The sequence below is a fragment of the Equus caballus genome, chromosome 3, assembly GCF_041296265.1.
Source record: "Equus caballus isolate H_3958 breed thoroughbred chromosome 3, TB-T2T, whole genome shotgun sequence".
Lineage (NCBI taxonomy): Eukaryota > Metazoa > Chordata > Mammalia > Perissodactyla > Equidae > Equus > Equus caballus.
The window spans coordinates 89,405,883-89,516,576 of record NC_091686.1 but is presented as its reverse complement, the minus strand read 5'-3'; the positions used below and the strand labels follow the sequence as shown (position 1 = coordinate 89,516,576).

Here is a 110,694-nt window from a genome sequence, read left to right as displayed (position 1 = left end):
ACAGTTATGGTTCTGAATGGAATTTAGAGAAAAATTTAAAAAGCGAAGATTTTTTTTTTATTGAGTTATTGATAGGTTACAATCTTGTGAAATTTCAATTGTACATTAATGTTTGTCAGTCATGTTGTAGGTGCACCACTTCACCCTTTGTGCCCACCCTCCACCCCACCTTTCCCCTGGTATCCACTAAACTGTTCTTGGTCCATAGTTTTAAATTCCTCATATGAGTGGAGTCATACACAGATTATCTTTCTCTCGCTAAAAAGCCAAGATTTTCTTGATTTGAAAATAAAACTGTTTGCCAACCCCATTCTCTCTGAGCAAAAGTTTCTTAAAGTGAGAAATGGCATCAGAACAAAGATAAAACCCTGAATGCCACCATTAAAATATGGAATCAGGTGATTAAACTCGAGGATGTGACTGTGAAACCATTGGAGACCTCAAATAGATTAAAGGGTATACTTAGTAGGCCTTCTAAGTATCTTAAAAGCATACATTATTGTGTGCCAGTCTCAGCCTATCGATAACCAATGTTGTGGCTGGACCAGCCATTGCAGTTCTTATCATGACTAAAAGACACCCTCAGCAATAGCCATCAGGAAACTTTGAAAGAGACAAGGTTTATTACTTAAAACCTGGCCACACAGGGAGGTCATGGGGTGAGATGAGGGGGCGGAGGGAGGGAGAGAGAGAGAGAAAGAGAGAGAGGGCACAAGCCTTGGGTTCTGCTTTCATTGGGGCTGAGGGTGGGGGATTAGGGTTTCCTGGGTCACTCTTTATTAGTGAATTTAAAACATACGAGCAGGATTTTAAAGCATGGGAAGAGAAAAAACTAGCAGCGTAAATGGTCACTTATCAAAAACAGCTAAGATCTCTAAAACAAAGTGGGGATGAGGGGCACATGTGGCCTGGTTTTTTACCTAGTCGTGTAACTGGCAATGTGTTTATTTGGGCTAGCCATCTTTGCAGTGGATGTCTCTTTGAAATGGACGCCTTGGCAACCAAAGCTTAAGCTTGTATTAAAGCTTGTATTACAAAAAGAAAAGCCAACTATCAGGACTTAGGCTACAATTAAAGACTCTCTCAATTAAATGATAAGAGTTTTAGCATATTAATGCTCCACAACAGTGGCATGAGTGGCCCAAGATAGAAAAGGGACAGTCTTGGAAGGAAATACTGGCTGTGAAGTTGATTGTGACTTGATCCAAAAGAAACTCAAAAAGGGAGGCAGCAGATTCACTGAGCAGATACATCTCTGTTCTTTCAATGGACGCTGGTACAACTTTTGGTTAGTAAGAATTCTTACACAAACTTTGTATAGGGGAGCAGAATTTGCTACCCCGAAATGTGTCTCTTTGGCTTGATTATTTTTAAGAACAAAAGACTCAGGAAGAAACTTTGACCTTCCCCCTAACTGCCTAAAAGAATTTAAGATAGAAGGCTTGTTTCAGAAAGGAGCTATCACGATAAGTAATTATAGTATAATATAAACTAGATGTGGTAGACCCAGAGGAACCTAGCAAGGCCACTTTGATCAAAGTCCTCTCCATGTCTCATTGTCTTTGCAAGGCATGACAAATAGTTGTTTACTAAACATTTGCTTTCCCATCTCCATGTGAATTGCCTTCCTCCTCTTTGAAATCCCAAGCCACTATCCCCAACATCCTTCTTTATCTTTAGCTGAAAATGATATTTAAGGTGGTGCCTTCAGCCATTTTGATGAGTTACTCAGTTTTCCTGGGCTTCTTCCATGTAAATATGTTATTAAATTTGTTTAATTTTCTCCTGTTATTCTGTCTCATGTCAGTTTAATTCTTAGACCAACCAAAAGAACCTAGAATGGTAGAGCAATATTTCTTCTTCCTCTACATTTGCAAATATTACACATTCCATTTGTTGCAATATATATATATTTGTAATCGTTTGTAAAACATGGCTATGTGTCTTGATGGCTCCTTCTGAAAAACAATATGAATCAGTATAATATGTAAACCCTATATCTTTCCCACCAGGGAGGAGACATTATTCTTTGAGAAGTGAGAATTATTGGGCTTCAAACCTTCAAGCTTCAAACCTGAAAAGAATGTTGCAAAGAAATCTGTATGGAAGACGGAAGATAATTGGAAAATTACCTCATGAGGTTGAATCAGAGCATGGGAACTTGGTTTGCAATTCCCGTGCCTCCATCTCTAGCCAGTAGATAAAGTTCTTGGCTCAAGGAACTCCCAGCTCTAAACCCTGTAAGGGCACGATCAACCTTTGCCTTCTCAAACTCTCTTTCTTCTTTGTTTCTACTTTATCTTCTTTCTGAGGGACACATCAACCTACAAAAACAGAAACTAGTTTAAAGGGCAAAGCGTTTATTTGGGATCAAAGAATTGTTATTTAGGGAGCACAGATTCCGGTAGAAATCCAAATAGTGTCCCAATTACAGAGTGAAAGAGGATAGATTTTGTTTTTTTGTTTTTGGGGTTTTTTTTGAGGAAGATTACCCCTGAGCTAACTGCTGTCAATCCTCCTCTTTTTGCTGAGGAAGACTGGCCCTGAGCTAACATTCGTGCCCATCTTCTCTACTTTATATGTGGGATGCCTACCACAGCACGGCTTGCCAAGCGGTGCCATGTCTGCACCCGGGATCCGAACCCATGAACCCCAGGCCGCCGAAGCAGAACGTGCGAACTTAACTGCTGTGCTACCGGCCCAGCCCTGAGGATAGCTTTTTATGGGGAAAGGAAAAGAGTAATTATACGAAAAGAAGAGAAAGAGAAAAAGAAGAGAAAGAAAAAAATTATAAGTGCTAATAAGCTAGGTTATTCTTTAGCTAAACATGAATGGTTACCAGTTGTATCTTCAGAAAGAGTCCATAATCATTAGTCTTTGCAGTCAGGATGCCTGCTTTCCTCTTACCTGTATAAACAGTTTGAAAGACAATGTTGGTTTGGCCCAGCCCAAAGGTCTGGCCCAGTTCAAACAGTCCAAAACATCTAGGAGTAAGACATGCAGGCTATTTCTCTGAAATGTCTGCTCCAGCTCTCTTTTAAAATGGCTCCACTTATGTCAACTTTTCAGAGACATGCATTTTTCTTCAGGTTTACTGGAACCATTTATTAAGTTATACCAACTGTTATTCTGGTCTGTACACCATTCTTTCTCCTTGAAGTGGTTTTGGATATTCTTGATCTCATTTCTGACAGAAGGATTTTTAGGCTTGAAGAGATGAATGTTTTGGTTCTGATTTCCAAAACTTGGAGGATGACTAATAAAGGAAAGAGCAGGACCACTATTGTGATCATCAAAGTGAGCACAGAGTTTATTGACTGGCCAGGCAAGAGAACATACACCAGTGAAAAAATTCAAAGAGTAGTTTTCTAAAGGGAATACTTTAGGGAATATGATGAGCTAGGAAAGTGGTGGGAGTTCATGGTGGTTATGTTAATTAAGGTGTCGACGAAAATAATCCATAACCAATCTATAAATGAAAATTTGGGTGAGTTTATTCTAAGCCAAAATGCGAGGAACATGGCCTGGGGCCTTCCCTCCCAAAGGAAGGAAGGGCACCAAAGAAGTGGGGTGTACAGAGTGGTTATATACCCTCAAAGAGGATGTTTCACATATGATTGAAATATCCCTTTTACAATAGTCATGAGACTGCTCTGTTGGCACAGTGATTTATGGACACAGCATGTAGTAGGTCTGCTGTCTCGGTGGACACAGCAGAGTGGCAGTTGTGTTATCTCGAGTTGGGTGGTCACAGGTAAGCACAGCAATCAGTTCCCTGTCTAAGGGAAGATGCTTATCCTTAAGGAAATGTCAATGTGGGGGGAAGTTGCACCTTTATCTTAAGGCCATTTGTTCTTGTCTTTGGGAAATAGCAAATGCTTAAGCAGATATACAATGCATGCTCAGTGGCCATGTCAGGCCCTTTTGGAAAAACAAAGTCAGGCAGAATTAGGTTTATACCAAATGGCTTTCTCATATGCTTCAATATATCCTATTGCTTGTCATTTCTACTTGTCAAAGGATAGATTTTTACTGTCTGGATAGGCCACAAAGGTATATAAGTCTCTACAAGATGAGTTAAAACAAGCCCCATTGTCCATTGGTCAGCAGAGTCTTTCTATTTTGTCTAGTGATGGTTACTCAAAGTTCCCATTCATTTATCAGCTAAGGCTGGTGAACACTCAGTGTTCATGATGGCTTAATAGCTTCAGTTGTTTAGAACCATTTGTGGAGAAACAGCATTTAGTCTAAATATATCATAGGCAATTACTGCTGTAAGTTGAAAAATTTTTCTTTTAAGTACCTCATTGTGGCCATAATTTACCAATTACTATAATTATGTCTAATATGTCTTATATTCTGTCCTGGTAAGACACTTGAGAGCTCATTTGCATTTGTATTTCATTCACAGCATATAGCACAGTGCCTGGATGTAGCAGATGCTCAATGAAAGTTTACTGGATTACTGAATACTCAAATGAGGCAACTAAATGTTTCTACCACATATTTTTTATTTTATCAAGATTAATGGATATGTATCATGACTAAAAACTCTGTGTAATAGGCTTTCTTAACATTTTATTAGAGTAAGATACCCTAAAGTATCACATAACACAGTAAAATCTCCATCAATAATAACTTTTCTCTGAAAAGGAGTCATTTCCAATTAGAAGTTTGTTAAAAATAAGATCCACTTATACTTTCATTTCTCTGTGCTTTCAATTAACTGGTAAATTAAATAAATGATAAATGGAATATCCACTATTCTGTTCACAGCATTTAATAAATAAGACTAATAAGAAATACACTCCCAAATTCATTTGGCAGAATTGTTTTTCAGGACTGACTGTTTTAAATACATTTCTCAAATCATATAATGGTCTTTATAACTTACATGACTTGTTTTAGTTAAATGCATATATATATATACACACACACACATATACATATATAGCACCGAGTTAAAAACAGTAACAATTCATAGTAATTAGCAAAACTGATAAATTAATTGCTTAGCAAATATTAAAGACAAACATTTCTACTAAAAAATAGATATATCACACTCCTTTGTATTTAACCAAAGGAGCTGAAACCTTATGTCTACACAAAACCCTGCACATGGATGTTCATAGCAGCTTTATTCATCATTGCCAAAACGTGGAAGTACCCAAGATGGCCTTCAGTAAGAGAATGGGTAAATAAACTGTGATACCTGCAGACAATGAAATACTATCCAGTGCTAAAAAGAAATGAGTTATCAAGCCATGAAAAGACATGGAGGAAATTTAAATGCATATTACTAAGTGAAAGAAGCCAGTCTGAAAAGGCTACATACTGTGTGATCCCAACTATATGACACTTTGGAAAATACAAATTTATGGAGACAATAAAAAGATCAGGGTTGGGGAGAAGAGGGATGAATATGCGAAACACAGAAGATACGGGAAATTTCTGAATCTTCCTCTCAATTTTGCCATGACCTTAAAACCACTCTTAAAAAATAAAGTCTTAAAAAACAGATGCAATTCAAATCTCATTAATAAATATGTTTGGCTACCCTTTTGGTTGGAGAAATAAGAAATTACATGTTATAAACAATTTCTGGCTTTTTTTTTTTTGCCAAAATAAGTATATTATGTACTTTAAATACAATAAAATTATCTCCAAAATCTTCCTTTTAGTTTTTATTGCATCAGCGTTTCTATATGGAAATCTCCTGCTAAGCAGGTTTTTAGGCTGTGGATATCATACTATGGTTCTCATAGAATAATTGTTATACTGACAGGCCTTACAGGAAAGGTTGCTTTCTGATTGTTATAGGCAGCATCTTACATGGTTCCCGTTGATCCAGGCATCGTGGTATTCCTGCAATGTACAATACCTTCTCCTGAGTGTAGCTTGGACAAGTAACTTGGTTCTAAACAGTGAAATATGTTAAATGTGATGGTGTATTAAGGCCGTGATTAAGTTATAAACGATTGTGCCTTCTATCTTGCTAGGACGCTCTATCTATTCCTTCATGGCTTGCACATTTTGGGAGAGGGCCAGGCGGAGTGGAACTGGGGGGTCTCCAGTAAACATACAGGTAGGAAATGAGGTCCTCAGTCCAAGAGACAGGATCTGAATGCTGCCAGCAATCACTGAGTGAGTGTGGTAAAGGATCCTTCCCAGCTGGGCCTTCAGATGAGACTCTAGTCCAGATGAGATCCTAGCTCAACACCTCAACCACAGCCTTCAGGGAGGCTGCGAAGCAGAGGACCCAGGTCAGCCATGCCAGGTTTCTGACCCACAGAAACTATGAGATAAGGGATGTGTGTTGTTCTGTAGCAATAGACAACTAATACATTAACCTTGTCAGTAAAACTGCCTTTACATAAGTTCTGGGGTTTTTTTACTCCTTAAATGAATAAACACTCATCTTCACAAAAATCATGCCAATTTACGCAACTCTCATTTTCTAAGAAAATCAGATAATCCATCTGGCAAGCAAACCAACAGCCATTATAATGTATCCTCTTCTGTCAGATATTCACACTATTTCTTCCTAAATTATTTATCATGACAAAGAATGGAGATGGGAGACATTAGATTCATCCAACAAAACTTACATGATACCAGTGGACCTACAACTCATCTTTTTCTAGAGGGAAGAACAGCATCAAGTTTCTCCACTTAGCCACCGAGCTTTGTCTCAGAGATTTCCCTCGTCCTCATTTCCTGCAAACTTGTAGGCTTACATCCAATAAGCTGACTGCTTCCTCCTGTTTGATCTCAGGCAATTTACTTAGCTTCTCTGCATCTCACTTTTCTCATCAATAAAATGAAGTTTTTGGACTATATCATGTATAAAAACACCTCCTTTAACTACTGAAACATTGCAAGTAAGTGCACCTAAAAAAATGCTACACTCAATGTGGCCACAGCAGTAGCTCTGATGGGACACTATTACCTGGGATGCAAAGCTGCTGATGCACAGCCTGAACGTGCCAACAATTTCTGCTCATGCATTCTATTACAAACTTAACTCTACTGCCATCTGCAGAGTCCTTTTGAGTAGAGCCTCTAGGCCTTTTTTCCCCTCTTTTGACAGTTGTTTCCTTTTTTCACGTTCCTAGTGCAACTTTGAAAGTGTTTATTCCTCATATTCTTTACTCTAGATGTGACACTTTCTTTCCATAGGAATAAGAAAGAAAAAGATAAGTTCACAACTGCCAAAGAGAAATAAGCACAAAAGGAAATGATGATCTCTAAGGTAACTCTCTTTCAAATAAATGAAGACTTATGTGAGGTGTTTAATGAATCTAAAACTAATGATAAAAATCAAAGCAATTAGAATATAACAAATTAAGCAGCACTCTACAAGTAATAGTTCACTTAAAAAGAACAAAAAATGTCAGAGGAGCAAAAAATAAGGCAGGTAAGAAGTGGATGCTAAAGTTATTTTCTAAAAGACAAATGAAGTCACTGAGAAATTAATTCCCTTAGGGAGTAAAAACCTATTTTCCTAGGCATTTGTGCACTTAGAAATGCACGCCTGGATTGTTTGAGTCCTTTAATGCCTGTAATAGACATTTACTGCTCCCCAGTATCCACCTCTCTTTTGGTTTCCTGTCGGCACCTGCCTTTTCCTTTGGAGAACACTCTCCTGATGTGCTGTGAGAGTTACATGGTTCCGATCAGAAGGACAGTACACCTTCTGGTGGACACATTGTAATAACCAAGGTGTCTTTTATTGCTTCCCCTTATTTAGCAACTGCTGTACATGTTGAGTTGGAATACTTTTTCAGCTTAAACACTTCTAATCTTATGCTTCCTCGTATTTTCTGAGGATAAAAATTACACATTAATATCCATATTAAATTATTTATAAGTAATTTAACTTTTTATAGCAAAATCTGTCAAACTCTTAATGAAGTTCTCTTCTTAAATGAAATACAGATGCTGACTGACACAGCATTTGGAAGAAGATAGAGCTTTCACAGTGTTACTAGTGAAGATGTGAGCTCCCAAACATATGACAGTCCAAGGAGCACAGCCATTGTTGGGCATTCCCTTGGGGTACGGAAGCTACTAGACTGATGAACTAAGCAGCCAGGCTGTTGGTGCGTGAGCAGCACATCATCTCAGCAGGTCAATGACTTTAAGCATCAAACAGGTCCTGTAACCCCAAACAGTAAAAATAAGATGCCAAAGACAAGTCATTTCAGTTATTTCTAGATCCCTGAATCAGTAAGTTTCACTGAGGAATCTGTGAACCATAGCTTTACTTTTGAGTTTTTTTTTTTTTTTTTAATCATTAAGACCAATATCCCATGAAGTTAGAAAGTAGTTGAACTGGTCTTCATCTGACAAGACCGCCCCAGGAGTCTCAACAGTGCTAAACAAAACTAAATGTTGCCTCTTACCTTGTCTTCTTACTTTTTTAAACCAATAGACAATATCTGTGATGAATGGAAATCAGAGACGAGTTGATACATTTCAAGTGTGAAATAGGAAAATCTTTTTTTACCTTGGGTTAGTAAGAGGCAATCACCTCTTTCACATTCTATACCCTTTTTGAGGCAGACTAATTTTACTTTCTAGTCAAATTTCTTTCTTCTCCTTCCACATTACCACTACCCTCAAAAGCTGTCATCATTTATCTCTTAAATCTAACTTATTCCCTGCCTTCAAGCTGCTGTCAGAATGACCTACATGAAACACTCAGTTGCCATTTGACTCTCCCTGCCTAAAACCTTTCTAACCTTGCCATGGCTACAATCACCTGAAGCATGAAGTCCATGCTCCTCCTTCTATGGTCTGGCTCCTAATTTCCTTCCCAGTTTCATCTCTTTCTGAACTCTATATTCCCAAAACCTAGAAGTGCTGGAAGTTTCCTGCATGTATCATGACTTTGCTCATGTAGGACCTTCTTTCTGGACCTTCTGCCACCCTCCACTTTCACTTCTCAGCCTATTAAACTTGATTCACCCTTTAACACCCAAGTTAAGGGGCATAACTTTGTGGTCAATGGAATGCCAGTGGTTTTGAAATCTATCAGAGTGGTGTTTGAATGTCCCTTTGCTACATACTATCTGTGTGAATTCAGACAAATTATTTAACCTGCCTAAGCCTCATTTTCTCCATCTGTAAAACAGGAACAACAATACCAATCATAGGATTGTTTGAAGATTAATTGAGGTAATATTTATAAAGTACTTAGAAGAGTATGTGGCACATATTAAGTCCTTCTAAGTGTGTATAAACATTATTGTCACCTGCTTTGTGAACACTTTTCTGATACCTCCAGCCCTGATTGTAGAAGTTGCCTTGACTCTGTTCTCCTATAATAACACATCCATATTTCTATCATAGCAATTACAACATTGTCATACAGTTATCTCTTATATAATGACTTTCTCCTCCTGATGCTGAATCCTTTCAGTACCATAACCATATCTATTTCATTTTTGCATCGCCATGACTTAGTACTGTGCTCTACTTACTACTCTGGGGAATTTCTGAAAAATGTAAACACACACCATACATGCTATTCAGTGACTGTGAGAACTGTTTCTCTCGTTTCACAAAAGGGCACCCCAAAGCATGTCGAATTCTGTCCTCGACTATTTTATTTCCTACTCTCTGACTTCAAAAACTCACCCAATACCACAATTTTTATTATGTTTTTATATATGGTTTCCAAAACGCTAGCCTGAACTTTTTCCCAAGCTCCATTTATAACTACCTGTTAGATATTGAATATCTGAGTTTCACATTCTGGCAAACATCAATTACATTCTCCAGTCTACTAAAGTTGGAAAATTTGGAGTTATCTTGGACCGCTCCTCCTCTCTCTCCATCAAATAAACCCTGTTAATTCTGTCTCCAAAAATCCTACCAATCACTCCCTTATCCTTTTTCTCTGCCAGTGACTCATTCAGGCCCTTACTGTGTCTCACCTAGATTATTAAAATAGGAGACTTTCCTCTCTCTGTCTGTTTCTCCTTCATCCCTTTATTTGCTTTTGCTTTTGTTTTCAATCCTTTTACACACCACTGTCAGAGTAAGCTTCCTAAAGCAAAAACCTGATGTGTTATTTCCTTGCTTACAATGGCTGCTGCACAGGATAATGGTGAAATGCTAACCAGCAAGACTCTATTCAAAGTCTTTCACAAACTTGGCTGAAATTGTTCTTTCCATAGATACCTTCTGCCACTTTTCTCCTCCTTTCCCCAAGCACTTTCGATTTTGTGTTCCAAAAGTATTTATAAAGCCCTAATATATGTCTAAAATTTGAAAATATATGAAATTCTAAAAAAATAAATCACAAAAGACTTAAACTGACTTAAAAAACTAATTCTAAGCTGTATTTTCCACTGTAGACACACGGTGGCACCATTTTATCTGCCTAAAAGCAGTACCGGAGATCCTTTGTCAATATCGCATGGATAAGCCATAAATTTGTGCATGTGCTTGTGATCACTATTGTGAAGTTTGTTAATGGTATGCTACTGTTAAAAATACTCCAAATATCAATAACTTTGAAACATAATTTAGAGGTGATAAAGTTATTATTCATTTTTACATTTTTATTTATTATTTCCTTTGTTATGGGCTGAACTGTGTCTCCCTCCAAATTAATGTTTTGAAATCTTACCCCTGATGCACCTCAGAATGTGACTGTATTTGAAAATAAAGTCTTTAAAGAGGTAATTAAGTTAGAATGATGTCATGAAGGTGGGCCCAAATCCAATATGACTAGTGTCCTTAGAAGAAGAGGAGATTAGAACACCGATTGGTACAGAGGGAAGACCACGTGAAGACACAGTGAGAAGATGGCCATTTACAAGCCAAGGAGAGAGGCCTTAGAAGATACCAACCCTTCCGACACCTTGATCTCAGACTTCTAGGCTCCAGAATTGTGAGAAAAAAAATTTCTGTTGTTTAATTCACCCAGTCTGTGGTACTTCGTTACGGCAGCCCTAGCAAACTAATAAACCCTTCAAATATGTTTAAAAACATAAATTTAACAGTTGTGGATTAATGTGCTATGTAAGAAGGTAATCTATTACACATTTATTCCTAGGGGAAAATGATTCTGACTTATGAGAGTTTTTATTTATGTAAGCTCTTCAGATATCCTTGTCTCAAGTAAAATGCCACTACCCCAAATTATGCCCATTTTCCTCTACTGACCATTAACTCAATGTATCATATGTTTTACTCATTTACTCTTGCTCAGCAGCATATAATGGAATGGTTAAGGATGGACTCTGGAGCCAGACTGCTTGGGCTCACAGCTCACTCCATCACTAACTGTGTGACTCTGAGCAGTTACTTAAAAAACCTGAGCCACATTTTTCTCAGTTATCTGTACCACAGGAACAATCACAAGAATACCTGCCTGAGAGGGCTCCGTAAGGATTAAATTAGTTGATATGTACCAAGTGTGTGTAGACTAGAACTGGGAACACAGTTACAGTAAGTGCGCTTATGCTGGTGATGATCCCTCTACTTCATTAGGCTCCTTGAGAAAGACTTTTGTCCTTCAAGGCTCAGAAGAAAATAGACCTTCACTTTGAAACTTTAGACTCAAACTCCCCTTTCTTCCCAGGTTGAACACTAAATAAAGTCATGCTGTCAAAGATCCTGCAGAGGGATGAGCTTGTTTTCTAGCAACCTGAAGTCAAATACAGATTTTGCCATTTACCTATTATGTGATTTCAGACAATTTGCTTAATTTTTCTGAGTTTCAGCATCTAGTACATTGCCCGACACAGGATGCTTAGTGAGTATTTTTCTAATGAATACATATTTTAACTGTTGGCTTGGGCATATAACATCAACCACATAAGATACTGCAGTATTCTCAAAGTGGGGGACTAATGGAGGTATCAAGATGACTTTAAGTGAGAAATAGACATGGCATTAAGGCTATTGAATCATACAAAGAAAATTCTCCTTTCAATACTGCTGATTAGGTCAAGGAGAAAAGTCTCAGTTTGGGGCTGTTTTTAAATTCTTCTCTAGCTCCTGCTAATCTCCGGGTTTTTTTTTTTTTTTGGGGGGGGGGGGTCAGGATGATTGGCCCTGAGCCAAAATCTGTTGCCAATCTTCCTCTTTTTGCTTGAGGAAGACTGTCCCTGAGCTAACATCTGTGCCAATCTTCCTCTATTTTTTATATGTGGGATACTGCCACAGCATGGCTTGATGAGTGGTGTGTAGGTCCGCACCTGAGATCCAGGCCCAGGAACCCTGGGCCACTGAAGTAGAGTGCATGAACTTAATCACCATGCCAACCTGCAGCCGCTAATCTCCGTTGTTAATCAAGACAGGTTCGGAGCTTTTAACAGGTGACATCTTAGCTAGAACTGAATCACATTTTTCATTCATTAGTTTTTACTTAGGACAGGTCATAGTGCTTTTTCCACTTCTAGTAATGATACAAATTTTTCCTTTAAAAAAGTATAGAAGGGACATTGATTTAAAGAAAAATATTAAATATATAATAGCCGTATGAGGATATGTTGAAAATGCAAATTATTGCAGTTTGGGGCAACACTGATTTATATAAACTATTATGAATTATTGTGTTCATTGCATTTCAAGGTAACTGTCAAGTTTGGTCTCTAACAGTAACAGGAGCAATTAATGGTGTATCAAGTACTGTTTTAATTTATAGCAGTCCCAAGAACAAACTAGAAACAATACAATGGTGAATTCAACACAGCTGCTATATCCTTCCTCTGCACCAAACTCTGGATATTCCAGAAAGACCGAAGGAAGAGTAGGAGACAGATACTGGATACGGTCTCATTCCGTATTTCCCACCTTAGTCAGAGTTCTGCCCTCTGCAAGGTGAACATTTGTTGAAGTCGTAGCTTGAAGATGATGGAGACATTAGGGCGTTCAGTGTGTAAATTTTTTTCACCTTCACTTCTGGCCGAAACTTTCCTAGGATACATTATTACAGTCAAGTTTATGGTCTATTTCCTTTCAGATGCGCTATACACCGACAGCGTAAGGAATACATTTCGACTTCCAGAGTTTTTTTTTTTTCAATTGGCACTTGAGCTAACATCTGTTGCCAATCTTTTTTTCTTCTTTTTCTTTTTCTCCCCAAAGCCCCCCAGTACATAGTTGCATCTTCTAGCTGTGAGTGCTTCTAATTGGCCATGTGGGACACCGCCTCCACATGGCCTGATGCGCGGTGCCATGTCCGCGCCCAGGATCGGAACCAGAAAACCCTGGGCCACCAAAGCAGAGCACCCGACCTTAACCACGTGGCCACGGGACTGGACCCTCAACTTCCAGATCTAACAAGTTGCAACAGTATTTTGCCACTTGCCAGGAGGCTAAACCCCGACGTTATGTTAAAAGCACAGCTAACACGCACGAGAGTGCTTCCCCTCACTTGACTTCCTTACCCCGCACGAGGCGCCATGACGTCACGACATCTGCGACGGGCGGCCGACGAGGCGGGGCGCTGCGTCCCCGGCTTCCCACGGGCGGCGCTAGTTGGGCGGTACTGTGCGCCGCACGATTTTCTCTCTGCTCTTGACAGGCTGGTTGACTCCTGCCCGGTGGCGCCCGTTGGGGCGTTCCTGAGAAAGCCGAGCCGCGGGCATGGCGCCGTTGCGTCCCGGGACCATCGCGTGATGCCTCCGTCGCCCGGGGGGATGTGGACTCTTTCGGGCCGGGGCTGGTGGCGCGGCCGCGCGCTCGCGGCGTGGGCCCCTGGGGCCGCTCATCGGGGCCTTCCTGGGCCTCCCCGACCGACGACCCGCCAGGCTGCACCCGGGTCCAGGGCTCCGAACAGGCTCTCCAGCTCAGCAGCGCGCCAGGTGACCGGCTCTTAGTCTCCGATTAGGCACGTTGTGAAAGGCGGGAGCGACCGCCTTGCGAACTTGGGAACGTGCGGGACTGCGGCGAACGCGGGATGCGGTTCTGTGCAGGGACGGAGCTGAGCGCGGGTTTTGCTCGGGTTTCTGAATCCTTCACCGCTCCCCAGTGTGACCTCCGCAGGTCACTTCCTGGGTTTCCTAATTTGTAATGTCAGTAACTGATCCATTGATTGCTTATGTGAAGCACTGCCCTAAGCACTTTGCATGCATTACGGTAATTCTCCTAGAAGCCTACTAAAGAAGCTGTTAACACTCCATTTTCCTGCGACTTGTTTGTCTTGTGCCCTGGGCTAGTTATTTGACCTTTCTGTAACTATTTCTTCTGGTAAATTGAGATAGCAATAGAACACCGAATGGCTTATTTATGAGGATTGCCCGATGTAGGGCGTGGAACTTTTTAGTCTAGTACCTAGAATATAAGAAGTGTTGACTATGCCTTAGCTTATGTTTGTTTCCTTTTACCTCAACCAAAGCGCACTGGTGTAATTCTGCCTCTAGTAGTTGGGGAAGGTGGGGGTTTCAGCAGCTCTGCAAACGACACTATCTGATAACTATGAGGAGAGAGAGTTTAGGCAGAAAAGTGAAGTGCTTGAATGCAAGTTAGGAGTAACTGGGAAAAAGTAAGACTGTATATTAATCAGTTTTGCCCATTTTTAAAATGCCTGTGGAATTTTAAATGGATTCTGTGGCAATTCAAAGTTGTTAAAAGTGGGGCAGTCCTGTGTATCTTTTGAATTGAATGGCGGAAAAAAATTCTACAGGGCAAACAACTCAGGTTTAGTGTTTTTGCAGAATTTCTTTCAAATATAGTTGCATCCTTATTGTCAGTCTTGTTTTGGAGCACTTATAAAAAGGAAACTTAGGGTCCGGCGCCGTGGCCGAGTGGTTAAGTTTGCCTGCTTGGCTTCGGCGGCCCAGGCCCAGGGTTTTGCTGGTTCCGATCCCCAGCATGGACATGGCACGAGTCGTCAGGCCACGGTGAGGCGCAGTCCCACATGCCACAACTAGTAGGACCCACAACTAAAAAATATACAACTATGTACTGGGGGGGCGGGGGGGGCGGATTTGGGGGAGAAAAAGTAGGAAAAAAAAAAGGATTGGCAACAGTTGTTAGCTCAGGTGCCAAGCTTTAAAAAAATAAATAAATAAAAAGGAAACTTAAAGCTCATGAGAATTTTGTATTTTATTGTAATTTCTTTTCTTTTTTTTTGGTGAGGAAAATTGTCACTGAGCTAATATCTATTGCCCATCTTCCTCTTTTTGCTTGATGAAGATTGTCATTGAGCTAATGTCTATGCCAGTCCTCCTCTATTTATATGTGGGACACTGCCACAGCGTGACTTGAAGAGCAGTGCTAGGTCTACACCTGGGATCTGAAGCTGAACCCCCGGGCTGCCAAAGTGGAGCCCGCAAGCTTAACCACTATGCCACCCACTGGCCCTATCTTTTTTTTTTTTTTGCTGACTATGAAATACAGATTTGATTGGGAAAATAAAATACAAGAAACTGACATATTTTACTTCAAGACCAATTTTTAGCTGTTTGTGATGAGTCTCAGTAAAACATTGAAGAAGTTGTATACAGTAAAAATCAGGAGTTTCGTTTTAAAATATTTTTGAGTTTTAAGTGATAAATAGCCTTTTTCTGGTGATGTGATGTTTTTCTCTCTCTCCAGAGAAGTGCCAAGTAACAAAATTGTATTTAGATTAAATTTGTAGACTCTATTAGGAGCACAGAGTTTTAAATAGATCTGACTCTGGTGATTAAATATATGATAAGGGCAGAGAGTTTCCTTTTTTTCTTTCAGCCTGAAGAGGTTGTGTTAGACCAGCTCCTCTAAGGCTGTTCAGGAATTTTAGGTATCTTGTGTTCTCCGTTCATGAAAATAAACTCAGTTCCACATTGGTCCTCTAAGTGGTGGAAATATTATAAGGAACTTTTACTTAGCTGTATCCTCCCCTTTGACAATGAAACTAATGTATTTGGTGAGTCCTCTTGTAATCCATTGCTTGTAATATGAGATTAGCCATACATCTCTTTATTGTTAGAGGAATAATGGAATAATATAAACAATGTAAATTCTATAAATGAAATTATCTAGAGAAGGCTAAAAGAATATTCTTTGAATTAGTATACTTGTTTCATATTGTACAAAATGTATACTCAAATGTAATATTTCTCCTCCCTTTCTAGGAAAAAATTGACATGTCTAGATTCCCTGTTGAAAATATTAGAAATTTCAGTATCATTGCACATGTGGATCATGGCAAAAGTACTTTAGCTGACAGGCTCCTGGAACTAACAGGTATTTTCGTTTTATATTATATATTTAATGGCAATGAGTAACTGGTAATTACTTTTACCATGCTTGTTAAAATTTTGATTTTAATTTTATGTGCAGTATTGTCTCTTTCTAAAAGCGCATAGAAATATCACGTGTTTCCATTTATAGGGACAATTGATAAAACAAAGAATAATAAGCAAGTTCTTGATAAATTGCAAGTGGAACGAGAAAGAGGAATCACTGTTAAAGCACAGACAGCGTCTCTCTTCTATAATCATGAAGGAAAGCAGTACCTTTTAAATCTCATTGATACACCGGTAAGTTTAATATTAATTTTGTGTCTGTTGTTAAAGTCAGCCTTGTACTAATAGTACAGACAAATTCTTATTTAGTTTTTGAACTGAACATTAAACACTTAACTTTGCTTTTTGTTTTCTCAGTTCCCTTATGTTAGTGTAAGTTGATTCACAAGCGCAGGCTAAAAAAAGAAAGCTACTGATTTTTTATCAGGTGGAATCAGTAGATTTGCCATAATGCCCCTCCCTAGAAAATTTGTTGCTGACATTTAGAGGTATCAATATTTTTTGTTTTTCAGGGCCATGTTGATTTCAGTTATGAAGTATCCAGGTCACTCTCTGCTTGCCAGGGTGTTTTACTTGTGGTTGATGCAAATGAGGTAGGTACTTTTCATTTTATATGATTGACTCTTCTGTTGTTTCAAGATGTTTTCTTTAAAATGTGTTTTAGAAGCAGAATTTTTCTGTTTGGAAAAAATAGGATTTATGTATTACTTAACCAAAATCATATACTTTTCTCAAATAAAATTTGAAGTTTTATTACACTAAAGCATTCTGTGAAATTGACTAGTTCATCTTTTAAAATTTTTAAGCTGATCAGAGGACTTGTTCAAGAGATTGTTGTAGTTTTTACTGAAGTACAATGTCATTCATACATCCTACCAGAAAACTCAATTTTTAGCAGTTCTTAATCAGCAGTTCTCATATCAATTTTCAGCAGAACTTGAAAATAAATCTTTAGTGTGTGTTTTTTTTTAAAAAAGATTTTATTTTTCCTTTTTCTCCCCAAAGCCCCCCGGTACATAGTTGCATATTTTAGTTGTGGGTCCTTCTAGTTGTGGCATGTGGGATGCTGCCTCACCATGGCTTGTTGAGCGGTGCCATGTCCATGCCCAGGTTCTGAACCAGTGAAACCCTGGGCCCCCGAACTGGAGTGCGCGAACTTAACCCACGGGGCCGGCCCCAGATCTTTAGTTTTCAGGTCATTTGGGGTGATTTTAAGGTAATAGTTTGGGAAGTGTTAGGTTTAAAGAACTATGTAGATAATAGTATGAGGTTCTTTTGTGGCATAAACATAATCATAAAAACATATTCAGCAGATGACCATATAAGAGCTATGATACAGTATTTAAAGTAAACTTTTCATTTATTTCAGTTTCTCACAAACTCTTCATTCAAAACCCAAAGGTGTTTTTTTTTATTGTGTTAAACTTTCCCTGATCCTATCAGGGAAGGTCAGTCTCTACCTTATATACATGGTAGTGGGCTTTATAAACTGCATCATGTGACTCTGTCCTCTAGTAGGCTTTGATGATCTTAAGAGTTCATGTTTCACTTTTGTGTCTTCAAAGCCTAACATAGTCCTCTTCAAATTAATGCTTCCTCAACTGAAAGAAATTTTCACAGGAAATGATCCAGATGCATGGAAGTATAGACACCGTAGTTTGCTTTATACCTCTGCTTTTGTTGAAGATGTGTGGAATGTTTTTGAGTTACATTTGGGGTTACGCTTCCAAGAATTCAACCAACCTTGGATTGAAAGGCTTATGATGGTTGTGCATGTACTGAACATCTACAGACTTTCTTTTCTAGTCATTATTCCCTAAACGATACAGTATAACAACTATTTTCATGGTGTTTACATTGTGTTAGGTGTTATAAGTGATTTAGAGATGATTTAAAGCATATGGGAGGATGTGCATAGGTTATATACAAATTCCTTTGGCAGATACCAAAGGACTTGGGCATTCTCAGATTTTAGTATCCCTGGGGGGCAGGTGGGGGGGGGTGGGGGTGGTCCAGGAACCAATCAGCAGATACTGAGGGACGACTGTACAAGTTTTGTGATAGACTGGAATGATTATCTCAGTATCTTGTGTCTTGATATTTCCAGGGTATTCAAGCCCAAACTGTAGCAAACTTCTTTCTTGCCTTTGAAGCACAGCTGTCAGTAATTCCAGTTATAAACAAGGTAATTACAATGAGAAAGCAATGCTGTAATTTTATTTTCTAAAAGTATATTTAGTGTTTGGATATCAAGCGTACTTTTTTCGGGGGCAGGGGGTGAAGAAGATTGGCCCTGAGCTGACGTCTGTGCCAATCTTCCTCTATTTTTGTGTGTGGGCTGCTGCCACAGCACGGCTTGATGAGCTATATGTAGGTCTACACCCAGAATCAGAACTGGTGAACCCCGGGCCGCTGAAGCGGAGCACGTGAATTTAACCACTACGCCGCCAGGCCAGCCCCATCAAGGGTACTATTTTTTATATGAGGGATCTTCAACTATTTATTAAATATATTGGTAGAATTTATTTCTTTGAGTTGCCTGTGATAGAATTGCAACTCAAACTCCTGTTCCCTTTCATGTCGTTGAGAAGATCGTCTCCTTGAATTACATGGAGTGATGGAGGACTCTTTCTCTAGGAAAAGGATGTATGGTGGCCAAAATGTCTGTTATGCTAAACTGTATAACTATGTCTATGAAAAGAAAAGGAGCATATGATCTAAGAGGAAACAATAAAACAACAGTTAAATGCTAAACTGAGCACTGTTTGATAAATTTCAACTTTTATATATTAAAATTAATGAATTAAGAATCTTAATTTAAAAGTCTGTGTTGCATTCAATGATACTTTTGATATTGGAGTTTAAGTTTAAAAGAAGCCAGGTTGCCCTTAGGTAAGTCAGTTTGTTGTTATAAGTTATATCTAATTTATAAAATCAGTTTACTTGGTGTTAATTGATAAACTGTTACTGAGCTCTTCTACTGCGTTGAGTAGCTAACTGTCTAAATTTTTTGCGTGCTCTGCTTTCTACCCTCTATTTTTCAGTGGCCATGCTTACTAAAATTGTATTGCCCATATGCAGATTATTTTAATACTTTGGGAAAAAAATCATAAGGGGTCACGTTAAAAGCTGGTATGCTTTCAACTATCTCTATATACTATTAATACGTACTACAGTCTATATTTTATATTAAGACATAATGAAATTTTTTTTTAAGATAGATCTGAAGAATGCTGATCCTGAAAGGGTTGGAAAACAAATTGAAAAGGTGTTTGATATTCCAAGTGATGAATGTATTAAGGTAAATAACTTTATTTTGAAGACTCAGTTATACTTTTAAAAATCTGTTAGTCTGTCTATTTGCAATTTCATACTATTTGATAGCTTATTATTATATATTATTTTTATAGTTTTAAAAATTCTTTTTACTAGTATTTCATTTGCTCCTCACCAAAAATCCTTTTTATATAGTTAGAACAGATGGAAATTTTTCTTCTGATACAGTTGAGACAAGGAATGCTCAAAGATGTTATCATGTTCTTATGATTACAGATGTAGTTAGCTAATGTGCCAGGACTCAAACATAGGCTTTCTGAAACTAATTGCAGTATTATTTCTTTTATTCTATTTTGCTTCTATGAAAATATTCTTGAAGAGCAGGTTGAAACTGATTTTAAGGCATTTGTATGCATCATTCTTGGAATTGACAAAGAGCTTTTATGTTATGTTTTTTTTTTTTGTTTTTTTCCTGGTGAGGAAGATTCGCCCTGAGGTAACATCCATCGCCAATCTTCCTCTTTTTCTGCTTGAGGACAATTAGCTTTGAGCTAACATCTGGGCCAGTCTTCCTCTACTTTCCGTATTGAGTGGAGTAGGTCCGTGCCTGGGATTGGAACCTGTGAACCCTGGGCTGCCACAGCAGAGGGTGTGGAACTTTAACCACTCAGCCACGGGGCCAGCCCCGACAAAGCTTTTTAATAAAAGAGCCAGCTATAGTAATAATCTTAGAAAACAATAGCTTTCTTTTTTTTAATATCAGAGTCGATTCTATTTTAAATTTGAGTTTTTTATTTACCTTTTAAAGATAGTTTAGGTGTTAAGTAGTCACAGCCAGACTGTGCTGCGTGCTTGTATCGTATGTCACCACAACTATGTAAAGTTTAGTTTCTGCTTTCAATCTCGGTTGATTTTTGAAAAAGCAAGTTTCAGGTGAAGAACTGCTTTTCGTCTGTTTGCCCTCAGCACCGTGGACGATTGCATGCGATTTGGTAATAACTGAAAAAGCGATAGTTTTCTTTCTTGGATATATACATAGAATTTAATGGTTATTATTATGAAGAGGGACATCATTTCATAAGGCATTTCTGAAATTACTGTTTCATAACTTAGATTGTGTTGTGTTGAAGTATAATTATTCTGATTTTAATAAGTCTTTACAAAATTTTTCAGATACTTACGTGATATGTGCCAGCTAGGGGCACAGCAGTGAACAGGACAGGCAAGACCCCTTCTCATTGTGTTTATATTCTACTTGGAGAGGTGGTCATTAAATAAGCAAAGAAAAAAGTCAGCATAGTAATTATTGAATGAGACAGATATTGTCAAGGAAATTCATTCAATAAATTGTATTGTTCTAGGTGGAATACCATACTTAACAAAGAAAAACTCTTTTTTCTCAGAGAGATGCTGTGATGTAGAGTAACTTAGGGAAGTCCTCTTTGATGAACTGAGACCTGAGAGAATGAAGAGTTGGGAGAAACGCATTCCAGGAAGAGGAAAGAGCAAATGTAAAGGCTTGGCATGTTTGGCATGTTCAAGAAACAGAGAGGCAAATTAGATGAGGTGGCTTTGTGGGGTAGGCAGGAATGAAGGCATGCTGGGACTCTTGCTGTGCTAAAGAGTTTGAAAATTATTCTAAAATAACGAAAGAGTTTTAAATGAAGAGAGGAACATAAACTGATCATTCAGGTTCTGTTATAGAGAATGAATTAGAAAAGGATAAGAAGGGATACAGGGAAACCAGCTTGCAGTGATAGCCCAGGTACAAAATGGTGGTGGCCGAGAATGTCATGGTGAGGTTGGAGAAGTGGGCAAATTTGCTGTATATTTTGTAGATAACAATACATTTCCTTGTTGGTTACATGTAAGAAAGTGAAATAAAGGGAAGAATCAAGGAGGCTTTGGGTTTGAGCAACTGGTTGATAATATGGAGAGGACTTGGGGAGCAACAGATATGGGAGGAAAATAAAAAGCTCTGTTTTGGACATAGTGGGTTTGCAGTGTCTATTAGACATCCAAAGTCTGGATATTGGATAAATCTACAATTCAGACATTCATGGAGAGGGCTGAGTCAGAGATAGCTATTTAGGAGTCTCTATATGTGGTATTGAGGCCAGGGAAGTGGAAGGGGTTTCCTAGGGAGAAAGTGTAGGTAAAAAAGAGGTCCTAGAAGTCACACTATATTGTTGTCAGTTTTTTGGATGTTACGAGTAAGAACTTGAGAAGGATTAGAGGGAATACGATTCGGGATAGAAGCATGGAAGGATTGAATTTTCAAAGTGGGAATAATTCTCGGATGGTAACAAGAGAGAAGGCAAAGAGGTTGTGGGTATAAGTGCAGATATATCTGATATTTGGTTAAGGCAGTGGTTGATGTCTTCTGTTTCCTTCAGAGGCAAAGTCATCAACTGAGAGTGAATTGGCCAGAGGGGAAAATGTGGGAATTGAAAAAGAAAGTGATGTGAAATATCTTACCGAGTGGTAATGTGAATTTACTAGGGGATGTGTTCTGGGACTGCCAGGAAGTGTTAATTGTCCATTGAGATCTGTGGTCATGAATTCACAAGAAACTAAGCAGACGAGTAACTTGACTTTTCTCCTGTAATGTTAAGCTGCTCTGATTACAGGCATAGAAAAAGGACATAGTTGGATGCAGTCACACTTGAAGTTGTACCAGTTGCTTATGATAGGGAGAGAACAGAAAGTAATTGAACAGAGGAATGCCGTATAGTGGACCTTGGAGTCTCATCTATGAGAGGATGAAAAGGAGGAGGCAGGAGTCTAATTGATAGTGACAAAAAGTAGTACGTTCAGTGGATTAGAGGTAGTGATCTTAAAGGATTGTTGCAAAGAAGTCTAGAATCTAGAGCATTGGTTCTCATTAGGGGGTAGTTTTGCCTCACAGGAAACATTTGGCAATGTCTGGAGACATTTTTTGTTGTCACAAATTGGGGTTGGGTGCTACTGGCGTCTTGTGGGTAGATGAGATTCCATGGATGCTGTTACACATCCTACAATGCACACAGCAGCCCCTCACACAAAGAATTCTCCAGCCCAAAATGTCATTAGTGCTGAGCTGAGAAACTGATCCAGAAGGAGTTTGAAGGGTAAGAGCCAGTATTCAGGGAATGGGTTTTGAAATCAGGATTTCAGAGACAGTCCGATTATTGGTGATGACAAAGGTCAGTCATGCACATGTGTTTTCAATCCTTTGGCTTGCTTTTTCACTGAGAACAATAGTCATAACATGCCTTATAGTTACCTGTATGCCACCCATTATATTGTTTATTTTCTCCACACAGCAACCTTAAGATTTAGGCACGGTATGAATAATCACTTCATTTATAAGATGAGGAACTTGAAGCTCAAAAAAATATTTATTGGTCAAAGTCATACACTCCATGCAGAGTCACGATTGTTACCCAGATATTTAGAGCTGTGTACTTTCAATACCATAAGCAGAATGCTTTTCCAATTTAATCCAAGAACAATAAAATCACCTAACTGGACATCCATCAGTATACTGTATGCTTTGTGCTTCCCTTTAGTATGTTCTTCAAACAAATTGATAACTGTTAGAATTCTTTCTTTTTTGTGATCATAAAGCTCAGTCACCAGGACAGAAAAGTAGAGTCTTAACTTGAAATGTTTATTTTTTTCACATATATATTTTTAGATTTCTGCTAAACTTGGAACAAATGTTGAAAGTGTTCTTCAGGCGGTCATCGAAAGAATACCCCCGTAAGTATTTTGCTATTTTTATACTATTTGTTTATCTTTAATAGTAGAAAGACCATAAATTTGATTGTTATTTTAGTTCAGTAGCTATGGCAAATATACACTTGTGGTCAGTGAGAATAAATTTTTTATTTATTTTTAGTAATGAAGGTGAATAAAGTAGAGAAAAACAAAAGACAAAGATGGTAGGGGATTTCTTCTTAAAAATCATCGTAAGAAAGAGACTTGACTGCATTGGCAATTATTGTTCTTTGCTTTAATACTGAACAAATATATTTCATGTTTCATCAGTAATTTTATAGTGGTCATTTATTTAAAACTCAAGGTTGAATTTGAACTGATATACAAATAGGCATCATACCTTATTTTATAGAAAGGTCCTCTTTTGGCTGTCAGTTACCAAGCTTTCTCAAGTGCTAGGGTAAGTTAAGTATAATATTTGAGTTAAAAAATAGGCATTTTATTAATTTTTTAATTTGTTCTGAGTGTATATATTTTTTACTTATTTTTAATAGTCCTAAAGTGCATCGAAAAAATCCCTTGAGAGCTTTGGTATTTGACTCCACCTTTGACCAGTATAGGGGTGTGATAGCCAATGTAGCGCTGTTTGATGGAGTGGTTTCCAAAGGAGATAAAGTTGTATCTGCACATACTCAAAAGACATATGATGTTAATGAAGTGGGAATCCTGAATCCTAATGAGCAGCAAACTCATAAACTGTAAGTAATCTGCATTAGTAGTTAAAATACACTTGTATGGGTTTCTCTGCCTTTCTCAAGTCAGTATGCTTAGAATGATGCCAATTTAGCAACTTCGAAAAAAACCCATAACCTGGTTATTTAATGCCTCTATAGTGAATGCTCTTTCAGAAGGAATCTCATGTATAGAGGACAGTAGAAATTTGATATTTTTTTTTATTCCTTTTGACTAGTCCTAACTAATTTTATGATCTGATGCAGATTGGGTCCTATACTTAATGTATTTGATGAGACAATAAAAGAGACAGTTCCTTCACTCATATCCATATCCCTGCTGGATATCAATGTTGACCTTTAATTCTTCTATAATTAGAGTTTTCAACATAAAAGTAGTGAAGAAAATTTGATAATTCTTTAGTGTGGAATTCACACTAAAGGTGGTAAAACTGTAACTAAAATTCATGGCATGCGGGGTAGGCAAGGTAGTATGCATTCCAAAAGCTGAGTTCTGAGTTCACTTATAAAACAAGTATTTATTGTGTGCCTAATCCATCAATACTCCAGGTACTGATGAGATAAATCGCCTGTAGGTACATAGCTGGAGCTTATTAAGGTTTTTGTTTTCTTATCTGTAGAAATTGAGATATTGAACCAGGTGACTATATAAGTCACACTTGATAGTTTAATGTTGTTTTTATGTTTTAAACTTGCTCTGTTTTGCTCATTACATTTTTTATTTAATTGTGAGTCAGTCTGTTTTATTTTAATTTTACTCAAATATTTGTAAAGTCTGTCTATTCTGCCACATATATCATATATTGACCATTACTGCATCTTCAGTTAAGATTCTTGTACCTTATCCTAAATGTAAATTGTTTGTTGTAATGTAGGAAATTTGCTTTAAAAAAATTAAAACTCTGAAATCTTGGGATTTGCTCTTTTCCTATAAGAGGAACATCAAAATAGATGTCAGATTTGTTGAGAGTTCATTTTTCTACTTGGTTAAAAATTTATCTTTTTTAAAGCACATTTGTAACAATTCACTAATAAAATAGTCATTACAAGAAGTATTTTGTGTTTCTGTACTTATCAGTTTCTCTGTGTTTACATTATATTTTAGAAGCTATTGTGTAAAATGCAAAGGGGGGCAGAGCCATGAAGAAGGCCTTGGGCTTGTGTTGTAGAGGCCCTTGATAAAGGATTGTAAAGCATGGTATGTTCTGCTGACAGTCCTTAGAGTTGAGCATTGATATGTAGCACTTACTTTCAGTCTGGTGAGGTTTTATTTGGAAAGGGTGATCATTTCCTGGAAAGGTCGAACTGATTGTGAGTGTGCACTTGAAACGTTAAAGCAGTAAATATTTCCATATGATAATTTTATTTAGATATGCAGGACAGGTGGGCTATCTGATTGCTGGGATGAAAGATGTCACTGAAGCACAAATAGGAGACACATTATATTTACATAAACAACCAGTGGAGCCCTTGCCTGGGTTTAAATCAGCGAAACCAATGGTATTTGCAGGTGAGGAGCTCACAAATTCAGAGGATGAGGGCCAATTGATTGTGTAAATTAAAATATAAATTACTGGAAATAGTTATTTTAAATAAGAGCTAATTCCAGAATACTGTTTGTTTTTTTGTGTGCTATTTAATATCAGTATGCTGAAATTTTATGTGGGAGATCATTTCCTACATTTTTTTAAGACATTTAAGTAATAAGCTATTAAGAAACAAGCTCCTTGATACATAGAAGAGCATAGTAATATGCACTTCCTTCGTGTTTCCCTAGAGAGTAGGTCATTATATTTGAAATAGTTTTCTAAATAAGATGGTTTTATTACCAGTTATCAGTGGACATTTACTGAGTGCCTTCCTCTTTGCTGGTCTTTCTTTAATATTGTACTAGTGTAGACATGGCAGAGAATAGTGTCACCTCACGTGTGTGTAACTTCACAGCCTTTTTCTTCTGTGTGGTATTACAGACATTTGAAAGAGGAACACCTAATTGAAGGTCATCCAGTTTTTCTGTGCTGAGTATCCAGCCAGTCCTCATTTTTCTCCCTTTAGTATCTCTCATTGGGAATTATGAACTTGGTTTACCCTCCAGTTTAGGCAAAGTCATTCATTTGGATTTTGGAAGACTTGAGAAGAAAGAGAATCTGATGAGTCAGTAACTTCTTAGTTTTTGTCAGTGAATTGAAAAAAGCAGAATTTATATTTGATTTTAATGGATAATCTGCTCTAGAGAATTAAGAATTCAGTGTAGTTTTCATTTCTACTGTTGTTTATCTACTGATAGAGTTTCATTTGTGGATGTGGAATGTCTTGCACTTTTGTTTCTTGAACTAAACACAATGTATTTTTCCTAATAGACCTAATTCCCATGCCTCTTTTTGTTTTCTCTGTATTTTTGCAAAAGCATAAAAATGTCACTTGGGGTCTGAAGCTAGATTCACACTTAAATTTATTAAGGCTATGAAACTTGCAAGATACTTTGAAGCCAGTGTAACTTAATATTCATAGCCTTTTAAGCAAGCCAGTATTTTGGTCAGTGAAATATAGGAAAGTAATTTAAAAGCTAGATGATTAATTTTGAACTGGGCATCATTATATATTAACTTAGTTCTGTAGGCAACTTTTCACATGTGATAATTGGAAATCATTGTGTCCCCAGGAATGTACCCTGTAGATCAATCTGAGTATAATAATCTGAAGAGTGCTGTAGACAAACTGACTTTAAATGATTCCAGTGTGACAGTTCGTCGGGATAGTAGCCTTGCCCTAGGTGCTGGCTGGAGGTAAGATTCAGTTGCGTAGTAGGGTCCCATTTTTATTGAAAAATAAAGTTTAAATGATTTATTGCTCTTGAACATTTCTGAAGATAAATTCATATTAGTATAACGTGAACTAAAACAATTAATGTCTGTCTGTTTCACACTATAGATTCATATTTTATGGGTAAGTTTTATAGTGATTTTAAATAGAATCCAAATGGAAGAATTGTATCTTTCTCAGTGAAATTATGCTAGCATTTAATTATGATGTGAATGCTCAAAGACTTTCAATTCCACCTCTCCCCTACAAAGTAACAATATATTTATCAAAGAAAATAGAGCCCATGGGACATAAATATTTTGGAGTTTGGCTTTTTCTCCCCCAGGTTGGGATTTCTTGGACTTCTGCATATGGAAGTTTTCAACCAGCGACTAGAGCAGGAATATAATGCTTCTGTTATCTTGACAACCCCTACTGTTCCATATAAAGCTGTTCTTTCATCAGCAAAATTGATAAAGGTACTGTTGTGAACCAGCATACAAGGGAAAAATAAATGTGTGTGTACATGTATGCAAAATGCAAGAGAAACTTTTTAGTATACAAGTAGCTGACTGGCTACTAAAACTAAATATGTCTTGATTAGTCATAGTAAAAGTTGAATTACCTTATGAATAATGATGGAGAAGCTACTTGAGAACTAATTTATGCAATATTTTTCTGAACCAGGTAAAATCTCCACATTATCAATACTTGTCTGTTACTGAGGGTAAAAAATAGAGTTAGTACTGAAAATACTGTTCTACATCCAGCAGAGAGATGAAGAATATAGTTTTGGTTATAAATAATTTATCTTATGAAAAGTAAAGCTTTCATTCCTACATGGCTGTAGGAGATTTCAGATTTCAAGTTAATGATAGAGACCATATTCCCTCTAAGTGGCAGTCTATTCATTTTAAACAAGTATTAACTTTGGGACTGTAAATATTTTCCAACAAAATTAATTTAGGAAACTAATTATAATCCCTTATAAGGGGCAGATTAAAATGTATTCTTAGGTCATACTATTTTTAAATGGTACATGAAATGGGTTTAGTAAACGTCAATAACCAGAATACATTACTTATTAATAAATGTTAAATGATTATAATTGGAGAGTTTTCTTAATCAAAAGCATGTTAAGATAGTATTCTAACCTTTCAGAATTCTTTTGTTTTTATTCCAACAAATTTAGTAACAATAAATTCTAGCATGTACTATAAATTAAAGGAAATTTAAAAACATGGTAATAATTAAGACTTCTTTTTAACTATTGGTGTCTTTTCATATTTTTAGGAATATAGAGAAAAGGAAATTACAATCATCAATCCTGCACAATTCCCTGATAAGTCAAAAGTAACAGAATATTTGGAGCCAGTTGTTTTGGGCACCATTATCACACCAGATGAATATACTGGAAAAATAATGATGCTTTGCCAGGTATAAATATAATACAATTTAATACAAAAGTAAGTTTTAGTTCTCTCAAACAGTGCTTCCCAGCTCAGGTTTTGAAAGATTTCTCTCTGCAGAGCACATTGAATTTAATAAGAAATTTTCATAAAGATCTATACATATGGAGAGAGAAAGAGATCTATATCTATACCTGTAGATGTAGACACACATACTTTTAAAAATTATTTTGATTTTAAATAAGAAAAATAGAGCCAGAATTTTTGATCATCTGTGTTAGTTTACTGCATTGATATTTTAGCCCAAAGGAAAGAAATTGGATGCTTATTTATCCTGAATAGCTAAAGTGTAATTTGTTTTAGCCTTTTTGAGTAGCTGAAGTTCAATATAGTTTGAAAGGTAATTATAATACTTCAGAGACCTTTGATTGAAGGATATTCCCCGTTGTGCTTTAGGTTTTGCCACACTGTAATAATGATTTAATCCACAAATCAGATATAATCATATTCCTCAAAAAACACCTATTTGAAATACTCTGACACACACTGGAAAGAACCCTCAAATGATGACTAATAGACTTGAATTTTAATTCTGTTACCACAAGCTAGATTATTACTTTGCTCAATCATTTAGTTTCCCTGGACCTAATTTCTTTATTTGTAAAACAAGAAATTACAACTTTGACTTTATCTGTAGTTAAATTTAATTTATTGTTAAATGAAAAACTGTATAATTAAAAAAGATAACATTATTAGATAAAGACAAAAGATTAAAAGCTTTGGTAGCAAGTATTCTGTAATTGAACTACGAAATGGTTCTCTCTGTATTAGGAATTGCTCGCAAGTTTTTACTAGACCATTAAAGAAATATTCCTTCGTTTTGCCCAGTCTTTATTAGAATTTGTAAGGAAATTTTAAAGTTTAATATCTGTATTCATTTTTAAATCATTATTTGACTAGATTATCATTAAACATATTTTTCTTTCCTTTTTAGGCTCGAAGGGCAGTTGAGAAGGATATGATGTTTATTGATCAAAATAGAGTTATGCTTAAATATCTCTTCCCTTTGAATGAAATTGTGGTGGATTTTTATGATTCACTGAAATCCCTGTCTTCTGGATATGCTAGGTAAAAATTTAATGGGAAACTCGGATACCTGGACAATATTTTTGAAATATTGACCATCAAGAGTGCACTAATAACTTCACTTATTTAACAATCTCAGCTCTCTTGAAGATAGTTGAGAATCACACTCTAAGGCTAGGAGGCTTGGAGCAACATTACAAGTTTTACAGAGTGCTTGCAATTTGCTTATGGGAGAATGAGTTCCTTTGATTCATCAAACTCTTACCCTCTTAATGAAAAAATTTTAGTGCCCTCTTCACAAAAAGAGTTGTATTCCTCCTGTCTGTTGATTAAGAATTAGACATAATTTCAAAAAGCTACTCTGACCTCAGTGGCACTTTTAAAATGTATTCATATGTTATGTAATCCTGGGAGCATCTGTATACCTTTGAAAAATAGAAGTACATACTTTGTATGTAAAAAATGCTTAGTTGTGCCCCTTATGTTTGAACACTTTAATAACTCGGTCTTGCCAGGAATAAGTGGTCCACATCATGAAAACTATTGTCTTATCCCATAGGAGTACATGGAGGAACAGCCTAATAAAAGTGAAGGAAGAGTTAATATTAAATAACAAATAAGGAACTTGGTGCATAGATTTGGGGATTATTTTTTCTTGGTGTAAATGACTTGATACCCTTAGTATCCTAAAGTCTATTACTGGATGGCATATAATAGAGTATAAAGGAAATATAAAACATACTGAGGAAGTAAAGGGAAGAATGAACATTCATGTCTGTAGAACGCACACATACATGCACACATGTATGTGCACAGGTGTTTAAACTGAACATTCAAAGAAAAATTCCAATGTTTAAAGAATATGCTACAGTATCTGGAAGATTATTAGCTTTATGAAATTAACTTTTCAGTGAAGAGGGCATAAATCTTTTTCTTTTCTTTTTTTTCTTTTAAAAGATTGGCACCTGAGCTAACATCTGTTGTCAATCTTTTTTTCCTTCTTCTTCTCCTGAAAGTCCCCCAGTACCTAGTTGTATCTTCTAGTTCTGCTCTGTGGGATGCCACCTCAGCGTGGCCTGATGAGCAGCGCTAGGTCCGCACCCAGGATCCGAACCAGCGAACCCCGGGCTACCGAAGCAGAACACGCGAACTCAACCACTCAGCCATGGGGCCTGCCTCTGTAACTCTTGATACCAAGGAATTTTACATTTGTTTCTTTTGAGAATTTATTTTTTCTGCTTTGTCACTCATTTTTTCCTTCTGTGTCTTCTTTCAGAAAAAGTGGCAATGGAATTTAAAGTAAAATGAATTGAGGCAGCTTGTTGTTAAACAGTTACTATAGACAAAAGAATGATTACTAAGCTGAATGTTTATGAACATTTTTAACAAAAGTCTGTCGATTGTAGTTTGCTTTTGGGTACCACTTTCTCTGTTAAGTGGTCCTGAAGTCTTTTCGCTTGGAAACTTTGATATATTTCAAATTAAATGAGAGAACATGGTTTACTTTGAACTATGTAAAAATAAAATAATTCCAGCTTCCAAAATTAAGGTTCTTTTGTTCTTACGTTCAAGATGGATGTTTTTCATATGCAGTCAATTCCTAACAAAACTTCATCGTAGTCCATGGCCTTCTAACCTAGGCCGTAGATCTTTCATGGATTGAGATCAGGAACAATTTCCCTGATCCTAAATGGCAAGAATCTACTGCAGCTGGGTCGGAAGGGGGATTCCTGTGTTATATAAAGACTGTAGTGAGGCTGCTTCTGTTACTTAACCAATAGAGCTGTTTGCCCTCAATCCCCCAGTAGCCTTTTGGAGTTCTGAAGGTCTTCCCTGCATTTGAAGTACCCTTGAATGCTCGTGTTTTGAATAGAGGTTAGGTTTCCGTTGGGCTGGCTTGGAAACACAAAATTTTGGAGCGGAAAACATACTAAAGCTGTAAACAAGGTGAAAGTCTAGGGACTATGTTTTAGCTCTCTTTGTATTCTGCATAATACTTAATACGATGTCTTTCAGATAGTAAGTGCTTAATGATGTTTGTTGAAGAAAGAATGGATTTTAGCAACTTTAGGCAGTAATCTGGTTTTAGAGAGCATTGGTATCACTTCGTGACCTTCCTGCTGAAAACCTTTAGAAACCAAACGTATCTGCAACTCTAGGCACCAGTTTGTTTTAAAATTAAGACAATAGGAATACACATGTTCTTGTCCATAATCGAGAAGACATGTAAGCATAACTGAAATTTCCTTTCTCATTAGACTTTAGGTTTGTAAATTAAACTCTCGTTAAACATGTCTGTTTTAATTTCATTGTAAGCTTTGATCATATTGTTACTAGTAATAGCTGACACTAGGTGTTTGTATGTGCTAGACTAGGATCTCTATTTACTAGGCACAGGTCAAGTGCTTTACATGCATGAACTCATTTTATCCTCAAAAAAGCACTGTGAAGGTTCAAACTGAAGAGCTATATATGAAATCCAAAAATCTCACTTATTAATGGCTGTTTACCAATGCCATAGCATTTATTTAGCTGGTAATAAAAAACTGAATAGAAACCCAACTCATGAATCTGAGAATGAGTAGTTAGTATATACTACTTTATGCGGTCAGCCAGCTGCTGGGAGGGGACAGTAGGAAGGTGACATTTGCCTTCAGTGATCCGTTTTTGTAGACGGTGTACTAGTTTCTTTTCCTTCCTTCTATAGAGCATGTTCCAGTTGCTTTTGCCTCTCATTTCATAAATATAAAAAGATGAGGAAGTTGCTTTCTTACTGTGGTCACTTAGATCCATTCACCTGAAATGTACATGGACTGTTTTGATGGAAATAAAATAGGGGGGTATAGAACCGGGTAGCAAAGATTTGCAAAGAAAGAAAAATGTAATCTCTTGGGAAGTATAATGTTTATCTAACACTTGGACATTTTTCCTGTTCAGTTTTGATTACGAAGATGCTGGCTACCAGACTGCAGACCTTGTAAAAATGGATATTCTACTGAACGGAAATCTTGTAGAGGAGCTAGTAACTGTCGTACACAAGTAAGTTGAATAGAAACTAATCATGGAGTATGAAAGGAATGACTTTTGACATGTTTTTATTTAACTATTAGTTGCTCATTTTTATTTGACAGCTACATTTTGAAAACTTTTAAAGGTAATTGATTAAATTTCCCTTTACTAGTTTTTCCTTCCATTCTTTTTCCATGCTTCTGTTTCCAAACTATAAAAATATGAAAGGAGAATAGAATTATGATAGCCAGAAAGAATAATGTCATGGAAAGGAATGTTGCCCTTAAAATGTTGCCCTTGCTTATACAGGTAAGACAAAAGAAAATGGGTTTTAAACTTTATGTGAGATCTAGAATTGAGAAAATGTTTTTTATCTTCATAAAAAAATTTATAATAATGAAAAATGAAATACCCTACATGTTCAAGAAATAGCAGATTGGTTAAAATAAATTATGGAGCACCTGGATAATAATCTATTATTTTAAACCATTAAAACTGTACTGTAGAGTAATATTTGGTGACTTAAAAAATGTTTGTTAACACCATGTCGTCCCAGACAAGGGAAACAATAGAAAGAATAAACAAATGGGACTTCATCGGACTAAAGAGCTTCTTCAAGGCAAGGGAAAACAGGATTGAAACAAAAAAACAACCCACTAACTGGGAAAAAATATTTACAAGTCATATATCTGACAAAGGGTTAATCTCCATAATATGTAAAGGACTCACACAACTCAACAACAAAAAATCAAACAGCCTGATCAAAGAATGGGCAGGGGACATGAACAGTCATTTCTTCAAAGAAGGTATATGGATGGCCACTAGGCACATGAAGAGATCCTTATCATCAGTGATCATCAGAGAAATGCAGATCAAAACTACACTAAGATATCACCTTACACCCATTAGAATGGCAAAAATAACACAAACAAAAAGTAACAAATGTTGGCGAGGTTGTGGAGAAAAAGGAACCCTCATACACTGCTGGTGGGAATGCAAGCTGGTGCAGCCACTATGGAAAACAGTATGGAGATTTCCCAAAAAATTAAAAATAGAAATACCGTATGACCCAGCCATCCAACTACTGGGTATCTATCCAAAGAACTTGAAATCAGCAATTCCAAAAGTCCCGTGCACCCCTATGTTCATTGCAGCATTATTTACAATAGCCAAGACATGGAAGCAACATAAGTGCCCATCAACTGATGATTGGATAAAGAAGATATAGTATATATATACAATGGAATACTAAGCCAGAAAAAAGGATAAAATCACCCCTTCACAACAACATGGGTGGATCTTGAGGGAATTATGTTAAGTGAAATAAGCCAGATAGAGGAAGACAATCTATGTATGACTCCACTCATATGTGGAAGTTAAACATGTAGACGAAGAAAACAGATTAGTGGTTACCAGGGGAAAGGGGGGTAGGGGGTGGGCACAAAGGGTGAAGTGGTGTACCCACAACACGACTGACAAACAATAATGTACAACTGAAATTTCACAAGGTTGTAAACTATGATAATCTTAATAAAAAGTAAAAAAAAAAATCTATTAAATAAAAAGGTAGAATATATCATATACACTATGATCCAAACTGTAAAAAACATATAAATATGTATGCAGGAAAATAACTAGAAGGATATATGTTTAACATAAACATTCTAAAATGTTTAATAGTTGGTTTTATATGGCTGAGGGGAAGGGCATCAAGAATGGGTTTTCTGGGACTGGCCTGGTGGCACAGCAATTAAGTTCACGTTCTGCTTCTCGGTGGCCCAGGGTTCACCAGTTCGGATCCCAGGTGTGGACATGGCACTGCATGGCACGCCATGCTGTGGTAGGTGTCCCATATAAAAAGTAGAGGAAGATGGGCATGTATGTTAGCTCAGGGCCAGCCTTCCTCAGAGAAAAGAGGATTGGCAGTAGTTAGCTCAGGGCTAATCTTCCTCAAAAAAAAAAAAAATAAATAAAGGAATGGTTTTTCTTTTCTAATGTTTTTTTGTTCTAGATTTTCTATAATAGACCATGTTATTTTTGCAATCAGAAAAGTCATACATGATTCAGAGTAAGTGATATTGATGATAAATGTGTTCCATTTGAACCTCCTTAAGAAATCACCTTTATATTGATTATGCATATGGACTAGAAAGCTACTTTAAACATTCTTATTTATGATATGTAAATACTTGGATTTTGTCTGTCTCAGAGATAAAGCACACTCTGTTGGCAAAGCCATATGTGAACGTCTGAAGGATTCTCTTCCTAGGCAGCTATTTGAGATAGCAGTTCAAGCTGCTGTCGGAAGTAAAATCATTGCAAGAGAAACGTGAGTTGAAATTCATTCTTGTTCCTGGGTTGGTTTTAGAAATGATATACCTATAAAATGAAAGAATACTGAAAAATATAACTTAACATTGGCCTAAGCTTTATTCCTACTTGTAGAAACACTAATCTGACTCTTAATTCCATTAATTTAATTGATTGTTACTTTGAATTATGTAACACTTTTGGGTGATATTATTTATGGTTATTAATATAATGTATATGGTTTTGAGGAATTGCTTTTTTCCCACCCATTTATTGAATGGCTGTACTGAATTTCCTGGGTAAGGAATTTCTGTAAAGTTTTTATGGTTTTATACCTTCAAGTAGATTATAAGCTAATAGGAACTGAAACAAAAGGTTTTGGAGATATTCTTCCAAAAGACAAAATTAAACTGATTTTTACTTAAAGCATTTAATATCACTTTCTCAGGGCTAGTGAGGTTGTAAATCAGAAAGGTGAGAGAGTAATGCTATTATCATGTTAGGCTTTGCATTCTAGATTAGGGACCTCACGTGATATAGCAGACTTGGAACATAGGCTAATTTGTGTAGGAAATGGGTCCTTTTCCTAAAATGTATAAATCAGAACATCGAATAAGCTGCTCTGTAACTAATAATATGTGTAGGAAGTATCCTGCAGCATTTCCCATTTCCTTTCCTTGATGAGCTTAAAACTTCTGGGAAATCAGAAGTATCTCCTCAGTTGGAAATTGCTGTTCAATTCTAGGTTAACCCAAACCTAATGTATCTGTAGCAGTGAAATACAACAATCATTTTCATAAAGTCTTGAGATAAAGTTTATGCCTAGATTTGCAATGAATTTCATTTCTTAATACTGTCTTGCTTTAGTTAGTAATTTTGTGTTTCATGAATACGTCTTCTTAAGGACTACATAATAATGGAGCTATTTTTGAATTTCTGATCGTCCACATTTCTCTGAAACATGAATGAAATAGATTAGTTTATACCTGTTTGGATGGATATATTAAAATTATTTACCCTGAATTCAGTTTACCCTGAAATGGGTTTTATAAAAGTAGTATATTCTTTATATTCGTAGATACTCTTGACCCACACTCGGAGGAGTTAGTAATAAGATAACAACCATCTTTAATTTTTTTGGAAGTAGTAGTGGTAGTATTTTTAGGTTGAGCCAGAAATGACCTTATATAATTCTGGTAATCAAGGTCACACCATGCTTGAGTTTGGCCTAATCAAGACTACCCACAAGACTTAAGCCTTGACCTTTTTTTTATTCTTAATAAAATTTATGTTGATATTCCTGTTGAATCGATTTTCTATTTTATCTCAAATACTTTCAAATACAAGAGCATTTGAGCTAGTTATTTGCTTATGGCGGTTTTACACAGGTATGACACGATCATTTAAATCTTTAGTAAAGGGGAGATTGTGAAAATAAAGTACTTTTGAATAGTATATTGAACTTATGTACTGATATGAAATTTCTTCTTTTACAGTGTGAAAGCTTATAGGAAAAATGTTTTGGCAAAATGTGTACGTATCTACCTATATTCTACTTTTTAATGATATATCTATTTTATGAGTTTAAAATCAAAAGGGGGTATAAGTATCTTGGTTTCTATTGTTGGTGTTTATAATGTCCTTTCATATCCAAATTTTCTTTTTAAATAGGTAAATTTTAGCTTGACTATGATAGCGTATTCATTTTGATCCCAGTCTTAAATATTTTTCCATCTTATAAAAATTCCTTTATATGTAAGTAATACCTAAGAAAGTATTTTATATAAGTTATGGCCAGGATAACATGTTTTGTTGATCGAATTTATAAGGAAAGATTTTGAAGACCATGGCTTTGTCTTACAGTGGGAAAAGGGTGGGAATTGAAATCCACCTCTCCTGTGTTGCTTTGCCAAGTTTGCTGGTGTCATCTATTAACAAACGTAATATTCTTAACTGTTATTATATTAAGTGATAAGTGGTGTCTCTCAGTCCTTAGCATAGGGACTGGAACATTTATGCCCATGTGAGTTTCAGTATAGACTACAGCTATATAATCCAAAATTTCAAGCCTTGAATCAATAAGGAGATTGATAATTCTTCCTTGACATGCACAATGTAGTACTAGGTTTCCTTGGAGATGTTCATTTCCATACGAAAAAATAAGTAAAGCCTTTATCATTCTTTCAGAAGGTAGAAAAACTAGGATCTGCTAGGAAGGGGATTAGAGAGGTAACTTTGGAGATGTCTACCTCCATGGATAATAAGTGTAAAGTGGTTGTAGTTGTGTTGATGTATTATGTAATTGTATGATTATGTTTCTGTGGAGTGATTTGGTCTTCCAATTTTTAAAAATATGTTTCAGTATGGCGGTGATATTACCCGAAAGATGAAACTTTTGAGGAGACAAGCAGAAGGAAAGAAAAAACTCAGAAAAGTTGGCAACGTTGAAGTTCCAAAAGATGCTTTTATAAAAGTTCTGAAAAAACAATCTGATAAATAATTGGTGGGCAAATATAAGGAATTTTCATAAATTAAAAACTGTGTATCCTTTTTCTTAGTAGTTTGTTTTTTAGTATAATATATAATTTATAATATTATTTATAACATGAATGAAAATTATAAAATTTGCTTGTTACTTTCAGGGTTTTCAGGTTTACATAACCTATTGGCTTTTCTTTGAAAGGAAGTAGTGGATGGATGAGAGCTTGGTTCTGAGGCCCTATTTCCTGTTTCAAATTTCTGTTCCACTACTTACTAGCAAGGTGAGCTTGGCCAAATTACTTACACTCTCTATTTACTATTTAGTAAAATCAGGATTATACTATTACTTATCTCCACAGGTTGTTGTGAAATTAAATGAGATATGTTTAAAATATTCAGAAGAGTGCATGACACATAATAAGTGCTCACTGAATTTTAACTATTTTGTTTTCATGCATATTTTTCTTACCAACACAGGCCCCATACTTAAGATTCTGCCTAGTTCAAGCCCAAAATAAAAGTATTTTCAAAATCACCTTAAGTATCAATCTGTTAGCTGAATTTAGATGATATATATGAATGTTATTTAATAAAAGTCAGATAACATACTCTATAATGTGCTCTAGTTTTTAATAAAATTTTTACAAATGTTAGTTTGAAACCAGACAGTTTATATCTACATCTAAATTAAAATCATGGTGGGGGCTGTCCTATTTCTGATAATTAAAATGCATTTGTGCAAAGTGATAGGTATTTGGTATTAGCAGAAGCTGTTATTAATGACAGTTCAGTAATTATTGTCTAGATTTCATAATTAAGGAGACTGTACTTTAGAGTAGTTAAGTAACTTTCCTGAGGTCACAAAGCCAGTAAAATGGCTGTCTTACTCCAAAGCATGTTTACTCAGTGAACAAACCAGAGGGCAGACTGTTTTACAGTAAGCTTTATATTTTATAATTTAGCCATTGATTTTTGTCTGCTATCTTGAATGAACCGAATGAAGTAAATGTCTTTTAGGGATAAGACTATCAATGATGAATTTTATACTAAGGTTATTATGAGATGATTTTAATTATAAATTAAGATAGTGGGAACTGACTTAAAATTGTTTATAGAGGTTAAATAACCTTAGTCCTAGTTTTATAAATTAATCTTAAGTAACCTGTTAGTCCTAGTTATATAAATTAATCAGTTCAGATATCTTCCCTACCTCTTCTAGCTCTAATAGAACAGATGAAATGTGAGACTCCACACAATAGTATTTTGGAAAATGGCAGTATATTTGAAACTAGAAAAACATTTTAATATAATTTCTAAAACAAAATATTCTGTTCTACCATTATTGCCAGGGGAAAGTTACAAGTTGGTACCTGGCACACAGTATGCACTATATGTCTACACTATGTGTCTACTATTTAATATTTGTGCTTAATTAGTATGCTTGCAGTATGGACCCAATTAAATTTCTTCCTTTAACCTCTGACTTTTCAGGAAACAGTTTCTTTAGTAATCTAACAGTACAGAAAAGTATTTTTCCAATATTTAAGCGTAAGCATAAGTTCTCTCCCTGGCCACTCTCCCCAACAGGTGATTTTCATGATTTAGAGTTGTATATCTCCTAATATATCCCCTAGAGGACCTTTCATTACTAAAATTTTTGCGAACTTTTAAAATAATGTCAACTGTAAGATTAGCATAGTCACTGTTGAGTTTAATATGTGACAGCCAGTGTGCTGAGTGCAAGTCATTCCCTCATTCAAGCTACACAACAACTGAGGTATAGGTGCTGTTACCATCCCATTCTATAGGGGAAGCAGCTCAGACTTATGTATTGCCCAGTGTCAGTTACTGACAGAGCTGGGATACACGCTGGCTTCTCTCTCCAAACCCCAATTCCTAGCTACCACGCTTTATTGCCTCTTGTGGAAATGCCTTCAATAGGCTTCTTAGTTCTTTCCCTAACAGCAGTTTAGCTCCTGACTTAGGGAGCTAAAGTGGCCAGAAATCAGTTTGCTGAGGAGCTTGAGTACATGGACCTAAACTAGCCTCTCAACATGAAGGGCAGTTATGGAAAGATCTTTAGACACTGTTTCAGCTAGCACATTTAAAGCACAGAAATAACTGGTGAACCATGCACTGCAACAGGTATCTTTAGTTTTTTCACTATGATACTATATGACCCTTCTAAGGTAGTAAAGTTAGTTTGCAGTAACTAATACTTTATTACCAGGAGTGTGACTGGAAAATGATACTGATTCATTCACTAGTCATTTAAAAACCATTTATAACGCTTAAGGCTATTAAAACTTCATTAACTGGAATTAAAGCAGCATATTTTATCTAATGGTTTTATTTATTTTTATTTATTTGCTATTTAAATATTTTAAGGAACTTAACCATAAATACATTTCAATCACATAGGCAGTTAAGCAGGTATATAAGTAATGCTTCTACCAGGTGGGCTTGTAAGATGCAAAACATGCGGACTAAAGAGAACATTTTTTATTCCCCAAGGAGCAAGACTAAGAAATTATAGACAGAGATACTGTCTTTTGACTTAAATCTCCTAATTGTATGATGGCAACAGACAAACAGTAAATGCAGGCTCACAGCTACTATTAATTGTTGGACTCTCTCAGATGCATGTATTCAGTTTCACTTCTAGAAATAAAATTTAGATAACATTTGTTATTATAAACTTTATTTGAATTAAAGATAGAAAACAATATACTTTTATTTGCAGTTTAATGATGCAAGTTATGACAATCTAAAATAGTTTATAGTAATTCCTTTTGTATGTACACTTCATCATATTATCCTTTTAGACATATATGTAAGAAATAAAGCTAATTTATGAAGTTTAACAATAATCAGAAAATTTTCTTCAAAAGAATTTCCTTAAGAGTGTTGCTAGGTATAAAGCTCATAACTGCCAAAATATTTATATGAAAAGCATGAACCCAAGTCATTAAATAAGAGCACATTTGTAAAAAAGTGCTATAGAAGAAGGTGCACAAAAATCATGCACTTAGACATACCTTCCAAAAGGACATAAACTGTACTTTTAGGCACTGTCATCTCTAGATTTTGTTTACCAACAATACATAGCAGGACTTTTGATGTCCAGATGCTATTGCAGGAAGATGACTAAGGCAACCACGTGCAGAAAGCTTGTGTATAATGCCCCCAAAATACAAAGGTAGCGTTCCAAAAGTAAAGGTTTGCCGTGATAGTTGTTTGATACCTGAAAGGCTTGGAGTGTGATTAAAAAATAAAAATGTACTTGATGTACAGAATCTCCACCTTTAAAATTACTTTTAAAATGTTTAAACAGGCAGACATTTCATTTCTGTGCTGTTTTATAGAATGTCTAGGTGGTTTATATACTTAATAAACAGCCAGTTAATTGTGAGAGCCAACTACTTCTCCTAAACCCTAGTATAAAATGGACATATCCTAAATATGGAATGTTTAACATATAGATATTGGACTTGAAAAATGATGCTCTTCAAAAACTCCCCATGTTTTATATCATATTGCATAGCTGAAAGTTCATATACTACTTATAAAAGTGTTCTGTTCAGTCAAGCAGAATTTTGCTCCAATCTCCTTCATTTTCCTTCTTTCATACTGTATAGTGGATCCACAAGTTTATTGTGCACATGCATTAAACCTTAAAGGAAAAAAGCACAGTTCTAATTGTATTTTTAGTTTTGAACTATTTCTCATTTACTTTAGAAAACACAAGATTTTATGAGATACAGTAAGTACATTTGTTCCCATCTGATACAAAATAGGTTTATTGAAAAAATGCAAAATGTTTCAGAATGTTTAGTTTTAACTACCTAGCAAATACCAATTTACAATTATTTATGACTCTGTAGATGGAGAATGTGGACAGGTTCTTTGGGAGTAACTGGAAGGAGCAGTTTTTGTCTTCAGAGCTTCAGAATGACAAGATGACAGATGTGAATGCTGGCTTAGTTAAGACATTTGAATTATATCTAAAAGCCTGCTGAGTTTGATCCTCTGGCACTTCCTCCACCAGACTCCAGCAAGGGGCTCAGAAGTGTTACACTAGCATAGCTTTAATGCTCCAATATGTTACCCTAGCCATTCACCTGGCAAATTATTTTCCATTGTGACTTGTGTATTTACAATAGGGGTTGATGACAATCCACACTGAGGGAGGTTTATGACAACAATACAGAAGATAACCTATATTAGTAATTTCTAAGTAGACAAATTTCATCTCATAATTGGTATACTAGTAAATTGTTCTTACTTATTAAAGCTTCTTGGAAAATATCTTCCAGTTACTCATATGTCTTAATGCATACGTACTATGTTTCCTTGAGGGAAAAAAAGATTGTCCCAATTAATAAATTAAAGATTTTTTATTCTGGAGGTTAAAGAAATGAGTTAAATTTTTCAGGTTGTTAAGAACGTGGAGGCTGGGCTGGGGAAAGGGACTCAAACTGTGTTTCTCTCTGGAAATGTGCTTACTGGATTGGGGGCACAGGGTACTTGTTAATAAGCAGATGTTCCTTGTCTGGAAGGCTGCAAAAGCACTCTAGAATCCAAACTGTGAGGAGGACCATTTTTAAGAGATAAGCAAAGAAGGAGACATGCAAAGAGCACTGAAGAGTTGATGTAGTAGGAGAAAAACCGAAGTGTAAGAGCCTTAAAAGGAGAGGAGAGAGTAACATAGACTAGTGCCAACTGAAAGAGAAAATGCTCAAGTGCCTACTTCAGCGTCTAATCAGCACCTCAGACTTAACAAGGTCCAGACCCATTGTTTCCCTTCCAAAGCATTTCTTTGACAATCTTGATATATGGTGTTTATCCTTCAATAAACTGCTAAAGCCAGACAACTAAAATTCACTGATTTTTTTTCTTTCCTTTAATTCAGCAGCAAGACCAGTTGGCAGGACTTTCAAAATATATCCCAAACTAGCCACAGTTCTTTATCTCCATGGCTACCACCCCAGGTGAAGCCACTGTCATCTCTAATCTGACTACTTCCAACTCAACACTCCACCACTCACTCATTTCCCCATCCCATAATACAATTCCTGCATAGCAGGCAACATAGTATTTTTAAAAACAGAAACTGGATTATACCATTTCCCCACTGAAAATTCCCGAATTGCTCTGGTCACTTAGAACATAATGTAGATTTTATTCTGTCGTCTTTGTTTACCCTTCAGACCTCATGTTCTCTCTCTTCCCTATTATGCTGTACTCAACTCTGGGTCTGTTGCTGTTACTTCAGAAAGGCTACGCTTGGCTCCAGGGCAGGGTCTTCATGCTTCCTCTCTCATTCAGCCTGGAATGCTCCTCTCCCTGAGCAAAGCAAGACTGCCTCTTTTGTTTATTAGGCCTCAGCCCAAAAGTTGCCTTAAAATGAATTGTAATTTCACTTTCTTTAGGGCAATTTTCACTCTTAGAAAATGTTTTTGTACCATGTCTCCAACTATAAACTATGGGCCAGGACCTTATATTCACTGTTCTAAGTTCTGCTCTATAAAGGTCATGGCACATGGTGGAAGCACAATAAATAGTTTAAAAAGTGTGAAGGTTCAGTGAGACAATGGTATCTAGAAACTTTTTTTTCCTTTGAGGAAGGTTAGCCCCTGAGCTAACATCTGCCGCTGATCCTCCTCTTTTTTGCTGAGGAAGACTGGCCCTGAGCTAACATCTGTGCCCATCTTCCTTTACTTTATACGTGGGACGCCTGCTACAGCATGGCTTGACAAGCAGTGCGTAGCTCCACACCCAGGATCTGAACTGGCAAACCCCAGGCTGCCAAAGCAGAACGTGCAAATTGAACCTGCTGAAGCAGAACGTGCGAATTTAACTACTGCACCACCAGGCCAGCCCCCTAGAAGCTTCTTTTAATTTATAAATTCACAAAGTATATTGATAATAAAGAGGTAGTAGAAAAGGAGAGGATGGAGACAGAGAAGATTCTGTAGTTCAAGGTCCTTAAGTTAGGACAGAAAAGGATCAAGGGCATTGGCAGAATGGCTAGACCTGAAAGGAAAGGATGCTTGAAGATTAGGATAAATTTGGAAATCTTAGACGTAGGTTATGCAGGGACATAAATTACGCCTTCCATGCAGCTGGAGGGAAAGAACGATCAAAAGGTCAAAATGAGTAATGGGAAAAGTGTGAAAACAGCAAAACTTGGAACAAGAACTAACCAAGGATATAAAAGGATTTATTTTCTTTCTTTCTTTTGTGAGGAAGATTGGCCCTGAGCTAACATCTGTTGTCAATCTTCCTCTTTTTGTTTGATGAAGACTGTCATTGAGCTAACATCTGTGGCAATCTTCCTGTTTTTTTGTATGTGGGACACTGCCAAAGCATGGCCTGACGAGTGGTGTGTAGGTCCGTGCCCAGGCTCTGAACTTGTGAACCCTGGGCCGCCAAAGCAAAGCATGCAAATTTAACCACTACGCCACTGGGAGGGCCCCTAAAAGGATTTTTGTATAAAAAGTACTAAAGTAAGTATAAAGGCACTTGATTAGTTCCTCCTCCACCTCAGGTATATGGCAGCCACTTAGCTATCCAGCTTTATAAAATGGAGTAATCTCAGCTCAAAAATCCAAAACAGCAGTGTACTCAACATATTGCATAACAGTCTTATAATGATGTTTGGGTTAGATATGTCTTAGATAATGTAATCTCTAATACTTCAATGTTTCTACAGTGATAGTTCCTATAAAGTTGTACAACCCCCACCCCGTGCTTCCCAGCACTTTGAAGACAAAAAAGCATATAATAAAAATCCATAAATGTGAGTACAAACCAGTGGAGTATTTCATTCATTAGACTGTTATATAAAGCTGTCCCTGAAGCTGGCTTTGAAATATACTGACTTACTGGCATTTGTTCTTTGCTCAAAAAAATGTTAATATGTAAGAATATTTTTCTCAGAGTAATGCCCTCCCTCCCAAACGCCATACCCTTTGGTGCTATAAAGGCTGCTGCAGTTAATTTTACACCCTCATAGGAAAGAGATGTGCTCTTGGATGTTCAAATACAAGAGTTCTGAGGGAAGGCAGAGCAGAACTAATCCACAAGCATTCTGTCAATGAACATTCTGTGTTCTTCATGGGGGCTGGTATTAAACCACACTAGCCCTGTGGCCTTGGCTTACATTCTAATATTGGGATTTTCAAGGTTAAAAAAAAATCCAAGGTACCATTGTTATTAAAAAAGTTAAACACACCATATTTAAACATAACAAAAGAGTTAAACTTGGAATGCAGGGGAAAACAGAGCGATGAATACTGAACCATTTCTGACTTCCAGACTGACGACAATTAGAAGCTGTCCACCTGATAGAAATCAAGTAAAGCATCAACTCTTAACCTGGAGTCCTAGGATATAACAGAGTTAGAGAAGGTTCAGAGAGTCCTTGAATCCTGAACTAATATACAGACTTACGTGTACGCACACGTGTGTGTGCGTGTGCACACATTCTCAAAGTGGTCCATGACCCAAAAAAGGTGAAGAGCCACTGACACATGAGCCCTGGTTTGCTTTTTGGCTCTTAAACTATACATTCCCTTTGTTTTTAAAGTACACTCTAGCCCCATTTTATTCATACATTTTGTTCTGTATTCTATTAACAGGAACTTTTTCTGCTACTATGTTAGCTCATCCTTACATCTGTGCTGTTGCTTGAGCCATTTCCTTTCAATTTAAATGCCACCTGTCTTGCAGAGCCCACCATCCCATCAGATTAAAGTTTTCTTCAACTATTTATAAATCTCCCCCTTATTTAATATCTATTCGACTTAAGAGTGTGATTTACATAATTTAGCACTTAAACGGAAATGTTTTCAGTCGTGTTCATCCATCCTTCTACCTGCCCAACAACCCTCACAACTGATCCAAGTGCCTCCAATGTACCAGGCACACTTTTAGACTGAAATAATTTAGTGAACAAAACTAAAGTCTCTACCTCCGTGGAACTCTTATTTTAATACAATATATTACATCTTATTGTATCAAATCACTTAATGAGTCAGCTTTTTATGAAGAATGCCAACTACTTTCAGGCAGGGATACTTACTGTGACTAACATCATATGAGACAATGTAGCTGAAGGTACTTTAACTCATGTTCTTGGCTGATGACACTAACTGGAAAATATGCATTTACCAAAAATATCCATTAAAGACTAATTTTTTGGGGCTGGTCCTGTGGCTGAGTAGTTAAGTTTGTGTGCTCAGCTTCGATGGCCCAGGGTTTCGCCGGTTCAGAGCCTGGGCACGGACCTAGCACCGCTCATCAAGACATGCCGAGGCGGCGTCCCACATAGCAGAAGTGGAAGGACCTACAACTAGAATACACAACTATGTACTGGGGGGCTTTGGGGAGAAGAAAAAAAAAAAAAAAGACTGGCAAGAGATGTTAGCTCAGAGTCAATCTTTTAAAAAAAAAAAAATTTATAGTACAAAAGAAATATTTGCTAAGGGAAAAGATTTACCAGATGATATCTCCAAACAGAACCAATCCTATGTAAACAGGATCTAAGTGAAAAATTTAATCCATTTTCAACAACCAGTACCTAAAGAGCTGTAAACTGGAGACTGGAGAGACCCAAGGGTGGGGGGTGCAACAAAGATAATGGCCATTCCAGCCAGGTGGTTTACAATATGTTATCGTCTTCTAGAGGACCTCTTTTAGAGGATCATTCTACTTGACAGAATTCATCTGTCATTTGCTTATAGCTTTGATCGTGGAAAGAATATATGAGAGCTTTAAAATACAACTTAGAAGATTGGGATAAAAATTCAACTCATTTATAAAGTTTTTTTAACTGTACATTGACTATACCTTTAATACATAAGATAAGGCTGCTTCCAAACTATAAATTTTGAAAATTTTATTACTTGCTTTTTGGATAATCAAGAATTTACTATGACTTAAGATAAAAATTGACAACTTTCTACACAACAATTTGATAAAAATAAGTAACTTCTACTTAAATCATAAACAGAAATAAGTAAGTTATTCTAATAAGTATTGATAAAAATGCAGACTTATGGACATACTACCAAAAGAAGAAAAGTTAAATATAGACCATTAATGTCCTTTTTATGGTTTTGGCTCAATCTGAACTCATTTAACCTCTGTCAGGCTATCGGAGTACAGTCTAAAAAGGATGAAACAGAAAAAAAAATGTTCATGATGATGGTATCTTGAAAATATATATCTCAAGGACATAAAACAAGTTTTACTTTAAAAAAGCGAAAACAAAAAACTAGAACTAATAATATTAAACTGTGTTTCCCAGTGATTTACTTTTATCTTTCAAAAGGTATATACTGAAATAAACTTCCATTTACTAATAATTCTTACTGTTTTAGATGTAGTTAACCTAGATTTTCTTCAGGAGCTCATTAATTAGAATCCTTTAAGATTCCTGTTGGCACTTTTTAGTGATGGCAGAAGAAAAGGTAGTGATGTGAATGGAATTTGAAGAATTACAGATGATAACTACAGGATTCATATCCTCCAGTACATCTTGAAGTGATATAATAACTCAATGAGGATGTGGCAAATGTATAAAATTACATTTATAATATGTTTAAATTTCTGAATACTCAATTATTCTACCCTATAACAAAAATACCTTACTATAAAATGAGGTCCATATATGGCCCAGAACAAAATCTCAGTTCCATTTTTCTCCATATTGAAGGAGGCATCCTGACAGGCTGATATCCTGAACCTCTTCAGAAATACATACTCTCCAAAGTGGAAAATATAGTGTCCTCAAAAAGGCAATGCAGCGAGTCTTTTATGAATAGTCTGCACTTCAAAATGTTTCAGAAGAGCTTAGAGAACTAAATACATATAATCATCTACTTCCTTTCTATTTTATATTTTCTTTAACATATGTCCTAACCTTTTTGGAAGCAATTATTATGGTATGAAGAAAACAGAAATATGGTTCAGATCATAAATCACAGCCAGTGTTTACTCTTCTTCTATAAGGCAGTAAAACAGTGGACAGAAGCCCAGACTCCAGACAAGCCTAGTTTGACTTAGCAGCTCTGCTCACATATAAGCTGTGTGGCGTTGGTTGGGTAAGGGAGTTAACATCTCTATGAAAGCCTGTTAACTCATCTATAAATGGGATTATAAGAGTAGCTACTTTAAAGAACTGTGAAAATTAAGTAAATCAGTAAGTATAATGTATTTAGAATAGCGCCTGGTCATAAAAGTATTGGTTATTATTAAATATCTTATTAAAATCAACTCCACTACAATGTAAAAATTTTCTGTTAGAAACCAAATTGACAAAATCAGACAAGTAGAGAGGTTTATCTGGGGATCGCTGGTACTAGAAAATGGCAATGTTAAATGAATCTCTCGTAAAACTGCCATTAAAATATGTGGATATGAGGATTCCTTCTGTTAACTTTTTTAAGGAAACTAATATTTTTTATGAAATCTGAAGGACTCTATGGAAATATATGTGTAGAACACCATCAAAGAGCTCTGTCTTATTCACAACTCATCACTAAGATAGTCTCTGCTTCTATCTGTCAAATTACTAAGAGGCTAACAATTTTTCAGTTTAATTTGATATATTTTGGCTTGGTAGAAAACTGGTAATTTAACTGATAAAAACATAAACGACTGGAAATAATCTAAGTATTTAACAATTAGCAAATGTTTGAGTAAATTATGATATGTCTACTTGACTATTATATAGCCATTAAAAATGCTTTTGAAGAATAGTAAGAAAGGAAAATGCTTACAACATATAAGTGAAAATACAAAACTATATACACATGATCAAAATTTTGTATTAAAAATTAGACTATTTTTGCTGTTTGCCAAACTTCAATCATTTGTGTATCACCTTCAAGATTTCTACCATAATCACACATTTACATGAACTATAACTTACTGGTTTCCTTTAAACTAATTTTTTTTTTTTTTTAGGAAGGTTAGCCCTGAGCTAACATCTGCCGCCAATCCTCCTCTTTTTTGCTGAGGAAGACTGGCCCTAAACTAACATCTGTGCCCATCTTCCTCTACTTTATATGTGGGACACCTGCCACAGCATGGCTCAACAAACGGTGCGTAGGTCTGCACCTGGGATCTGAACGGTGAACCCCAGGCCACCAAAGCGGAACATGTGAACTTAACCACTCTGCCACTGGGCTGGCCCCGACTGATAATTTTTAAGTTTATATACTACAGTTCATGAATATGAGATGCTGAACACTGTATCACACACCATTATTTTATGTACCACAAGAAAAAATGCTACCAGGGCTGGCCCAGTGGTGTAGTGGTTAAGTTCGCATGTTCTGCTTCTGCGACCCGGGGTTTGCAGGTTTGGATCCCAGGCGCAGACATAGCACCACTTGTCAAGCCACACTGTGGTGGCATCTCACATAAAAAAAAATAGAGGAAGACTAGAATAGATGTTAGTTCAGTGACAATTTTCCTAAAGCAAAAAGAGGAAGATTGGCAACAGATGTTAGCTCAGGGCCAATCTTCGTCACACAGACACACACACACAAAAATGCTACCAGATAAGCTATGACACCAATTTTAAACAAGTCCCAATTTCAGATAAATGTGAATAAAGATATGTCTTAGAAGCAATAAAATATGGTAACATCTTTAAACTTGTCAAAGCATTAATATCCATGAAATACAGGTTTGACTGGTTCAGTATGTTTTTTCTAATACATGTTAAACTCCTAGTTACTAGACCAAAAAGATTAAAATATATATTGATTCATGTAATATCAGTAGTACACATACTGCATACTTTGTGAATTACTGACCTACATATTTGACTACATAATGTTTTCATATCTGCTGTATGAACACAGGTGTTTTATAAAGAGTACCCCATTGGACAGCTTGTTTATGTGTGTGTATTTATATGTGGAGTTGACTCTTAAGCAGGGAATGGGTTCTAAACTGAGTGTAGTCACACTTTCCTTGAAAGTGTCTTAAATCACCCATTACATCAAGCAGAAGTGGTTTTATATATATAACCTGGTACGGTAAGGTTTAAGAATTATTGAACTAGGTTGCAGGAAGAAGCAAAAGGAAATACATATGCAGAAGTCTGGGCAATCAAACTCTTGATTACTTACAGAGTTTATTCTACACTGTTTTTGACATTTAGGCATTATAACTTTAAATATGGGAATAATTTGTTTGAAATTGTTAAGATTAAATGAGATAGTGAGTGACCCATCTTATCCTCTGATTAGGTTCTAAACATAGCTTGGAGATGGGGGTGAGACAGGTAAACAATGAAAAGAAAATCATAAGACATATTCATTTCGTTTTGGGTTATTTAATCTTGTATATTCAATATGAAAGTAAAATATTTTATTAAATTTTGGATTTCAAGAAAAATCTTGTTCACTGAAAATATGGATTGAAGAGATTCTCTTCAAGAAAAAAAACAGGAAACTACTCTGAAAACTACTATTATCTGAGATGAGACATTTCTATTCCCTTGAAAGAACTGGCAACTGTCTCAGCACATGCCAGTTTTCAATAGGCCACAGGGCAGCATAACTCCACAGTTATATTAAGTTTTAAAATTGTCATCTACAATAGAACATTCTCACAGTCTGCTTTTGAAATTTCAGTGCTCACCTTTAAAGTATTTCACAGTTTTAACTCTTAATTCTAAAGTAGCATCTTCATCACACACAAAAATAGTTCGAGGATGCTGCTGGAAAGCTGAAACAGTCCACATGTGGTTGACTCCTTCTTCTATTGCTTTGTAGAGAGCAAATGCCTTGTGTGCACCTGTTATGAGGATCATTACCTGAAAAGTTATGAACATTACTTGTTAATTCTTAAAACATGGTCCAAATGGCTAAGAAGCTCTCTTTTTTTTCTTTTTTAAAAACAAGGTCTCTGGCACCAGTATTCTCCTGGAGGTCAAATAAAAATTAACAGCTCCATATTTCTTCACAGTTCAAGGTATTTATTTCTACTCTTTAAGGTAACAGGCAAGCACAAAGTTTCTCTCTTCTGGTTTAACAAAGTAAAATAGTATCTTGTTATGGAGTATTACTGAATATAGAATAGTGCCTATGATTATTAACATATTAAATAATGATGTACCGAAGAGACCTGGGAGAATGAAGAAAAAGAAACAGAAGGGCTGTTTTTCAAAATCAGAATTACATGTCAACAAAGAATTTTATACAACCAGGAATGATACACCAAATTGCTCTAGTCCAGATAAGCAATAGATATTACTTTGGAAAAGCAAAAGACTGTAAAATAATGCATATTTAAAGAGTAATCTACAAAAAGAAACTTTAAGACTGTTTCACTGAATATGTGCTAATCTACAGTTGTCCTGGAACAAAAACTAGATTTTAAAGAAGGAGTCAGGGTCTACTTAAATGCCATTAAGCACACGTGACTCAGGATATCCTTATGAACTATAGAAAATCCAAGTTCTTGGTCCAAAATCCCTAACAGCCTATGAGATAATTCAAAGAACATGTGCAAATGTGAGTAAGTATATATGTGTCAGAATGAGTCTTTATCATTTTTAGCAGTAAATCTATCCTATTTTACAAGTTAATCTAAACAGTTTATGTACTAAATATTTAAACATGATTTTTTTCTCATTACAATTGTTACAATTGTTAACTAAAAAATGAATGTTAAGGTGGTTGTAATTCTAAAATATTTATAACAATATAAAAATTCTGAATTGCATATTTTATAACCAGACTTTCTTAAAGAGGGAGGAAATTAAAGATTAATGAACCAGATATTACTGTATATCTTTTATTAAGATTCACTACTTGTTTTCCATTTTGACATCTTGATTCATATCAAAGCCCATGGATGCATTAGAATATATATGAATTTCTACGCATGTTTTTATTGATACTTCTTGTTCTAAAGTATGAGGATCTATCAGTGAAGAATTTAATATGCCATCACATATAACTAAAAGCATCTGATGTTTAAAACAAAAATTAATCATGTTTGATATAGTAAGGTAAGCACAACACTGATTAATGGATTTGGTAATTAGTTTCCCTTGCTGGACATTATAGCAATTTTATTTTTAAGACTGATCCATGTGTTACAGAGGAGTTTTTAAAAAAAACAAAAAACATTCAGGTTGTTTGCTTTATCCTGTCTTCTAATCCAGAATCTTTGGAGTTAGAACCCAGGAATCAGGTCCCTTGAGTGATTATTATGCAATCTGGCAGAAGTTCTTGGACAAGCACTTGTAAAGTCTCTATAAAACTACTTTAACACACACTGAATCAAATGAAAATATGTGGTGATTGCTGCATGATGGATATGTTCTGAAGTTTAATTTATTTAAGGAGTTTTAACATACGATTTGGTGGTTTCAAAGTTAAACACTGAACTTAGTTAGCACTTTCCTTAAATTATCTCATTTAACTCTTTAAAACAACACTATGAGATAAATACTATTCTTATTCACATTTTACAGATAAGAAAACCGAGATACTCTGTAACTTGCCCAAGGTCTTGGTAAGGCTATGCTACAAACAAGAGACCTGATTCCAGGGTCCACATCCTTCACTATATTATATTGTCTCTTGAGAGACAGAAACTGTTAAAAGGTCCACCAATTAGACAGTATGAGCTAAGTCTTTCATTACTGAAGCAAATATTATAAAAGGTAATGGGAGAGGTGGCAACAAATTTTAACATCAAACGTATACTAAGAAAAAAAAATGACAAGACAATCAAACACTTATTGTTGAGAAACAGAAATACATGGTGAGGCTAGCATTAGCATTATGAAGGGAGTGGAAGGAAAGGAGGCTAGTAGAAGTTGGGGGTGGGATGAAGAATTAGTGTGTGTGCATGCCTAAGACATGTACAACCTCTGAGAATTAAGAAGAAATATCTGGAAAAGCAGAAATTGAAAAAAAATTGCTCTCAGAATATGTGGTTACTTCTAATCTACCTGTTCCACCATTCTCAAGGAGAGTATTTCTCATATGGAAAAGTTTTAGAGTAGCTCCTATGTGAAACCAAGTCTTAAGGATAAGCAAAAAAGCTCCACATGGGGGCATTTCAGACAGTTATGGAGTGGTCAATAAAAAGCTAGAAATTTGGTAAGGCTGGAGTATAGGGAATTAAAAAGAAATAGCTGTAAACTGGTTGAAATCTGAAATGCAGAGCCTTTTTATGACAAACAGAGGCTAGGCCTCATCTTGTGATGGAATAATAGGGAATCAGACTCTTAATTAGATAGATGAATAATAACTGAACTGTTTTTGAAAAAAAAAATTCAGGCTATAACATAGAGAATAGATAGGTAAAGAATGGAGATAGCCATGATTTAGATGGATTTGCAATAATCTTTGAAAAAACTGATAGAGACTTTAAGGCAGTTGTGATGCAGAGCTGGATCCTTATTTATCTCTAAGTTATCCGTGAAATGGTCAGGATTTGGTGACTGATTAGACATGGAGAAGCAGCAGCTAAGAATGGCACACGTCAGTTTAGAAATAAGATTGCTCTGAAATATTTTTTTCAACTTACTATGAAATTTCAGTCCTTGAAAGGTCTTTTTTAATATACCAATGACTTTTAGAAGAAAAACTACATTTTGAATGACAGTTCTATTTGTATGTTCAAGTTAGAGGTATTTATGTTAAAATCAATTACTTATTCCTCATACCTTGTCTGTACTCCTTCCTCTGAACCTCTCCCATCCTGATGCCAAAAAGGAATGGAGTTTTGGGTTTCCATATAATTTAACCACTTATAATCATAAGCTGACTATAATTTGTTCTGTTATTCTCAGGAAAGGAAATCACAGCCCAATTAAAAATTTAAAAATGAGGCAGGGTCTACTGTTCAGAGGTCTTGCCTTCTTAAATATATCAGTTACACTAGATCCAGCCCTAGTTGGCTTCTTTTTCTGCTGGAAACCAACTGGGCTATCCTCCTACAGTCAAGAAGCATATTAGATTATCCTGAGTCTCCAAAAGCAGTTTAGTGTTAGCTAGCACTGCATCTTTGTCCCAATAGTCCTTTCATAAGACTATTACACTTAAAAACAGACCATATGATCAGTATGATTTTAGGACCTCAAATTGTGAAGCAGGAACAGGCAAGAGAAGTAGTACCCTAAAAGGGGTGGTGGCTAATTCTTCCTTTACAGCTCCAAAAGACTTAATTTAGTTGAGTTCTAAACATGGCAGTGAGACTGACAGAACTTACTGAAAGCTAGACAATTTATATTGAAAACAGGATGCAACCAAAATATCACTTATTTGGTGCCATAATTCCTCCAAAATCTATAGACATCAAAGGGAAAACATCAAAGAACATTTAATTCTTACTTCTCTAGCATCCATCACTGTTCCCACACCAACTGTTAGAGCCATAGTTGGCACCTTTGATAAATCTCCATCAAAATATTTAGCATTTGCCAAAATGGTGTCCATTGCTAGTGTCTTTAATCTTGTCCTTGATACTAAACTGGATCCTGGCTCATTGAAAGCGATATGACCATCTGGACCGATTCCTTTCAAAAGAAATATACATACACACACATATACACATGAAATAAATAAGGTTGCTCACATAAGTAAGGTTTCTCAAAGTTCAACATGTTTTTAAGTGCAAAGAAATAGTCATAAACACACTTACCTTGTTTTATTTGATAGCTGAGTTTCTAATGCTGCATTAAAATATTTGTTCCTGTATTTGATTCAACAAGTATTTCAATTTTTTCCATAAGCTTAGCAATGAACTTGCATGATTCTAATAGCAGTAGAATTAAGTATCACCTTATATTAGAATAACACTTTACAGTTTATAAAGCATTTTCACATACATCATCTCAACAACAGATCTATTTAACAATCTTGTGAGATAGTCAGATTAGGCATATCTATTTCTTTCATCTCCCCCACCTGTTTTTAAGCTCAAAAGAAAACTCTAATGCTCAGGGATAACATGTGATTTGTTTTGTCACATATTGTTTGAGGTAACAGTTTAGTAAACATGGAGACAAGACTCAAATCTAAATCTTCTGATTCCTAACTCAGTGGTCTTTATATTAACACTTTAACTTCCTTGGTTCTAGTTTAGATGGCTCATTTAACTACTGGACCTCCCTATAGTATAGTATCCTTACTTATAAAAATGTTTAGATTGGGGCCAGCCCCGTGGCCAAGTGGTTAAGTTTGCACGCTCCACTTCAGTGGCCCAGGGCTTTGCCGGTTTGGATCCTGGGCACTCATCAAGCCATGCTGAGGCGGCGTCCCACAAAGCAGAACCAGAAGAACCTACAACTAGAATACACAACTCTGTACTGGGGGGCCTTGGGGAGGAGAAGAAAAAAAAAGATTGGCAACAGATGTTAGCTCAGGTGCCAATCTAAAAAACAAAAATGCTTAATGGAAGAATTTAAAAAAAAATTCTTCCATTTAAAAAAAAATGTCTAGGGGCTGGCCCCGTGGCTGAGTTGTTGAGTTCGCGCGCTCCGCTGCAGGCGGCCCAGTGTTTCGTTGGTTCGAGTCCTGGGCGCGGACATGGCACTGCTCGTCAGACCACGCTGAGGCAGCGTCCCACATGCCACAACTAGAAGAACCCACAACGAAGAATACACAACTATGTACCGGGGGGCTTTGGGGAGAAAAAGGAAAAAATAAAATCTTTAAAAAAAAATGTCTAGATTGGACAAGAATAGTATCTAAGGCAGTAGTTTTCTTCAAACCTTTTTGACTGTAACCTACTGTAAGAAATACATTTGAGACTGCAATCTAGTACACACATACACACAAATATAATAAAAACAAGAATTGCATGACACAATACTTACCCTTACTAGTAGCCATACAAACTACTTTTGATTACATTCCATTTCATTAACAAAACAAACAGAAGGGAACTGCTAGAGGTGACTGACTATACTGATTTTATGACCTAATAATGGGTGACAACCACAATTTGAAAACACTGTTTTAAGGAGCCCTCCTGCCAGCTCTAATATTCTAGGATTGCCTTTAAAATATAGATCAGAATATGACATTCCATACTTGAAGGAAATTGGAGGTAAATCTTCATAAAATCAAGAATCTTTCCATGGCATAAATAAATCAAGTTTTATATACATATACCTTACCAGCTAGTCAGATTTCTGGCAACTTCAATCAAAAAATAAACCCACAAGTTCGCTGAGGCAAGATATCTGTTACATTTATATCCTGCACATTTACTTTAATGATAGATAAGTGTATTTTACTGACTCAACATACAATCCTAACAAATTGTTCCCAGGCTACAACAAAGTAAAATGTAACAGAGTAACCTGATTTTGAAGGAAGAAAGAAATGAAAACCTTCAGCAGCAGATATAAACTACCAAAGCACAACAATCTAGGAATTTTTAATGCAGAGACATAAAGCCAGACCTACATGTGGTTAATATGTATGGATTGTTTCCACTATTAAGTATGTTTCTGCTTGGAACTATAAGTTTTAAATTATAGATATGCATTTCTTTCTATATTTGTAAAACTGTTATGTTTCTCTGAAGTACACATCTGACCAAATATTTATATTTCTCTATGTATGTATAAAGAGGAAAGGATGGAACCAGGAAAATAAAAGTTCCAGAAAAAATAGTAAGTCCGCAAACATCAACACTAGTGGCTCTTTTGATTTGGGTCGTCTAAAAGTGTACAGCAAAGCCAAAATTATCAGCAATTGTTCATGATGGAGAGGGATCAATACATTCTCCTACTGACCATGAATATCTATCAAATATTGAGCTTCCTCATATAAAATTTATTTTAAAAAATGTTCAGCATGTTTTACAAAGCTTTATAAAACTTTCTTAAAAATAATTATGAAATCTAAAAATCATGGCTAATTCTTATTCAATCTTTAAGTCTAAACTAAGATATCAGCATCTTTATGAAACATCTCTAAAACCTCAGAGTCTGGATTATATATCTTTCCTGTGTTCCTATAGTTCTGTGGGGTAGAATGCAAACTTCATGAGAGTAAGAACTTTGTCTTCTTCACTACCACATCCTTACCATTTAGAATAACACGATATATAGGAGGCCCTCAATAAATAACGGCTGAATAAAGGCATGGATAACTGCTAATCTTAGGTATGCTCAGTATAGTTTCTTCTTCCTTCCCCTACCCTACTCTGCTCCCCCACAACAGGCACTAGAACAATCATAACACCTTATCTCTCTTTTAGGGAGAATAATTGTGGTCTAGGGATAAGTACTTGTCCCAAGCTGAAACAATCAGAATTTCTCTCCAGAAATTCTCAAACTTGACCAGGGATACAGAAAGAAAGAAGGCATCTAGAGCAGAGACATTTGATGGTTAGCATGCAGGAGAGGGTCGATGAGTTCTTGCTTTGGAGATCTGAGGCTCCCCGATTCTTTTTCTTCTGAAGACTTGGTTGTTTCAACTCTTCTATCAATTCTGTGAGTTACCCCAGAATCACTGCAAGTAATTCACTTTGGTCCCATTAGTAGATTACTGTTACTTGCAAACCAAAGAATCTAGTCATGTAACCAAAAGAGTGGGTTAAAGTTTTCCCCATTGCCTTACTTTTACTTTTGAAAAACAAATTATCTTAAGATAATTGTAAAGTTAATAACGCCTTTGGAGTCTACTTACAAAACTCCATGCTTGTGTAACTGGGGTGAGTCACGAATTGCATGATACACCTTACTCCTTCTCTCAACACTTTTACCATCAGAGGAAGACTGAGAATGTTTAAGAGTATATATATATCCTCCTTTCTCTTTTCTACCGAGGGAAGGGAACTCCTGCTCCATTTCCCAGGAGTGAGCAATCGTGGATTAATATTCTTGAGCTCTTCTTGTCCTACTATTTCCAATTCAGAGGGGAGAAATAGGAAACCCCATTCTGGCCTCAAGCCCAACCTGCAATCTCTAATCCAACTTTACCTTTAATAAAGCTGATATTTTGATCCCATTTGGCTCAGTTCTTAGTGTTTTTATTAACCAAACCCTGGAACAAAAGAAGGGTAAGTGGTAAGACCCAGATACCAAGCCTCATCTTGAAAATCCAATGATAACAAACCGAGATCAACAAAGGCAAAGAATCAGTGAGATTCTTTCATGAGTACACATCCAATAACAGGATATCCCCACAAGGAAACAGTTCAAGGAAAAGGCAATAAGCTAACCTTTCTCTCCCTATACACAGAGGAATTATGTCCTTTGGATAACATAAAATGTCAGACCCTGGATCATCACATGACTACAGTGAAGATGTTAATGGAAGAGGCAAGGAAAGTCTCTTAAATTTTTTGTGGACGGAGAACTACAGAAAGCTCAAGACAAAAATTTGTAAAACACCAAGTTCTTTTTAGTAGTGAGAGTCAGTGATAAACATAAATAATTATAATTTATGCTCCATCTATTTCAAAGGGAGAACTAAGGTGGCTTATAGTGAGGAAATGTACCAAAAAACTTCAGGTAAAAAGTAATGAGAAGTGACTTAACGCTATGGCGAAAGAAGAAAGTTCTACTAGAAATCTTTGATAAGGGAGATTCAGCCTTAAACACTACATTAAGCTATAAATGCTTTCTGGAAAGCAGGAAAAACGACAAAATGGAGTTAAAGAGTTCTTATCAGTACCCCCCGCCCCCCCAACTGAATTCTACTTGCTGGCATTGAGTCCCCAAGGGATTTGTCACATGGCTCCTTATGTTAGGTCAATAAATTAACCGGAAAAAAAAGTCCTCAAATGAAGAGGTAAAAAAGGCATTTTTCATGCAGCCATTTTTAATAACAAACCTCTAATAACTACCATGCCTTTCTGTATACCAGTAAATGAATGAAAATATTTCTTGATATAACTAAGATAAATAGTTTAGGTATATTATATTATAGTACAGTCATGTGCCACATAATGACGTTTCAGTTGACAACAGACCATATATATGACAGTGTCCATAAGATTGGTACCATATAGCCTAGGTGTGTAGTAGGCTACACCATGTAGGTTTATATAAGCACACTCTATGATGTTCTCATAATGACAAAATGGTCTAACAATACATTTCTCAGAACATGTCCCTGTCGTTAAGTGATACATGACTGTAATTCTACTTGATTTTGGTATAAAGTTTAGAAAGTTTAAAGAATGCATGGGTAGTACACTCTTTAAATGTTCTCAAATATCTATTGCCCTTTGCCTTGATTTTGGCAGGCGCAAATGGTAATTATCTCAGAATTGAGTGATATGGACAAAAATGGAGTGCAAATGTTTTCCAGGAATACTGAAGTAATATTAGCAAATTTTATTTAAAACATAGATAACTTTCTATCTTAAAAAGCAAAATAGCCTAACTTGTATTCTTGTTCAGATAAAAACCATCCCATCTACACAACAAAGTAATTGATACTGATTCTGCCAGGGAGAGATAGAAATTTCCTCAAAGAGAAAATTTCAGTCTCACTGGATACCCTTAGAGGTAATTCAGTTAAAAAAGCAGAAATTTCAAGGATCTAAGGAACAATTATTTCAGCATCTACAGTTCAGAAATAAGGAGAAGACTGAAGTAACACTTAATGGAGTACGAACTACATACCACCCACTGTACAAGGCATTTTATACAGGTTGTAATGCAATTAATTTTCACAAATTTTGGAATGATTAATATTAAACCTATTTTATAAATTATACTGAACTTGAATGAATTTCCCAGGGTCATATAGATAGTAAGTGGCCAAAACAGGATGCAAATTTATCTCTGACTCTAAAACCCAATTTTTCCCAGGGGCAACCAACTACCTCAACCATACCTGGCCACCTCTACCATAAATTAACCTCAGTACAGCAATACTGAAGATTGAAATTCATGTAATTTTGAGCAGTCTTCTAAGAAATTAATTATAAGATATATCCAGAAAACTTAATTTAGAGCTTTAGTATGTTTAGTTGAATACTAAAGAATCTGGCAAATACAAATTTTGGCTTCAGTTTAGTTGATATTATACTATTCTGATGGTAATTAATTAGCTGTTTTGGATGCTTCATACTGATGTCAGAAAACCATGTTGTCATTATAAAGGAAGAAACTCTTCCTCCTATTTTAAATGGTAGATTATGTACACACATATATATGTATATATATTATAAATTTCACGTGTAATTTAGTCAAATACTTATACACTTTGGAGCTTATTAAGACAATTATACAACTTAATTCATATTAACTAAAGGCTGATGATAAATAAAGTCTTATACAATTAAGCAATTTAACTGTTCAGTACGGAAATGCTAAAATCCACCTGTTCCACATGCAAACTCTGAGAGAGTTAACCCTGTAATTGGGTAAGAAGGCTGGGTTAGAGTTTTAAAGAAACAGTAAAAGGATAAGAATATCATTTAGGAAAAGAAATACATCACTCTTTTTCTAAGATATGCTAAACTGTCAATTCTAAAGAGGCAATTAGAAGAGTTTAGCAGGGATTTGGACCTGTTTCTCAAAACATAATTTAAACAATTCCAACTTGCAACCTTAAGATTATATTTTGATGAAAATATAGTAAAGTATAAATCAGTAGCTCAATAAATTGGTATTACAGATAGTCATGGGTGTTCTTTACATACTGATAAGATTTGTTTTTTTTATTTAAAGCATTTAATTCAAATATTAACAAATGATTAATGACAAAATGTTTTACATACCTCCAACAAAAAGATCAATTCCTCCAGCTTCCTTTATTTTCTTTTCAAATGCATCACATTCTGCTTGTAAATCTGCAGCATTCCCATCAAGGATATGAGCATTATTAGGATCTATATCAATATGCTTAAAAAAGTTATTCCACATATATGAATGGTAGCTTTCAGGATGATTTCTAGGAAGTCCTAAATATAAAGTTAATAAATAAAAATGTAAGTATTTTCAGAAATAAACCTGAAGTTTACTTTTCTAAGACTTAAATGTTATTTAAAATATATAACCTTTCTATACCACATTCAAATTAAAAGCATTTTTATGTGGAATATATGCTTATTATATGCCAGGCATTACTTTAACCACTGTATATGCATGTATTAACTCAATTAATTTGTACAACCTCTATGGAAATACTAGTATCATCCTATTTTATAGGTGAACAAAAGCACAGAAAAGTTAAGTAACTTTCCCAAGGTCACAGAGCTCACAGAGGGGCTGAAATTCAAATACAGAAGCCTGGTTCATGTGCAATTTAATCACTATACTCCACTTCTCACACAAATTTTAACCAATGGAATTGATTTATATGTTAAGCTCAACATAAATTAATTAGCCACACGACTGAAATGTTAGCCCATGTTCCTCCTCTATTCTTCATACACGCATGCAAAGAATATTGAATCATAACAGTTTTTTGGCTATAACTTAGACTACAAATAAAAATGTATTCCTATATTTAAATTTTAACACAGAGTTTAGACGCATCACAGATCTTTCCAGTTAAGTAAGTTAACAATAAATTATAAAAGCTTAATGGCTAGAAATACAGTAATGAGCCACGTAGTGACATTTTGGTCAACGATGGACAGTATATACAATGGCGGGCCTATAAGATTAGTACCATATGGCCCAGATGTGTAGTAGGCTATACCTTCTAGGTTTAAGTACACTCTATGATGTTTGCACAATGACAAATCACCTGAGAACAACAAATTTCTCAGAATGTATCCCTGTTGTGAAGCAAAGCATGACTGTATAAATAGCCTTATATTTGAAAAGTCTTTATTTTACTAATTACTTTTACATACATTTTACTTAATTTATCTCCACAACAACACTGGTTTTAACTTCGCCTTTAAGGAAAAAAAGAGAGGCCAGCCCAGTGGCGCAGGGGTTAAATTCACATGTTCTGCTTTAGCAGCCCGGGGTTTGCTGGTTCAGATCCCGGATGCGGACCTACGCACCGCTTATCAAGCCATGCTGTGGCAGGCGTCCCACATATAAAATGGAGAAAGATGGGCACGGATATTAGCTCAGGGCCAGTCTTCCCCAGCAAAAAGAGGAGGATTGGTGGCAGATGTTAGCTCAGGGCTAATCTTCCTCAAAAAAGAAAAAAAAAAGAGAATGAGAAATGTAAATGGACTGGCTCAAAGTTACATGACTGGTAAGTGGCAGTGCCCAAGATGAATGCAGGTATTCTGATTTCTGATTTCCAGTTCCATATTCCTTCCACTATAGATTCTTTTTTATATAAACTCTCAACCTCATCACAAGGCAGTATACTACAGAAATATATTCATATTATATTTGAAACATAAATTCAAATAATATTAATTTTCTCAACATATATTCATTTTATTTAAAATATAAAATATAACATATCCAAATAATATAGCTTACCTACATATTCATCCATGTTAAAGGTCTTCACGTATTTAAAAGAAAGGTCTCCATTCTTGTGATATTCTATTAGTTTTTTATAACATCCTAAAGGTGTACTCCCTAAAACAGATAAAGATTCAATTTTCTAACATAACTTGAAAATCTATTCTTAAAAAAGTTTATATTATCTTTATCTCTTCTTACATAATGATATTCTACGTTTCTAATGTATTAGGCAAACAATTCTTAATTCAAATACATATTCAATTAACAAATCTAATTTGAATTAGTCTCTTTACAAGGTACCCTGAAATTTTAGTAAACTAGAATTGTTGAATAAAACTGGAAATCAGTCATTAGAAATTAGTTTTTCTTGAGTTGTTGAGTATTTGGAATTAATGTTGAATATTCCAAGATTGCAAACTTCTAGAGAGCACATCTGAATTAAAAGAAAAATAAACATCCCAACTTTTGAGAAAAATCTTTATTATTTAGAGAAGGATTTGTAAAATAAATGATACATAAATAGGTCAAGTGTTGACTATTTAATGAAATCAAAAGGGAAACTAGAGCTAGATTTAAATATTGCCCCTACTTTCAAAATAGACTCTGAAACTGTCAAGGATTAAGTGAGGAACCTTAGCCTTTAAGTTTTTAACTAGAGCTCCTGTTTCTCACTTTGTGTTAGCTTCAGCATGTATCAGCTAAAATGTATAAAGTAAAATGACTTTAGGAAATGGGATGTTGGCTTTGCATACTTCATCTGAGTTCTTGATTTTATTGTTTTATAAATGTGATTCGCATACATGTTTTATAAAATTAAGATCTGTTTGAGAGCACTTCATGATATGGCACAATAAAGACAAACGAATTTAGATCACTTGAAGATGGCCTCCTTTTGTTTTCTAAACTTGCTATATTTTTTTTATTTTAACTACAAACTGGAAGGCTAGATTGACTGTATTCTTACAAAAAGTGACCAGGTCCTCCCAATCCTAATTGAAGTAGTGATTCCTAATCTACCCACCATTACAAAATGACACAAAACACCTGCGCAAAAAATTTCCACTTAAGCACCAGTCAGAAGTATGACAGAACTCAGTCTCTGGCAAAAAAAAAATACAAAGGAAATTCTAGAGTAGTAAAAGATGACTCTCAATTGAAATGACAGAATTATAGAAGTTGCTAAAAATAATAAATATCACATAGGTTCAGAAAACAGAAGTCTAAGAGATTTTCTCAAAGTTAAGCACACATATTGTTTTAAATTGCAATTAATAATTCAAAATTTATATGGTCAAATTTTACAATTCCTTCTCAAAAAACTACAGCCTACTAACATGAAACCAGGCTAAAAGATGGATAAATATGCTTTTCCTTCTTTCTGCCCAGAAGCATAAACAAATCTTCTGTGTCTATTAGTGTCCAGAGAATAGTTATAGGACTCCCTCCTAATTTAAGGATATATGCATAAAAACAGTGAGACGTTGTCACAATGGTGATAACAAAAAACATATTCATTTTCTACATTTTAATCAAGGTGGCTGAAGAAAAGAAAACAATGAAAGATACAGTACAGGGTGACACGGTTAAAGTAACTTCATTTTAATATTTGCTTTGCAATACTCATTTACTAATATTTACCAAGTGCTTACTATGATTCAGATAAAACAAAGATTAAGACGTTTCTATCCCAGAAGAACTCACAAGATAGGAACAGGCAAGTACAAAATAACCACAATACAAGGAAAAATATTATAAATGACTTATAAGAAGTCTGGAGAACAGCAGTGAATCAAAGAAGAAAAGATTGTAGTCTTCCTTGTCTGAGGAAGGACCAAAGATGTCATTTCAATTGAGTCTTGAAGAAGGGGTGGAATTCCAACAGTCAAAGATGGGGTAAGTTGTAGTTGAGAATAGAAAAAAGACAGGGGAGGAGGTTCAGAGATGACATTTGTATGCCTATGTTCTAGATGCTATGCTGGTGTTTTTATACATTAGATCATGTAAATCTCACGACCTTGGAAAATTGGTATTATCTTTCCCATTTTGAAGATGGAAGAACTGGGTCAAAAAGATTAAGGAATTTGCCACATATCACATGGCAGTGAAGCCAGATTTTTGAGAGATTTTTGAGAGATTCTGTCCAGAGCTCATAGTTTTCATATACACTAGCAACACGAGTAAGAGTGAAGCCAGCCAGTTCAGGCCTATTCTTTGAACCAGCAGCAGTGTAATCTGCCTATCATGATTCAGTGTCTATCATAGTGAGAATAAGTAAGGGAGGCAGGTCAGGCCCTCAGTGTGCAGGCCTGTAAAAGTCAAGCTTGTTAAGATCACTTTAATAAATATATACTGATATACATTCCCCAGAAACTGTACTCGGTGGAGGGATAATTACAATACAGCATATTGAGTGCAATTACAGAAATGTATGTTCAAATTTCAAAAGCTTGGGAGGGCGAGGCATGATTAACACTGTCAGTAGTCAATGAGGGAGAAAAGTGGAAAACATCAACAAAGGTTTTTTGGAGATACACCCTTGGCAGGTGTATTACTAGGCAGTTATACTATCCAAAATAAAACAAAAGTTGAGGATCTAAATACACAAAAACATATTTAGCACTGCTGACATTTATGACTCTAATGCCTTTCTGCCCTCACACTCAAATTACTGTTTATTTCTACAGCATAATTAAGACAGAGTGATTAAGGCAGCTAGTCTGAGTGTAGCCACATAGGAGAACCTTAACTTTATATAGTATGTACAGTATACAAGGGACTTGTACAAAGGCTATCTTATTTGAACCTCAAAACAGCACTGTAAACTATTATTATCCTTAACTTTCTTAAAGGTAAGGAAACCACAGATTAGAAATACAGAATAAATGCCTTGAAGTCACCAAGAAAGGAGCAGCTCTGATTCCAGGCCCAATAGTCCTTCCTGCAGAAGTCAACCTTATCTAATAAAGTGCCATGAGATCAATGACACTATTTGGTTATTTTTGAAGAAAAACCTTAACAGAGAACTACATTCAATAAAATACGTAATTAATACTTATGTTTGTTCTGTCATGAAGACATACATGTCTTCAATTCTTACTTACAATACTTCTAAGATAGAAAATAAACCTAGTAAAGGGCTAATAAGATAGAATATGAGGCAGGTGAGGTGAAACTAAGTGGCAACAGTACACACTTTAGGTACCTCTTACTGATTAATAAGAAGGCTAATCTACCAAGAAATTATATGAATAGTGAAAGCAACATCTCTAAAAACAAACAAAAGACTAGTAGAAAAAGGTACAAAAGATACTATGACCACTTAAGTTGGGATATTTCCTTTTGCACTTTGGAGTGGTATGTAAGATAGAATTTTAACATAGTAACAAAATGTAGGATACTGGATATATCAAGAAAACAGTAACAGAATGTAGATACTTAGAAGCATATGTGTATATATACACATATATATACATTTCTGGCTTTATATACTACTATTTCGATCAGCAATATGGCAAGAAATAAATACGAAATATTTTACTAAGGGAAACACTTCACTGCTACAACATTCCGTATCTAAAATGGAAAAATATGGTGTATTACCTGTTGGTAAACCCAGTGTAAAATATCTGTCCTGTCCAGGTTTGAACTGAATGATGCGATTACAGATGTATTTGGCTGCCCATTCACTAGCCAAGTCATAGTTATCAAGAATTACAAGCCTCATTATGGGGATGTGCAGCTTCCAGGACCAGAAGTTCAAACCTGAGAAAATTTCATTGTAGAGCACTTTAAGCAATTTACAGACAAACAGGTATAACGCACTGATGATTTTAAAACGACTTTACTTAAGAAAGATACGCACGTATACAAATACAATCTGTACTTTTAAAATAGTAGTAATAGCTGTTCTCCTTTGAACAGACCTTGGGTTCTAGGCAGTGGGCTAGATTATTTAAGCACATATATTAATCCTTACAATAATCTTCTCAAGTAAATATAGTGCCCAGTTTTAGATCAGGAGGGGACTCACAGTGTGACTGAGGTCACAAAGTTAATTAATGACAAAGCCAGAATTCATATCAAGGTAAACTTACTAAAGACACCATACTGCACTCTCTCCAGGGATACTGTATAAAACAACATAAAACAAAACTAAAGGCAAACAAAATAGTACTCATTTCCTGACTGGGAGTTAATGGTAGCAACGATTACTCAGCAACTTTTGGGTTACTTACTAAAATACAGAACTCTCCCTATAAATAATGTAATAACCCAACCTCCCTTTCAAACAATGTTAAATAATGTTTTTATAAAAATGATACCCACTTTTAAAAAGTTTCAATCAATACAGAAAGGTACAAAGAAGTTTAAAGAAAAATCGTCCCAAATCCTATCACTCAGAAATAATTCCCATTATTCTTAGGTATAGATCATTCCAGTTATCTATCTAATGCATACATATAAGCAGGATGTATAGAAATAATTTTGAACAATGGGATCATATTAAACATGCTATTTTAAATAAAAAGCATAACATTTAATTCTTCCTGCATTCAACAGAAGAAAAAGTGAACTAGAAAAACCGCTGATCTCTGGGGAAAAAAACTTTCTTCACAAAAAGCAATTTTAGTTCCTAAAAGAGTACTCTAAGGTTAAGAAAAACATTCTACAGACATTTAAAAATCAGAGTCATTTAAAAACATTATATGATTCCATTTTAGAAAATGCAGTTTGAACTAGTACCATGAAAGATGTGAAAATTTCATTCCTACACTTCCTCACACCCTGATTTCTGTAATATTCATTATTTTTATATTGTCAAGATTTATAACATTTACATTATTTAATAACCATAATTCCTAGATTTTAATTCTTAGTTTATACTTAAATGAATCCATCACCCACACCAATTCTTTTACAATGGTTTCAGCAGTCCCGAATTCTGGACCCACATGCTTTACATACAGTAATACGTCAAATTTGTTAAATTAATGGGAGTAGTAGGTCTTATTACAGTGAATATATGGGCTCTAAATGAATATAATCTAAATGAATGGAAATCCAGATGGAATCTAAATTCTTAAGAATACAGTGATTTAGAATTCTGGCATAAGATAACAACATAAAATTATGATCACCATGATTTGGAATTCTGGCACAGTAACAAGAAATAAATAGCATTTACAGACAATAATTTACACAGTGAGTCATAAATTCAGTCCAACAAATGGACTTGGCCTCCATTTAAATTCATTAATAATCCAATGCCAGAAACAATTTCAAAGTTACACCAAAGAATCAGAACATTTCCTGGCTGTTATGACCATCAAGAGATATTCTTCTAAGAAGAAGATTCAGCAAGCTGATTACTGATAAAAATTTAAAAAAAAAACCCAACTGTAATTAGGCAAGGAGGAGAAAGGGCATTAGAGCTTTCCAAGCGTCTTCTGTGTTGTGGGCATGCTCTCTCTTTTCTCAGTTTAACACACTTCTGAAGACCTATTAAATGTCAAGCACCTAAGGTGGGTTCTGCAGACAGAAAATGATTAAGATTAAGGACCCTACTTAAAGGGCTTAGAATCACTTAACGGTCTCTGCAGTAGAAATTACCAGCCTCATTTTTCAGACAAGGAAAATGACAACTCAGAAGTTTCTTGTTGAAGTTACAAAACTATCATGTGGTGGAGGGTCTATTTGACTGAAAGATACATGCTCCAAATACGTCTTGTAAGAACCACTTAGGATGCTTGCTAAAGATAGAGATTTCCGGGCCCCTCTCCCTGAACATAGTGTTTCAAAAGATCTGAAATGGGGTCCAGGGAATCTGCACTTTTACAAATATCACAGGTGATTATTACAATCAGGATAAATTGGGAAAAGAGTACCATACATGGTGACTTTATTGCAAAGAGCAAGTATGTCCCTCAGACCAGTTACCAATAAGTTCTGCTTGTTTTTTTAAACTCTCTGGAGAGCTCCGAGTTCACTTCCAAAAGTCCCAAATGTAAGGTTAAAGCAGAATGTTTTTACCACATGTATTCAGATTTAAAAAGTGTGTTCCTGTCAATCCCCGGAGATCCAACCTGCCGTGGCCCAGGGCAATGCTCTGGCATCACGACCAGAAAGCCCTCAAAAGATGACACAGCAGCACCCCTTCCCTGATCCTCCTCTGGTGCTGATTCATTTTGGATGCGCCTAACTTGGAGAAAAGGCTGCCGAATACAGGTCTCAGAACTCTGAGAGCTGAATGGGAACTTCTACACGGCTGAGGTTCCAGTTAGGCTAGAATCTATACTAGAATCGAGAATCTAGACTTCCCGAATCCCCGCTCCGAGCTGTTCCCTCCGCCTCGCTACACCTGACCTCAGAAGCGCTCTGAAGCTCCGACCCGGCGGGGGCGCGCAGGGCCGGGAGGCCGCATCCTCGGCAGTGCGAGCAGCAGAGACGCCTGTGGTCCCTGCCCGGGAGGCGAGGGCTGCAAACCCACCGCACCGCGGCTGCTGGGCCCAGGCACTTGGCAAACTAGAACGAACGCAAATGAGTACGACTGTTCCAAATTCTTAACGACTGTCGGGAGAAAGCCACCGCAGAACAGGGAAAGGGGAAGTCCCCTCCCGGAGGCCTAATTCCGAAGAGGACGACCAGCCAAGTTTGAGAGGGGCCCCGCGCAACCGCGCCTCGGGGCTCCCAAGACCTCGGTCCGTCCCGGGCCCCGCGTCCCCAAACAGGCAATGAGCCCACCCGAGGGGGCAATGACTAGCCGGGTCCCCGCCCCACTCCCCTTCTTGGTCCCCACCCCCGGACTCACGGGCGGAAGACCGGCTCCCCCGGCGCTGGAACAGCTGGCACAATCCACACCAGTAACCCCAGACCGACCCGGCCGGGGAGCGAAGCGCACAGCCCAAAGACCCGGATGCAAACCGCGGCGCCGGAGGCACGGCAGCGCGGCCTGCAGGTGCTGCGCATGCGCGTCCGTCGGACTCCCTAGGGATGAGCCGCGTAGAGGTCGGTCCGAGTTGCGTGCGGCAGGACCGATCTCCGACGTGGGAATATCCAGTTTCCAGGCCGTCATCTTGCTGCAACTCTTTTTCTTCGTCACTTAGAGGTTGAGTTGTCCATTGTTTGGGTTTATGAAATTTAGCATGAAGGACTGCAATGCTCACACATAAGCATTACTTTAGTTGTACTGGCGATGTGCATTCATCTCTCTCTCTGTCTCTACCCCTGCCGGTTTGCAAGCACAATGACATCAATAAGCTCATCAAAGTTAAGTTTGTTACGTGCTGCAGAAAGGCAAAGTGTATACTATGGGAAACCTTGGAGCGGCTCAGTAAGAGTAAACCAAAAGAAGATTTTAATGCGAGATGGACTTGTGCTGAATGATTCTAAGAAAGGGGTAGAGGAAGCAGAATCACAGATCTTTGCTCAGGACGGAGAAGGAAGGAAACAGGGCTGGGAAAGTTATTGTTTAAGAAAGCAGCAATGACTCAAAAGAAGGGTTGAATGGCCTCACTGTGTCCGGTTAGAACACTGTTTAGAGTTCCCTTAGGAACAGTACAATCTGAATGCCACTATGGGCTGACGGGCAGACTCAAGGCCCTGTTTCCTTGGACACTAGAAAATTAATACAAATGTAACATGTAGTTTCCCCAAACACCTTATCTGAAGTTCTCCACCTGAGTTGTAAATCCAGCCTGCTTCTCTGGGTCAAGTGGTCCCCCTTGCTTGCATTCTTTGGGCAACAGTAGGAGGTTCTATTCTCAATGATATGACTTCAAACAGCAAAGTTTCTCATAAACCGATCTTAGAGGACAAGGTTTCTTGGCACTTTAGCCTTGAGTTAGTTTACAAAGGCAGTTTTTAACACCTTCCCAGTATTGCAATTTATCATCTAACGAAAACCTATCGTTCATCTACTGTGGTCACAAAGACCTGCAAGTAAGAAAAAGAGCTTTTCAGAGAATATTATTGGAGCGTAGAGGGATATTTGTGAAACATGTTCTTTCTCAATGGTTTTACTACTTCTTCGTGAGTTTCTGACACTAGAAAAATAAGTTCTGCCCCTGCTGTAAGTGCTGACTGTGGTTAACTCCGCTTTGATTACACTATATCCTGTTCTGTCATCTTTCTCTCTCTCAAGTTGGTATTTCTCACCTCCTGCAATCCATATGCCGTGCTTTTTCTACCAAGATTAAAGCAAGAAGTTACTGCTATCAAAAGGAAGATATTTAATACTAAACAGAAAAATTGTTTTTGACAAGGGCAGGGACATGTAAGCCAAGTCATTCATTTGTCCATTCAGTAAATATTTAAGAGAGCCTGTTATGTGCCAGACACAAACCTGAGTAAAGCAGACAGGGGTCCCTGCCCTCAGTTAACTAAGAGTCTTGTGAGGATGCAGACATCACCCAGTAAATCCTGATAAGGCAAAGTTGTCTCAGTCATGAGACTCTAATTGAAATATTCCTTTATGTTTGGGCATGACTTGAGCATAGAAAGGACCAGTGTCTTGTCCTCCAAATAAAGCCCTAAGGAATGGCAATATTCACAGAAAGTTCCCCTGCGCCAAGGTTTTGGATGACGAGTTGGTAGGCAAGTTTTAACAGGCTGTCACCCAGGGAAGGTGACAGATTTACAGAGGCATAGGAGCAGTGCAGTAGAGGTGGCTATGTAGGTGACAGAAAAATATGCCTGATGACAGCCCTGATCTACTACAGGTTACTGAGAGAAGCATCAGACAGCAGTCATACCCTGTGATCCTGAGTAGCTGACATAGAGCTGAAGTTAGCTGACAGAGAGCCTGAGGTAGTGTTTCAGTCAACATGTATCAAACTGTAGGGGAGGAAGACATTTCCTCTTCCCAAATGTGGGTTCGTCTGGCCGGAGAACGAATTAAATTCACATGAAACAGAATAGCAAGAGAAAATTAAACAAAGCTTTATGAGGAACCATGGCCTGGGGACTTTCTTCCCGAAGGAAGAAAGGGCACTGAAGAAGTGGGGTACACGGAGTGGTTATATACCCCCAAACAGGGTGTTTCACGTATGATTGAAATGTCCCTTTTACAACAGTCAGGAGGCTGCTCTGTCAGCACAGCGCTTAATGGAGGCAGATAGGTCTGCTGTCTCAGTGAACGCTGCGGGGTGGCAGGTGTGTTGCCTCGGGCTGGGGGGGGTCACAGATGAGCGCTGCAATCAGTTCCCAGCCCAAAGAAAGATGCCCAATCCTCAAGGAGATGCCAATGTTGGGAGGGGGAGGGAAGTCAGCTACAGGAGGCCACCAGACAAGCACAATAAAATGCAGATTTAAGTCCTTGCCTTTGGTATTGATTAAGAGTTTCTAGAGAGAAGGTCACCTCCCCTCCTCTTCCTGGTACAGAGAGGGAGGCACCACTTACAGATAGAGATTTACCTTACAAATGTAAATGTGTCCTAACAAAGGGCAAGTCCCATTCCTCAGAGCCTCCTTCTCTGTCCCAGTCTATCAAAAGCAATCAGCCTCAAACAATCCCGATTCCAAAGAGACATATCCTGGGGTAGCCAATTCCAGGTCCCCACAATACAAACAGAGGCCAACAGACAAAAGATGTTTCAGCAGATGCCAATGGGGATATATCCTGAAGACCAAAAACACAGGAAGAGATAGCTCTTCACTGCAGTGGGTGTCAGAGATGAGAAAATGACCCTAGCACAGATACCTCTGCTGAGATGGAGACTACAGTAGCCTCCCTGCCTTAGATGCCATTGTAGGGGATCAGAATTGGCCACCTCAAGATGTATCTCTTTGCCTCGATTATTTTTGAGAACAAAAGACACTGAAAGAAACTTTGACCTCCCCCTCAACTGCCTAAAAGAATTTAAGATAAAAGGTCTGTCCCCAGAATAGGCTGTCACCATCACCCTAGCTCTGGGTATCAGTAGATTGTGAGGGTCCTTGCTAAGCCCACTCTTATCAAAGTTCTGTTTATCAAACATTTGCTTTTCCATCTCCATGTGAATTGCCTTCCTCCCCTTTGAAGTCCCAAACCATACCCCCAACACCCTCCTTTGTCTTTAGCTCGGGATAGTATTTAAGGGGACAGCCTCCACCATTTTGGTGAGTTATTCAGCTTTCCTGGGTTTCTTCCATGTATACATGTTATAAAGCTTTATTTGATTTTCTCCTGTTAATTCTGTCTCATGTCAATTTAATTTGTAGTCAGCCAGAAGGACCTAGAGTGATAGAGGAAATCTTCTTCCTTTCCTGCACCATCCTGAGTTGAAGGTGAGGAAGACGGATATTCAGAAATGACAGAATTTACACTTGGAATGTGTAAAAATACACTAAAACAATTAAGTGAACCTGAAAATAACTGATTTAAGTTTCCTGCTCTCATGAGAATGGAGCTTGAGGGAAAGATTTAAGTAAAAATTATATTAAAGATGAATATTATATAGGTTTATTACAGAAAAATAAGAAATAGCACATTGGAATCATGGCCTCTGAAATTTCTATATACTACACAATGTTTTAGAGTGATATACCGTGATCAGATTAGTATGTAACACAAAAATTGCCCTGTATGCCTGTAAAGAACAGATTGAATTTGGGTCAGGAGTAGATCAGGGTAAGCTGGATTTTACCAGAAAGGGAATACAGAAGAGGACCCTCTAAGCCCAGGAAATAGCTTGCACAAAGGTATGCAGGCAGGAAAGTAAAAGGTGTACCTATTGAATTCTGAATGACTCATGGCTAAGAGTGGGATATGTTTCAAAAACTAGCAGAAATTGTCTGGAAAGACAGATCCAGGTGAAATGAAGTAACTTGTAGGCTATGCATAGAAATTAGACTTTATCTTGTAGGCTACAGAGAGCCACTTAAGCTTTATGAATGCAATAAGAGACTAACAGATGATATTTTAGGAAGAAGGAGGTAGAATGGGTGAGGATTGTATTATAGGAGCAAAAATCCCGACACAGAAAGACTCTAGGCTCATTTTGTATTTTCCCTGCTCCAGCCCTAGTATCAGGCATTTCATTTTTGGCTGATTTTTTTTTTTTTTTTTTTTTTACCAAGAATGGATGTTAGGTTTTACCTAACACTTGCCCTGCATCTAATTAAATGATGGTATGGTGCTCCATGTTAGTCTGTTGGTGAATTACAGGGGTTCATTTTCAAATGTTAAATACACCTTGCATTGCTGAGGTAAACCTGACTCAGGCATGGTTTTTCTTGATCATGGTCATGGTCTTTCAGCCAGCAGCAAGTAATCATTTTTTGACAAGTGCCCTAGGCAAGAGTTCTGAGTTGGACAAAATAAAGACAAGCCTTTTAATGGTTTCTTTGAGGGTTCTTTTATCTTAAATAGAGAGGCTAAATAATGGTTGTTCTTCAGGATTGAGGGTTTGAAAGTGCCCCAGCCTGGTTTTGCTCCCTACAGTACTGGGAATGTAAGCTTTTCTTTGGTCTGATGGGTTTTTTCCAAGACTACCATTGATCTGGGAGCAGGAGATAGAACTAGGGGTAAGTGAAAACACCACAAAACTCACTGTTCTTAATGTTATTCAGCCAATTATCATGAATCACCCCTCCCCAGGTTGTTGAAAGCCTTTCATTAATCTCTAGAGTTCTCAAAAAGTTGATTTTGATCATTTGCCAGTTTTCTCCTTGCTTTTACGGAGGGGCAGATTTTTTGGATGTCCTTATCGTATGATTTTTGCTGATGTCCTCAATTAATTACTTTTTGAGAGCTTTGGTAGTTTGTCTTTCAAGGAATTTATAAATTTCTGTTGCAGAAATTATTGGCATAATGTTGTTTATAATTACTCTTGTTATCTGTGCAATCCATAGTGATTTCACCTCTAATTTCTGATATTGGTAATTTGTATCTTCATTTTTTTTCTCCTTAATCACTGGTTAGATGTTTATCAATTTAACTGATCTTCTCAAAGAAACAAATTTGGGATTAATTGAGTTTTGCATTGCTTTCTGTTTTTTATTTCTTTGATTTCTATTGGGATCTTTATTTCCCTAGGTCTGCTTACTTTGGGTTGAATTTTCACTTCTTTTTTCTAGTTTCTTAGAGTGGAAACTGGGCCTATAGTTATTTTCTCTTATAGACTCATAGTGCTGTATTTGTCCCTCTTAGAACTGCTTTGGTGGCATCCTACAAATTTTGATATCTTGTCTTTTTATTTTCATTCAGCAGAAGATTCTAATTTCTTTTTTGATCAATGGGTTATTTAGAAGTGTGTTCTTACTTTTGAAATATTTGAGTATTTTCCAGATATCTTTCTGTTTGTGATTTCTATTTTGCTTCCTTTGTGGTCAGAAAACATCCTTTATTTGACTTGATTCTTTTTAAATATATTAAGACTTGTTCGTGGTCCAGATTTGGGATATATTCATGTGTACTTAAAAAAAAAAAAGCGTGAATTCTGCTGTTTTTGGGTGGATTATTCTGTGAATATCAATTAGGTAAAGTTGGTTGATAGTGTTCAAGTCTCCTATATCCTTACTGATTTTAGTCTACTTATTCTATCAATTAATGAGACTAGTATTAAAATCACAGACAATTATTGTAGATTTATCTATGTTTTGTTGCCATTTTATCAGTGTTTCATTCATGTCTCCTGATGCTGTGTTATTAGGTACATAAACATTTAGGTTTGTTATGTACTCTTGATGAATTGACCACTTTATCAGTATGAAAGGATCTTCTTTATCCATAGTAATATTCTTTGCTCTGAAATCTTAATATCACCATTCCAACTTTCTTTTGATTAGTGTTCACATGGTACATATTTTCCGTTCTTTTACTTTTAACCTATCCTTGTCTTTATGTTTAAAGTTGCTTTCTTTTTTTAAAACAAATTTATTGAGATATAATTAATATACAAAACTGCACATATTTAATGTATGCAATTTGATGAGTTTGGGCATGTGCATACACCATCATCGCAATCAAGGAAAAAACATCACCATCAACTCGAAAGGTTTCCTTCTGTCTCTCCCTTTTTTTGTGTGGTAAGGAGAGTTAACATGAGATCTACCCTCCTAACTTTTTTAAGTGCACGGTACAGTATTGCTAACATAATAGGCACTATGTTATACAGGACAGGAGATCTCTAGGACCTATTTATCTTGCATAACTGAAATTTTATATACACTGAACAACAAATTCTCATTTTCCCCTGTCCCCAGCCCCTGGCAACCAACAGTCTATTCTCTGCTTATATGAGTTTGGCTATTTTAGATACCTCCCATAAATGGAATCATGCAGGATTTCTCTTTCTGTGACTGGCTTATCTCACTTAGCATAAAGACCTCCAGGCTCATCCATCTTGTTGCAAATGGCAGAATTCCTTGCTTTTTTTGTATGTATGTGAAGAAGATTGGCCCTGAGTTAACATCTGTTGCCAATCTTCCTCCTTTTGCTTGGGGAAGATGGTCCTTGAGCCAACATCTGTGCCAATCTTCCTCTATTTTCTGTATGGGACGCCATCATAGCATGGCTTGATGAGCAGTGTGTGGGTCCACCCCTGGGATCCAAACCTGCAAACCCTGGGCTGCCGAAGAAGAATGTGTGAACTTAACCACTACAACACCAGGCCGGCTCCTGAGAATTCCCTTCATTATACAGCTCAATGATAGTCTGTCTATGTATATCACATTTTTTTATTCCATTCATCTGTTGTTGGACGTTTAGGTTCTTTCCATATTTTGGGTATTGTGAATAGAGCTGCAAAGAACTTGGGAGTGCAGATATTTCTTCAGGATCCTAACTTCAGTTCTTTTGCATATATACCCAGAAGGGAGATTGCTGGATCATATAGTAGTTCTATTTTAATATTTTCAGGAATCTCCATACTGTTTTCCATAGTGGCTGCATCATTTTACATTCACACCAGTAGTGTCCAAAGGTTCCAATTTCTCTACATCCTCACTAACATTTGTTTTTTGTTTTTTATTCTTTGGGGTAATAACCATCCTACCTGGTGTGAGGTGATATCTCGTCATGATTTTAACTTGTATTTCCTTCATGATTAGTAACGTTGAGCACGTTTTCGTGTTGGCCACTTCAATGTCTTCTCTGGAAAAATGTCTACTCAAGTCTTTTGCCTATTATTTAATTGAGTTATTTGTTATTTTGCTATTGAATTGTAGGAGTTTCTTATATATTTTAGATATTAGGCCTTTATCAGATATATGGTTCGCAAATATTTTCCACCATTCTGTAGATTGCCTTTTCATTATGTTGATTATTTCCTTTCCTGTGTGGAAGTTTTTGGTTTGATGTAGTCCCACTTGTTTATTTTTTGCTTTTGCTGCCTGTGCTTTTGGTCTTATATGCAAGAAATCATTGCCAAACCAATGTCAAGAAGCTTCTCTCCTATGTTTTCTTCTAGGAGTTTTACAATTTCAAGTCTGTGTTTAAGTCTTCAATCTATTTGAAGGTGATTTTTTGTGTCCTCTTTCATTATTTTGCATATAGATATCCAGTTTTCCCAACGCCATTTGTTGAAGAGACTATCCTTTCCCCATTTGTATTCTTAGCTCCCTTGTCAAAGAGCAGTTGACCATGTACACGTGGGTTTATTTCTGGGCTTTCTATTCTGTTCTATAGGCCTATTTGCCTATTTTTATGCCAATTCCATGCTGTTTTAATTGCTATAGTTTTGTATTATATTTTGAAATTGGGAAATGTGATACCTCCACCTTTGTTGCTCTTTCTCAAGATTGCTTTGGCTAGATGGGGTCTTTTGTGGTTTCACATGAATTTTAGGGATTTATTTTCTATTTCTGTAAAAAATCCTATTGGGATTTTGATGAGGATAACATTGAATCTGTAGATTTTAACAATATTAAGTCTTCCAGTCCATTAACATAGGCTGTCTTTCCATTTATTTGTGTCTTAATTTTTTCCTTGAGTGTTTTGTAGTTTTTGATTATATGTCTTCCACTTGCTTGGGTAAGTTTATTCCTTAGTATTTTATTCTTTTTGATACTATTGTGAATGGGATCGTTTTCTTTATTTCCTATTTGGATAGTTCTTTGTTAGTGCAGAGAAATGCAACTGATTTTTATATGTTCATTTTATATCCTGCAACTTTACTGAATTCATTTATTGGTGCTACAAGTTTGTGACATCTTTAGGATTTTCTGCATTTAAGATCAGGTTATCTGCAAACAGATAATTCTATTCTTCTTTTACAATTTGGATGTCTTTTATTTCTTTTTCTTGCCTAATTGCTCCTGCTAGAACTTTTAGTATTATGTTGAATAGAAGTGGTGAAAGTAGACATCTTTGCCTTGATTCTGATCTTAAAAAAAAGAGCTTTCAGTTTTTCGTTGTTGAATATGACATTAGCTTTGGGCTTATCATATATGGTCTTTATTATATTGAGATAAATTCTTTCTATACCTGGTTTGTTGAGAGGTTTTAGCATGAAATGGTGTTGAATTTTGTCAAATTCTTTTTCTTATCTATTGTGATGATCATATGATTTTTATCCTTTATTCTGTTAATTTGGTATATTACGCTATTTTTGTTTTTTATTTTGGGGGAAGATTAGCCCTGAGCTAACGTCTGCAACCAATCCTCCTTTTGCTGAGGATGCTTGGCCCTGAGCTAACATCCATGCCCATCTTCCTCTACTTTATATGTGGGATGCCTGCCACACTATGTATTGATAAGCAGTATGTAGGTCAGTGCCTGGGATCCAAACTGGTGAACCCCGGGCTGCTGAAGTGGAGCATACAAACTTAACTCCTGTGCCTCTGGTTTATTACGTCATTGATTGGCATATTTGGCACCATCCTTGAATCACAGGGATAAATTCCACTTGGTTATGGTATATGATCTTTTGAATGTGCTGTTGAATTTGGTTTACTAGTATTTTTTCTAGTATTTTTGCATCTGTCCTCATTAGGGATATTGGCCTGTAGTTTTCTATTCTCTATTTTGTTTATTTCTGCTTTAATCTTTATTATTTCCTTCCTTCTGCTATGTTTGGACTTGGTTTATTCTTCTTTTTCTAGTTTCTTGAGGTTTAAAGTTAGGTTCTTTGGTTGAGATGTTTCTTCTTTTCTAATATAGGCATTTATTGTTATAAAGTTCCTTCCAGGAATGATTTTATTTCATCTCATAAGTTTTGATAGGTTATGTTTTCATTTTCATTTGTCTCAAGATAATTTTTGATTTCTTTTTATTTCTTCTTTGACATTTTCGTTGTTCAGGAGCGTATTGTTTAATTTTCACGTATTTGTGAATTTTTCAATTTTCCTTCTGCTGTGATTTCTAGTTTCATTCCATTGTGGTTGGAAAGATACTTGATAGGATTTCAATCTTAGATTTTTTAAGGCATGTTTTGTGACCTAACAATACAGGATATTTTACACCTCAGATATTTTAGTTTTCATCTCTAAAAATTTAATTGGAGGATTTTTATACTGTTTATGCTTCTACTTAACATCTTCAATCTTTCCATTTTCCTGTGCCTGTTGGCCATCTGTATATCTTCTTTGGAAAAATATCTGTTTAGATCTTTTGCCAATTTTTTAATTGACTTGTTACATTTTTTGTTGTTGAGATCTATGAATTCTTTATATATTTTGGATATTAACCCCATATCAGATACATGGTTTGCAAATAAATTCTCCGAGTTGTTAGGTTGTCTTTCTATTTTGCTGATTGTTTCCTTTGCTATGCAGAAGCTTGTTAGTTTGATGTAGTCCCATTTTTTTACTTTTTCTATTGTTTCCCTTTCCCAGTCAGACATGGTACTTGAAAATATGTTGCTAACACCGATGTCAAAGAGCATACTGCCTATGTTTTCTTCTAGAAATTTAATGGGTCCAGGTCTTAAATTCAAATCTTTTAATCCATTTTGAGTTAATGTTTGCGTATGGGGTAAGATGGTGGTCTAGTTTCATTCTTTTGTATATGGCTGTCCGGTTTTCCCGACAATATTTACTGAAGAGACTTTCCCTTCTCCATTGTATGTTTCGGCTTCCTTGTTGAAAACTAGCTATTCATGGATATGTGGGTGTTTTTCTGGGCTCTCAATTCTGTTCCATTGATCTGTGCGTCTGTTTTTGTGCTAGTAACATGCTGTTTTGGTTTCCAAAGCTTTGTAGTATATTTTGAAATCAGGGAGTGTGATAGCTCCAGCTTTGTTCTTTCTTTTCAGGATTCCTTTGTCTATTTGGGGTCTTTTGTTGTTCCATATAAATTTTAGGATTCTTGGTTCTGTTTCTGTGAAAAATGTTGGAACTTTGGTAGGGATTGTGTTGAATCTGTACTTTGCTTTAGGAAGTATGGACATTTTAATTATGTTAATTCTTCCAATCCTCCAATTTTTTTCAACAATGTTTTATAGTTTTCAGTGTGCAGATCTTACACCTCTTTGGTTAAGTTTATTCCTAGATATTTTATTCTTTTTGTTGCAATTGTAAATTGTATTCTTAATTTCTCTTTCTGCTACTTCGTTGATAGTGTTTAGAAACACAATTGATTTTTGTATGTTGATTTTGTATCGTGCAACTTGGCCATATTCATTTACTATTTCTAAAAGTTTTTTAGTGTATTCTCTCAAGTTTTCTGTATATAAAATCATGTCATCTGTAAATAGTGACGGTTTCACTTCTTCCTTTCCAATTTGGATCCCTTTTATTTCTTTTTCTTTCCTGATTGCTCTAGCTAAGACTTCCAATAACATGTTAAATAAGAGAGGTGAAAGTGGGCATCCTTGTCTGGTTCCTGTTCTTAGAGGGATAGCTTCAATTTTTCTCCATCAAGAATACTATTACCTGTGGGTTTGTCATATATGGCCTTTATTATGTTCAGGTACTTTCCTTCCATACCTATTTTATTCAGAGTTTTTATCATAAATGCGTGCTGTATCTTGTCAAATGCTTTCTCTCCATCTATTAAGATGATCATGTGATTTTTATTCTTCATTTTGTTAATGTGATGTATCACATTGATTCATTTGTGAATGTTGAACCATCCCTGCATCCCTGGAATAAATCCCACTTGATCATGGTGTATGATCTTTTTAATGTATTGTTGTATTCTATTTGCTAGTATTTTGTTAAGGATTTTTGCATCAATGTTCATCAGTGATATTGGCCTGTAATTTTCTTTTTTTGTGTTGTCCTTGTCTGGTTGTTGTATCAGGGTAAGGTTGGCTTCATAGAATGAATTAGGAAGCCTCTCCTCCTCTTCAGGTTTTTGGAAGAGTTTGAGAAGGATAGGTATTATGTCTTCTTTGAATGTTTGGTAGAATTCACCAGGGAAGCCGTCTGGTCCTGGACTTTTATTTTTTGGGAGGTTTTTGATTACTGTGTCAATCTTCTTACTGGTAATTGGTTTATTCAAATTCTGTATTTCATCTTGATTCAGTTTTGAAAGGTTGTATCATTTGGAAGAATTTATCCATTTCTTCTAGATTATCCAATTTATTAGAGTAGAGCCTTTCATAGTATTCTCATAATCTTTTGTATTTCTGAGATGTCGGTTGTAATTTCTCCTCTTTCATTTCTGATTTTATTTATTTGAGCTTTCTCTCTTTTTTTCTTGGTGGGTTTAGCTAGAGGTTTGTCAATTTTGTTTATCTTTTCAAAGAAACAGCTCTCAGTTTCATTGATTTTTTCTATTGTTTTTTAGTCTCTATTTCATTTATTTGTGCTCTGATTTTTATTATTTCCTTCCTTCATACTGATTTGGGGCTTTGTTTGTTCTTTTTCCAGTTCCTTTAGGTGGCTGTTAGATTGTTTATTTGGGATTTTTCTTGTTTGTTGAGGTAGGCCTGTATTGCTATAAACTTCTCTCTTAGAACCTTTTTTGCTGTATCCCATAGATTTTGGCATGTCATATTTTCATTTTTTCCATCTCCAGGTATTTTTTGATTTCTCCTCTGATTTCTTAATTGACCCAATAATTGTTCAGTAGCATTTTGTTTAATCTCCACATATCTGTGGCTTTTCTGATTTTCTTCTTGTAGTTGATTTTTAGTTTCATATCTTTGTGGTCAGAAAAGATGCTTGGTATTATTTCGATATTCTTAAATTCAGTAAGACTTGTTTTGTGGCCTAATATGTGATCAATCATGGAGAATGTTCCATGTGCATTTGAAAAGAACGTGTATTCTGTGGTTTTTGGATGGACTGTTCAATATATATCTACTAAATCCATGTGGTCTAATGTGTCGTTTAAGGCCAATGTTTCCTTATTGATCTTCTGTTTTATTGATCTATCCATCGATGTAAGTGGAGTGTTAAAGTCCCCTACTATTATTGTGTTACTATCTATTTCTCCATAGATATTCTCCATTTATGTCTGTTAATAATTGCTTTATATATTTAGGTGCTTCTATATTGGGTGTATAGATATTTACAAGTGTTATAGCCTCTTGTTGGATTGTTCCCTTTATCATTATGTAGTGCCCTTCTTTGTCTCTTGTTACAGTTTTTGTTTTAAAGTCTATTTTGTCTGATATAAGTATTGCTACCCAGCTTTCTTTTCTTTACCATTTGTGTGTGGTTTCTTTTCCCATCCCTGCTCTTTCGCTTTGTAAGTGTTTTAGGTCTGAAGTGTGTCTCTTGTATGCAGCATATATATGAGTCTTTTTTTTTTTTTTAATCCAATTGGCCACCCTATGTCCTTTGATTAGAGCATTTAGTTCATTGATATTTGAAGTAGCTATTGATAAGTATGCACTTCTTGCCATTTTGTTACTTTTTTTCTGGGTGTTTTAGTAGTTCTTCATTGTTCCTTTCTTCTTCTCTTCCTCTCTTCCCTTGTGGTCTGATGGCTTTCTTTAATATTATGTTTGGGTTCCCTTCTCTTAATTATTTGTGTATTTATTATAGATTTCTGGCTTGTGATTACCATGAAATTCATATATAATAGTCTAATTATATTCCAATCTATATTGAGTTGATTGTCTCTTTAGTTTGACCTGTTTTTAAAAGCTCTACTCTTTTACTCCTCTCCTCCCACATTTTATGTTTTTTGATATCATATCTAATCTCTTATTATGTATGTGTGTATCCATTACCCTCTTATCTTTGAAACAAGTAATTTTAGTACTTTTGTCTTTTGACCTTCATATTATCTTCATAGGTGCTTGATCTGCTACCTTTGCTGTATTTATGCCTTTACCAGTGATTTTATTGACTTTTTGGGGAATAATTTTATTCTTCTTCTTTGTGTTCTTCTCTTTCCAACTAAAATAAATCCCATTAGCAATTCTCGTAAAACTGGTTTCTTGGTGATAAACTCGTTAGTTTTTGCTTTTCTGGGAAACTCTTTATCTCTCCTTCCATTCTGAATGATAACCTTTCCAGGTAGAGTATTCTTACCTGTAGGTTTTTTCCTTTCAGTGCTTTAAATATATCATGCCACTCCCTTCTAGCCTGTCAGGTTTCTGCTAATAAGTCAGCTGATAACCTTATGGGGTTTCCTTTGTATGTAACTTGTAGCTTTTAGGATTCTCTCATTATCTTTAATTTTGGACAATTTTAATAATAATGTTTTTTGGTGTGGGCCTCTTTGGGTTCATCTTGTTTGGTGCTCTCTGTGCTTCCTGTACTTGGATGTCTGTTTCCTTCCTTAGGTTGGGAAAGTTTTTAACTATTATTTCTTCAAATAGATTCTCTGCCCTTTTGTCTCTCTCTTCACCTTCTGAGACACCTATAATGTGAATGTTAGCATGCTTGATGTTGTCCCATAGTTCCCTTAGACTATTCTTATTCTTCTTAATTCTTTTTTCTTTTATCTGTTCAGCTTGGTTGATTTCCTCTAGGCTTTTTTCTAGCTTGCTGATCTGTTCTTCTATATCAACTACTCTGCTATTGAGTCCCTTTAGTGAATTTTTCATTTCCAGTATTGTATTCTTCATTTCGAATAGGTTCTTTTTTATATTTTCCAAGTCTTTGTTGATGTTCCCACTGTGTTCATCCATTCTTCTCCCAAGATCAATGAGCATCCGTATGACTTTTTGCTTGAACTCTTTGTTAGGTAGTTTGTTTATTTCTGTTTCATTTAGTTCTTTTTGGGGGGTTTTGTCCTGTTTCCTTGCTTGGAATGTATTCCTGTGCCTCCTTAGTTTGCCTCTTTCTCTGTGCTTATATCTATGTATTAAATAAGTCAGCTATATCTCCTGATCCTGGAGAAGTGGCCTTAGGTAGGAGACATAAGGGCCTTTTGAGGCTCAGCAGTGTGCTTACCTCTCATCACCAGTTCCAAGTGTTCCAGGAGTGACCCCTGTGTGGGCTAAATGTGCCCTTTTGTTGCAAGTTTGCTCTTGCTGAAGGTCCCCAGGGAGTCTAGACTGTCCCCCTGACCAGCTGATTGTAGTGCTCAGCTGCCTCTGGCTGTGATGGACCCTTCAGTCAGTTTATCATGTTTAGGGAGTTGCAGCACAGTTAGCTGAAAGGTGTAATAGCACATTTCTGTTGCAATTTTTCTGTTAAGTGAGTAGGCCCCCAGTTTGTCTGGTTGCGAGGTTCAGGGGCTTACAATTGCTCTAGGCCTCTGGCCTGCAAGGCTGTTGTCAGCTCTCTCAGGATTGCAACAAGTGGGGCTGACCCCAGGCATGGGAGCACCCAGTTTTTTCAGGCTTTGGAAGGCAGGACTGATCCACTTGTGGTTGTTTGAGAAGGACAGGTCTTCTGCCACTGATAAGCCCCACAGCCTACAGGTCCACACCCACCGTCAGCACAGTCTGGACCCATGCACACTTACTGACCCCCTGGAGCATACCCAGTTGCCCCACTGCAGAGGCCGCACACACTCCACCAACACACCACACTCTGCACCCATTCCTGATGCATGACCTGCCCCAGAGACAGACCCACTTGCCTGCCTGCAGAGGTTCCAGGCACCCAGTCTATGCAGGTCCAAAAGTTTCCCAAGGGCTTGCTGTTGGGTGGGGCCAGTCCCTAGGGTGGGCTGCCTGCCTTGGCTGAGCTGGTTTAAATGGTTTAAATCTGCACTCTAGTGGACAGGCAGGCCCTGGGATAACAGGCCAGGGGAAGAACTCCAAAGGCATCTTCCAATGTCTCTGTCAGTACGCCCGTACTAGGTCACAATAATGGCTGCTGCCAATGTCTCAGTCACTGGAGAGTTCTCACTTCCTGGAGAGGTCTCACTTCTCACCACGATGCACCCAGACCCTATCTGGTGAGTCTCTTCTCACCAAAGGACTGTGTACTTTTCTTTCTGGTGATTTTAGGTTGTTTGCCAAAATGGGTGAATTTGTGCATGGGCCCTTTAAGAGCTGGCTTTTTTCCAGTTATGTCCAATAGCTTGTCTAGGGGTTAACAGCCAGCGAAGCCAGATATTCTGCAACTCGTCTCAGTTGTTCTGAATCTAAAGGATGCTTATAGTGGCAACGCTCTCCACTCCTCCAGGAAAGTCTGTGTACCTTAGGATTGCTCCTGGCCAGTCAGCTGTGAAACTCCATGGCTTGCAAAACTGGCCTTTTTCTCTCCAGACAGGAATTTCTGTCTCTTCTGCCTCAGTCAGGAATGCATCTTGTTGCAGGGCTTCTTTTTATCCAGTTTTCAGTTCTCTATCAGGGGTAATTTTTCCAAAAATAGTTGTAATTTGGTTGTGTTCATCAGAGGAGGTGAGTTCAGAATCCACCTATGCCACCATCATTGACACCCTATACTTTCAAGCTTTTTAAAGTAAGAGTAGAGCAGGGATTTTTCTAGAGTTAATTCTTCTTACTACTAAAGCAAGAACTTTCTTAGTATTATAGCCTTACCTCATGAATTGTGATATTTTCTATTCTAGTTGTGGGAACAGTAACTGTGTCCATCCCTATGTATGCCTCAGACACTGTTCCCTCTAATCCTTTGAGGTGGTTCTCTCCTCATCCTCAGGTAGTTTCCTCACATGCTTGTACAGATCAGTACTCAACTGAATAATCCATGGGAACACTGTTCAGATCTTTAGAGTTCTCTATTTGTAGATTTTCTTTCTCTGTGGTACTCTGCCTTGCAAACTCTAGCTACCTTGGCTTCACTGGGCTTCCAACTCTGTCCCCTGAACACAGAGAGACCATGGGTCTCCACCTGAGTTCCCTTTCCCTATGCTGTAGTCTAGAAATTTTCTCTAGGTATTGAGCTGGGACAATTTCAGGGCTCACTTTTTTGTTTCCTATTGCTAAGGGATCACTGTCCTTCATTGCCTAATGTTCAGCGTCTTGAGAGCTTTTCTTTCATATATTTTGTCCAGTTTTTTAATTAAGTCAGGAGGATGAATCAGATCCTTCTGACTCCCTCTCGACTGGATTTAAAGAAGGGTGGATCTTTGACATACAATTTAATGAAATCTTATTACCCAAATTCTGTCTAATGCTGAGAAGTGAGTTGCTGTGGCTACTGAAAAAGCAATACATTTTCTCCTCCCAGTTGTTTTAACCTATTTGCTTCCATAAAGTGACTATTAAACTTTCAGAGACTTTGTCATTAAAAAGCCACTATCAGGAATTACTTATAGCCATGTCAAACAGAAGACCTCATAGAAAAAAATGTTACGTTCATGGAATCAAATTCAAATTTCTCAGAAAATAAAAATAAAAAGATTTTATTCGAAAGTTTTATACAAATTAAAATTTAATATATTTTTAATACTTTCCATATTATTTTTATTATCTGAATTATGTAAATGAAGAAATTAATATATTTTCCACTAATCTGACCTAGATACCTTCAAAACTACTCTAGTTTACTTGAAGGTGCTGTATATATATGATCTTTTCCTGTGTGTCCCATTACATGAAAATGTTTGTAAGCCCTCACATGAAAAATGAGTCTGAATCTTGAAGGACCCATCGCTATAAGTAGCAACTCTAGAGATGGGATTGGCATGAGAGGGCTCATGAGTGTTGGTAGTGGGTACCCAGAAAGTTTGTGTGTGCATATATGTGTGTTTTAGTTTTCTTTGTTCAGAGTGTATAGTAAAAGAAAAAATAAGGTCATATTTGATTCAGAAAGGAGATAATTATATAGCATTTATTAGTGGAAATCTTATGGCATACTGATTGCAAAAAATGGCTTGTATTCTTTATCTCTTCTTATATCCATCCCCTTTCTAATGTGACTGGGCTTGGTGGTAGCTTATTTCACATCATTGTTGTAGCAATTGCTAACTAATACATTTCTGTTGTAATGCATTGGAGAAAGGAGGTAATCATGTGTGGATCCCTCCAGTCTCAAATATGATGATAAAATTCTCACAGATGTTGGATATATCTGCTGAGATGGGTTTCATGACTCCCAAGCAAAGGTGTTGCCTCACCTTTTGCATTATGTGGGGGTAAATGGTTTGTCACATCAGGTTCCTTGGCTCATGACTTAGGCCTCCATATACAAGGTAAACAATTCAAGATGCCTTCAAATTTGATAAGCTTTCATTCATGATTTTAGTGAAATATTTGAATATACAATAAGATGAGTTGAAAGCATTCCTAGGGGAAAATGGAAAAGGCTCATATCATCCATTTCTTAAGGAAAATATAGTACACAGTCTGAGAGGGCAAATGGGAGCGTTTATATTTTTAATGTAAATGGGGTTTTGAATCGGTCATTTGATTGTAAAGAGGGACTGGCGAACTTGATTTGAAGCTATATTTGCCTAGCAGATTTATTATTTTAAATTAGATTTTAGGTTTATGTGGGGTTTCATCACTTGGGGGAGGGGTTAAAGTCACCACTCATAGGACTAGCCTTAACCAGATATTCCCCTGCCCCCAAACACTGAAGTAGAATGAGAAAACACTCTTACAGTAAGGATAAGAAAAATGGGCTATTGATTAAATAGCAAATGCACAGGGGTCTTCATACTTAGGAATGAAGGGGTAGTCTCCTGATACAGAAATATGATGATTCCTCTGTTGTGGGTGAAACAATGGTCTTTGTGTAATCAAAAGCTAGAATAGATGATTATTGATTTAAATGTTTCATTAAAATCAAATTCCCCCAAATATGCCTACCGTGGTTTACATCTTATCATATTTGCATTCATTACAGGAAGGTGCATTCTGGGCCATATAATATGTCATCTATATGCAGCCATTGCAATTGAGTTGCTGTCCCTTTAAATTAAAACAAGAACTTCTGTTTTTGAAAGCCACAAAACCAGGCAGTAAAATTTGAGAAATTTATATCAGCACTGAGATTTTCAGATTTCTTTAGATAAGAATCATAAAAGTGCAGATGGTAAGAAGTATAAGATTTAGGGAATTTCCATTTTAATAACATAGACTAAAGCACTGTCTCTTGTCTGTAATTTAATAAAGAAAGTTTTTCTGGGATCATAAACTATGAAATTATAGCCTCAGAGGCTTCTCATTGACAACACTAAGATTAAATAAGAGCTTTAGAATTAAACTTCACAGTGTATTGTATTCAAGATTGTATCTTTGTAAAAATAGCTATAAAACTAAATCAATGTATTATGAAATTTTTACCACTAGAAGTTAAGGAAAAAGTTTAGGGGGAAAGTGAATCAATAATTTAAGATTGTAGACTGAAGAAATTAGTGAGAATATTTCTTTTTTAACTGATAGAACTATTTATACCATATAATGAAATGCTTTATCTTCATCCAGAGATTTTCCAATGGAATTTAAACTTCTATAACAATTAAATTAAGTCCTAAATAATCTCCATGAAGGTAGGTATCTTGTAGGTCTTGTCCACAGCTGTATCCTCAGCACCTAGCATAGAACCTGGCACATAGTGGGTGCTCAGTGTTCTTTGTATTTCAATTTAAATTGGAAGCTGCTATCCTATGCTTATACACAAGAGGGCGTTATTGACCCTGATGTGGGACTGGCTGTGTTGATAGTACTGCATTTTTTTATAAGCTGTGGGTTTTGTTTTTTCCAATTGTTCTTTATGGATAGCAGGTCACTCTGGCTGACCTACTACAGTTTAGCAGTAACAGACAATAAAGACTATTAAAAAGCCTTTAAACTAAAATTTACTACGGTATAAAACTTAGTATCCACTTTCATTTAGAATATTTAAAAGGTTTACCTGAGAATTGAAAAAGCAAAATGCCAATTCCAGTGACGTAAAACTTTAGGATCTTTTTCTTTAATAGCAGCTCTTCCTCATGAACTGGGACTCTGTCTCAGATCACTGCCACAGGAATGGTGCTTTTATTTGGATAGCATATTCCTTAATTTTCATTTCCCCCCATTTTTGTGAGTAGTGAATTGAAGCAAATTAGTGTAAGAAAATTAACTTCAATAAAGAAAATGTATTCTTCTGAATATAAAATAGTCATAATAAGCAAAGGGTAGAATTTTAGAAGTGGTCCCCAATATTTTATATTTGAGGCTCTACTGACCACTCTAGACACTTGGTAGGTGGCTGTGCTGGTTCCACAAAGAACCAAGGCACAGACACTTCTGACAATTGTATATTATAATTGTATGGCTGTTACAGATCACTCTTACTCCCTGTCTTCTATCTCTCTCCCCATGAGCTCACATTGCCTTCATTAAAAAATAAACAGCATAACAAATATACCAAAAAAATCATTTCTGTATTACCATTATTATTCCCTATATATATTTTTTTCCTTACCAATGGCCACTATGACGTATTTGTTGCTAAAATTGATAGCCACTCTTCTTCCTAATCTTCTTAATCATCTTCTTAATTGATTTCTTGGAAGCATTTAGTACCGTTGACCTCTCTTCCATCTTAAAATATTTCTCTCTCCTGCTTTCCATATTACTTCCATGGACTTTCCTTTTCAGTCTCTTAAATGGGCTTCTCTTTCCAAGATTCTCTTTAACTCTTCTCTAATAACTTTACATGCTATCTTGGAACAAACACTTACTTTGTGACTTCAGTTATAGTGTCCCAAACGTGTAACTTTAGCTTAGATCTCAATCTTGAGCTCTAGACCCCTGTGAAACTGAGCTCTGAGCTTTCTGGCTAGAAATTCAGATATGTTTAAAGAGATCTCATCGCTTCCTACTCCAAACCTGTTCCTGTTTCATTTCTTAGTTCAGTGAATGGCAATACTATCTGGACAATGGCACAAACCAGGTGTGTAAGCACTTATTTTGACTTCTTCTTTCTCAGCCTCCACATCTAATCGAATACTCTGGCAGATGCTACTGGTTGTCTCTCCAACAGCCAACCCCGACTTTCTCTTCACTGCTATTAGAAACTACCTCCCATTATGGAAGCTGAAAGGACCAGATTTCTCAACTTTCCTTGCATTTAAGGCATGGGAATTTGGCCAATCCTGGTTAATGGGACATGGGGGGAAACTGTTTATAGGCTTCTGGGAAAGATCTTTCTCTCTGATTAGAAAACAAAGAGAAACCTGTGGAATGGCTTCTCCCTTTCCTTCCTGTTATGAACATTGCTGTTTGAGGATGTGACGCTCAAGGCTGCTGCTTGAGACCATGAAAGAGAGAACAAATGTGGGGAGAAGTCAACACAGAGTTCTGATAGTTGTAGGAACTGTGCCTATCTCCATTCTTCCTATATAAGAAAATGACTCCAAATTATTCTTTTTACAGTTGGAATTATTCTAACTTGAAGCTGTGATACAACTTCAAGGCCAATTGATTTTAGCTCCTGATTATCTCTTGAATCTGCCTCCTTCTTTCAATCCCCTTTGTTAATGCCTTATTTTGGTCCTTATCATTTCTTGCATGGATGACTGCATGCCTGACCTCTTCCACTCTACTTCTTTTCTAGTCCAACTTTCTCTCTGGTATCAGACAGATTTTAATTTCAAACATCAAATCAGGTCATGCCTCTGCCCTTGTTACGGAATTTTCAATGGTTCCTCTTAAACAATTGTTACTGCTAAGTGGTCAAATAGTCCCTAATCAACAACTATTTTAGCTGCTAGGTAGGCTTCCAATATTTCCATAAATGTGGTTGGAAAGGAAACAATGAGCTTAAGTAGATTAGACAGTTTACAACTCTTGAGTCATCAGACAGCATGAGCTTCATGATTGTATTTGTTCCCCTTGCTCTCCCCTCATCGCATGGAGGTGACACAGAGTGGGTCCTTGTGGACATTGCACATATTGGGTTGATAGCACAGCTGAGGAATGTGGAGCTTAGGAAATCCAATCTTATAAGGGGGTTGCAAGCTGCAAGCCAGTCTGTCTAATCTTTGCTTCCAAGGGAGACATTATCTTTGTTATCTTGATCAAGAAATAAATCTGCCTTTCAACCTAGAGGGAGACACAGTCTCTAATTTCTAAGAATGTTTGCTGTGTAAATATCATTTAAAGTATAATCTGAGTCATGTAGAAATGCAATGGAGAATTGCTCCCAACAGTTAGGAGCTAGGTAGTTTTGGGAATCAAACAGATCTGGAATTAAATTTATATGTTAATGGCTTCCAAATCTATTTCTCCAGCCCAGATTCTTTCCCCTAAACTCCAGTCTGATATATCCAATTTTCTATTTGACAAGTAAACTTGAAGTCTAATAACATATCAAATTTACCATGTCTAAATCTAAGCTCCTGATATTTCCCGTCAAATCTCTTCCTCTCAAATATTAATGGCAATTTATCTTTCTGGTTGCTCAGGCTTCAAATCTTGCTATCATTTTTGACTCCTCTCTTTCTCTTACACCCCCATCCAACCCATCTGCGTCCTGTTGGTTCTGCTTTCAAATATATTGAGAATCCAACAACTTGCCACTCCCCTACTGTTATCACCCTGTACAAGGCTCTATCTTCTCTTGTCTGGATTAGTGAAGACATGTTCTAAGCACTCTCCCTGCCTCCTCTCTTCAGATTGTTCTCAGCATAGCAACCAAAGTAATCCTGTTACAATATGTCCTCTTAGGACCAAAACCCCATTTTCCTATCAGGAAAAGCCAAAGACCTGACCATGAACTACAAGGTCCTGCATGATCTTCCCCCGTTCACCATTACCATCCAGAGTCATCTTCCTTTCTCCAACTTAGCTTCAGCCACACCAACTTTCCATCAGAACCTTTCTACTTCCTATGTATTCTCCCTTAAATGCTTTCCCCTTAGATGTCTGCATGTCCAACTCCCTCACTACCTTTAAGCAATTACTCAAGTGTTGCCTTCTCTTATATATTCACTGCCAACTTGACAAATACACTTGGATGTCTAACAAGCATGTCAAACTTAACAAGTTCCACGTGAGGACTTCCTTGACCGTCTTATTTAAAGTCTCAATCTCCAACCCCCTTCTATTTCCTTCCATGTTTTGATTATTTTTGTGGGCATTTATCACTATCTACCATAATATATAAATACTTGTTATCTTGTTTGTCTTCTGTTTCTATGTGTAGAAGGTAAGTTTCTTGAAGGTAGCTATTTTTGTCTGTTGTCTTTATTACTGTAACCCCAGCACCTGGAACAATGCCTCACACAAGGTAGTCGCTCAATAATTATGTGTTAAATGAATAAAGAAATGGATGAGCCTTGCTTTATCCTTTATTTTTCTCAGGCCTTAGAAGTTAGTTAACCTTCCAAGCCTTGTCTTTCTCATCAGTAAAAAATGAAAAACAATAGCACTACCACATCAGGCTATTGTGAGGGTTAAATTATATAACGTGCATAAAACACCTGGTATACATGTGCCTGGCATGCACTAGGCACTCTGATTCCCTAGGGATGGAGATAACTCACCATCCTCCTTCGAGTTTGTGCTAGCCATCGATTCTCATAGCATTCTGTGTCTTATATTGTATATTAATTGTTGAGCTATTGTCTAATTCTTGTTTGTGTGCCTAGCTTGATGTTTGGCCTATAGTGAGAACTGAGGGAAAAAAAGGGGGTTGGCCGGTTACAAGTTGCTTTAAATACGTTATCTCATTTGATTCTCAGCACTAACTCATGTGGGGAATGGGCTGGGTAAAATCAGCTCTCTTTTACATGTGAAAAAATTGAGATTTAGAGGGATTCACAGTATATTGCCAAATCTTATGTGGTGATGAGTTTTTTTGTTGTTTACATAAAAAAGTGTCTTGCATTTTCTAAAAGGTATTGAAATAAAAGCATTTTTGGAAAGGAGCAATCTATAAACCCATGAACGTTAATTTTTCTCCAGGTTCCAATTGTATTTGACCTTTGCAGGCATTTAAACACATTTTTAATATCTTGGAGAAACTGTGTTAGAAGTGAGATATCACCTTTATTCTCCTCATTCTCTTATGCTTCATTTAGATACCTGTTATTGGAAGGTCAAACAAAGAATGCCAAATTTTCTTAAATAGTCCGTTCTTAGAGAAGAGATCAAGTCACAACACAAACAGCAAGTTTGTCTTCTCAAAAATAGAAAAAAACTCATAAAAATTATTATGTGTTGAGGATTTAAAAATATATTTTGCTTCTAAATTGGTGTCTGAAATGACACTAATTAAAATAGCTGTAGAATCATGACTGAAATATTCCTGAAGTTTTTGGTAATATCTTCCCTAGTGATTGTTTTGACAAGGCAATTTATAGAAAATATCACTATCTTATCGAATTCTATTTATCATCTTACAAATAAAGATAGATTGGGAGTAATGACAGGTGATTAAAATAGAAAAGATATTTGATAAGGAGGGAGCAGTTTCTGGGCAACTGGGGAAGGTTTGAACAATTTTTGTGGATGTATTAGTTTCTTATTGCTGCGTAAAACATTGCCACCAATTTAATGGCTTAAAATAGCACAAATTTATTATCTTATGTTATCTGGGAGTCAGAAGCCTGAGATGGGTCTCATTGGGCTAAAATCAAGGTGTCAACAGGGCTGTATTCCTTCCTGAAGTTTCCAAGGGAGAATCCATTTTCTTGGCTTTTCTAGCTTCTAGAGTTCTCCTGGATTCCTTGGTTCATGGACCCCTTCAATCTTCAAAGCCAGCAAAGTCTTTCTCATGATACAGTCTCTCTGGTTCTGATTCTACTGCTTCCCTCTTCCACATTTGAGGGGCCCTTGTGATTACATTGAGTCCTCCTGGATAGTCCAGGATAATTTCCATATTTTAACTTCAGTTGATTGGCAACCTTAATGCCATATGCAACTGTAACTCCCCTTTGCCATGTAATGTAAATAATCACAAGTCCTGGGGATTAGGATGTGGACATCTTTGGGGCACGTTATTTTGCCTACCACAGTGGGTAAAGCAAAGATAGAGGCCTAAGATGATACAAAATGGTATAGTTATGTTTGTTTGTTTAGGTCAGGAGTGCAGGGGTGAATATATACTACACTTCAATACATGCTCACATCTCAGTTTGCTACTTATTTTAAGAAGTTCCACAATCATGCTTTTCTATAGCTGTTTGATCCATGTCAAACCCATCACTGGCAATTACCTCCCGTAACAGTACTTATTTTTTTGCTGGCTTGCCACTTCTATTTTTTAGCAAATGATTTTGCAGTTATCAATAATATATGCCAATTGATTGAATATGAACTTTTTCATATTTGGTATCTCTTTATTGCTACCTTCTGGCAGGTGGAGGACAATTTTATTCATCATACTAATTTGAGCTCATATATATTGTCCCCACCATCAGGGGAAAGGGATTATGTTTGGAACAGCAAGGGATGCAAAAATAAGCAAATGGTAGTTTTCAAACAATTTTTTAATCTACAGAACTTTTTCTTCAAATGACACATTCCATGGAAGTCTGCAGACCATTAGATGAAGCAGATAAAAATGGAACTGTTTTGTTGGCAGAAGGAGCACTCTAACCTCATTCTTCGCTTCCCACTCTTGGCAACTCCATCTCAAAAAACAGTGAATTCATGTGTCCTTAGGAAATGTGCAAGGAAGTAGAGGATATAACAAGTAAAAACTTTCACTTTTTATTTATATATTTTTTCCATCTTTATGGAGGTATAATTGCCATATAACATTGAGTAAGTTTAAGGTGTACAGTGTAATGATTTGATATATGTATATATTGCAAAACGTTTACCACAATAAGGTTAATTAACACATTCATCACCTCACGTAGTAGAATTTTTTCTTTTATAGTGAGGATATTTAAGATCTACTCTCTGAGAAACTTTCAAATGTACAACACAGTATATATATATATATGCTATATATATATATATATATATATACATATAGACACAATACCGTTAACTCTAGTCACCATGCTGTATGTTATATCCCCAGAACTTATCCATGTTATAACTGGAAGTTTGTACACTTTAACCACCTACACCTAATTCCCCCACCCCCATCCCCCACGCTAGCAACAGATACAAACTTTAGTAGAAGGTATAATGGAATAAATGATGAGTGAGGTATAATGTCGAATGGAAGTTCAGAAAACAGAAAAATCATAATAATCGGCTGGAATCGGTTGGTATTGGAGTCATGACTTGAAGGACAAGCAGATTTTGGAAGAATCGAGATAATGAGCAAGCAGTACAGGCAAAGAGCACAGAGGTGAGCTAGAGCAAAGAAACAAAGGAGGACAGGGTATGTTTGTGGACAGCACATAGATCACTTGGACACCAACACTGGCTAAATTTAAGAGAAGCCTGAGAAATAGGGGTCAAGACATGAATTGGGGGAGGCTGTGGAAAGCCTTGAATATTAGGGTGAAACAACTGAGTTTATTTTATTTGCTTATGGAAATTTGCACTTAACATGAGAGTCAGGAATTAGAAGCAGGTTGGATTAAAAAAGTGAACCTCGGGGCTGGCCCCGTGGCCGAGTGGTTACGTTTGTGCGCTCTGCTGCCGCAGCCCAGGGTTTCACAGTTCGGATCTTGGGCATGGACATGGCATGGCTCGTCAGGCCACGTTGAGGCGGCATCCCACATGTCACAACTGGAAGGACATGCAACTAAGATATACAACTATGTACCGGGGGGTATTTGGGGAGATAAAGCAGAAAGAAAAAAAAGTGAACTTCATTTATAAAACCAGTTGATAGTCTGATAATCTCCTCTGACCTAAGCAAACAATACTCTTTAATCAACTGTGACAACTACTTTGACTTCCTTTCTGTCATACAGTAGCATGTCCTAGTTCGTGACAATGAAGGCCCTCAGTCATATCCCCTGACCCCAAAGACTTTGTCTTTCACACCGCTAATCAGCCCTGCTTTTTTCTGTAGTATAGCATGCATGAGATGTTCTTATTCCTGGAAGGGCCTTTAACTTGATTTAAACATAGCCGAGCTCAGCGAATATAAAGCCTATTTTTATAGCATCCCTGACAATGGTTTGATTTCAGTGAATTCCCACAAGAAGTTTCATTTGGCAGATGCGAGTGGACTTTACATGGCTTCAGACCTCAAAGGAAATCCTGGCTTATTTTCACACATTCTGTCAGAGTTTGCTATAAAAGTTCAGCAGTTTTTGCTGTTACATCATGCAACATATAGTTTTCAATAATAAATGTTTAAAAAATTGAGTTTTATGGTGGCTATTTTACATAGTTCTTGAAGTTGTTATTGCCATGTTATTTGTGTAAATTTATCTTTTGGACCACTAGAAATATGCATGGAAACCTTTATTCACTTTCTGAGGAAAACCAGTGAGGGGCCATAGTGACCCCATTTCTGTAAATGGTGTCATCTTCCACTCAGTTCCTTTGGTAAGAAACCAAGGAGTCATTATTGAAGTCATCTTTTCCTCCTTCCCATCAATTAGATTTCAAAAAATGGTGACAATTATCTACTCCTTTCTGTCCCCACACCATTTACAATGTGACTTTTCAGCTCCTTCCATCAAGAGATGGATCTGTTTCCCTTCTCCTTGAATCTGAGTGGGTCTTGTGACATTATATATATAATATCGATAACATATATATTTTTGTTCAAATATTTACGCATTAAACTTAAAAAGTTTTTTTTTCCTAGTATCAAATATAATAACCATATTTGTAAATTTGTAATTCCAAGGTCATCCCAGTTTCTTTTTATCATTAGCCCAATAAATCTTTTTTTAGCCTAACAACTTTATTGGGATATAATTCACATACTATAAAATTCAACCATTCAAAATGTACAATTCAGTAATTTTTAGGATATTCACAGAGTTGTGCAGCTATCATTACAATAAATTTTATAACATTTTCATCACCCCTAAAAGAAACCCTGTACCCATTAGCAGTCATTGCCCATAGCTGTCCAACCCCTTGACCCTAGGTAATCACTAATCTATCTTTTGTCTTTATAGATTGTCTTGTTCTGGACATTTCATATAAATGAAATCAAACAACATGTGGTCTTTTGTGTCTGGCTTCTTTCACTTGCCATACTGTTTTCAAGGTTTATCTATTTGTAGCATTTCATTATTTTTTATTGCCAAATAATATTCCATTCTATATTTATCTGTTTATCAGATGATAGACATTTGAGTGTTTCCGCTTTTTGACTATTATCAATAATGCTGCTGTGAACATTCACCTGCAGGTTTTTGCATGGACATATACATTTATTTCTCTTTGGTTTATACCTAGAAGTAGAATTACTGGGACATAAGCTAACTCTATGTTTAACTATTTGAGGAGCTGCCAAGTTGTTTTCTAAAGTGGCTGCATCATTTTTCATTCCCACTAGCAGTGAATGAGGATTCCACACTCTCCACATCCTCACCAACGCATGTTATTATCTGTCTTTTTGATTATGGCCATCCTAGTGTGTATGATGTGGTATTTCATTATGGCTTTGATTTGCATTTGGCTTAAGGCTAATGATTTTGGCATCTTTTCATGTTCTTATTGGCCATCTTTATATCATTTTTGGAGAAATGCCTTGTAACTTATTTTGATCAATAGGTGATGGTGCTATTTCCAAGCCTAGGCATCAAGCAACCTCGTGCACTTCTACTGTTCTTGTCTAGACTTCCGTTCTGCTGCCGTGAGAACAGCCCTGAGGTAGTCTACTGAGGGACAAAAGACCACACAGAGCAGAGCTGAATCAATTGATTCATCTCAGACATGTGAGAGAGCCCAGCCAAGATCAGCAGAACTATCTTACAGTTGACCCATCTGTTCACTTGGACACGTGAGCAAGGCCCTTCTAAACCTTCCTGGTCCCAGCTAATATATAAATTTATGATTGAAAAAAATACGTGTTATTTTAAGTCACTAAATTTTGGAGTGGTTAATTATGCATAGAAAGCTAACTGATACACTCTCCTTCATTTAATCATTCTTTGAGTATTATAGCTTCTACTTCCTTAATGTAATTTCTCTACATTTTATTTTCTCCTTCTTTACTGTCTTCTATGTCAATTTTAATCCTGTCTCATCTCTGCTACTAGAATACTTATATTATTCTTCTACTTAAAGTCCTTCAACAGCTCATCATTTTCAGTGTAATAAAGCACCCACTGCTGAAGAGAGTCAGCCTGATGGCTAAGAACCCAATTTGTTCTATCACACTTCCTGGCTCCTCCACTTTCTGGCTGTGTGACCTTGGTAAATTACTAAACCACTCTGCTTCAGTTTCCTTATGCTGAAAATGGAATAAAAATACTACCAAACTGATAGCTTTTTGTGAGACTCAAATGAGTTTATGCAAATAGAGTCCAGAATAGAACTTGGCACATCATAATTACTCAAATATATGTACTCCAAATTGTACTTCTTAGTGTAAAATGTAACCTTCCTGAACTGGGGCTCTTTTATTCTCTTCCTAAAGTCATATCTCACTATGACTTTTTTTTTTTTTTTTTTTTTGATAAAGAAGATTGTTGCTGAGCTAACATCTGTTGCCAATCTTCCTCTTTTTTGCTTGAGGAAGATTGTTGCTGAGCTAACATCTGTGCCAATCTTCCTCTACTATGTTTGTGGGATGCTGCCATGGCATGGCTTGACAAGCAGTGTGTAGGTTCACACCTGGCATCTGAACCTGCAAATCCAGGGCTGCCAAAGTAGAGTGTGTGAACCTAACTACTGTGCCACCAGGCCAGCCCCTCACTATGACTTCTTCACAACCCAAGCCAAGGCCCTCAGTTCTTCCAGTATGTACCATGTTATTTAAAGCCTTCATATTTTTATTCATGTTGCTTCAATGTTTCAAATGCCTGGTCCCTGTCTTTCTTTTCTCCAGCATCTAGTACCCCTCTCTGTCCATATGGCTACTTCTCTTTCAGTGCTTCTCTCAAAAAGTATCATCTTAATGAAGTCTTTTCTAGACTCCACTGATACAATCAGTCATGCTCTGAGTTAGGCCCTCGTAGTATCCTGTCCATACTTCTTGCCTGGCATTTGTTGGCTTATGCATCCCAGACTGTTGGTTCCTTTTGGGAAGAAACTGTGTCCTATTTGTTCTTGTTTCTCTATCATCTAGAACAATGCCTGACACATAGTCTGAGCTTCATAAATGCTGATTATAAATTTAGGACATTATAAAGACAAGGAGGAAGTAATTGAGAAGAAATGAATTGGGCTCTGATTTTCTTTCCCAAATGCTAAAGCTACAGTTGCTCTTGGAGTGATTGCAGATAACTGTAGGCAAGGAGGCCACTGGCGTGGGGCTGATTGTAGGCAAGAGGGTAGAGGTAGGGCACATGTGGGTAACATTACAGATCCATGTGGGTCTTGAAAAACTTGGGAGCTGATAATATAATTAAAACCTTAAGAGGAAGTTGAAGTCCAGGAGCGTGGCATCACCAAGGACTTGTAGAAATTGCCTAGTTTTGTCAGAATAGAAAGGTTCCTACCACTTTAGCCACTATGAATGAACACAAAGAGAATTTAAAAATTGGGATCTTTGACAGTGAGAATTTTCAAGTTGCATATGCTATTTGCCGACTTCATACTTGCTATACATTTTTTGTTAATATTTTCTCTTCATATAAACTTAATGTTCTTAATGCTAGAAGGAGGGATGGAATGCATATGATCACATATGCTATAGGACATAATGTCAGGAAAGTTGGATCAGAAATATTATGTGAAGTTGATTTTTCATACATTATTGACCAAAGTTTGTGATTTCCTATGATTAAAAAATGCAGTCCAGTAGAATCATTGTTTGCAAACCAAACATCATGTAACGCCCCAATGGAGAAAGGTGAAACTCCATATCAAGTATATAATAACTCCCCATAGCTCCTCCCCCAGCAACTGGAAACCATAGTTCTACTTTCTATCTCTGTGATTTTGATTACTATAAGTACCTCATCAAAGTAGAATCATGCAGTATTTGTCTTCCTGTGATTGGCTTATTTGACTTAGCTTAATGTCCTTAAGTTTCACCCATGTTGTAGCATATGCCAGAATTTCCTTCCTTTTTAAGGCTGAATCATATTCCATAGTATGTATATAACACATTCTGCTTATCCATTCCTCCATTGCTGGACACTTGGATTGCTTCCACATTTTAGCTATTGTGAATAATGCAGCTATGAACATGGGTATGCAAATATCTCTTCCAGACTTTGGTTTCAATTCTTTTGCTTAGATACACAGAAGTGGAATTGCTGGTTCATATGGCAATTCTATTTTTAACTTTTTTGGGAAACTGCCAGACTGTTTTCCACAGTGGCTATATCACTTTACATTCCTGCCAACAGTGCACATGGGTTCCAATTTCTCCGCATCTTCGTCAACACTTGTTATTTTCTGTTTTTTTGATAGTAGCCATCCTAATGGATGGGAAGTGGTGTCTCATTGTGGTATATATGAGGTGGAATTTCATTGTAATTTTGATTTGCCTTGACCTAATGATTAGTGATGTTGAGCATATTTTCATGTACTTATGGGCCATTTGTACCTCTTTGGAGAAATATGTATTGAAGTCTGTTGCCCATTTTTGAATTGGGTTGTTTGTTTTTTATTTTTGAGTTTTAGTAGTTCTCTATCTATTCTGGATATTAATCCCTTATCATATGTATGGTTTAAAATATTTTCTCCTATTCTATGGGTTGTCTTTTTATTCCATTGATAGTGTTGTTTGATGCACAAAATTTAAAAATTTTCATGAAGTCCAATTTGTCTATTTTTTCTTTTGTTGACTGTGCTTTTGGCATTATATCCAAGAAATGATTGCCAAATCCAATGCCATGAATCTTTTGCCCTATGTTTTCTAAGAGTTTTTATAGTTTGAGATCATATATGTAGGTCCATTTTGAGTTACTTTTTGTATATGGTGTTAGGTAAGGGGCCAATTTATTCTTTTGCATGTGGATATCCAGTTTACCCAGCACCATTTGTTGAAAACACTATCCTTTCTCCACTGAATGGTCTTGCCCTTTTGTTGAAACCCATTTGACTATCTATGCAAGGGTTTATTTCTGGGAACTCTGTTCCATTGGTCTATCTGTCTGTCTTTATGCCAGTACCACACTGTTTTGATTGTGGTAGCTTTGTAATAAGTTTTGAAATAAGATCTTGAAGTGTGAGTCCTCCAGCTTTGTTCGATGTGTCTTACACATTTTTGTGACACCCTGATCCATGGGAGCATTTAATGGATACTTCAAAACGCTTGTGGACTTAATGATGGAACTGCTACTATTATGTAATGTGGAATATGCTGGGATACTTGCTCCCGTCTTGCCAAACCTAGAGTAATTTTCACAGAACTATTTTCAATAAGAAAATATCAAGCATATTTTTTATAATATAAATTATTCTGTAGCTACTTACTGGAAGCTGCTATTCTGGTGGAGAATGAGTTGATTTATTTTCGTACTGTTTTGCCCTCTTTTGTATTCACTAAAATTCAGGTGACTGGTATTACAGAAAGAAAATCTCTTTCAGTTTAGTCATGGGTTCTGAGCATAAAGTTTTTCAAATGCTGGAAAATTGATCTGGCACAATTTCTTATCCATAACAAAGTAGCATGATCTCTTTATTACAGTTTTCACTTAACATTATGATATGGACTAAAAGCCTAGGGAAATATGATAGGGGATGTTAAGGTTATAGTTAACAATGCCATGATATAAAGAAAGATAAAGTTACTAGAATCCAAAGAAGTAAATATCAGAAGTGATGTACATTATAAGTCATCTTAGTGAAAAAAGTCTGGTGCTAGAGATTCTGGTTTTGTTAAACTATAATTTCTGTTTGTTTTTAGATTAATGAGCAGAACATTATCATTTTTTCATTTTTCTGGTTAAAGCTTTAGAATTTCAGAATCTATGGCATCTGGAAGTTCATCGTGTTAGCTAAGGTAAAGTTTGGTTGCTATAATAAAGAGAACTGACAATAGTTTAGTGGCTTAAAGAAAATAAAAGTTTGGGCCAGCCCCATGGTATAGTAATTAAGTTTGCACACTCTGCTTTGGTGGCCTAGGGTTTGCGCGTTTGGATCCTAGGTGTGGACTTACATACTGCTCATCAAGCCATGCTGTGGCAGTGTCCCACATACAAAAAGTAGAAGAAGATTGGCACAGATGTTTGCTCAAGGCCCAGTCTTCCTCACAAAAAAAAAAAGAAAAGAAAATTTTTTTTTTCCTCATCTTACAATCTGAGGTGAACGTTCTAGGTTGCATACAGCTCTGCTCCAGGCAATCCTTCAGAGACTCAGCTTCCTTCTACCTTGTTTCTGAGTGATTCTCTAGGACATTTTCTTCACCACTTGAGTGAGCTAAGTTGAGACACTTCCTTATTCCAGTTTGTAGAAAGAGAACTTGAATACAGGAGCTTAGCACAACGTTTTATAAGCCAGGCCTGGAAGTGGGAAGTGTCACTTCTGTGACATTCCTTTGGTGAGAAGTCAGTCACTAAGCCACACCTGTTTGCAGGGGCCACTGGGAAATAAAGTTATGGTGAGGCAGTCATATTGGCTATAGCTCTCTTACTGTGCAGAAAAGGAGAAATAGATTTTGGGTAATTAGCAGTGTGCTCCATTATCACCTAGACCAAAAAGCTCTCTGTTTACTAATGAGGGAACGAAGGCTAGAGAGACAGTCTCATTTACCACCTATGTGATCTTGGACACATAGCCTCTGCCACTTATCACCCATCTGATCTTGAATACCTAACCTCTACCACTTACCACTGATGTGACTTTGAACACATAATTTCTACTAGTTACCATCCATCTGCCCTTGAACAACTAACCTCTTATCATTTATCACCTATGTGACTTTGGACATATAATCTCTATCACTCACCATCTATGTGACTTGGACTTGTGCCTCTACCACATAACACCTTTGTGACCCTCAGCTCATAACTTCTACCACTTAACACCTTTGTGACCTTGGCATATAACCTTACTAAGCATATTTTTATCATCTTTACCTCATTGGATTGTATTAGCCAAGATGATTAATATAAAGCCATTAGAGCAATAACTAGCACATAAAGCTCAATAAATGTAAGTTGCTGTTGCTGCTATTACCATCATTGCTACTCATGTTATGCTACTTGGCTATCTAGTTAACAGAAAACTATATGAACATTATAATTAATCATTCATTGATCATATGGAGGAAATTTTCAGGGCTTCCAGGTTACTAATCTGGATTTTAGTAATTGCTAAGCATAGAAATACTCTTGACTAAAAAGTTATAGTCAATATAATGTCACCTTAACAAGAATTTAATATCCATTCTTTAATAGTATATAGTAGTTATAGTCTCAGATTAAATGGAAGAGTACCACATTTGTATATTCTGGTTCTATTTGCCAATTATAAAATTCAATGGCTTGTTTATTTCCCTGTAGGGGAAATTTGAACATCAGAAGTGGGATAATTTATTCTGAATATATTCTTAGAGTTAAATCAGCTATTAATGTGTTATTCATCTTTTTGTTATGCTAACATCCCAGGGAAATTAAGTGACCCTAATGATTATTAGCTCAATGAATAAACCATTTAGTTGGGAACATAAATCGAAAAACTAAAAACCCCAAGTAGCAGATTGTGATTTTCCAAAATGAAATTCTATTAATTTCTAAATAGATCCTCACATACAAATAAACTGTCCTTTCCCAAATGCAGCCAAATAACTTGGACAGTTGAAGTGTCCCCATGAACTAAACAGAGTAAGCAAATTATTGTCAAAGGCAGAATAGTTTTCCTATTTCTTACAGATTTCACAGCAAAAATTTTAAACATTCAGCTTTAATTGATGCCATAGCTTGCCTTTTGCTTTTCTGTAAATCAGTTTATGTTTATATTACCAATAGTTGCCTTTCAAAATGCGTTGATACCTCAGTTACCCTAAATGAGAGTTTATACTTGCTATTGACCCCATACACAATGTGATTTTCAGACTATCTGTAAATGTGCATTTTTTGATGTATATTTTAAATCCTAGCAATGATTCAAAGAAATTTTCATAGAATACAGAAGATCCTTGATATTTGTAATCATGCATTCACATGCATGCAAGCATGCATGTGCACATACACACACACACACAAAGGATTTAGTGACTTTGATTCATCACATATGTGATAAAGATCTCTCTGTATTCTGTTGAAAATGTACCTGAAAAGGAAATGAAATGTTATTACTGGTGATGGAAATAATAAGAAAGTAAAGAAGTCTTACAAAATGACTTCTTAGAAAGTAGAAGTTTGGGCTAAATTAAGACCAGGCAGTCAAATTCAGTGGTGGCTTGGCTGTGTGTCATGAGCAAGTCCACTATAGGTTGTTTATAGAAATGTGAAAATATGAATCATGAAATTATTTAAGCGAGTTCTCCAGGGAGAATTAATTTTTGTAGTTTTATGAGTGGAAAAATTTAGAGCTGTTTTACAAATTCAATAAGAGTGTGAAAAGACACTAAACTTTTACATTTAGTTATGATATATTATGAAAGGAATTGTATGTGTTATAATATTTAAGAATTTTGGAAGTCTTCATAGCCTCAGCCTGTATCCTCTGAAATAGCAATATTTATTTGGCAAAGAAATAATCATTTCACTCACTATTGGTCTCTCACTCACTAAACACGTACAAGTCAATTGGCTTGCCTAGATGTATGGATTGTGTTATGTCTGGATTTTGCTGAAGTAGCACTAACATTAAAATGTACTTTAAGGTCAGCAATTTTTTAAAACTCTAGTTTATGTCCATAGTTACAGCTTTTAAATCATTTTTAAAGTTAATTAGTTTTTAGAATATAGTGAAAGTGAAAAAAGTATCACTACAATTAGAATTAAATGATGGTATTTAATAGCACAAAATTAGACAATAACTTCCTACTTCTCATTAGAGATATTTCATAGAAATGCAGGATGGTATTTAATAGGACAAAATTAGACAATAACTTTCCACTTCTCATTAGAGATATTTCATAGAAATTCAGGAGAGAATCATCCAGTCTCTCTCCTTTTTATTTTAAAGGTATGTTTACTGGACACTAGTATTCTACTATTAGTCAAAACGTTGTCCTGAGCAGCATCTCTTTATTTTAATTCTTCAGTGTGCAGATACTGACACATTTTGCCACTGGGCGTCGCTATTTACCTATATTTTGAAAAACCAGTTGCTTAAAGGTGAGGTGATGTAACTGGCTAACTTGCAGTGTGTGGTTTACAGTTTAAAGAAGAGTTGCTGCAGGAAAAGCCTAAATTTAGACAGAGATTCCTAGAGACTAAAATACCGTCCTTGGAAAATTAAGTGATTCCACAGAGCCAATGATTTTTCTAGAGATTTTAGTTATCTCTACTAAAGAGCAATTATGTTAAAAATAGCCATGGACATATTTTAGGAGAATTAAAAATGCTATACTAATTTGAGGCAGGTTATGGTCTGGAAGCTTTCCAAGGCCCCGGAGAATGATGGAGGAGATGGTGCAGGGAAATGGATGGAACATGCCCGAGGACTCAGGAAGGAGAGCTAGGTTCCTCTCTTGCTCTGGGACCTAACACTGGCTAGAGACGTGATCCAGTCTCTCACTCCCAGCTTTTCCCTTTGTAAAATGAAGGTGGAAGCCTCATGATTTCAGTAGTTCCTTCTGGTCCTGTCTTTCAAGAGCACTTGTCGGTATCTATCAGATTTTAGTTTTCAGATGAAAGAGAATGAAACCATTTTTCCTCTTTCATCTCCATGATAAACAAATACCAAGGCAGGAACAACAAAAGTACTATTTTTACTGTTGCACCTAACATTGATGACAGCAGAATGAAGTGACTATTGACCAGAAGTTTTTCTTTTGCAGTGATGTGAAGCGCAAGGCGAAACCAGCACTCTGGAAAGTTTACATGTTTTAGGTCAGGTTAACATGCTTTTCATCAGTTTGGCTTAATGAACTTTTTTTTCAATTATTCAATTGGTGCTGATTGATCCAAAAGAGTAAAGATTCCTGGCCCAGGAGCTGCTGGTCTCTTTTTCTTTTCCAACTTTTGACCAAGAAAGACTTACTCTCAGATGAGCCCTTTACCATCCATCCTCAGGCTTGGTGCTGTTTCAGTCTTCAGCACTAGTGCTAAGCCAGGTGTCCCTGATCTTGTGCCTCAGATGTGTCGATGATAAAAATTAACTAGTGTTTGTAGTACACTCGACAAAGAGTTTCACTCATTTTATCTTCATAACAACCCTGTGAAATAAAGCAAGTCATGTTACCAACCTCTTTTTGGAACTCAGGAAATTAAGATCTAGGAAGAATAAATGATTTATCCAAGTGATTTGCTTAGTTTGTAAGCTAACCACTACTTGAGCCCAGATCTTCAATTTCCAAATTTCCTATTCCTTTCTCTTTCTGAAGAACCAGGTTATCTTTTATACTAAAGTTCACCTAGTTCTGTTCTGGCATGTTTTTTTGTGTTTGAGACTTTGGACCAGTAGACTGTCTTAATATGCCATCTATTATTGGATGAATTGTGTCCCCCCAAAATTCTATGTTGAAGTGCTAATCCTGTGGTACTTCAGAATATGACTATATTTAGAGATAGGATCTTTAAAAATGTGGTTAGGTTAAATGAGGCTGTTAGGGTGGGCTCTAACTCAATTTGTAGTCATTGTTATGTGCCGTCAAGTTGGTTCTGACTCCTGGCACCCATATGAATGGGTGATATCCACACGTCCTGTCCTCAACAGCCCTACTCAGCTTCCATAGACTCATGCCTATGGCTTCCTTTATGGAATCACTCCATCTCATATTTGTCTTCCTCTTTTCCTTCTGCCTTCTATTTTTCCCAGCATTGTTGTCTTTTCCAAAGAATCATGCCTCCTCATGGTGTGCCCAAAGTAGGACTGTCTCAATTTTATCATTTTTGCCTCCAACAATAGTGCAGGCTTAATTTACTCTAGGACTCACTTGTTCATCTTTCTGGCAGCCCAGGGGATCTGTAGAGCTCTCCTCCAACACCATATTCCAGTTGAATCAGTTTTTTTCCTGTCAGCCTTCTCCACTGTCCAGCTTTCACACCTGTACATATAATTGGGAATACGAGGGTGTGGATAATCTTGTAGTCTTTAGTGACACTTCTTTACACTTGATGATCTTTCCTAATTCTTTCGTTGCTGCCCTTCTAAGTCTCAGTCTTCTCTTGATTTCTTGGCTGCAGTCTCCATTAAACTAATGTCTGAACCAAGGTAAACAAAATCTTTAACAATTTCAATGTCTTCATTGTCTATGTTAAAGTTATGTAGTTCTTCTGTAGTCATGGTTTCTGTCTTCTTGATGTTCAAATGCAGTCCTGCTTTGGCACTTTCTTCTTTCACTTTTGTCAGATGTCATTTCAAGTCATTGCTGCTTTCTGCCAGTAAGATGGTATCATCTGCCTGTCTTAAATTGTTGATATTTCTTCCGACAATTTTCACTCCTCCTTCATCAATTTGACTGATGTCTTTGTAGGAAGAGGAAATTTGGACATACATAGAGAGACAGTGTGTTCATGCACAGAAGAAAGGTCATGTGAGGACAAAGCCAGAAAGTAACCATTTGCAAGTCAAAGAGAGAGGCCTGAGAAGAAACCAAACTTTGATCTTGGACTTCCAGCCTCCAGAACTGTGAGAAAATTAACTTCTGTTGTTTAAGCCACCCAGTCTGTGGTGTTTTGTTATAGGAGCCCTAGCTGACTAAAACACCATCCATCCATCCATCCCTCTGCAAATAATAACTTATTATCTAACATGTCAAGTGCTGGGTTGATCTTTGGGATACAGGGAGAAAAGAGATAGTGCTTGTCCTTAAGACCCTAGCATTATGTGCTTACAGTGCTGATCTAGGGGGAGAGGGAGGCAAACAGCTACTACTATATGGTGTGCTGAGCTTTGACAGGGGATGCATAGAGATTCATGGGAGTACAGAGAAGGAGGCTTTGTCTGAGCCTGAGTTAAAATGAGGTAGAGGTAGAGGTGGAGGTAGGGAGCCCAGAGAAGGTAACTTGAAGGATAGTGGAAGTTAGGTACCCTCTCACTCTACAAACCATTTCATAGGATCTATTCATGGTCCTGAACTCCATCTAGGTGATGACCAGTTACCTGCTAAGACATTCTTGATGTGAAATATGTGCTTGGGTTTTCATAATTGTTAGCCTCTGGATTTTCTTTTCCCTTACTCTGTCAGCAGACCTAAAATAACTCGAATACCTACTGTTTGCTGGAACTACCTACACCTTCCTTTCTGTCAGAGTCCCTTTGGAAAACATGTCTCAGCACATGCAACTAGTTCTTGCTATATCTTGTGAAAACTTGTAATTCTATGTTCTAGACATGTAATAATTTCTCCTATCCAGTAGAAGTTAACCAGGCCATTGTAGACCTTATTCTAAGTTCTAACAGTATCTGCATGGAATAATACGCAGATGATATACATATGTATAGCAGTTCAGATCCAGGGCATAGGCTTCCTACCAAATATCCCTTGTTTATGGGCATCACCATCAGTTTTTGCAGCTCATCTTTATCTATTGTCTTTAGAGAATTAGAGAGAAATATGACATCATCAGTCCGGATACACTGCAGGATACAGAGAAAATATTGTCTACTGTGAAATAATTGTATTATGTCCATAAATAGTGTAGGGCTTGAGAGAAGACAGTATCATGGAACTTTTGGTTCTATACCTGGATCTACTACCTGGCTATTAATTATCTGAGTATGCTTCAGCAAGTTATAACCTCTTCTTGATTACCTATAAAGTAAGAGATTAGAGTAGACAGTCATTAGGGACTCTTCTGATTTCTTCACCATATTATTTTCTCTCCCAAGGTTATTTTCCCATAAGTTCAAAAGCAGTCACTCTGTCTTTGTCAGCAGTACTTATTAATTGTCTACTATGTTTCCAATAGTAATCTTTAATAAATCCTTTATTTTAAAAATTTTCACTCAGCCTTTCAACTACATGTTCTAAAGACACTGTTGTTGTAACAAACTTATTTTAAGTTCCTGATTTCATATGGCCTTTTCTCATCATGCTCTTAGCCATGCACATTTTATATAAATCTCTAAGTGGTTCTAGTTTTAGTAATGGTAGGGATCTAATATCAGACTAACTTTCTTACAGTTAGCAATTATAAACTCTAGATAAGATATAAAATAAAACAACTGTTGTAAGACTCTGGAGAGCAATCCAAAGCAAGTAAGCCTGGAAATTATTTGACCCTTGAAATAAAAGAAACCCCCTAGATGAGTTCAGAATGTTTTTCCTGAGGGCACATCCCAGTCCATGTGGTTCAGGGGAGCTAAAACTCAAGTAGAAAGCCACAATTTTAAAAGCTTAAGTGGTTAAGGTCAGAGATCAGGATTGCTAGAACAGCTAGAAATGGAGGAGGGAAATACTGGAAAGGTGGAAGTCACAGAAGGGAAACCCTAAATCTGTGTATGACCTTATTTCATATCTTTGGATAAACCTGAACTATGCACACGCAGGGCGGATTCCAAGGAATGTAGAGGAAAACGACAATTTGTAGGCTTAAGATGCTAAACAAAAAATTGAATTGCTGCTTTCCATGTGGGTGATAGGAATTGACATTTAAATCTTTCCAAATGACAAGGGCTTTTAATTGAACCCCCAGAAGGGCTATGGCTTAGGAATAATGATTATTTCTTCAGGACTAAGCATTCTTCCTAAGACTACGGCTAAACTGAAACAAACCCTCCCCAGCAAAAGTATAAAACCAAACCTCCACAAATTCAAGATACATAGTAAGTAATTTAGGTATCTGCTAACCAAAAATCAGCACTCTTTAGAGAAAGATTCCAGATCTCAGAGTTTTGTTATGTACAATCTACAATGCACAGTATGTAAATGAATGTTACCACACACGTGAAAAACAGGAAAGTGTGGCCCATAATGAAAAGCGAAAGTAGACAGTAGAAACATTCCTTAAGATGATTCAACTGTTAGAAACAGAAGACAAGGACTTTAAATCAACTATTATAGATATGGTCAAGGATGTAAAGGAAAAATGATGCTGAACAGATGAAGAATCTCAGCAAAGAAATGGATGTTATAAAAAAGAAAAAATGGAAATTCTGCTTAAAAGTATAATATTCGAAATGCAGAATTTGCTGATGGGTTTAATAGCAGATAGAAGATGGTAAATGAAAAGGTTAGTTTGTGAACTTGAAGACCAATTGATAGAAATTATGTAGTCTGAAGAAGAGAGAGAAAAATAATTTTTTAAAAATGCATAGAACCTCAGTATATTATAGGACATATCAAGCTGACTACATATCAAGCTGTAACTGAATTTACAAAGAATAAAGAGATGAAAGGGAGGAGAAAAATATTTAAAGAAATGATGGCTAAATTTCCCCAAATTTGCTGAAAAACATCAATCCACAGAAACATAAAGCTGGATAGAAGCCAGCAACATAAAGACAACTCTAGGCACTTCATAGTCAGATTACTGAGAACCAAAGGTAAAGAAAGAAATCTGGAAAGAAGTTGGGGGTAGGAGAGAGAGAAATTTCATAAAAGGGAACAATGATACAAATTATGACTGACTTCTCCTGAGAAACAATGGAGGCCTGAAGACAGTGAAATGGCAACTTTGAAGTACTCAGAGCGGGGGAAAAAGGGTCAATCCAGCATTTTATACCAACTATTATATACCAAAATAAAGGCAAAATAGACTTTTACAGATATACAAATGCTGAAATAATTCAATTTCAGAAGAACTGGAACACAATAAATTCTAATGGAAATTCTTCAGGATGGAACGAGATTATACCAGATATAAACCTGAATGTGCAGGCAACAATAAAGAGCTTCAAAAATGGTAAAACGAGGGTAAATAGAAAGGACTAAATTTTTTTCTCAATTTTTAAAATGATAACTGTCTGTTTAATGGAATTTGTACCCTTGGATTGTGGGACTATCCCATATATACATAGAAAATATATGACAACAATAGCAAAAAGGACATGGAGGGAGATAAATGAAATTATATTCTTGCAAAGTTCTTATATTTCATGTAAAGTGGTATAATATTAACTCTTCTGAATGTTATAAAAAGTGAATTTTGTAATCTCTAGAGTAACCACCAAAGAATAAAACCAAAAGTTAGACCTAAAAATCCACTGAAGGTATTAAAATAAATTACTAAATATATTTGAATAATTTGAAAGAAGACTTGAAAACAAGAGAAACGGAGGAACAAAAACATCAAATAAAAAATGTTAAATCTAAGTACAAGTATATTAGTTATTACATTCAACAAAAATAGACTAGAAACACAGATTAAGAAGCAGAGATTGACCTAATGGATAGAAAAAGCAATTCCCAAAAATATGCTATTTATAAGAGATTCACTTAAAGTAGAAAAACCCAATAGGTTGAAAATAGAAGGATAGAAAAAGATAAACCAGGCAAATAGTAACCCATAGGAAAGCTAAGGTGACTATATTAATATCAAACAAGATATATTTCAAGACAAATAGTATTATCTGAGATAAAGAGGGTCATTTCATCATTTCATAATGATAAAACGGTCAATTAATGAATAAGGCATAACTATTATAAGTATATATACACCTGATAATAAAGCTTGAAAACACATGTATCAAAAATAAAAACGAACAGAACTAATGGGAGAAATTGACATACAAACATCGTTGGAGATTTTAACACTGCTCTATCAGTAATTGATAGAATACTTAGATATAAATCAGTAAAAATATACAAGATTTTAACCTTTACCTCATTGATATTTACAGCCTTCATCCAACAATTGTGGAATATATATTCTTTACAAGGGCACATGGAACATTCCCCAAATAAGCCATATTCAGGGCATAAAATATGCCTCAATATGTTTCAGAAGATTGGTATATTATGAAGAATGTTCTATCTCATAACAGAAGTAAATTAAAAATGCATAATTATCTATAAAAACCTTACATATTTGGAGATTAAACAATATA

General features: G+C 36.3%; 2 protein-coding genes and 1 long non-coding RNA gene across 7 annotated transcripts; 1 reads left to right on the top strand and 2 right to left on the bottom strand.

Annotated features, from left to right (window-relative positions):
• Positions 1-12,634: 12,634 nt before the first annotated feature.
• Positions 12,635-13,443, bottom strand: LOC138923482 (uncharacterized). The gene is made up of 2 exons (XR_011437144.1): positions 13,410-13,443; positions 12,635-12,936 (listed from the first exon to the last, which is right to left on the bottom strand). It is a non-coding gene; the product is annotated as an uncharacterized lncRNA (long non-coding RNA).
• A 6-nt stretch (positions 13,444-13,449) lies between these two features.
• Positions 13,450-50,885, top strand: GUF1 (GTP binding elongation factor GUF1). Of its 4 annotated transcripts, none has more exons than XR_011437142.1 (19): positions 13,450-13,826; positions 16,080-16,191; positions 16,339-16,487; positions 16,766-16,846; positions 18,361-18,438; positions 19,471-19,554; positions 23,209-23,273; positions 23,786-23,989; positions 25,354-25,493; positions 26,646-26,769; positions 27,132-27,264; positions 28,079-28,222; positions 29,189-29,322; positions 32,218-32,319; positions 34,499-34,618; positions 36,096-36,132; positions 36,962-37,102; positions 37,242-37,361; positions 50,007-50,885. XR_011437142.1 is itself a non-coding variant. In XM_023638150.2 (18 exons), exons 1-17 carry the CDS (start codon positions 13,641-13,643, stop codon positions 37,097-37,099), a joined length of 2,031 nt encoding a protein of 676 aa, XP_023493918.2. In that variant the 5' UTR covers positions 13,450-13,640; the 3' UTR covers positions 37,100-37,102; positions 37,242-37,468. The 4 variants fall into 4 exon arrangements, 2 of the variants coding, with proteins under 2 accessions (XP_023493918.2, XP_023493916.2); XR_011437141.1 differs by lacking the exon at positions 50,007-50,885 and adding an exon at positions 40,965-41,960; XM_023638150.2 differs by lacking the exon at positions 50,007-50,885 and having other exon boundaries at positions 37,242-37,468.
• GNPDA2 (glucosamine-6-phosphate deaminase 2) lies at positions 39,765-68,694 on the bottom strand. 2 transcript variants are annotated; one of them, XM_001917183.5, is made up of 7 exons: positions 68,289-68,694; positions 65,081-65,242; positions 61,493-61,594; positions 59,818-60,000; positions 53,457-53,641; positions 49,744-49,918; positions 39,765-40,753 (listed from the first exon to the last, which is right to left on the bottom strand). In XM_001917183.5, the coding sequence occupies exons 2-7, from the start codon at positions 65,202-65,204 to the stop codon at positions 40,692-40,694; spliced, it is 831 nt and encodes a 276-aa protein (XP_001917218.1). In that variant the 5' UTR covers positions 65,205-65,242; positions 68,289-68,694; the 3' UTR covers positions 39,765-40,691. The 2 variants fall into 2 exon arrangements, with proteins under 2 accessions (XP_001917218.1, XP_023493919.1); XM_023638151.2 differs by lacking the exon at positions 68,289-68,694 and adding an exon at positions 67,844-68,113.
• Positions 68,695-110,694: the final 42,000 nt, after the last annotated feature.

Excerpts from the sequence above, each read along its gene's own strand:
- GUF1 (XM_023638148.2), top strand. The coding sequence starts at position 13,641 with ATGCCTCCGTCGCCCGGGGGGATGTGGACTCTTTCGGGCCGGGGCTGG. Across the intron at positions 27,265-28,078 it reads CATCAGCAAAATTGATAAAG|GAATATAGAGAAAAGGAAAT; the intron begins GTACTGTTGTGA and ends TCATATTTTTAG. Across the intron at positions 32,320-34,498 it reads CTAGTAACTGTCGTACACAA|AGATAAAGCACACTCTGTTG; the intron begins GTAAGTTGAATA and ends TGTCTGTCTCAG.
- GNPDA2 (XM_001917183.5), bottom strand. The coding sequence starts at position 65,204 with ATGAGGCTTGTAATTCTTGATAACTATGACTTGGCTAGTGAATGGGCA. Across the intron at positions 61,595-65,080 it reads TACACTGGGTTTACCAACAG|GGAGTACACCTTTAGGATGT; the intron begins GTAATACACCAT and ends TATCTGTTTTAG. Across the intron at positions 49,919-53,456 it reads CAGTGATGGATGCTAGAGAA|GTAATGATCCTCATAACAGG; the intron begins GTAAGAATTAAA and ends ATAACTTTTCAG.